General features: G+C 38.6%; 2 protein-coding genes and 1 long non-coding RNA gene across 3 annotated transcripts; 2 read left to right on the forward strand and 1 right to left on the reverse strand.

Moving 5' to 3' along the window:
• The first annotated feature begins 23898 nt into the window (after positions 1–23898).
• Positions 23899–30746, forward strand: FST (follistatin). The gene is made up of 6 exons (XM_051643399.1): positions 23899–24144; positions 26245–26436; positions 26845–27063; positions 27415–27639; positions 28671–28901; positions 29637–30746. The coding sequence occupies exons 1-6, from the start codon at positions 24063–24065 to the stop codon at positions 29717–29719; spliced, it is 1032 nt and encodes a 343-aa protein (XP_051499359.1). The 5' UTR covers positions 23899–24062; the 3' UTR covers positions 29720–30746.
• Positions 30747–51025: 20279 nt separating this feature from the next.
• LOC127395531 (uncharacterized) lies at positions 51026–56797 on the reverse strand. Its single transcript, XR_007891820.1, has 3 exons — positions 56710–56797; positions 56366–56473; positions 51026–51557 (listed from the first exon to the last, which is right to left on the reverse strand). It is a non-coding gene; the product is annotated as an uncharacterized LOC127395531 (long non-coding RNA).
• Positions 56798–56902: 105 nt separating this feature from the next.
• NDUFS4 (NADH:ubiquinone oxidoreductase subunit S4) lies at positions 56903–102163 on the forward strand. Its single transcript, XM_051641886.1, has 5 exons — positions 56903–57068; positions 73535–73613; positions 94234–94406; positions 99452–99525; positions 101955–102163. The coding sequence occupies exons 1-5, from the start codon at positions 56983–56985 to the stop codon at positions 102056–102058; spliced, it is 516 nt and encodes a 171-aa protein (XP_051497846.1). The 5' UTR covers positions 56903–56982; the 3' UTR covers positions 102059–102163.
• The last annotated feature ends 42016 nt before the right edge of the window (positions 102164–144179 follow it).

Consider the following 144179-nt stretch of genomic DNA (forward strand, 5'->3'; position numbering starts at 1 on the left):
TCTAAACTGATGCACCTAAACAAATGGGATATTTCAAATGTAGTAATAATTGAGTATCATTATTTACACTTTAAATTATTTGTATCAGGGATTTTTTGCTGAAGATTTCAAAAGATGTTGCAAATACAAGTTAAGCAGTAGAAAATTCTTTCCTGTAGAGGAATCTTTTGCCTCCAAACTAATTTTAACATTGTTGAGACGAACATAAACTATGTTCTTCCAGCTTGCCTGTTTGTCCTACCCATGCTGTCCTAATCAGATTAAGCTTATAAATGAGGAAGATACCATTTCTCCACCTTTAACTCCACAGAAGGTTGTTTAACCTTTGTCTTTAGATAGATTTCTGTTTGGGGGAAAGAAATGTGTGAAGGAGGAAGACGAAAGATGGAAGACAGAACTAACTAGATGTAGCAACATCTAAGATCTCTTTATCATCACTAAGAAGCTTTTCTCACAGTCCTTGACCTGGTTTAGATGGCCGTCCCACTCCTGGTGTGCACAGCTTGCATGGACTACCATGGTCCTCCTAGGTTGAGGCACCTTTGGTGGAGAGCCTTCCTGCAGAAGTTTTTAAAGCATATTTTCTTCCTCATGTACCAAAACACTTCCTTTGGCTTATCCTATGTGCTGCTTTTTTCTTCTGGAGTTCTTTATATGCTGTGGTATTCTGCTGTATGGAGCATGATTGACTCCTACAATCTCAGAACTCAAATTTCTATTATTAACTTTTTGTGAAGTTGGTCTTAGTATCCAATGTAAGGATAAGGGTAATTGAGACAACCTGAACTGACAAGAAAACAGTATTTTGGTTCAGGACCTGTTAGGCCTTGCATGTGCCCAGGGAATGGATGACAAGTGGACAGTAGCTGTACTTCAAAATAAAAAATGCCTGGTTTAGCCATTTGTTTGGTACATTGACTAAGTCTGACCTCTGCCAGTAAGTCAGATATGTAACTTAAAATTCAAAAATATTGTTTGCACTCAGAACAGTAAGTCTCTTTCTGAAACATTACTCAGGACTCCAAGCACGCATTTTGACATGAATCCACATGTATGCTGCAGATTTGTATATAACTGTGTCACCCACAAGATCTGTAAGAGCCAATTAAAAGTCTATATAAAATGCTGTATGGGTGATTGCACAGTTCCCACCAATAAGCTCTATAGCACGTGCTTTTGGCCCTGTAACTTGTTTCCATGGAACTACTTTCAGTGCAAGATAATGTTCAATGTGGAGTTAATTAATTAATATTTTTTTAGTTGCCCAGTGATTTGCAAGATTCCAAAACAAGATATTTCAAAGTTTTGCAAAATTATGCCTAGTACGTCCTTAACTTGTGATGTTCCCCTCAACATGAATCTCTTATTTGCTTAGCAGTTCAGTTCAGCTCTCTTGCAGTCCTTCACTGGATTAAGGAGAGAATGCTACACAATCAGAGAAAGGCCAGACCTCAGAAAAGGTTGCCTGTGCTTGTGACAACACAATAAACGATTGCAGCAAGCTGATGACAAGCAACCCAGATGAGATCCAACTGGTCTCATGGCAAAGTAATCCTCGATGGCTTTCAAAAATGGCTTTGTGTAACTCTCTGACGATGCTACAAAGAAATCAACACCACGGTCAGTCAGAGTGAGGTATAATGTGCCTAACATACTGCTGGCATACAACCATTCAGTAATGTAAAAAGTGGCCATATATCTTTATGTTACAAACATTTCCTACCTACATTTATACAGATATAAAACTGTTAGTAAAATGGAAGCTATTTGAGGCTTGTAAAAGAAAGCAGAGCATATTATCTGGATTATTTCCATTTTGGACATATTTTTTTACTTAGTCCAGTATGAATGGTTTATATTAAAACATTTAAATATTGAAGGAGGTTTTGGGTTACAGACTGATAGTAGTTCCATAAAAACAAATTATTTTTCCATTTCTACAAAATCTAATTAAACAGATGAAAAAAAATATGTTGTGTAATATTGGAATTATTCTTCCCTGCCTCCAACAATAATGCAGGACCTTGGTAATTCACTATGGACAGTTTTTTTGTCATAACTATGTGGCTGGTAGTTGATTTCTTTCCCCTTAGTGAAATATTTCTCCATATTTTTTCCCTGCTCCCCCTAAACTTGCCCCCTCGGCCCCCCATGTTCCTTTCTGCTGATTTTGCTGTGAGATATTTTCCAACCTTTAGGAACCTGGGAAGCCACATATTGCCTTTTGGTCATCTCTAATTAATTATAGATTCAAAATTTGTGACAGTAAAACATACAAATAACTGAATATTATAGTGAAACTACACTGCAAGACACATTTCAACATCCAGATGTCCCCTAAATAAGCTATGGCAGGCAGGTGCATGTTCTCAAGTCTTGTCCATAAATTAACTGGCAGACATGCAATCTCAAGTTTTGTCCATGCCCCCTCCATGCAGAACTGAGACCTTGGCCCTAATATATTGCCATTGCCATTAACTGCAATGTCTCCTTTAGTCTGGCCAAAAAGAAAATGCAAGGTGATGGGATCCCTAACTTGACCCCAGCTTGGTATTTTCATTCTTCCTCAAACATCAATTCACACCATAAAACTTAACTTCAGTATGTTCTGTTATAAAGGCAAATTATAATAGCCATCTAGAAACACTGTCTTCAGCCATGCCTTGTCCTTCTGGAATTCTCTATATCTTTGCTCTTTGCTGACTTAGTAAGACATTCATAGCATATGTCACTTGCCCTCCTACCACCCAGCTGTTTGAACTTTGACATCTTCACCTTCACTTTCTCCAAGCCGTCTCCAAACAGTAATTGTTGTTTGAATGTCTTGTTGTTTTGTCAATGGCACACCTGAAGAAAAAAAAATAAATAAATCATTCTTTCCTCAATCTAAAATCCTGTTGATAGCAGAATCACCTTGTTCCTGTCTTCCTCCATTTCATCCTGCTTGCTCACACAGCATTGGCAAAACACCTGCTAACATCTCCTGCCACTGCTGTAATTGCTAGAACTCTAGATAAACCAAGCTCTACCTTACACTTGACTCACCATTCACAGACTAATTTGAACACCTTACATGCTTCATCAGGCTTTCGTATCCCTTCCACTCCCCATAGCTATAGCACCTCTCCTTCTCTTTTCTCTACCACTTCCATGTCAATGCTGACAGCATTTCTTCCTAATTGTCTTCTCTGGATTCTCTTTTCAGTTTTGCCTGCAGCCTTCCTTCCATGAAATGCTTTATATCTGAACTCTGTCTGCCTTCCTGCCTTTCTACCAAAGCATTCATAGCATGCTTATCATCTCTAAGGTCAGGTTTCTGTTCTCTGGCTTTACTACTGTTTACTTCATTGATTCTGCCAGAATATTCCTTGCATGTCAGGTCACTCAAGAGAAGTCAGGAAGGTCAGCCACACTTGCCTCTCTTTTAAAGACCTATGGGCAAATATCTTAGTATTATTGTAACTGTTTGCTAGATTGGGATCTTACCACATAGATCTCTGAATCGTCACGAACCCACTTACAGAGCAGTTAGCTTTGATTTTTGGGGGGATTTTTTTGTAAGAATAGTTATAGGCAAAGTGATACACAATTTTACTGGACTAAATAAAATGCTAATTCAGCATATTCATCTAGATGTAAAATACACCAGGATACTTTTACTGTAGGGTGCCCAAAAATATTTGACAATTAAGTTCAACTTTGAATGAACTTAAACAATCTAATAAGTTTAGAAGACAGATATGGAACATGAAGAAAACTCAGAAGAAAGAAGCAAATGGAGTAAGCTGGTTTTGCAGGACTGATTTTGCTTTAACATAATGCCCCAAAGACAGCTGTAGGATAACAGTGCAGTACAGTTAAATGAACAGATGTATGGACCAACCATACGTTCATAAAATAAGAGGTAACCTTTTTATATGTATGTCTGCTAAATAAATAAGAATAGAAAATAACATATTTCCAGTCCAGGAAAGGGTAAAGTATTCAAACCATACAAAGTGGCTGGTCTTTAACTCTTCTTCTTTATTAGTGTACTAGTAGAAATGGAAAAGTTCAATTTATCATCAGCAGTAAGATTACCAGTCTGCTGTGTTTTTTACAGGCTTAATAAGTGACATAGCATTATTTTTAACTTTTGTTACATTATTTTAAGTTGTGTGTAAGTTGTCTTACAGTTTTACCTCGTTATCCATATGATGCTTTAAGAAAAAATACAGGAGATTTAATATAAGGAACTCCTATTAAATAAATGCATAAAAACAATATCATTCTGTCCTATTTAAATAAATAATAAAACTCACTACCTATTTAGAACAAGTCCAATTGTGTATCTGTCAAACTCTAACCACACTGCAACTGCAAATACAAATGGAATGACTCATGAGACAGAAATGGAAGATGGATGTTACTTCTGTGTGTTGTGATAAGATAGTATCACCCTTCTATAAGATTAATGGACCCACCTAATGAGAAACATTGTTTAAAGGAGAGAAAATACTCTGACAAAAAACAGTTTCTCAAATTTTCCCCACTTCAGAACTGTTCTTTGGGAAAAGTGATACACAATCATTCATACCCATAATGTGATAGAAGTCTAGGAATATTTGAGTATCATGAATATCTTGTGAAGGGTGATCACTCAATTTACTGTCTAGATACATGAGAAGTGAAACATGTTATTGCCATGAACCTTTTCCTGGTGAAGCCAGCACTAACAACAGGAGTTATTCCATCATTGATCTTTGATGATCTTTGCAAATCTTTGAGAAGGCATACAATTTCCAAGGACATGACAACAGGTATATATTTTGTAAGTTGCAAGAAGTTTCAAGTCATATCAAGCATGGCAATCCCTGGGTAAGGCCTCTTGAACATAGTCCATGTGTGTCAGCAGTGGCTCTAGGTAGTGTTAATCTTACCGCATATTAGCAATTCAAATGCAGTGTAACTAATTTGAGTTACTAGGGTAGGCTGTCTACAAAGGTACTTCGAAAGAGCAGTTTCTTTCACCTCAGTATCACCAGTAAAATGACCACCCCCTTCCTCTCTTTCTCCATCAGGAGGCTAGCCAACCAGTATATACTAAACTCCCACTTCTTAAAATAAAACTCAAGTGCACTACTAATCCCAGCTATTGTATGAAGTCCATCATCTAGGTATTATGAAAATCATAAACAAGTAGAGTTGATGTTACAAATAGTAAGCTAAAGCTCTTGGTTTAGCTGGCATAAATTGGCATCACTCCACTGAAATCCCTGCAAATGGCTTGACATCCAAAATGATAGTGGATTTGATGTTAAACTGTCCACAAATTTACCCTTACTGTATGTCTCACCTCTGATGGTTACAGCAGAATGCCTTACCAACAGACTTTTTGTTCATCATGCTAAGTCTGATTCACTGTTCACTTACTCCACTGTGAAAAAGACAATGAATGACACTGAAATTATTACAGACACATGAAGGTTAATGAAAAAGATAATCAGAATCATCAGGAAAATAAAATCTAAGCTAAGTTTTTTGTTTTGTTACAGAATTTCCCTGGTGAGTTTAACTAATTTTGTCCCTCTTTTTAAAAAAAAAAAAAAATAAAAAAATTGAGCCTCATTTTCCATAAGAATTAAGCTTATTAGCCCAATTATAGTGAGCATTCTCTGTATGTTTTTGCCCATGCTTATAGATTTGTTTATTTCTCTCTCACTGGTTCTGAACAGCTTTTGAAGCTGTTACCCAGTTTAATTAACCAACATGAAAAAGAGGTTTTCTCTCAGAGACATTAAGTTTCAATAAGTTTAATGAAAACACTCACAGTGAGAAAACAGCTCCTACCAGTGTCCTTGGAAAAGCTGTGGCATGAATCCGTATCTTACTAAACACTTGGGGATCTAACCACAAAATCTACCACTCGCTGCTAATTTTTTCTCAAACTGCTGTGGAAATGCTCAAATGGCTACAGATGCACAATACCATTTTAGGATTATTACACTGCAGAATAGCTTCACTCTCACACAGAGAGCCCAGCTAGTTAGAAGATCAGGCTGTCCACTCAGACAGGTCTTCCTAAGCCAACACATATCCCAGCAGCAGCAGACTGCAAGCTCAGAGCACAGACTGCATAAATGCATTTTCCAGCACAGACTGGACTCTCCTGTAAGCAAGGACCAATCCTCAGTCTCTGTGTGAAACAAACATGCTGCCCTATACAGAAAGGTTAGATAGCAGCAGCAATGATAAAGCTGCTGCCTGTTTTGAAATGAATTCAGATCACCCGATACACACAGTAAAACCCTGATAGATGTGAAAGTGTCCTGTACAATCCAATTGCCTTGGCATTTGAGACATGTTTTCTTTTAAATGCACAGAAATACACTGCAAGCCAGAGTGAAAAAGAATAACCTATATTGCCATACTTCAGTGCTGCAGGAGAGATTCAAAACATCCTCACCTTGGTCTAACCCTCTGTATTTTTGCTTCCTGGCTTGGAGAAACCAAGTGGCACATGAAGATGATCAGCAGGGAGAAGCATATCTAGCCATTCTCCACTCCAGTTACTTTGTCAGCACACAGTTTTTGCTAGTGGCATTTCTATGAAAAGGGATAAAAACTCATAAAACAACAAAAAAAGAAAGAGCACCACCTTGGTTTAACTAATGTTCTCTTTTCCACTTGTTTTATATTACACAGCCAAGTGTGCTAACACTAAAACACCACATCATCCATGCAGAAGTATGAGTTAGAACAGCTGTAGCCACAGCATAAGTGCCCTTGAACATGCTGAATTTTTCCAGAGTATCACAATTACAGAAACACCTGTGCCAAACAGCTTTCTTCTGATCCTCTATAAATTTCATAAAGCCCTCAAACTTTCTCATTTCATACAGGTCTGTGTTGCCTCGAAGCCAGCTCCATACATCCCAATATGGGATAATACAGAATTGTTCCTTTTAATGCCTCAAAACATAAAATAAAGGGTATGTGCAGGTGCAGTAGTCAACACATGATTCTGTTACTTGACAGTAAGGCATATGAGACAACACAACAATATTGACTTTCTTGATTAATCCTTTCCACACACAAAATCACTCCCCAAAAAAAATAAAAATAAAAGCACAAATATTGTGACAACAAATGTCATCTGTGCTATATTAATTGGAAAACTCTGTATTCTTGATTTCTACAGATACAACTATCCCACAAGGACATGTCAGCTATTGTTTGGGGGGAGACTGTTAATGTTGTTAAATAATAACTGTACGTCATGGCAAACGCCTCAGGACTGAATGCATTTGTCTTGGTTGTTATTTTGCAAACAAGATGCTATGGTTGCATTAGCCTTAGGAATTGATGGCTAGAGTCTGTTACATTATTTACATTTAAAACTACCCAAAATGTCTGTTTAAAAAGCGTCTGAACAAAGTCACCCTTAGCAGTCATCACAGAAAGTGTGGCTGACTATCCTTCAGGCAGAACTCCAGAAAAGGGAAAGGAAAGCGGTAGAAGTCAGCTACCAAGCCTAAGTGTTCAGATCATGCCGAATTGCAGCCTGTAGATAAGCCTGTCTTAGGAAAGATGTGTAGTACATAGTAGTTACACAACCTCCCACGCCTTTGCTCTCTGCAGCCATACCCAGATACTGGAAAATTCATGTCCAGAAGTTCAGCAAATAAAAGTTTTAATAAAATATTGATCAAAAAAGCATGATTTTTGCAGTTTTGCAGAGAGGAAGCCTTCTACCTCCCCTGTTTACACAGCCCATTGTGAAAAACTTTTTTCGGGGGTTCTTTTTTTCAGTGCATGAACAGATAATAAATAATATTACTAGATTAATTCAGGAAGCAATGTGCAATGGCAAGCATAATTTGAACCACTTCTGCACTGCTTATACACTCAAGAAAAACAGCTAGATGTCATTGTGTACAGCTCAGGGGAAACATCTGCTCCAACTGCCTTGGTCAGCAAGTAATAAGAAATAATACCGAAAATATCTGAATGTTGTTATGCAAATCAGTGGTATGCCCTCAAGTTGAATACTATGTTCTGTTCTGATTACTCCACCTAAGCAAGGATTTAACCGAAATAGAAAGTGACTGGAGACAGCTGATAAGCATGTTACAACCATGAGAAGGATTCCATAGTCTTAAAATGTTATGACTATTTAGCTTGGAAATAAATAAAACCAACAGCCACAGTGCAAGCATACACCATAAAATAAATTGGTATGAAGGATGTAAATTGAATATTCCTATTTTGCTTGCACTTTCTGCCACTCTTCTTACCCTTCATCTGTCTGGTCTATTTAGATGTTGAGATATGAGAATTATGAACTGTCTATTACTCTAAATGTGAACTATGGCTACCATAATGAGGCCCACAGATGGTCACTAGGCGATCCCATAACAAACAAAAATAATCTTATTTAACACTTGTCCTCAAAAAACAACAAGGAGACAACAAAATTTAAAATTTTTAAATATTAAAAAGGAAACTCTCCTATAACGAAGCCCCAGGTGTGGCTGATGTACCTCTGGGAAGCATCCTCTCCTTACCCAGGAGGGCAACAGATCCAGAGCAAGCTGCCCTCCCACAGGTATGTCACTCAACCCCACTGCAGCCTAGCCACCTTCAGACACCATCCTGACACAAACACAGGCTGGCAAGGAGGACAGCACGCTTGTCTTTAAAAGGACCTTTTTTACTCACCATTGGAGTGCTTGGGACACTGCAAGGGACTGCTGGTGCAGAAAGTGGCACTGAAGTTCCCCCACTCCCTCCCACGATGCTGCCATCCTCCCTTGGCACACAGCCACACTGGGCAGCTCGCAGGGACAAAAAAAAAGAAGTACCAAAGCACGGAGCTCCAAGTGTTTCCAAATAATACTCCAAACGTTTTGTGCGGTACATCATACCTTTCTCCACAGTCCTCTCTGAAGAATTCAATGCTGGAAATTATCAGAGATAAGGACCTAAATGGGTTTGGTCCTGAATTATACATTCACATTTCCACAAAAATAGGAGTTATTTTTAGGAATGGTGAGAAGACCTGCTTATTTTAGTGTTAAACTCATTGCTACAAGATAAAAACCTAGGCAAATAATTTTGGGGCATTCAAAAGTCTTGGACTGTGTGACAGGTCTAAACCACTGCAGTTAGACAGAGCAGAGAGACCCCTTCTGTGTAAAAGCAAGAGCATCGAGGCACATTTCAGACACAGAGCTGACCACTAACTGATTACCACAATGAAGAATCTTCGCTGTGGACACGTTATTACATCTTTGTCTGCCCTGGGGCTTCTCAGTCTTTTTCAGAGGCTTCTGGCAGAGGTGATCTCTGTCAGAGATAGTTGACTGCCCATTCAGCATTGTCATTTCTGTGTCTCAGATAAAGAACTGAAACTTCTTTCTTTTTTTTCTAACCTTTATCTTTGTGTGTGTGTAAGAGGGAGAGGAACAAGTAAGAGAGAGGGGGAAATCGCTATCTTTCGAGTTTTTATGTATCGAAACAGAACTATTACAAGCAAAATATCTGAGATGGGAATCTTAACACTGGCAGAGATCAAAAATAATCTTCCAGCTGTAGGATTTATGGTTCTAGTTTCAGTTTCAGTAGATAGGAAATGCGTTCCAGCACCATAAGCCTACTTTCATTTGTTGTCTATTGCAAGCACTGACACAAACTTTTAATGTGGATATTGTGGATACAGTCTGTGAATACATGTTGGCACTAGCTCTCCTGCAGCCATGGAAACACCTGCCTCCAAGCTAATTTATAATCTGCACCTATGGCCATGGGCCACTTAAAAGTTTGTTGAAAAAGGTCTTGACAAACCATATAGGAAACTCTGTTCTTTCTCTTCCTGTTCTACATGACATAAGTTTGGCATTAACAAGTCACATTTTTATGTCCAGCTTTATAGATTGTTAATATTATGTAAAGATATTTGATATGTAAGATCATGGGTCAAATATTTCTCACTCTACTCATGTGAGTAGTCCCACAAACTTTATTTATACAACTAGTCTAAAGAAGACAGTCATACTTTAACTTCTCTGTAAAACTATTCTGCAACATTATGAGGCAGCTCTCCCCATTACTTACAGTGTTTTCATTAATTCTGAAGCTCAACGTATGTCCTGCTTTTGAGCTGTTCAGACTAAATCCTGGAAGATGAAGGAGAGTTGTCCACACATGCAAAGAAATCTGATAATGCAATGGGATGCCCTTGTTTTTCCCACATATGATTCAGTATAGTAAAATACAACATCCTCTTCACAATTTCCAGGTTTAATATATTCTGTATCATTTTACCTAGAAAGGATTATGAAAATACATTCAACCACTATTTCCTTGACAATGTTTTTTCCTTTTGTTTAGAAATGACTGTGAAGAACAGGTCTGTAAATGAGTCATTGTTTTTTTTACTTTAGTGTATTCAGCTGGCACACTGTATCTTGGCCCTGTACTAGACCTAGGTGATTTGTTTTTATCTAATTAGCAGATAAGTAATCAGGAAGTTGAATCTCTTACGATGTTTATAAATATAATGAAAAATCATTATTAGAAGTACCAGGAATGATCCTGTAGCTGATACGTCACATAGTCTGAAAAGCACATAGGAGAAGTTCAGGTTGTAGTAGTTTTTCCTCACTAACTTGCATAGGAAAGAAAAAAACTGTAAACGCCAGAGCAAGATAAACAACTCATTCTGATTCAAATCTGGATACAAACTGGAAGCTCCTTGGGTTTAGCATTTAGAACAGAGCCCATTTCAACTTAGAAGAAACAGCAAAAAGTTTCCACGGTATTTGCAGTTTTATTGGAAATCAGCAGATGGTGCTTCCACAAGGCCCTTTACAAGTTCTGCTTAATGAAATATGTAGGTGGCTAGGTTGTGCTGAAATGTTAATTTTAGCTGTCATGCCTGGCTGTTTATTGCACCTGTAAAGTCTGTTCACTGACCAGGTTCCTTGCACTTTTTTTATAACTGTAGACCTACCTGTAAAATGGGTGAATTATGTCAGAAGCTTCACTGTCAGGCCTCTGGATGACAGTGTAGGTGCTCAGAGTCTGCCAGTCTACAACCCCCAAATGGTAAGAAGAAATTGCATAGCTACTATGTAAGGTTTCCTTGAAATCAAAAGTACTGACCTCAGTTAGAGTGAGAGGCAAAGCACTACACAATCCTGGAATAAATATCCCACCTGAAGAGGAAAAATTGCTGTGGGCATCAAAGGCGTGGAACAGATAACACATTAGCACTGATCTGTTTAGAAGTGAAAGTACCAATAGCAGAGGTGCAGGCTGCTCAGACAGCCATGGTCTATCTTGATGTAAGGGACATTACTCCATAAGGGAAATTATGGCCACCAGCAGAGATGTCATGCTATCCAGGGACAGCGTGTTCCTCCCCTCACGGCAGCAGGCTCCTTTTCCACCACCAGTGTCAGAGCACTCCCTCCTCTGGGTTATCAGACAGGTAGTCCCAGTGTTGGTGACTGCATTTTCCCCGAAGCTACCTGGTACACACTCTGTACTTGACAGCAGAGCTTCAAAATAGCCCTGGACAAAATATTTCATTCATAATTGCACTCTGATTACAACATGCAGATATATTATGGTTACTGTAAATTTACAGTGACCTAGAAAAAATCCAAATTAAATTAGCTTCTCAGAATGACACAAGAAAATTCAGTAGGGATTTTTCAACTGGTATGTTCAATTTTAACCCCAAATCCGTCTTTCTCCTTTGCAAATTAACCTTATGCGTACAATGTCAGTCCATTTATATCCAACAGCTTGGCAGTGGATTCCTGAAGGTGTTCTCGCAAAATGCTTAACTGGCTGGGAGTAATAAAACCTACTTATTTGGTTCCCAGCTATTTCTAATGGGATGAATAATCACTTTAAATCTGGCAGCAGCTAATATACCCAGTCAGTGGTAACAATTATTTCCTGAAAGCAACTTATCTGTGTACATCAAGTTCTGTCTTCCCTTACAGCAGATACCTGGGCAAAGGAAGCCACTCCAGCAAAAAAAAATAAGGTATCATCATAGTGTGAAAAGGTCACCTGGTTAAATTCATGGACAAAGGAGTCAAAAGAAATAGCTACTATTATCCTGAAGATGTCCCACCACCCAGCTCGCTAAAAAATACCCTAGAGTTTCCATCTTTCTTTCGTATTTGGGTCTCTGCAGCTGATTTTCATTTACATATTTTACAAGGAATTCAGATTAATAAAAGGTTGCTATTTTCTGTTCTCTGCACAAAAGAATGTCCACTAAAGCTCGCAAACCAACAGCAAACCAGGTGAAGCTGCATGAGGGAATCTAGAGCAACCACGTGTAATTCTCGGTGTGATATAAGCTAACCAGGCAGGAGGGCAGGCTACCTTGTAGACCTCACACTGTGAGGTTCCCATGGACTTGATGGAAACCCTTCTCAAGGAACACATCAAAAATGGCACTTTGGAGAGTTGATGGCTGAACATCTATCTTTCTACACAGCCTTCCAGGGCATCAGTACTCGGGTGTGACCCGAGTGGTCTCAGAGCGTTCCTCGTGGCACGCCGCCTGAAAGACATTGGAGAAATTTCCCACATAGGACTGAAATCCCATCCTGTTCCACTAGAGGGTAATACCTAAAGGACAGCGGCATAACAGGCAGGCTGGTGCACTCTGCCTCAATGTAGTGCCCGTATTCATTGTACAAATCCAAAGGTACACCCTGTACTTTACACCTCTTGTTTTTCTTGCAGGAGCAACTTAGGAAGCATAAAACACCATAAGGTTGTCTGTCCTTTTTCGCCTGCCTGTGTTTCTTGGCCTTTAAAGCTTCCCCCACAAATCCTTCTCAGTCTGAGATTGCTGCCTATGGAACAGCATTGTAAGATATTTAAGTCAAAATAAAGTGCTAAATGCTATCTCCTCACCCCTGACATACAAAAGAACTACTTTTTTTAAAGATAAAGCATGTTTACAGCATAGAAAAGGAATCCCTGGAGAAGAGTTTGTCTGAAATAACAGGCCACACAAAATAACCCTCTAACCGAGAAAGGGATCTTTCCTGGTCTAGTAACAGACATCACCTATACACGTGTACCTTGTCTGCATGGGAATGCTCAAAAAGATCAGATTTGAGGATGATCTGGATTCTGCATGTAAAAGGACATTGCCTGTAATTGAATCACAAACATCCTATCACTTCAAGCAAAATATTAAAATACATTTTTTAAAAGTCAATTGCAAATAAGCCCTATTATCTACCTCCTCTCCCCAAGTCCAAACATACTTTTACCTGTGATCATTCATTTTGGTGTCAGGTCATAACTTTTTTTTTCTTTTTTCTTTTTTTTTTTTTTTTTACTTGAAGTTGGAACCTTTCCAGGATTTAGCCTCCCTTTTCTGTGAAAAGTATGTGATTTTATTTCTGAGAAGCTTTAAGTACATTTGGGAGGTTTTATCTTTTCTTTTCTTTTTTTTTCTTTTTTATTTTTTTAACTAGGATGAATACAATCAACATCCTCATACTGAAGTCTTATTAGAATATCCTAGAAAATTACAAAAATTACCTGCATCTGTCCTGCTGCAGGGTAACAATAACAAGCATGTGTTAAGAAAGCTTTTTTGAGGTTTAAAGAAGATCTTAAAAATTGTGTGTGTCTTCAGAAAAGGCAGGGTAAAAATAGTACTTTTATTTCATTTGTAAGTGGTTCCAGGCAAGTTACATTGTTGGTATGCTGTTATTTTCCTCAAAAGAGTCAGTTACTTCACTTGCAGTATTGAATTTTGGGATATTGTGGTTTGAGCCAAATAGCACACAGAGTCTGATGGTTAAATGTTTCTCTTACTGTCTAGATTTGTTATGTCTTCATCTTTGAGATACTTCAGAATGAATTCTTTTAAGGATTCATGTTTTACTAGTAGCAAGTTATGAAAGCTTGCTTCAGACTTTGTGGATAAAACATTTGCTTGTCTGTAGATCTACTTTCTTTCCACCTAATGGATGTCAAATCATTTTTTACTTATGTCTTCTCAGGAATGCTTTCCTTTATTTTGTTTCCCTTTGTTTTACCAATAGGTGAGCAAGTTACACATATATTAAAGTCATCTAAGAAGAATGGACCTACTGGAATTCATCCTTAGTCCTCAAGAGGTCTCTCTTATTTTATTAGTTCTTTGTAGATGTGTCAGTTTGGAGTAGTAAACAATGTTTTAAAGGAATGCATTTTCAGATTTTTCAAGTTGTTCCTCAAAAGCCCTTTTCAATCTGTTTACAGCTAAGATCCCTTTTAACTTTTTTTTTTTTTTAATCTGCCAAAATACTATAAACACTGATGGACATCTAATAGCACAAGTTTGTTTTGATTCCCTACTTTACAGTCCTCTCTGGAGGTTCTAATTATTCCATTGTTTACCCCTACAGTTTACTTTCCCTTCCCTCTTCTATGCCCCTCCATCAAAGCTCCTGGGCTTCTGTAAATTAATATAAAGAAAAGTGTCTTTCTCTGACAATCACATTTCCATAAAGTAGACCACTTTTGCTACTCTGCTTTCACAACCTCCAAGGCGAGCATGGCTCCATACCTTGCAGGCCTAAATTTCCTAGTTAAAAATTCTAGTGTTTCTATCAATAATATATGTGATATTCTTAAAACACTTGCTATTGGAATCCAGATATCATATCAAAATGTTAGCTTTCATTCTTTAAAAAATTGTTTGTCAAATGTCATTGTTCTGCAGAAAGACTTGAAGAAGTGATTGCCATTTCAGAAGCCAGAAAGTACAAAAGAGAGAGAACTCAATTAAAATCTATTTATTTAAGATCACTTTTTTGAGTCAAGCCTTGTGATACGCTTACATTCGGAATACTTGACCTTGGCAGCCGCTCACTGAGGCGAGCAGCTGTTAAAAGCAAAGGCTCATGAGAATCTCTGGTGAGAGGAGGGAGACCTAAGGCACTCCCTAGTTAACCATTACTGCCATCACTACAGAGAAGCAGGGGCCCACCAAGACTTTCTCAGATTTGCAGGTTTAGCTCCTACATACTGGATAGCACTATTAAGCACTCAGGTCAGAAGGAATTCAGATGCTTCATGGGACCAGTTTTGGACTATACTTGACTTCCTTCATTTGCAGAGATGCCCTCCTCTGAAAAAGCTGAAAAGGAGACTATACCGCCTTCACATCATCACCACCACAGAATTTTATTTTCTTCTTGAATCCTATGAAGAATGCTCAAAAAGTTCAATTGGCTCAGCAGGATACAACCAATGAATGTGATGAGGGACTAGAAACAGACCAACTTTAGACTTGGAAAAAGGGACTTTCACGTTCGTGCAATTAAGGTGGAACTACTGAGGTTAGAAATAAGGAATACATAGATCCTGGACCAAACCACTGACACCTTCTACTGGCTGTAATGAAAGAAAGTAGAACAAACTTCACAAACAAACCTCAGATAATTATTTTGTTTTAAAAAAAAAGTGATTCAACAATAAATGTAATAGATATAAAAACAGCCACCTAATACAGACTGAATCCTGAACATCAGAGTTTTATTATGTATTCATGAAATATTTTTTATTTTAATAACAGATTTTATTTATAATTTCACAGTTTAAAGCATGTAGTTCATCTATGGATTTTTGCATGCATAAAAGAGATAGAGTAATACAGCAGCAAGAAAGGATGGCCAGTGCAGACAGATTTAGTTGACATTTGGAGATGCTTCCTTGTTGTTCCATAGGCTACCCATTAGTCTTCAGGCATGCCATTTTGTGTTTGACTCAGCTGCCTAAAAAAAGACATTTAATGTAATTTATAAAGTCCAAGTGTACTCAGGTTGTTCAGTCTGGAGCAGCAGCTCGGTCACATGGGATAGGCACATTGTGAGGTCAAATGGCTAAAGTCCTTTTCCTGCCTGTATTGATCTCAACTCCTCTCATCTGAGATGCAGATGATCTCTAAGCTTACTCTTCCTGCTCTCACAGGAGTCTTGTACAATGCAATTGTTCAGGATTAGTAAGTTCTCAAAGTTGGAGGCCCCACAGATAACAGCCCCACTCTGGTGACCACAAGAAACCAAGGTCTTGGTTGATCATTAAAGGAGGTAAGGGCCAGGGCAGAGACAAGAAAACAGAAGTTCAGACCCATGCATTCTTGACTGTCCTGCAAACCCATGAATGAACTTGCTACCCTGTGCACAGAAGATGCATTATCTCCTCTTTTCTCAGGCATCCAGGGAGGAAGGGAACTTACCATACCCTATGGACTGTCTCCTGAAGTCACTTCTCGTTCAAATATAGAAGAAAACATGTGTGAACTAATCAAGTTAGTGAACAGAACAGGAGCCACAAGGCTCCTTCTAGACTCCCCTCTAGAGGGATTATGAGGAGGACATAAGCCAAGATTTGTCCTGCTGGAGGGAGAGGATTCCCACAATATACTGTAGAGTGAACAAACTCCAAGCAGTCCATGCAGGACTTCCACTTAAAAAAAAGTATGTCTCAAAAGAAAGCATAAAAGATCCTGGGCTATTCTTCTTTCCCATACTACTAGCTAATAGTTATAGTCATATTTATTCCATAGAAGCCTGGCTGCAAAATAAGACTTTAGAAGATCTAGAAACACCACTATTTTGCATTGCAGTAAAACAAATTTACAGAGACATTTGCAGTACCATTTACTTAATATAATATCTTCAATTTGTACTAAAAATTATTTTGGAAATTCACTGTTGTTTATGTGATAGCAGAAATGTGTTTTTTAATGGACTAGAAATTGTGATGATCTATGAAGTGTTTTCACACATGAGTAATGCTGTAACAGATCTTGAAACAAAAATGTTTAAGCACTAAGTATGGTAATTGAAATAAATAAATAAATAAATACAAATGAAAGAATTGAAACAATCATGAGACACTCCATTTCTGCTCATAAAAATTAAGCAGCTCATCACAACTGAGGGAAAAAAAAACAACACAAACAAACAAACAAAAAAACCCAAACACAATAAAAAACACTTTTATTTGCTTCTGTCATAGCCATGACCTCAAATTCTCTACAATTCTTTTTCACAATTAATCTTATTAAGATCATTATTTTTGCTGGGGGCTCCGTTTCATTCATTTCCTTCCTCACAGGCTATACATTCACCAACATGTGCAATACAGTACTATATGGTGACTTTTGGAGTTTATCGACATGTACTGTGTAGGACAATTTTGATAATGTCCCAATAAGCTGCCACTGACTAAACAGCAGTCTAAAATCCATTTGGTTCTATTAATCTCAGAAAGTAAACCAATAAAACTGATCCTCTTCCTTGATGGGCAATAAAGTAACTACAAACCTCACAATAAGAAGTTAATGATCTGTCCCTAACAAGGCTGTAACTTTGACATACTCAAGCACCTACTCTCTCAGTCTAGAAACAAGATACAGTACATCACCAAATACACACACTGAGCTGGAAACTGTCCATTTGTTACCCTTTTTGCCATGCTATATTCAGCTTGTCACAGTTGGCTATGGGTATCACTCTTAAGAGTGATTTTTATTCCATTGAAGCTCCAAGCCAGGATCTACAGTCAAACAAAGCCTTTTTTGGATTAGAAAAAGTGACTCCAAGCATCCAATGAATCAGATACACCCTCCACATTAACTTTAATAGAAGCAAACTAACAAGAAGAAAAATAAAGTAATGGTAAAAATTAATTGCATTTTCACAGTACTTATTTACAAAATACATCTATCCTTACTTTAATCTTGGGTTTAGTCCCCAATCCTATTCCAGTTGCAAGCGATTGTGTACTGATACATCTTTTGAAGTCTGCCACACAAAATGTTCCAGGTGTTAGAAGTCCAATAACCACACATAACTGCTCCATTCCTAAAGCACCAAGCTCCTTGTCTATAATTTTAACTTTAAAATTTGAAGTTTTATCACCAAATATGACACAGCTCCAGTTGGCAGAGTTGTGGAAGTAGAAAAAGCAATTTGCCAGACAGGAAGCTGGGCAAGAGCCACATTACACTTAGCACATTAAATAAGACAGCCAAAGGTTAGCTTAATGCTGCCCTAGCTGAAATGGGCTTCATGTGCTGTTCTAGCTGATAGCTCTGCTCTTCCCATGTGCCCTCCCACTCCTTAAGCCTTAACATGGAAATTGGTTGTCAAAGAGTTGGTGGTGCTACCTATCTGGCATTTAGGCACTCCTTTAAAACAGCAGCATCCTAACAGTCTGTTTGGAGAAGGTTTTCATCAATAGCTACATTTTCTGGTTTGTTTGTTTGTTTGTTTGTTTTTCAAATTTTCAAACTGTCACTTGGAGGTAATGTCAGAAGTTCTGCTGCTATTGACAACACTGCAGTCCCAACAAGCCCAGAGTCTTTTTTTGCCCTAGAAATTCCTGTGAGTGTTTCTAGTTGTTTACTGTTCTCTGAAACTATACAGAAAACTATCTGATCAATAGACCAGATCAGTGAAGTGGCAGTTCCTGATACTCCTTTATCATTTTTCATTTAGCTTCCTCAGATAGTTAATTATTTTAATGCTTTCCTTGCAATTTTTTCCACTCCTATTTTCTACTGCAGTGTTGTACTTTCACCCAAGTTTTCAATAACCTGGAAAGATTTTGTAACTTGTTTAGCAACCTGTTTTCATTCCACTCACACATTAGACCTCGTCTTACCACATCACATCCTGTTTGCAACAGGTACTGAGTAATAAAGCTTGCTGCCCTTCCTCAGTGCTCATTTGTGGTACTGTCACTGCAGGCACAAAAATGTCTTAGAAGTGGCTAAGACAGCTTGCTGTGTTCTGGCCTACAACAAGGGACAAGTGAAAAAGTGGTGTTTCCCTCTGCAAACTGTAGACAGATACACAATTCTGTTACTACCCCCTAAGTCACTAATAAAAGGAAGGAAAGGAGTCAGTTTGGCTCATATTGCGCATATGTCACAGAATCACAGAATGCTAAGAGTTGGAAGGGGCCTCGAAAGATCATCTAGTCCAACTCCCCTGCCAGAGCAGGGTCACCTAGAACACATCACACAGGGCCGTGTCCAGGCGGGTTTTGAATGTCTCCAGAGGAAACTCCACAACCTCTCTGGGCAGCCTGTTCCAGTGCTCTGTCACTCTCACAGGAAAGAAGTTTTTCTGATGTTTACGTGGAACCTCCTATGCTCCAGTTTGCATCTATTGCCCCTTGTCCTATCACTAGACATCACTGAAAAAAGCCTGGCTCTGTACTCCAGACACTCACCCTTTACGTATTTGTAAACATTGATGAGGTCACCCCTCAGACTCCTCTTCTCCAAGCTAAAGAGACTGGCTCCCTCAGCCTTTCCTCATAAGGGAGATGTTCCGCTCCCTTCATCATCTTTGTGGCTCTAATGTCAATTTTATCTGACCTTAAATGTGCATGTCACGTGTCTACACACCTTTTCTACGGCATGAAAAGAGCCACAAACACACAGAGTTGCTAGACCTCCATAAGCTACCCGAAACTCTCCATGTTTAAGATCAGAGTACTGACAGTCATACTGTCCTTCTATCCTTCCCATGAACCACAATGAATAGGTCTATACCTCTAAGGTGCCCTGCAGTCTGACCATCATAATAAAGCTGCAGATTGCTCACCTGCAAGAAGACTTATTGATGATGCTCAATTTCTTCCTCCTACTGAACCACAGGGAGGGGTTTCAGATGGCATCCCTGTTTTCAGATGTCTCGTCAAAAGGGATGACAGTTTTTCAGATGTGACTTGCCAAATACTTACTGATTGTTAAGCTTACATTCCCTTTGCAGATTTTTACCCGCAAAATTTATTAGGTAAGATCCCTGGTACCTCTTAATTCAATCTGTTGCCCGCTACCTGAAAATAGACATCAACTTTTAGGTCAACTAAAAGAAAAAATAACTGTACAATGTACCTTTATTTACCTAATAAGCACAACACTCAGCAACAGCACAAACATTCAGTGTTTAACAGTCTCACTCATGCATAGGAAAAATTTCAGTGCAACAGCACACATGCCCACTACCGAATATTAGAATTCAGTCATTGTATTTTGGAGCTTAGTTTTAACAGGAACTGGTTTGCTTGTTTTTTACAGAAAATTCTTGGCCAAATCAAGGAACGAACCTTTGTAATTCAAATTTTTATGCTGAGAAACAGCACATGAAATTTGTACAGAAAAAGCTGTCAAAAGCCTGTATTGCCCTATACTGAAAAGAAGTAAGAAGGGGGGGGCAGAGAAAAAGGAAAGCTTATAGTATGGAACAATGCAGTGCTGCTCACAAAAGTCCTTAAATAATATATGAGATGCAGGAGAGGAGAACCTTTGTAAAAGTGAAGTTTTCCAGAAACAGGCCCTTATTTTTACCATAATAAGGACAATTAGATAGGAATAAAGGAGGTTAACAAGTCTTCTTTCCTACCAGAAGAGGACGTTGTGCCTTTATTTGATTACTTGCTCTGTGGGAAAAGCCAGTTGTGTGAGAAACCATATTGGATGATGCATACCATCCAGGACCACAGGAAGGTGGTTCAAGTCTTTTTCGTCTCTCTTGAATGTTAAATTGGGAAATGCCAGCATAGGCCTTGACACTTTCTCTTGCCCAAGACCCAGATTTCTTCCAAATATTCAGCTTTTGCTTGGAGTCCTATTCATATCCTCAAAAAACATTATGCAAAGATGCTTCTTATCAAAAAGAGCATCTTGAGCTAGTCCTTTCTTGATACAAGCAACAGCTGGTCTGTTGAGAGGCAACAAGTCAAGAGGAAAAGAGAAAAAGGAAATACATTATATCAATTCAATGAATACTGACTTATCACAAAACACTTTCCCATATGTATATGTGTATATGTATGGATGGATAAATGTTAATAGCACATGTCACACAAGGTTACACTTGAGGATTATTTTTCCTCCTACTTGGTATTTTGCTGCAATTTTCCTCAGAGATCAGCCACTTCATATTTTGGATTATGGAGGCTGCCGTAGCTACAGCTATATCACAAATAGGACAAAGACATGTATTTTATGTAAATTGAGAGCTAAATCTGAACTTTCTAAAAGTTTCAGATGTTAGTATGTATGGGTTTCTTAAAAGGCTTGATTATTCCAAGATCAGGGCCAGCTGCAAAGATTGGATTCATATCCAAAAACATATATTAAAATGTATACACTGCTTGGTAGAAAGAAGTTCTAAAACCTGTCAGGCTGAGAACAACACTCTTCTTGTGTGCTGCCTGACAATTCAGATGGACCCTATTTTATTTTATTTTTTGGTCATTTAAATGTGATTGTTGGCAAAGCAGAAAGGGGTGGGGGAGTCATACAGGGAGGCACACAGTGAGAAAGAAGAAAGCATTTCTGATTATACAATATATCCCTGACATGTTGTTACACACAAACCCAATATTGAGCATTTTAAAAAGAAGAGGGGTGGGGGGCTAGGGGGGTGCCGGGGAGAAAAAAAAAAAGAAAAAAAAAGAAAAACAATAAAAGAAACAGCAGCTGTTTCTATATGATGTCAGAGAACAGGTGTGATACAGATCTCCATACCAGCGCAATCATATTGATCTCCTGATGATGCACGCATGAAGCACATGTGCAAACGTTATCGACCCATCCGGCATCTCATTTCCAGGAATACGGCCTGAAAATGCCTCTCTATAATTGAAAGTACTATCAGGATAAACAGCGTGTTGGCCAATTATTAAAAACCACAGACGAGCCGACGGAGGGAAGGTGCGCCTGCCCCCGCAGCACGCTCCGCTCCCGCCCGGCCTCCCCGCCAGGAACCCGCCGGGCCCCCCGCGCCGGCCCGAGGGGCGGCTGGGCCCCAGCGCTGCCCCGGGGGTGCCCTGCTGCTGCCCCGGCCGGCAGTCCCGCGGGCGAGTGGGAGGGGAAAGCGGGAGGAGAGCGCCGGGACGGGCGGCCAAGACAGCCCGGCCTGCGAGCCCACCTTCCGGGCGGCCCCGCGACCCTTCCCCCGCTCCCGCATCGCTGCTCCCCGCGCCTGCCCGCTCAGCCGTGCCAGGGGGGTTGGGGGCCGCGGGGTCATGAGGCAAGGAGGGCGGCCCCACGGGGCACCTTGCTCCCAGGATCCGTCCCCTCCGAGAGGAAAGGAAGGTTTTGTAAACCGGCCCTTCATTTGCGGCGCGGCGGTGCGGGGTGTTTTGCTGCTCATTGTGAATGTCGTCTGCCATTAGAGGGCACTAAGCAACCCTGCTTTAACGCTGCTCCGGCGAGCGAGGGCTGAGAGGAGAGCGGGGGGGCGTGGGGAGGGGGGGAAAGGCGGCGGGGAGAGAGAGAGTGGCACCAATTTGGGAAAAGATTTAAAAGGATGTGGAGTCTCGGAGCTTCTGAAGTGCTCAAAATGCCCGGACGCCGTTCAGGACGATGATCATAATAATAATAACAAAACAAAACAAAACAAAAAAAAAGGAAAAAAAAATAAAAATGCAGCGAGGTCAATCATTTACCAGTCTGCTTCTTAATGCGTGTGACCGCAGGTGGTACCGAGGGACATTGTGATTCATGCCCACTTTCAAAGCAGGACCAGGGCCCGGTCTGAGGCACCCAAACAACTGTCTTCTAATATTAGCACGGCTGTATTTCTGGATCTATTATAGTCTGTCCAGACAGATCCCATTGTAATGGGATCTTTTATTAAAAGATTAGCACTATCTCCTGCAGTTGGTGGAAAAAAATCTGTTATCACTGAGTTATTTGCAGTTGTGGGGAGGGGGCGGTCGGTGGGGGGAGCCGTAGGGCGGGAGCAGGGAGGAGGGGTGCGGGGAGGGCCGGGCGGAGGGCGCGGGCGGCCGCGGCGCACCGGCCCCTGACCCGGCACTGTCCGGGCATTCCTGTCTGCATACTTCGCAGTCTGTTGTGCTTTGGTGGCTCAGAAAAGCGAAAGAATCGAAATTAAAAAGGCAGCTTTTGAATAAACAATACCATTTTCCGTTAAGTAATCGTTTTGTATAAAAGGAAATATCGCCTACTCAGTTTCATTCAGCGGTGCCAAAAAATGTTATAAATGAGAGACCGCCAACTTTTCTAAGGGAAGAATAATGCCAGACTGTGCTTAATAAACTAGTGCCCTAGAAGTTCATTATCGATGTTGCAATCTTTTCTGATTCTGAAAGGAGACCGCCTACGTCGCCCCCATTCCCGTCTCGTCCTCCTGGGCTTCCAGTGAAAAGGCTGTCACTTGGGCACAGCCCTAGGTATTAAACTTTTATTCGGCTATTTTTTTTTTTTAATTATTATTTTTTTAAGGTTTAGGGTTGGCCGGTCGGTTGGTGGTTTGAGTTTTGGGCCGATTCCCACGAAGCAAGCTGCGACCCCGACAGCCGCCGCCCGCCCGTCGAAGGTGCAGAGAGTGGGATTCATTATGCGCAGCCGCTTCGCGCGGGGACGCCAATGTCCCGCGGCTGCGGAGCCCACCCTGGCCGGGCGCTCGGGGGTGCGGAGACTGCCGGAGTGCGGAGCGCCTCGCCAATCTCCGCACTTCCGCGCACCCGCCCGCGTCGTCCTGGGGGACACACAAGGGGCGCCCCCCGGACGGCCGCGACCCCCGCGGGTCTCCGTCCCCCGGGGCGCGGAGGCAGCCGGCTCCGCGGTGGCGGAGGCCGGGGCTTGCGCTGCCTCCCGGCTGCTGTGCCAAAGGCTCTCGGCGTCTCCGCCGCGCAGGGGCTGGCGTGGGGCTGCGCGGGTGCGCGCCCGGGGGGTGCGCGCCGGTGCGCGCCTGTGTGTGTGCGTGCACCTAGAGCAGATCATTGGAGAGGGTTTCCAGAAGGTGGAAAATGTCACCTGATTCACACTGAACTTTTTAAATCTCCCCACCCCCGAGCAGACACACACACACATTAGGAGACCGCCCACCGCAGACAGCTAAGACCCCCGTATAGATTTAAAGAGAGACTGCGTTCAGAGCCTGACGTTCATTCAATAGAGCGATCATAAGCAGGCTGGCTAGTGCTCGCTCCCTCTCTCTACTCCCCCTCACGCTGTTTCTGTGTCTCTCGCACTCCCTGCTACACTGAGGATGTTAAATCAGAGAATCCACGCGGGCATGCTCTTACTCCTGATGTTTCTGTGCCACTTCATGGAAGATCACACAGTGCAGGGTAAGACCAGATTGCTTGTTTGCAGATATGTTTCTTTATTATTACTACTGTTTTCTGTCTTTCGGGAACGGTTTAGTTTGCTTGCTGTGTTAAGCGCCTCTCTCCAAGGTCCAACAGGAGATAAGTTAACTGTGGACACGGATTGCTTTGGACCGAGGTGCAGAAGTGTAATTCAGAGTTCTTTTTCATCGGATCTTCGCACTGCTCTGCATAGGCACAGAGGGCAGATAGAATGTTTCTTGGTATTTATTGTTATTATGCAGCATAAATGAAGAACAGCATCGCGAGGGAACTTTCCCAGTCTCGGCTCCCCTATGAGTACTCAAAGTTTGTTGGTAATTTAGCTTAGATTTTTATCTCGACTGCCTGGCGGAAGGAGAGGTGGTGATGGGGAGCCCCACAATTACAGCTGATATTTTTAGAAACCAGTAACTGGTGATTTTTCGGGCATTATTTTAATATTGGAATTTCACACACACACACTCCCCCCGCTTTTTTTTTTTTTTTTCTTTTTTTTTCTATGAATCTATATTGGTGGTGTACATTCTCCTGGACTGAAAAGTATATTTAAATAACTCAGGCTGGGTTTTTTGTTGGGTTGGGTTTTTTTGGGTTGGGTTGGGTTGGGTTTTTTCCCCATGCGAACAAAACAAACCCGAACCTGATATTGACAACTCTTAAGAGCCCTCTTTCGACACAAGGGAATATTGATTTTTAGTTTTGGGGCTTTTTTTCCTTGGCTGTATTCCAGCCAGAACCTGAGTATCTTACCATTGCTTCTTTTACACATTTTTTTCCTTTTCTTTTCTCCATCACTACTGAGTTAGAGCATAAGTTAATCTTATGTAGACAACTGTAAAACGCAAAAAAAAAAAAAAAAAATTAGGGCGTTGTTTGTTCAATGTTTTTTAGCGGGGACGGGGGGGGGGAAGTCTTCCCCTGCGTCCAGCGACAAATCGACTAGCCGGTCCTAACCCCTCGCTGCGACACATTTCCTTCGGAGTAAGCAGGCAGGATCGAGCCCTTGGCTGGATTAGCACCGGAATGAATTGGTACTGAGTTACTGGAGAAGTCACATTGGTTATTCACGAGAGACTCATCCCAACCAGAACTCTCCACCTAAAAAAGGGGGAGTTGCTTGGACTAATGTTCTTGGCTTGACTCCACAAATAACAGGGATACTACTAAAAAAAAAAAAAAAAAAAAAAAAAAAAAAGAAGTTGGGGGGGAAACAACAACAGCAACAAAACAAAAAAAACAACCCCAAACCACAACAAAACCACAAAACCACTCTATCCGGTTTAAGGCCAGTGCACTTTCCTCTGAAATGCTTGCGGGAGAGACGGTGTCTATAGCTTTTCCAGCTTGATCGATTTTTAAAACGCTGTAGGGACCTCCTACTCTACGTGCCCTGGTATTTTATGTACTTTGGTTACTTTTTTGGAGCTCTGCTGACTTATTTTAGTGAAGTAAAGACACTTGATAATAGAAGCAGCAAAATGTGGAGATTTCGAAAGACTTCGCTAACAGCAAATGTTCCTAATTCATGCAGATTGCAAAATGGGCTGGGACTGAAACTCTGTGCGGCACTAAAACAATGCTGCTGTGCAGCCACGGTGAGGAGAAGAGGGCAGGGGGAGGAGGAAGGAATTTGCAAGCGCGATTTTCTTTTTATTCCCTTTTAAATGCACATCCTTTTCAAGCCTCTGTCACGTGCCGGCAGTACTCCTTCTGCTCTACATATGGAATAAATACCTCCGAAAATTCTTGTCCTGATTTGATAGGGTTTTTTCTTTCTTCCTGAATTTTTCGATTTGTGCTTTTGTGGGGTTTGGGGGGTTATTTTTATTTGGGTTTTGTTTGTAGTGGTGTTTTGTTTGGGGTTTTTTGTTGTTCTGTTGTTGTTGGTTTTGGTCTTTAAACGGCGCTCCCAATTGGGCCGGCGTAGCTGCGCGTTATGAAATGGGACAAATAAAAGTAAACAGTCTAGTAAAAGTCATTGCAAGGCGCACGTGTTGTGTCTGGGTCACTGGTGACTGCCACTGATCCGGCTGTCTCCCCCCGCCCCTGTCCCCCCCCGTCCCCTCCCCCCCCCCGCAGCTGGGAACTGCTGGCTCCGGCAGGCGAGGAACGGCCGCTGCCAGGTCCTCTACAAAACCGACCTCAGCAAGGAGGAGTGCTGCAAGACCGGCCGCCTGACAACTTCGTGGACGGAAGAGGACGTCAATGACAACACGCTTTTTAAGTGGATGATTTTTAATGGGGGAGCCCCGAACTGCATCCCGTGCAAAGGTGAGGGAGGTGCTGGCGAGACGCTCTTGGCTGCGGAGCGGTGCAGGCAGGGACTGGGCTGGGGGAGGAGGCGCGGGGAAGGAGCTGCAGCGGGGCGGGGGCGGGCAGCGCGGTCCTCTCTCTTGCTTCCACCGTGGGACTTTGAGAGGATCGTACCAGCCCCGGGATCGGTGAGGGAACCCCCATTTCTCCTCCGTGCACGTCGCCGAGAAGAGGAGAGCGACCTCCTCTCCCCCCTGCCCTCACCGGCGGGGCAAGTTTACCTCCAGTGATGTTTCTCGGAGACGGAGAAAGGTGTTTTCTCTCTGTGCTCTGGGGTCACGGTGTGTTTTTTTTCTTTAACCAGTTTTGACACCAGGTCTGTTCTGCACGCTTCGTACTAAAGTGGTGCCTCTTTCCTTTCATCAGAAACATGCGAGAATGTGGACTGTGGACCCGGGAAGAAATGTAAAATGAACAAGAAGAACAAACCTCGGTGTGTTTGTGCTCCGGATTGCTCTAATATCACTTGGAAGGGCCCCGTGTGTGGCTTAGATGGGAAAACCTACAGGAACGAGTGTGCCCTTCTCAAAGCCAGATGTAAAGAACAGCCCGAACTCGAAGTCCAGTATCAGGGCAAATGCAAAAGTAGGTTTGCAAATCTAATCCCATCTCCCTCAAATGCCCAAAGGTGTGTGTCTGAGTGTTGGGAGGAGGAGCTCCCCACAGGAACCACAGTGATGCTCCAAATGCTTGGGAGATAGTAACTAAACTACACTCAGTAGAAAAGGATGTAGCTGGATTGAGAGTTCCCCACAGCCTAGTAGCACTTGTGTTCCACCAGCTACCCTGAAATGGGAAGGTTTCTTTCAGTGGCCCTTTAATGGGATAGCTGCTGAAGGCTTTTATCTGATCATTTGTGTCATTGTGTCACCCATTCACTCCTTGCTGTGGCTCAGCAATCTCCTGTTAATCATCGTGTGTTTGTCTTTATTTCAGAGACCTGTAGGGATGTTTTATGCCCAGGCAGCTACACATGTGTGGTTGACCAAACTAACAACGCCTACTGCGTGACATGTAATCGAATTTGCCCAGAGCCTACCTCCCCTGAACAGTATCTCTGTGGGAATGACGGGATAACTTATGCCAGTGCCTGCCACCTGAGGAAAGCTACTTGCCTACTGGGAAGATCCATTGGATTAGCCTACGAAGGAAAATGCATCAGTAGGTATCTCTGTTGGAGAGTAAGGGTGGGGGAGCTTCCTTGATCAGCTGTTTTAGAGTATGGTGTGTGCAACTGGATGGATGTACTGAAGAATGGGGAGGAGGAGAGACTTCCAGCAGCCTGGGTTAGTGATCCCCTCCAGGAAAAGGAGAGCCAGGGTGTGCTTTGCCCCAGAAAATATTGCAAAAGGGATGAGGAAGTAGAGGGCCTGATCCTGCTTCTCTTGCTGTCAGTGCTGGTGCTGACATTAGTATCCAAGGGAGAAGTACCCACCATTAAATAGATGATGACATGGTTACAGTGTAACAAGGTTTCCATATTCAGTGGATCTGAATTCCTGGAAACAATTGTCTTCAAGTGGTCTTGGCAAAGCTTGCCTTAACTTAATTGGAAACATCTGATCACTTTTTTGTCTTTAGAAATATTGCAGAATTTGAACACGGTGGGTAAAGATAGGAAAATAATATCCATGCATCCTGACATTTTGAATTGTGTTTTCCAGAAAGGACTGATAGTGAATCCTGTTATAAGGAAGCACTTTCAGGGCAGCTTCTGCCCCCCAGAACTGCTGGGGAAATGGTGGGGGAGTCCTAGGCTGCTTTTAGTTGGCATAGGTTGAGGTGAATTCCCATTCCAATCTTGTAGACAACTACCCTGTGTGGGTTAGTTTAAAAATAATTGATTTAGAAAGGCTGAATGTGTTGGCAAATTCCGCACTTACCGCTAATTTGAGGAGCTTTATTTCCACTGACATTAAATGGAGCAGGAAGGTCATATACAACAGGCAAATGTAATTCTGTATTCCCAGGGCCAAGCTCTGCTGGCATAGATGTCTTTCCTCCCCCACATATAGACAGTCAATGGTGTCCAAGGGACTACTTGCTTGAGCAAAATCAGCACGTATCATCACATCTACTGAATCTGAGCTTTGTCTATTCACAGTTCACTGGGGAAAGGGACTTTGGGGTTGGTTGTTGTTGCTTTTGCTTTGTCTTTTCACTTACCTCTAGTATCCTGTGTATATTTTTAGAAGCCAAATCCTGTGAAGACATTCAGTGCAGTGCTGGGAAGAAATGCTTGTGGGATTTTAAGGTTGGCAGAGGTCGGTGTGCTCTCTGCGATGAGCTGTGCCCTGAAAGCAAGTCAGAAGAGGCAGTCTGTGCCAGCGATAACACAACTTACCCAAGCGAGTGTGCCATGAAAGAGGCAGCTTGTTCCATGGGTGTGCTTTTAGAAGTAAAGCACTCTGGATCTTGCAACTGTAAGTGAGTTTTTTAACTCTGCAGACACTTAAAGCTTCTGAAGGCAATCAGTAGGTAATGAAGACTTACACCTTTAAACATAAAGAAAGCTTGATTTAGAGATTCGAGATACTGTACATGTGCCATATAAGTATGCCTCTTGTCACGCACACACTTTGGTCACGGATAAAATGCAATAGATCTCCAACAGCCAGTCGGCCTTCAAGTTGGAGTTTTTTTGGGGATATTTTGAGGACAATTCATTTTGTCAGAATGATGTTGTCCTAGGACTGTAATTCTAGTGATTTTTTTTTTTCCTACTTTGTCTGCTCTCGTGTGCTTCGCTGATTGCTTTATTAACAGCTGGATAAACTCATAACTCCGTCCAAAAGAACAAGCTTAATGGTAGCCCGTTGGCACCTGGTTTAGCACAGTTGCCTCCACTAATGCTGAATGAAGGACACAAAGCAGTTAAACCTAGAACACAGGAGCGATTTTTATTTGATTTCAGGAATCTGCCAATAAAACCTGAGCCATTGATTCTTCTGAACTTTCTGCAGTTATGACTTCATAATTATCTATAAAAAAAACCTTATTGCATAACAGCAGATGCCAAAGAGCATCTCACTACAAGTCGCATAAAATGCAACGCTGTATTATGGCTGTTCAGAGGGCTTTGAAAACATGCACTGAGCTGCTTCTGCGCTGTTGTTGTCCTTATTTAAACAACAGCTCCCCTGTATTCCCCCATCTAGCCATTAATGAAGATCCAGAGGATGAAGAGGAAGATGAAGACCAGGACTACAGCTTTCCTATATCTTCCATTATAGAGTGGTAAAACCTCCATCACTATTGGAACAGCCATTGGGCACAAAATCAATGTCCATACTGTAAATAAGTGTATGCTTATTTATTTTGGGGAGAAAAAAAAAAAAGTATACATATAGTTGAGTCTCGTAGACATTTATTTATACTGTGTCATGTTTTATAATTTATACATAAAATGTCTGGTTGACTGTACACCTTGTTTTGTTTTTTGAAGAAATTTATTCCTTACGGGAAGAGCAGTGTTATTTATTGTGAGGTCTCTTGCTTGTAAAGTTTTTCTTTTTTTCTTGTGAACTATACAAGTCCATTCCTTAGAGCTTACCTACATGATCTCATCTCTTTATTTCACTGATGTTAACTCTTTTCCACTTTAACAAACTTGCATGTCAGTTTCTAGTATGTTTATTTATTGGATTTTCATTCTTGCCAGTTCTGTACATAAAAGATCCCTCTGGTTTTTGTTTACAAGGAATCTTGACTGACCAAAAGGTGTTGTAACTGACAAGTGTATTTCCAGGGTGCAGTGAGGCGATCTTTAAGGAAACTTCTTCCACTTTTCTCTGCTTCTGATCACATCATGTACTGAAGTGATCTCCATGTGCTAAGCATATATAGTGTACTTTACAAATTACACACCCAAAGAAATCGGATTATGAAGGTTGTTAATAGCTACAAGGCTACCTGTAATAAGAATAAAGGTTTTATTTTATTTTTATTGTTTTATTATTTTGTAACATGCGTGTTTTATCAGGTGTTTCCTTTAAGATGGTCTTACAGTACCACTTTCAAAGTTTTCCCAAGCAGTGTGTCACTAAAAGTTATATCAAAGCTTTATTAGTTCAAGTTTCTTGCTTTTCACAGTACTTTTTTTCTGATGCAATTTTATATTTTCAAACATGGCGAGTTAAATATAAATTCATTTAAATATATAGTTTTGTACTTTTCTACCATGTAAATGTGCAATGTATATAAAAGTTATAATGTGTATTTGTAAATAAATGATGAGTGAAAAAAATAAAAAAATGGAATTTTCCCTAGAGGCAGTCCTCATATTTTGGTTCTAAAAGGTTCTGGTCCTCTGATGAAGAGAAAACCTACTGGGGTAAAGGAGGCTTGTGCATGGCATGGAAGCAAAACATGCTGGTTAAGGCCAAAGCTTTCAGCTGATATTAATTTAAGAAAGTCTTTTTTTCAGACAGGAGCAATGTCTCCCGTTCATTGGTATTAATTAATTTTAAATTGAAGTACAGTCATGGAGAAAAAGAGATCCAGCATTTTTGTTTCCGTATCCATTCTCTAAATACAAGTCTGACATTTCTTGGACATCTTTAACTGCCATATTTCTAAGAAGCTTTGAATATGCATTGGAATGTTTTTTATGCTTCAGATCCATGTTACTAGGGGCTGCAGTTGTATCACCAAGAGAAAAAGCAAATCATGGCCTACTGTCCCTTATTCAAAATGTATTAAGAATAGCACAAAACCCAATAAAAAAATCCACCTCCAACAAACCATCAAAGAACACATTATCACTTGGAAATTATTTTCTCCCGAAAAGAAGGTTAATTCAGAAGTTATCTTGGTGAGCCAATATTCAGACTGGAGACACTTAAGAGTGGATACCAAATGCAGTGAACAGAAGAAAAGTAACAGCTGCAAGCACAGAGGGACCGAAATCCTGTTTTGTGCTACCTGGGTTATGCTGGTCTCCCAAATAAGGAAGGTTCCACTTACCCAATTTTCTCCATCATACTGCATATAACTGAAAAAGCATATTTAAGCACCATATTCAATAGTGGTTTAAGTACATCGTTGAAATGAGGTCTGGGAACAGAAGTTGATTTACCTACCCCCTATGTTTAAATACAAGTCACATTTGAATGGTTTTCCTGCTATAGTCTTCTGTATATTTTTTAATATTAGGTGAACTCTAATTTGTTATGGATTGTTTGTCATTATCAAAAGCAAATAGAATTTATTAATCTGTGAATACCTAAAATCTACAGTCGTGCATTTATAATATTGTATTCAAAATAACAGCAAAAAAATTCTGTCCTTAATCCTCTTGTTGCTTTATACAAGTAGTCTCTTTGGAAGGACTTGCCTCATCAGAGGCACTAGGGGAGCAGGATTTTGGTCTCCTGAAAGAACAGAACCCCCAGAATAAAAGAGAACAGAGGGATGGAAAAAGAACCTCATTGGAAAATCTCTCAAGAAAATAATAAACACACGATAATGACGTAGAGATAAAATGTTGAATAAATATGGAGAGTATCAGAGAAGATTTTTCTCAAATTCAGACAGGTGCCAGCTACTTAATTTCCAACAAAACGACGACATTAAAAGACCGATTTTAATTGTAAATATATTTACATGTCTTACAGGGAGACTGTAGCAGAGCAGGGTTTCTGGGTTCTAGTTTTATATTCTGCTGCTGGTCACAAAATAACTTGGAGAAAGTCACTGACAACCAGATTCAAATAGCAACAAAAATGCTAGGAAGCTTATATTTATACATGTACATGTACAGGAAACAGCCACAAAAACTCTACATCAGGTTTTTGCTGATAAAATGATCTAAAAGTTCTGCCACTGCATTTTCCATTGTTAATATTTCTATACAGCTTAAAATTTTGAAACCTACCTTGCATCAATATGTGCCTGTGATGTACCCGTGATGCATCTCCTGAGAGGCTTCATAAGGTAGGCATCTTCTGAGCATGCCTAACATAGACCAAACTCATAATGAAGCACAGCAGCTCCAGAAACTTTCTCACACAGACATGTCCAGAGGTTGCAGCAGGATGACTGCCAAAATTTACATATCATATTTGTAGATAAGACACTTGTTTGTGAAGTGAGAGATGCAGGTACACTGCCAGTCTCTTCCAGAGAAGATCTTTCCCATATCTCCCACGAGTGCATGCACCAGAAACTCAAGGTGAAGCTCTGGCTGGAGAACTGTCATGTCTGCTGAAGCCATACTTCTCTATTGGAGAGGAAGCAAGATTCATTGAGAAAGGATAATTTGCAACCCTAATAGGTGCTCCTTTTAAAGAGGAAGTCCTGGGTTCTAGCCCCAGGGGCTGCCTACACATTTTGCATTTGTAATTGAGTAACATACATAAATAGTGCTTGAAGAAAGGGCCAGAATCCAGGTTGCCTCTCCTCCTTCTTCTCCTAGTAGGTAAGTTCCTCCATCCTTGAGCTATGAAATCATGTTTAACTCTCTATTTAAACAAAGCTTACAAATCTCACATCTCTTTTTATATGGAGTCATAGTAACAACAGGAGAGGCTTTACTTTTTTCATCCTCTCTTCTAGACTTGTACACAGGGAAATTCCTGGAAAATGCAAACTTAATTTCCTCAGCCTTAGGAATCAATTTTTTCTACCTTTTGTCCATTTTTTTGGGTGTAATTTTGGTTTGGTTTGGTTTTGCTTCCTCTCTTAACCCACAGGCTATCCTGGATGTTCTTTAAAGGAAGAAACAATTTTGTCTAGCCTCAATGTCTAAGTAAAAAAATGTGGTTTCCAGCTCTGAAACCATCTTGCACAAGCTCCTAAAACCAGAAGAGAAATAAATTTTCAGAAATATCTTTCTCTTCAGTGTTTTCTATTGTCTGGCATACATATTCCTCTTGCTATAAATCACATTCCTGAAGCTCCTAGTTTTCTATGGAGTATTCTTTGGTACTGAATCCCAGGCCTGCAAACTCTGTTCACAAATGCAGGCACAGTAACACAGAGTGGAGTGCATATATTTGAAAACAGAAACCCCTATTCCGGCACTTAATAAAATCAGCTTAATTTCAAGAAACCTAGCTTGAGGCAGTTGAACAAAAAGAATATTGCTTCTAAAGATCTGGTTCCAAAAATATAGTCATCGGTGCAATACATGCAAGTGAGTGTACACAGTTTTGGTCACACTGAAATGCATTCCTCATAGCCATGTTCATAAGACAGACTTATGAACAGTATCATGGACTCCTTTTGCACCTTTTACCTCTTTGCCTGCTTTCTGCCTGCTAATACACCTCAACAAAAACTACATTCAAAGTCTCCCAGAAAACTTCAAACAGCTGCCTTTTCTTTCTTTTATGACATAGAAATGTTGCCTTCTTTCCCTCCAAATGGGAATCAGGTGAAATTAAATATCAGTGTGCAGTGCTGTTCTCTAGGCCGTGACATTTTACTAGACAATGAATCACCAGCAAAGAAACATCTGTATCTTATCCCTTTGAAGAACCAGGATTCCAAGCTTTCTGGTGAAGCATAACATTAGTACATAGACCAAAAGGTTCACAAGTTATCAGATTTTAAATTCATAACTCCCTGAAGACATGGTAATTACACTTTTTACTCAATATTTTTTTTGTAATTCCAAGGCCTGACTGACCCATTATGAATTTTCCAGGTAGTATATGAAAAAGAGTACTGAAAACCAGTAGACACAAGATAGCACCCTAGTTTTTAATTATTTTTTTTTTTTTCTGGTAAACTTAAATAAATAATGGACCTTAGTGGTTGGATTTTGCTGATGCTTATTTGGGGTCATCATGATAACTCACACTCCATCACTAGTCCTAAACAATGTGGACAATGAAATTATCACACAGGGGAAAAATACGACAAGCAAACTTGGTGCAAACCATAATGTTCAGCTCAGAGACTGATTTGGAGTTAAAACCATATGTACAGCTCATGTTCCTGTAATGTACAGGTACATTATTTTGATCTCTTAATCTTAAAATGGATTTGTCAAAGTCTGTCAAAAAACTGAGAAGGAACTCTGGAATTTAATAACAGCTGATCAGACCTACCAGATGCTGCAGGCTAATGAGTTCACCAAGGTGGTCCAGTGTAGATCTGAATGTGTAAAGGCCCCTGAATTTCCACCTGTGCCACTCAGTCATAGAATTTGAACCGCTCAGTGCTTTATTGAGTTCTGCAGATAATCAGAACTCCTCAAAATTAAACCACAACACTCACATTCAATAAGTAAATTTTAGTCACCTGGTGTTAAAGATTTTTTAAATATTCAAAAGTGAATGTTGGAAATATTTTCATAGCATGCTAGAGGTCCACAGGAAAAGTAGCATTAAAACAAAACAAACCCAAAAAAACACCAAAAAAAACCCACAAAAACCCCACAAAAATATTTTTATGCTGTACAGCATGGTTGTAAGCAAAAATATCATTTTACAGTTTTAATATATTTCCCAGGATCCCTTAGAAATTTGGAATACTCTTAGGCAGATAATAGTGTTCCTATTAATCTGCTGCTGAGATTTGTGTTATGTACTCTTCACTATAAGCTTCAATCACTTCGTATTTTAAGAGGCACTTGGAACTGCAAGGATGATATTGGTGGGTGGCCATTGTTAGCAACACTTACAAGATAATAAAACATTGGATTTGTGAATTAGAAGCCTTGCTAAAAGTGGTCACAGTGCAAGATGTAGATATGCCAGATAGGTAGTTATGCAAGTTCTTGGACAATGTAGACAAAGGTGGCACTGATGACAAGTGAGCCCAGTGGAGGCCCACCAGGCTCAGGGACTGCAGGACTCACCCTGCATGAGGAGAGTGGGAGATAGAGCTGCTTCTGCCTGTAGAAGGGAGTGCTTTGGAGGCACATCAGAGCATCCTTTTCTTCCTACAAGCAGGTCATTGTGCAGACAGAGCCAGGCTCTTTGTAGCAGTGCATCATAGTAGGACAAGAGATGCATAAGTTGAAATAAGAGAAGTTCACATTGGTATAAGGGAAACCTTTTTTCCCATGTGGGCAATCCAGCAGATGATCTTCTGACATCCCTTCCAAGCTGCCTTATCCTATGAAGAGGTAATGTCCACCCACTCCAAAATCAGAGAGGAATGTCCAATTAAAAAGAAACTATTTCCTCAGAAATATTAAAGGAACAACCATAACACCACAGCTGTTGGATGCAATTGTCAGCAAGAATAGAGAATATTAATATGTCTATCCCTTACATGATCCTTAAGTGATCCTAAAATTTTCCATAAATGCTATTTTCCCATTGATTTTAGTAAAACTTTTTGCTGTTCAAGGAATGCAGTACCTATTCACTACAATATTTATTCTGTGCCAGGTAGAATGTGTAATGGAAAGAATGCAAGCAAATGCACAAATGCTTCTGCTGGTATTTTTAAATGAAAATAAGTAAATAGATGAAAGACTGAAGCAGTTAAAATTAAGTTTAAAATTATTGTATTGTTCAGATTTGTGATTTTTTTTCTAGGACTGACAATAATTCTCAAAGAGACAATAACTAGTACCAGCTAGATCAGTCAAGACAGCAAGAAAAAGAAAAAAAAAACAAAAACAAACAACAAACCCAAGGCAAGACACTTGGAAAAATAATGGATAATGCCCACTGGAGCAACTAAAAAGAGCCCTGCAGGGATGTTTCCCATAATCTTTTCCCACATACAAATCGTTTAGTCAGAGCAGTTCAAATCCTTGTTTCAAATGGTGACTCCACCAAAACTGCAAAAGGCCTTAAATACTTGGCATAAAAAATATACAAATACTGAGTATTTCCACATTTGTACTTCAACTTTAGAGAAATTAATTTTAATTCATTTTATGAGAAAGAAAAAAGGGACTGAATCTATCTCTATAAAGATACAAACCCAGAGCTCCAAATTTACACAGCCCGCAAACTAGAGAGTTGCACTTCCCAACTCAGCATGCCTGGAAGCTGTGACAATTCGTTTATTAATCTCCCTGGCATTCTCCACTTACGGACTCTGATGGAACTTCAGCCTTAATTGAAAGGCACTTGCCACTGTCAGCAACCTAGCAAGCAGCACCACATGCGCTGACAAGGCAAAATTCAGCCAGGGCTCACAGCAGAAGCCCGCTCAAAACCCTCATTTCCTATCTGAAAGAAAGGCCAGAACCTGAAGTACTTAGCTGCAGCCTGGGTACAGCAAAGGTAGGGTAACATACAGACTTCAGGACACCAAGTGTCTTTTTTCAGAAATGTTTCACAGATATACTACAAGTTAGCTGACAGCTTTTTACCTCTAATTGCAAAAAAAACCCCATAATGTGGCTCAGTGTGGTCTGCTCATGGTACTAATACCATTTCATCTGTACATGCAGGTGGGTTATGCAGTGCACTTTTGGAGTCACATATTCAGATACGCACTTAGGACCTAAAGAACATTTGGGAGTAAATCTTACTGCTCCTGCACGCCACCCCCCAGTTCTCCTCATTATTGAATCAGTCAGGATCTAGATAACTCTTTTCAGAAAAAAAATCAGTGACAGATTTCCACTCTATAAGATTCCTTTTTTTAATATTTTTTTTCCCTTTAAAAATTTATTTTCAAAATGAAGAGATAGCATACACAAAACTGGGGGAAAAGGAGAAGCAACAGAAAAGTGTCACAGCAAGGAAAATGAAAAAAAGAGAACAGCAGAGTGAAGATCCCAGGAAGAGAGTACAAGACCAAAGACAAATACAATTATGATAAAAGTTGTATATGAACTACAAAAAAGGGAGCCTGTTTTTATTAGCCCCTCAGATGTATGAGCAATGCTGTGAACGCTGAAGTGCCATCTACTGGTACATCTTGTGCTAAATAACCAGGTTGCTTGGAGTCCGCCATGGGACACATGAAACAGAAGAGTCATCTTTTTCTCTGCCACTAACTTTTTTGTGACTGTAGTAGACCTTGCTACAAAACTGTTATAATCTCCCCATTATAAAATGAAGAGATAACGACTTTTAATTTGTGTGCTTCCACAACCTGTGCAAAGTTCTTTGACATTTAGCAGAAGAATGTTCAGCAACAGAAGTAGGAAATTTTGCAGCAGCACCTCCATGTCCAAACTCAGGACTTCTGAAGAAGATGCTAACAAGTAAAGCGGGAAACACAGAAGAAAAGGAGAACAGAAAACAGTGGAGGAAGCAAAAGGGAGAAGATGGTAAAAACCAGTAGGAGTTAAGGAGGAGAAGAGTTGATAGAACACAGTGTAAATGATTAATTGCTAAGGACAATACAATTTACACTACAGTTTTAGCAGATGTGTATGTGTTGCTCCAGCTGCGGGAATAGCAGACTCTCCGGATCTTGTTTCTGACACACAATAACTGTGAACTCTATTACGTGCAAATAATAAATCTAAGCAGCACCTCCAACATATGAATGAGCAAGAAAAAGAGGGTCATATTTTCAGAAGTGTTAGCACATATTTGTCAACACCAAACTTAGCTAAATAGCACAAAGGAAGACTACAAGACAATGGCAAGACATAACCCCAAGCAGTATGTGAGCTTGTAAGTAGATACATAGTTTTGAAAATCTGACCCATGTTTAATAGGTAAGGCCTCCAGGGATGGCAGACCGTGCAGGGTCTTGGGTAGACTGGATGGGTTTGTTTTGCTGATATATTTGCTGGCTGGTATGTTAATTTTTTCAATGTGTTATAGAGCAGATCCCAAGTTAGGGTCATGACCCCACTTGGGGCCCGCAAGCCTGGAAGTGAAAATGAAAGTGGGGTTGTGACCCTGGAAGTAGGGTTGCTGAGGGAAAACTTTGGGAGGCACTGATGTTGTGCTACTAGGTGAGACCCCTGCGTGGATGGTGAGTTTAATCACTGCTGAGGGATAAAGTTTTTAACAGTGCCAATATTTCTCTGAGACTTAAGTCTTATTTCTGACTGATTTACGGCCGGACTCAAGGAAAGGTCTCAGGTACATAAAGAGAGATTTGAGAATTAAATTCAGAATTGTGCATACTACATCTTGAAAAGATCAGACCCATCATGTAGCGAAGACACAGCTACCATTTCCTTCAAAATATCCGTTGGTAGCTGCAGTCTACTGACTGGAGCACTTCCCTGACAATTTTTGGCTTGAAGAAAACATACCCACCTCTGCCATTTTTCAGGAGGGTGATCTTAGCACCAGGGCATCATCATGGGATGGACCCAAGTTTATGGGTTTTGCACAGCTCCACAGGGGAAGCTGGGGTTGTTCCTAACCACTTGCATGATCTTTGGGCAAGGAACAAGTATGTTTGGCTAAGGAAAGAGTCATTATGTTACGTAAGCATATTGAAGAGTAAGTGATAGCCACTCTGAAGAAAAAAATAAGTCTTACTACATTCTTTAGAAGTGGCACAGATACCTTTTTCAAGAACAGATCCTCAGTTTTAATTCAGCCTGGACTTCAAAAGTTTAAGATTCAGTTCCCAGTACACACTCATCTAGTGCCACTTCAGGCACCCTAGCATATCCTCACAGGGTTTCCAGCTGCTGTTCCCAAAGGAGACAGCCCTTTCATAGCTCCTGTGTCATATCTGACAGCCTCATGAGGAAGCTTGTGATACCCGTACGAGTCTTAAATGGCTCAAGATACTAATATGTGGACAAGTGAATTGAGCCCTTAGGCTCCTAAATCATGTAAGTGCTTCTGAATAATCATGAAAAGCAGACATAAAGACATCTTTATTTCTCATGCTCTATGCATATTTATTCCATTCTCAAATTATACTGTGCTTTGACTGCAGCTTTCACGATGAAGTTGGAGAATATTCCTGATTTTCACTTAGAGAAACATTTTATAGTTAGTAACAGAACATTTGTGATATGCAGCATGCCATTTCAGTAAGTGAAGAGGCATTAGCAGCTAATTTTTGGCAGTGACGTGTGTGTTTCTCATTTATTAGTAACTTGTATTGATTTATACAAGGATTAATTATTGATGCAAATATTTCACCCATATTTTTTCTGTCACAAGCAGCAAAAAAAATGCATGGCTGTGAATAATCCATACAATGGTTTATGAAGCCCTAGGTCCTCAGAGAGTATCAGATATCCACCTGGTGTCCCTGAGTGCTGGATTTCACATTTAGATCTCTGAATTAACAGATGTGTACAGTCATATACAGGCAGAAAGCTCCTTCTTGATACTACATCTGAGAAGGCTCATGAGCACTGTTTATTTTAACAAAATCATAGGATATCTTGTACTTGTGAAATTTGTTCCAAATCTACTCATTTTGGAATGTTAATAATGGGTACTTTGCACAGAGCTTAACTTCTAAGTTTTAGCTTATAGTTTTAGCTTATGCACATCTAAAAAAGTGTACCCACTGTAATATGTTGTTAAACTACACCAAGAATTATTTTGGGCAGAAGCCCCTGAATCTCAAAACCATACTTCTCTAATGTACGCAATCCTACCAGAAGCAGATCTTACACATTTTTGCCTGAACATTTTGGTACATGAAATTCAACACACTTCAAATCAATTCAGGCAAATAAAACTTCTAGAAATCATTATTATCAAAACTATAAAAAGGAGAGGTCTCAGAAAAAAAAGGAACTTTATTTAAAGTTTACAATACATTTAAATACTACACATTTCATATCCTTCTTTTTGCTGTGTTGAAAGTGGGCATTTTAAGACCATTTTCAAGCTTTTTTCTCCAAAATGATGAAAAGAAATATAATTTAGTATAATATAGATAGAAATACAGTTTAAAATGAAGCATAGAATTCAATGGATTCACATTATGCAAGAACTTGAGGATTTCAAGAAACAAAACAAAAACAAATATTGAAAAACATTATAAAATCGTAAGAGTCAGCAGGGCTGACTGCCAGGCAGATGACTTTATTTATTCAGAACCGTTCCATGTCTATGAAGCCTTGTCTGCACTTAAGAACATCTCTTTTTATTAGAACAGCATAGGACAGTCATTCCCCTCATCTAGAAATGGTAATTTTAGTTTAAACATGTTATAAAGGTATATCATCATTCTGGTCAGTGAAGCAAGAGTTAGATCTTCAGCAAGACTGTCAGTAAACCTACGTCTGTGGTAGGGCACTGTGAAGCACAGCTATGATAATGAAAAAAATTGCACTGCTAGCAAACATAATCATGTCAGTAAAACTTATTAAGTATAGACAAGACTTGAATACACTACTTTCTGAAGAACCACTGAAACCAAACTGACATTTGGGATTTGCTTTTTGACAGGAGCAAGTAGCCACAGCTGCTTATAAAGTTTTAATAGCTACGCTTTTCACTACAGTAGCAAATCATATAAGAATGTATCAAATATTTTTTTTATTATAATCTTGTAAGGCATTCAACAGCATGTACTGAGCCCAAACCCTATGTTCTCACTCTTTGTTCTGGTGATGCTAATAAAGAGGAAAAAAAAGCCAACAACATAGTATTTTGACACATCCGATCCAGAGAAGAGGAAGAGTTGAATGTATCTGTCATTGTGAAAGCCTCATCTTTTCTAATGAAAATAAAAATATTTAAGATAAATTTTTTGACCCCTGGAAAAATGCTCACACCCACTATTGTATATTCAGAGCAAATAACTGTCATTACTTGCACACAAAATCATTTGATGTGCTGTCGCAGGCAAATTGGGTGACAGGGACAGAATCCTCAAAGCTTCTTTGGGTTTCACAGACTCTGCAGATTGTAGATTATATCTTTGTTTATAGCCTCCATGGGGGAAATAGTGGCTGAATAGAGTAGAGAGAGAGTGTAACGACAGCTGCTTATTTTCATAAGGGTAGATAGACAGTCCCACTGTTACGTACGTTCTTCCCCCTCTTATCTCCCCAGATTACAGAGCAGCACTGCTGCCAGTAAATATACCTAGGCTGAGGAAGAAGGTGGAGTTTTCTGCCCTTGCACCCCATCCACAAAGGTACGTAGCCCTAAGCCATTTGGTTCAGTACAGAGAGCTGTGCTGGGGCTTAAGTTACAGAGCTAGAAAGTTACCTGAACAGTATCCTGAGACAGGCAGGGATACAGCAAAATCTTTTGATAACAAATCACTGATAAGGTCAGCAGGACCACAGCATGGGTGTGCGAGTGTTGTGTGAAATTGTTATCAAGGTTCCTGGCATAGTTTTGGCTCAGGCCAACTACCTCCCTCCCACAATTCAAAGTTGTATTTCAGGGATACTCACAGGCCAAGGATCCTCCCCAACAAGAAAACAGTTAGTTATAGTCAGCAGGGCAACAGAGCTAGCCATATGGACACTGGGCTTCCCATCCCAGTTGGCTTCAGGACCAAAGAACACTGCTTAGTTCATTTTATTCACTAATACAGACATAGCCTTCAAGTCAGATTTACATGCTGTATGTGTGAAACTCCTTATTCATATAATCTAGGAATTGCTTGTATAACTTGCAAGTGATGGAATAACATAAGACAAAGCCATGAATAAGCTGTGCATGATACTTACCTTAATTCTCTAGCAAAGTCACACATGTATCAACCTGTCTATGTTCCTTATTTTTCACATGTACTACAGAGATTTTTCTTGGATAATCACGAAAGAGACAGCAGGTAAGTGAATATACTCCATTAAGATCTTAATATGCAAATAGTGTACACGTAAGACACTAATAACAGAAAAAAGTGCTCGTTATTAAAATACTTGGGAAAAAAAATTGATTCATTTGAATAACTTGAGTGAACTTCACAATCTGTGTTTCTGAATAGGAGAAATGCCAGATTTGGAATAAGTAGTTGCCTTATGGAAACTTGGCATTTTTTCCTGCTCAGAAATGCAAACTGTGAAGTTCAACTGAGCTATGTAAATTGTCTTGTCTTATGCTTCTCTTATTAGGGAATTCTGCCTTGATATTCTGAGTAAAGAACTACATAATACTGCCTCAATACTACACAGAATCAACATGTTACTTCATGAGTGGAGACACTCTCAGTAAATAATTGCTTAGAATAATTTATTTCATGCTTAAAGAGCTGCTGTCTACATAAATACAGCTAGGCAGACCAAAGCAAGAGAGGTAAGGAATGACCTGCTATTGGATACAACTCATGGGTTCTTGATATCCCTAGGAATAACCCAGCTGCACAGCTCAGTCTGAGATGCTACATAAACTATGGGATGTGTGCAGATATTTCACATTTCCTTTCTTGTATGTAGCTGATTTGTCTGCATGAGAACAAGGCACCTGACCTACTAAACATAAACAAATCATGAAGTTGTTTTAGAAAGGATCACAGGAATTGTGACAAGGTAAAAGGAAACACTGAAATACATCAGTGAAAGACAGAATAAAAGGAAGAATGCATGACAATAAATCATATTAAAATAGCCACATGGACGACCAGTCCTAGCAAGTGAGTAAGAGGAGTCAAATCACAGATGCTTAGATGCTCTAGTTTTTATTCCAGAAAGTGGATTTTACAGCAGGTAATTAAAAGCTACCTGATTGTAGCTTCGTAGTGGAGAGAAAGCACTCTAGTTTTCCAGAGGTAACTAAGCAGAATCACTGCTATTGCCTTCATACTTGAGAGCAGTAGATAATTGCCTTGTCTCCATTAGGATTTTGCAGACTTATCAGGTACTGGTTGATCCACGGGAGGGGTGGGAGGAGACAAGCGAAAAAATAAAAGCAATGAAACCATGGCTTCCAAGCCCTCACTGAAATGTCAGCTAGAGAAATCTGCACCCAGGTTAGCCCAGGATCCCAGTGCAGTATTCCAACTCCATTCCTGAGAGCTGTACTCCCATTGTGTGTGCAAAGTTTGGCAGCTTTCAAAAGATCCACCTTTTCCTCCCTCGCAATAAGATGAACAGTTCTCAGTTTTTTTCATTGAAAGAAATTTGCGCCCTGGGTTGAACTGTTTGAGGGTCTCAGATAGACATCAGAACCTTCATGATTTTTAGCTTAGATTTTCACTGCAAAGGAAACAGGCCATCAGCCTTGGTAAAAATGAAATTCAGGTTCTAGCAACAAAAAGGTAAACAGAGAAAAAGGCACAAGAAAGCTACAAAATAGTGGCTGTTGCACTTCTGAGGCTAATTTTAGCAGTGTGATTCACTAAGATTCATTAATCAACCCAGCACCTAACTGCAAATGAAGACACCTGTTGTAAGATTATCTTGTTATAATTTGAAAATAAAGTCTTGACTTAACTTACTTGGTCCATGCATGGAGGAAGACAGCATTTTTCTCTCAACATGAATTTGTGGGGCAGTTGCCTTTTTTGACATCATCTCTACTTCCATCAAGGTATCCTGACTGCTTGCACACTCTTAAAAGACACATTCAGTAAGTCCTTTAGCAGGGAAGTCACATCCATTCCTAGAAAATATGTTCTTTAAACAAAATAAAATGTCACCCATATTTTAAAAACCTGATAATTTATTTTCTGCATATGAAAAATAAGATGAAAAAGATGAATTCTGAAAGATTACTGCAACCATCTGCAAATTAACAGGGATTTTTGTAGTTGTAATAGTAGTAGTAGTAGTAGTCTGCAATCAAAATTCATAACGCTATGGGGATTTAGCTACTGGAAAACAAAAGTCATTAGGTCTTCAAGAGGTTTTCAAGTAATCTTTCAGCAGGCTACATAGTAATCACATTCTTATTCTGTAAACCTAGAGTCAGGATCTGGTGATAGGGACATCAGGTACCTAGGATATTACAAAGTACAACCTTCCTCCAAATACTTGCATAGAATTACATAGAAAGGTAAAGGACCTTTTATGATTTCTTTCTGCTAACTCCTCTTCACCACTTTTGCTATAAAAAGGAGGATGACCTATGCCAGGAAAAAGCATGACTTGGTGAGTTGTTAAAAAGGGAATGAATAATACAAAAAGAAGGATAAAATTGGACTAGGCAATAATCAACTTCCAATAAAACATTCTGTAGGAAGTCTTAGTTTGGAACTTATTTTTGCATGAAAGTATTTAAACCTTCACTGATATTTACAGTTGCAGGCATCCAATGCTGTCTTTTTCCATTAGTAAGCAAAGTGTAGCTTCTGTCTTACATATTTCAGCTGACTGACATAGCAAACAGTAGAAGTGAATAAAATACTGGGAAATCTCTAGTTTGTAATTTTTGCTTCTTAAGGATCTGTCAGAAAAAGCTTTAGGTTCCATGAGGCTGCATTACAGATAAGATTATTATCTAAAATGACACCCTCTGACCAGAGAATGCATAGCATTGCACCTATTTTTGAGAAGGGCTAGCAAAGTGATACAAGCAGCTATGGGCTTGCTCGAATCATCCTAATGTGCAAAAGTCCTTAGCAGAATGCAAAAATAAATGGAAAAAGAGAAATGGAGAATAAGAAGAGATGAGTAAAATGGTATACATACATTTTTTCACTGACCTTGTACAGTCAGATGCTGATATTTTTTGATCAGTTAACATATTACATATTTTCAGAAAAGGGAAATGCAAAAGAAATAAACCACTTGGGCATTAGAAAAAAATGTGTTAAGACACCACAAAGGTAATTTTTATTTATGTTACAATAAGGAGAGGATTACTAGAGGAATGCTAACACAGGTTAAAAAAAGGGCCAAACAGGAGATGATCACAAGTAGTACTGAGAAGTGAAGCTTCAGACCAGAGTGCTCCTTAAATATTGTTTCACGTATTTGTTAACTTGAACTTGAAACAAAATCCAAGTACACACATGTTGACAAGAAATGTTAGCATATGTGGTCAATACAGATGAAGACACAGATTTCACCCAGAAAGAACTGGATTACACTGATAATTGGTTATTTAAAACTGAAAAAAAGAATGAGACTCTAGACTGAGGGACTACTAATAATGATACAGGACAATTATGTGATATGGACATTCTGCAAGTCAGGGACAATCCAAACTTCTTTGGTAAAAAGACTAAAACACTTTGCCACTATTTTTAGAAATGTGATTTAGAAGCACAGTAACCTGCATCCAAGAATTTTCTATTAACATTTATTTTTGTGTTCCAGTTCCTCATATTGAGAAACTATTATTGCAAAACTCTGTAAGAATTCAAGAAAATAATCTGAATACAGATACCCAAGTTGTATTGGAGAACTTCTAACCTGATGAGACAACACTCAAACTACAATCAATATAGGAAAGAAACTATGGGCTTTGCCTTTGTCAGGAGATTTAAAACTGAAGGCTGTGGTGATAGAGAAGGTCATAAAGATATTTATAAGAAGCAAAGTTCAAAATAATTTACATAAGCAGCCCTGAAATTCCTCTTTATTTTGTAGACAATCAGTAGCAATTCAAACGTTTAAGATCAATATTAAAAATTCTAGGGTTTTGCTGGATACATAATTTCCTACTGGCAAATCAGACATTGCTCATTACTTAACTACGAAAATGATGAATATTGTGTATGGATTTCATAACTTCGACATTTTTCAAGAAATATCCCCAGTAACTGAGTTCAGAAACATGTAAAAACAAGTTTCAACACTGTTGTCTGTGTTCTTGAAGACAGAAAACTAAGAAAAGGGAAAATTCCTTCCCTCTATTTACAGTATTTCATTATCCTAGTTGTCCTCCTCAAGTGCTAATTCCAAGCTTGTGAATAAAGAGGGTACTTCAAGTCACTGAAAAATCTGGCTTTTTTTTTTATCCAAGAAGAAAAATGTTACAAGCTTTTTTAAAAGCTTATGTGAGAGTTGTACATTTTTTTCTTCTTCTTTTTTTTTCCCCCAGTCATTTCCAAATTGTTTGAGGTTTTTTTCCAGTTCATTGGAATTGTCACCCTCAATTCAGCAATGTATACTAGCATGTTCCAAATTTCTTTCATTAATATCTCCACTGAATGCCTGAAGGACTCTACATTACAGGAATGTGAGAAAAAGTGCTGGGTTTTAAACACATTTGAGAAGACCTTATAAAGTATTTGAGGTTAAAATGTGCTCAAAATGCATTTTTTTTTAAATATGCATTTCTAATCAGGTAATACAAATTAGCAACACACTAAACATCTAAACATGAGGCTAAAGAATTCCCTTTAAATTGTCTGAACCTGTTAGATGCTACTTATATAGTTATTGCATACCTTAAAAAATCTTTGTGAATAGGTAATTATTTTTTCCATTTCTGACATTCATTAGAATTAGAAAAACACAGAAGGCATAAGATTAAATTTAAGCTTCCATAGAAATGTTGCTAATTTATTTTTTTTTTCTGACAGCCATTGTTCCCATTCAGAATGCCAATGATCCTCTCTAGACCACAAAGATTCAATAGAAAACCTTGATCACTATATCCTGTTTGTTCATAAATGTACCCTTTTATTTCATCTTGTGCTCTCTTTTCAGAACAACTACCCTGTTCTGCAAAAAGGAAAACCCTAAGAGCACTTCACTCCAGCGAATTCCAGTAAAAGAGGGCAAGCAATAATAGGAGTATGGATTCACAGGCATTAAAATGAAACCATATGGAAATACGGGCAAAGGATTTGAGCAGGAAAAGTACTGTTTAAAAATTAATCTTTATGGCTTAATGTGGATTGTTATGAGCACTGCAGAAGTTCTGAAAACCCATAATTCAATGCTGCTACAAAGCCAATGTTCCGAAAAAGCTAAAACATTTGTGTTGTCAGACTGACTCATCTTAGAATGACAGCCTGGGAAATACACTTTGTGACCTAAATCTAAACCAAGAAAAGACCCTGAAGAATACTTATTGTATCTGTCATTTTAGTCACAATTTCTGTGATCACTGACATGTACACGCATACAGGGAATTTATTACCCTCTTGTAGTAATACTACCCTTCACCTTCTTAAGAGCAAAATAGAAAATGAGAGGAAAAGTCTATGAAGTCTCACATGGCAAATAAAGTACAAAGAAAGAAATACGAGAGCTATAGTAGTATTTATCCTATTTATGAAAAGGGGCGGGGGGAATATAGCTTAAATTACAGTGTTAGTTTTCTGTTTTTCCACTGCACTTCAAGGGTATAAAATGAAGAATACACAGACATAACTGGGATTACAAGTGTCTTTGCTGAAGTCTCTCTCATTTAAACTTGTTTCTGCTTTCTTCATGGAATGAGGTACTCTCTCCAAAATGATTTTTTTTTTTTTTAATGACTCAAAGAAAGGTAATTGTTAATGTTGGGCTTACAGGTCAGAACAAATGTGGGAAGAAAGGTAAGGAGAGTAATAATAAATATATAGATAAAATTAGAAAACAACCAAGATGATGTAATTTCACAAGCCAATTAATCTAGCAAATGCTTAATAGTTACACTGCAGAGCAGAAAAAGTAATGATCATACAGCATTTGTATGAAAGAGCCTTGCTTGCACAACACAGAGACAAATTAGATCCTCCTTGACTGACTCTTGACATGTTAATATACTGTTCAAAAGACACAAGTATTAACAACTTTACTATTTTTTACCTAAAATTAAACTCACCAGGAATACTGAACTGGGTGGAAACCATCTATTTGTGCCTAACAGTTTCTGTTTCAGAAGAAACATAAATCTATTTCTGTGGTTTTTTGTTTTGTTGCAATACAACTGCCTTTGGTGAAAACTAAATCTGATACAAAACCAAAACAACAACAATTTAATCAAGAAGATGTCATAGAAAATGAAATTAAAAGTTACTTCAAATTAAAACAGGATTGCACAAACTATTTTCTATTATAATTCTATTTTAATTATATGTTGAGGAAATTGGTTTTATTTAAATGATTTATTGAAGAATAATAGGTCATTCTCATTTGACACGGAACTAATGTCACTTTTGCTTTGTCACTTCCCTGTTGGATGTACGTCATCTGCTCCTTGGTATGATACTGTCCTGCAGATGAATGGCTGATAGGGGCAAGCATACTAATATGCTAAGCCTTTAAGTTGCATAGGACAGAACCATTTCTTTCTCCCCAGATGTTGAAAGAGGCTTACAACTTACAATTTTATTTTAAACCCTGATGTTTGACTTGATAATACATCAAGCTATACTCCCAAAAGTTAGGAATGTAACTATTTCTTTATAGTAGAAAACTTGTGCCATTTGTATTTCTATGCTTATTGAATTAGATTATGCAAATGAAGTAAAATTACTATAAACTGCTTGACTACCAGAATGATAACCTCGTAATTAACTGTGTACACTACCTATAACAAAGCAGAGGTCAGGCCTTTAGAAAAAAACAATACTGAGAAACACAGTGAAGTAAAAAACCTTTTTCAGAATCTACGTTTTTGTGACTAGTTTTATACAGGCTGCAGTGTCTTCACAAGCAGAAAAATAATATGCATACCTGGTGTCACTGTGGTTTAACTAGGAAAAAGAAAAAGTTTATAGATAAGTCATTTAGAGAAGAAAACAGAGAATTATTGTGAAAAAGCAATGCAGTCCTTAATTCATAAAAATAACCCTGCATTTCGAGAAAGGTGTCTTTGTCAAGCTAAAGCTGCCATTGCCAAACATCTGATATAAAAAATATATATTCCTACAGCATGTAACTTGGTCAGGGGTTATTCTGAGGAGAGCATAGTGTTCCTTCACAAGTGTACTTCACTCTTTAACATCGTATCTTTAAACTACTCCCATTTTTTTTTTCCTGGACATTTTCTGTATTTTGTAGTTAGAATGTATTTGTCATTAAAATGACAATATGTATTTCAGTAATTTACTTCCATGGAAACAGAGTAATTAATCCTTAAGAATTCCAACAGCTCTTTTACAGAAATCATCTTATTTTCCTGACAGCAGAATCCTTTTTGCAGAAACTAATTGTGTCACCAAAACCAGCATTCCTGATGTAGTTAATACAGTGATGGTTACAAGCAAAATTTTAAGTACTATATAGCATGCTGCATTTTAGTAGAAGACTTTGATGTCTTCCATCCAAATACAGAAGGTGCAGAAATACACGGGTAGTTTCTTTCAAATACAGCATGCCAGTGCATAAGGCAGACAGATACAGAACTTGTAATTCCTTTTCCAAAACACTCAGAGCCAAAGCAAGCACAGCCCAACTGGGTTGTTGCCTTCCTTTTTGCAATCTCTTGATTTCAGTTTCCAGTTGCTATAGGGACATCAGTCTTTCATTTCTGTATGGACACTCAGAGATACTGTAGACTTTTTGGCAGCTCTTGTGAATCTTAGACTCTCAAGCTGTGCACTTAAAAGAAAATTTAATTTTCAATTTACAACAAAGATCCAAAATAATGCCCATGGTTCTGCAGGATAATTTGAATATGCAAACTGAGTAAACCAAAAAGGCCCAAATGTCTGGAGGCAACCTGCATATTTTGTTTAATTTTAACTCATGACATTTGGGGCCAAGTTCTCATTGCTGAACAGACAGGTTTTGCAATGCTACGTCTGTGACAAATTAATAAATCCTCACAAAAGGTATACTATGGTCAGCCTTTTAAACAGATGAAGGCCTGAGGATTTCCATGGTAGGGGAATCCCAAAAGAAGCACTGCACTGAACACAGGTTGCCCTTTCGCAGATCACACTAGACAGGGGAGCTGGCTGGCCTGTGCTATTAGTGTGAGAGCCCACACACCAGTGTGCTCAGAGCAACCCATGAACTCCTGTGAACATCACAGAGACAGCTAGAACTAGCACTTTCTTCATTCTGGTCAAGAAACCAGGACCACAATGGCAAATTGCATACAGATTGCTGCAGCAAAGAGAAAAAGCAAAAACACTCCGTAAAGCCTCTTGCAAATTTTATAGCACAGCAGTTATATTTCCAGCATTGTCTGTGGTTCTGAAGTGCAGAAGTCTGGGGTCCAGTTCTGTCTTCAGTTTGTATGGGGAGGAAACCAGCAGTTGGTCTTGAAAGTCTCATTTATATAAAAGTGAGGCAGGGCTTATTCAAAGATGCATCTTTAAAAGAACTTTTAGGAGTAGCAAAAACCTTAGTGTTTAAGGAGATTACTCAGGGTGAGAACCTCAGAGTGGAAGTCTCAGTGTCATCCTTGCCTACCATCTCCTCAGAAGCACCTCATAGTGGCTACTTTCATGCTAACATGAAAGCACCTTGGTCTGATCTAGTATTGCACTGTTAATGTATTTCTGTTCCACACTTCAGTTCTCAAAAAGCTAAAGCAAATTATTTTTTAATGTATTCTACTGGACAGCTTCATCATAATATAATTTTATTACATTTTTGCAATAATTTCCTGCTAATCTCTCAAATACATTAAAAAGCTTCTTCTTTCAATGAAACTGGTGCCATTCAGTATCTATCTGAAGTTGATGCCATTCAAAAAATAGGCAAGCTGAAGAAGCAAGAGACTATTTTAAGAAATAAAATTTATCTTAAAGAGCAATGGTACTCTGCACAGTACCTCTTGTGAAATCTGACTCCAAAATGAGTTTATGCATCCAAATGAAGATGAGATCAGTGACAGAAAAGCTTCAGATTGCACAGAGTAAAGAAAAAGAAAATAAAGTTGCCAATCAGATTTTTTAAAAGTTAGTTTAAATACTACATACCTTTAAATAAATTAACAATTACGAAGTAATCTTTTGCAGCGTTTATTTTCCTAAATTCTCAAATGCAGATTTTTATTTCATGATACTTATATTTGCTGTTTTAACAATGAAACAGAACCTTTTAGATAATAATATTTGAAAAAAATACCACTACTTTTCACTAATATATCTAGAAACATTTCCTAATTCTGAATAAAAGGGAAACAGAGTTCAGAAAAATGGTACTTCTACTGCACTACGTATTATTTTACGATACAGTGTTTCCAGCATTGTAATAGAATGACAATTTTAAATATTTTTACTCCCTATTAACCAGTTTAGGGTTTTTTACCCTAAATTCCATGTATAATTTCACAAAGCTCCTAAAATTTAATAATCTGACTTTAGGGTTAAAAAACTATGCAAAATTTCAGGTATATATTTCTGTATTGGTTGGCTGGAGAGGAGCCTTTCAGTATTTGCAGCATGAATTGGAAGACCAAGCATCAGCCAGAGTCATACTCTGTCACGACTGAAGAGAAACTTTTCTTGAAGTCTTAATTTCCCAGGAACCTCAGGAAAAGCTAAGAAGAAAGGATGACTATCATTAGTATTATCAATCAAGGAGTGTCTGATCTGGACAGCTATGGGTAGCTAAAAGGACCAGAAGTTCTAAGAATTGCTTTCTTTTTATTATCCTAAGACTCTCCCACTAACAAATACTCAGGCACACTCAGAATCTTTCAAAAATCATATGATAAAGCAGATGGCTATAAAAATTCAAAGAATAAAATCTGCTTTACCTCCAGTTAAAAATTAAAATAAAATAAAATAAAAATAAAATAAAAAAGTAGAAATTACCCTACAGATGTTAATAATTGTCTGTGGTGGGAGTCAGGGAAGGGGGAGGCTGGCTTCTAAGTAAACAATGCAAAAAAAGACAAAGAGGTCCCTGCTGATGTAAAACAATAAAAGCAGTTTTCTCAGCAGTGTCAGCTTAGCAAGCCTGAGGGTCTGTATTTTAAACCCCAGTGGCCTGACGTCACTCACCCTGATGGTGTGTGTGAAGGAAGCTATCTCTCCACGATGACCGACCTGAAAAGTGTTTTCAAAGCCCAGTGGGCTAATGTCACTCACACCGACGGTGGATGGTGGGATCTCTCAGGGTGGCAGCCTGGGGGAAGTGAGCTGCAACACCAGCAGCCGACCATCACTCACTCTGATGGCAGGGGGTCAGCTGGGATTCTTTGGTGGCCTCCCGGGCAATAGTTAAAAAGAAGATTTTGGTTCACATGTCAATGTCTAGCTTGAAAGCAGGGAGCATAAAAAGTGATTTTTTTTATTATTTTTTTTTTTAAATTGTGGTTCACCAGTGGCAGCAGTGCAGCCAGGAAGGGGAGTTTCCCTGCGAGGCTGTTTGATTGCATGTGAAGCTTACAATGGGGCTGGCTCTGCCTGGTTTTAATTTTTTTCTCCCATATGAGCTGAGATGTTTTATTCCCCCATACCAAAGGGCGGAGGGGGGAGGTGGGGGGTGGGAAATGAAATCCAGACAGCTCCAACTGCACTTTAAATTTCATATACAATCAAACAGACTTTGAGAATATTGTCAGCTTTCAAACCAACCTGGCTGCCATATAGAGAATGTAAATACATACTAAAATCCCAAAACATCATGTTCTCATGCTAACTCTTCTTTTAATGCAGAAATTGACATTTGGGACAAATTCTCCCATGAAATTTATCCTGACACCTAAAGCATGGTAAGGTTTGCATAGGATTATATTAGAGGAGCTGTCTTTGTCCCACTCCAAATACTCAAAAACCTGATGCACCCATAACTGCAGCTGATATTTCATTAGCAAAAGAAGTTCTTTTGGACATAATTAAGCCAAAAGAGTCACTACTTACAGAGCAAGCTCTTACAAAGATAAACTTAAAAAAAAATAGAGAAAATTAAATTAAATTAAAAAACTAAGTTCTAGTCCTAGAGAAGTTAATGAAAGTGAATTACTTGGTTTATGTCAAGCTGTCATGCTTACATGTCTGAAGGGTAAGAATCTGAGAGTTACTGGACACTGAAATCATAGCTTCCGTATGTAAAAGCAGAACAACCAACAAATGGAACTGTGAATACATCGGCAACTATAGCCAGTATAATGGTTGCTTATATGTTGTAACCCTTTTCTACCAGTTCTTTGCTGCATTAGGCTGTTGAGATCTTTGAGACTGATGCTATTGTTTCCTACACAGTTCCTCTGTGCCACCCAGGAAACAAACCAATTCAAAGCAAGAACACATCAAGGAATAGCTCTAGAATTCTACTTACCACTGTTAACTGTGGTTTATTCAAGACTATGGAATTATTTGTACCAGAATTGATTTGCTTGGGAATGGAGTAAAGCTGTGCAACCTCAGCCTTGCAGGAAAGAAGTAAAAGATTAAATTTTCCTCTCCAATTCTCACAATGTGCACAGCTCACATATGTGAAGAGAAAATATGACTCTAATTCTGCATAGTTAAGCTAATAAGCTTTCTCATAGAGTGAGACAATAGGAACTGTGAGCATACTGTACAGCACAATAAGTGCTGGCACATGAACTGTTTCAGTCTTGAGGGACAGTGTTTCACAGTATATCAGTGACAGAAGACGAGCTTGCAGCCAGAATTATGAATGAAAAGTTTAAGCCTTCATGAAAGTATGGACTAAGAATGATTATTGTGCAGCCACCTCAAAAACTGATGCATTGAATTATTTTGGGGATTATAGTGTTTAACACTTTGTTTTCTAAGACTGTTATGCACATATATTCATTAGTATGCCCTAAGACATGATGTTTTATAAAAGGTGTTGCACTGCTTGTGTGAATACATTTACACAAATTTAAGCCAATCAAATAAAACAGTATGTGTTCAACTTAAACCTCCGCAGGAGTATTTTACAAGGTCTACTTCTAAACCTGGGGCAATAGCAGGAGACAGAAAAATTCATCTCTCTCCCTTTCTCAGGCACCAGACTGCAAGGGACTCTTGGTGCATATTAATTTCACGGTAAACTGTGTACTTGGAATTGCCACACATGCTGTCTCTGGAGAGCTATCATTATTTGTCTTGAATTAGTCTCTCATGTGTTTGTGACTACTACACAGCAATACTTCAGCAACAAATGCTATGGTTACATTTATATTAGTAAATAAACAGTCCAAGGACCCTTCTGAACCCCTGATGTAGCTCAGTTTACGTGGCACAGCTCACATCCATGGAGCTAAGCTTTTTCCTCTCTTCTCTCCTGCTCCAAAAAAATAATCCAAAACCCAGAATGGCCTCATCCACACAGCTTATTAGGAACAGTCCCAGTCCCACGCTGGTTCCCAGACTGTGCTCAGACATTGTTTGGGATGGTGCTAATTGGTGAGGGCCAAAACGATTTCAGGGACTGTGCTAGCAATTAGCAGCATGTTCACTTGCGTTCATGTGCGCACATGCTCAAGCCCATCAGTTGCTGTGATCTAGTACAAGACAGTCCTGTTTCTACAGCTGACAAAAGCAGCTCCTGAATTTGGCACCCTCCTTTGACAGATTCAGTTAATAAGGTGGCAGCTCTAAATTCCAGCTGCTGTGTGCTACCTCTGTCCTTCCGTCACCCAAAGTACTGGTAGCAGGGAGAGCAGAAGTTCAAAGAACTGAGCCATGTGAAGCACAGGAGCCTTCACGTGCTGCTCAAACTGATGGCTCCATCTCCAACAGTGAAAGAAGATACCAGACATCAAGATTCTGAAAGCTGGGTCTACCTAAAAGGTCTTTGGCTGAGCTATGATGAACTGCCAGCTGATACAAAGCAGACAGATGCAAACAACGTGCCTCAGTTTACAGTGGAGCCTTCAAGGGTAACTGGCCTTACCAAACCATTGGTGAGCCTCTGAAGAGCCATAAAATCTTCCTCTACTTCCAAAAATGACAGTACATTTTTCCTAGCTGGAGCACCACAAAAGGGTTGAGTTTAGATCAGCTGAAGCAAAAGTGAGTTGGCATGAATGCCTCCTCTATGATCACTCATGCACTGGAAAAAGATTTTGGAAAAGAGTGAGAAAAACTGGTGAATTTCCTGAGATGCAGATATTTAAACTAGATCTATCTGCATGTGACTGAAGCGCTGGTATGAGAGACTGCATGCATTCTTAGGCCAATAGCTGATACAATTGGGCAAAAATCACAAAAAAACCTTTTGTGAACAGTTTTACAAGTCTTTCTCTCAAAACCCCTGAAGAAAAACTGTTACATTAAAAAGCATAGGGTATTTTCCCATCTGCATTTAACACAGGATATCACCTTCTCATATAAGTCACTTCAATTCATCACTATTCCTGCTGTCTGTTTTACTACTTTTGACCTTGAACATATCCAATGATTGAAAAATTTGTTTTAAATACTTCTATCTGTGAACCTATCCAATTTGTAAATCACTGTTCTTACAGTGTCTCTGTATTATGCAGCTCAGAAAGATTTTTTACCTTTTTTTTCTGCAATGTCACTGCTGTTTTGAAAGGTAAAAACAGTATACATTCTAATTTTTCCACAACTTAGAAATACCTGACCAGAAGAAAACATAGAAACGTACATATTTGAGAGTGTGAAGTTCTAATAAGATGATTCACAATAGAGTATGTAGCAAACTTTCCCTAATACATTATGACTATTCTTCTTCTGTCTTCCTATATTTGGGCCAGGAAAGTGCTGAATTTACTTGCTTGTGCAGCATTTTTTTATCTGACCCTGTCAAACTGTGCTGTCAAAATTGAGAACAAGGTTGGCTTCTTCTGGAGCCACACAGAGTTAGTCAAAACTAACATCTTCTCCTGTAGGAATTCCATCCCTTTTTGTTTAAGAAACTTCTAAACTTTTTTTCGTGCCTTTTTTTTTTCCTGTTAAACTGAAAACTTTAGCTAACTTTTTTTTTTTTTTCAAAATCTTAACAGATTGTTGATACAAAAAAATCAGAATAATGTTAAGAATTCCACCCTCACCACCTTCCTCCCATCCCAGCCAAAAACTTTTCAGCCCTTCACAGTATTACAGATCCTAGTACAACACTGCTTTTGCACCACACATTTCTGGAAATTTTATCTGAGGTTTTCGCAATGAACACCATTGTATTTGACTCGATTTACAGCAACCTGTCTTCTTTAACCATGAACACAGGACCATAGCGCTTCCAGGGCCTAAGTACCATTATTCCCTTCTACAGTTAATGCATTAAAATTATGACTCCACCTTATGAGAACAGGGGTCTTGCCATTCTTGCTTACTTGAGTAAGGCTGCGATTACCTAAAAAGCAAGTAAGAGTGCCTAAACGTAACACAGGATGTTAGAGACTTGCTTATCGTAGCGCACCAAGAATACGGATCCATTTCAGGCAGTGACGTAAGAAAACCTTAAAGAACAGGTGCAAGACGATCGACCAGAGCTTTTGGTGCCTTGGTACGGCGTGCACCCATTTCCCTGTGAAACACAATGGGAAAGAACGGGGTGAACAACCCCCCGCCCCACAGCTTGCGTGCCCGGGCGGGAGGGGCGCCAGGCGCGGGGGCAGCCCCGCACCCCGGGCACCGCGGCCGGCCCGGCCAGCCCGCCCGCCCGCCGGCGAGGCCCGCCCTGGCGGGAGGCTCGTCCCGGCCACCGAGAAGATGGCGTCAGGGCCCAGGCCGCTGCGAAACGCTGCTGGGACCAACACGTACCTCACGGGAAAGGGCCGCCTGCGCCCACAGACGCGGGCACGGTCCTTCCACCCTTCCCCGGGCAACGGGCCTGGCGCAACCCCCGTGCCAGACCCGCACCCCCCCCCCCCCCCGCCAGACCCGCACCCCCCCCCCCGCCTGCATCGCGGTCCCTCCCCGTCCCTGCCCGCCCCTCCCGCTCCCTCTTTCCGCCCTCGCCTTCGCGTTTCCTGTCTGAGCGGCGGAGGTTTGGCCCTGCGACGCCGCCGTCTCCGAGCGGCTGCGGCGAGTGTCATGGCGGCGGCTCTCTCAATGTCAGCGGCTCTGAGGCACCTTGTGGCGAGGAGCGGGGCCGCCCAGCCCCGCCTGCCGCCGGCCAGGTAACGGGCACCGCGGCCGCTCCGCCGGGCGGACGGCCGGCCTGCACCGCCGCGCTCGGAGGCCCGCCGGCGGCGGCCCGCGGGGGCGGCCGCGCTCCCGAGGAGATTGGCCCGGGCCTAGGGCTTCGCCGCGGTCGCCTCGGGCGCTGGGCCGGGGTGGCCGCGCAGGGCCCCGCCACGGGTGGCGAGCGGCCGGGCTGCTAACGAGCGCCTGCCCGACGCCTTCCTCCGGGGCCTGTGCGTGTCTGTCCGTGTTTGTCCTTGCGGTCTTCCTCGCCGTGTCGGCCTGCCCGGTGTCCTTGCGGCGCCCGGAGGCCGGGAGCTGATCGAAACGGCAGAGGAGTCCGGAGAGGACGATGGCTCCTGCCACCGTCAGCACGGTCTTCCCTTTACCTTATTCTCTGCCTTGTAGCTTTTCCTCCGTCCCCGCCCCAAGATCTGTCACTTTTTTTCATGGGGTACGTAGCTTCTTTTTCACTTACTCATCGAAATATAAAGCTGGAAATCCCTTTATAATTTTTACTGGCACTTCTTTTTTTCTTTAACGCCGAGACCTGTATTGATAGTCCAGTACGTGACCCAGCCTCTAGTTGAAGATGTGTGCATTTACTTCTGTGCATGTCATAGGACTTTGTGTTTTTTATAAGACTCTCTTCTAGCCAGAATAAAGAAAGATACATCAATGCCATTAGCTAATTTGGAAGGTTTACTTTTCCATCATACTTAAAACTTTATATAAGCATACAGGGTAGTTTTGGTAATTTAAAAAATTTGTGGTTTCCTGATGTGTTTATATGTGTGTATACATATATATAAATTCAGAAAGTTAAGTTTACAGACATATATAGAGAAAGAAAGACTTTATTTTTCACACTTTTTCTACTCTGACTTTTGGATTTGTTATTACTGCTTCTTAACCTCTTAAAATGGCACCTGCTATAGAGTGCTCTAGGTTAGTCCTCAGTTTCATAAAAATACTTCAGAATCTGTGAATATTATTTGAGAAATTCTTCTTGCTAATGCAGAAACTTACTGTTCATTTTTGACTGCTTGTTTCTGCCCTTCTTTTAGTTCTCTGTGGCATTGACACAACTGTTGCCTGTGCCATATGGTGAATTGGACCAGTTAGTTGACTCAGGTTCAAAATTGTTTTGTTCATTTGCTTTGAAGTTATACCTCTCTACCTTTTAAGCAGTTATTCCAAAACACCTGGTAAGATGTAGCAGGGTTGGGAATGAACAGCATGGAAATGTGTGGCAAGGTCTCTTAAGTTGACATTTCTTCTGTGAAATTTCTTCTTTTAGAGAGTGTTGTAGATTTTCCCTGCCAAAGAGGGAGACTGATGAATTAGTGTGTCCCTTAGTTTTTTAAGCATGAGGGAGGTTTAAGATATTTGCCTGAGGGGGACTGGAACTTAGGCTTCACATTCAGTAGGGAACTGGCCTGATCATAAATCTTCAGGTTTCTTGGAGAAGGGGCAGGGAAGAGCCCTATGGATCTCTCTTAAAGTTTTACACATCTTTGTAATCACTGCATGTTTGAAGAGTGAGAATACATTTTTCCTCGGAATGAGGAAAAATTGTTTCAGAATAAGATCGTAGTTTTGGCAGTATAAGAAACAGTTAAGGCTGTCATTCATTGCATGATTTTGGTAAAGTAATTATTTTTTTGTTGAATTAGGCATTGAAACATAGATCTTTCTTATTCTCGGTTACTGCTTTATATAAAAAATACTGTTAAGCAGCCTCTGCAGTCTCCCTGCATGGAAGGTGGAAATAGGGTACATAATTTTGGAAAAGAATTTAGGGCTCTGAATTTTAAATTCAAGGTGTCTTCCTGCAGCTCATAGTGAGTGGATACCTTTCTTATATACCATATAATCCTTTGTGTTTTACCAGAAATCTAGATTATTCAATATCATAAATTTCGGTAGACAGGTAGATGCCTCAAAGCTTGACAGTATACAAGTCCCATGTCTAGCTTTAGAATGTCTCATCTCATTTTGTAAAAAGGGGATAAAGGAACCTTCCTACCTCACAGAGTTGTGAATGGTCTTATAATAAAAAAAACATGAAAGCTGATTTTCCAGTTAAAATTATCAGCAACTGTCCAAAAGCCTACTTCTTTGAGAAGTCAATGGTTTGCTGCCTGTCTCATCCCGCAATACTGTTTTCCTTTCAGGAGACCATTTTGACAGGTGTGGTTTGCTGCAAGTAGCTTCTTAGTTACACTAGATTCAGAGTATATTTATAGTCTTTGTCTATTTTATAATTGGCATAGACAGGGTATTTGTCAAGACGTATGAAGAATGTGCTACAGCAGTATGCTAGACGTGAAAGTCAATGTAGATGTTATAACCACTAACAATAAAAGATAACACTGTTCTTAGGACATGACTGAAGAAGGTGATGGAGTTGTCAACTGTGAGGGTGTTTGAATAATTCTTCCATCACTGCAGCACCATGCTTTTGTTTACTCAGATTCAGAGCAGGGCTTGATGAAGTTTGATTCAATTTGTTTACATAACAATTTCATGTTATATGCCTAAATGTGAAATAGAGCTTTGGGGAGTTTTTAGGTCATAAGATTGTGGCGATACGGAGGTTTGGAGCAGACTCAAGGTGAAAGATGGGGAGAGACAAATGGACATAGTGAGGGAGGAAAAAAGATGAAAAACACTGCAGTATATTTAATGAGTGTAAGTTTGAAAGGGGACTCCAGGCAGCTGTGAGTTTTTGTCTGATCTTGCAGATGGCCTGAAGCAGCAATTTGGTAGAAGTAGAGGTTCCACATGTTGTTTATAATTAATTAAAAAACATTCTCTGACTCTCTTCACACTGTTCAAATAGTGATCGTGTGGTTAAGAGAGGGTCTACCAGCCAAATCTTGCATATGCACTGTGACTGAAAGCATTATTGGTGGTTATTTTTTATTGTCACATATCCTTTGACAATGATCTGGTGTCTAGCTCTTTCCTCATCAGTTTTGCATGCCTGAGGCAGACAGGAGAAGATTTCTGACACTTAGGATGACTTGAGTCCTTTTGCGGTACTTCAGGTAGGATCTCAGGGCTGCTAATCTATCACTACTTGCTTCTGTTCTGTAAGATTGGAGAGGACAACATACTATCTTATTTATGACTGGAGTATTTTTTCATGGATATGCACCTTTAGTACAAGGTCAGAGTGGAGCTCATGAACCAGGGTGGTATTTTCAGTTTTCTGCTTTTGGCTTCTCTGTGTGATGTTATGGGAAGTAGGGTGTAAGAGTGCTCCCTGTTTCCTTTAAAATGGAGAGATGAAGTTTTGGAAGCCTCCATGGAGGAAAGGACATATTGGATGTAATGAAACATCAGAGTAGTAGGTTGTAAGTTGCTGTCAAATTGATGAATTCTGACACAGATTAGAGTAATGAAAAAGTGAAAAGTACCATGGATCATGTAGTTTGGCTTCCTTCTAATCCACAATTTATCTCCTAATGAGCTAAGTTCAAGATAGTTTGTGTTCTTAAGGTAGTACAGGATCCTCATAATGTTCATAAAAGATCAAGTACTTTCAGTGCTGGTCTAGGTGAGGAAGGGGATGGGTACAAAGATGTGACAGTAAGAGGGGCAGTTGGGGAAAAGAGGTTGGAAGAGCCAGAGTTTGAGAATGGGGGCAATGGAGAGATGTGTTGTTCTGGAAATTGATGTTTTTCTAATGTAGTTATGGACAAGTAAGTAGAGCAGGAGTTATGGCAACAAAATATTCTTGGTGAGGCCTCTTAAAGTGTTGTTCATTATTGGGCATGTAATTTGGAGCGACTTAATTACATTTGGGTCCTTCACTTTTGAAATTAAAACCTAAAGGGATAGGGAGGAAAGCCTTTTCAGCAAGAGAAGGTTTAGTATAGATGAGCAGACGGGATTTTAAGGTATGTTTGTGTTGAAAGATAACTAGTAAATAAGCAGTGTACTTGCTTCTACAGTAGAGCAGCTGAAAGCTTTTCTTGCCAGCTCTGTGGCAACTAGTCATTGTGGCCTCTGAAGTGCAGGTCTCCAGTTTGGCATATCATTAAAAAAAAAATAAAAAAAATGTACATGCTAGAATAACTTTTTTCCCCAAATTTACGGATCTAAGAACCTAATAATCCTCTTAATACTGTGAAGATTTGAAGAGTAGTGGAGACATGAATAAAAACCCAAAACCTCATTGAAATAAAACAAAGAAACAACAAAACAAACAAAAAAGCCTCAGAGGGTAGAGGTGAAGTTTGTTGGCACTAGTTTCCTAAAGTAAAAGGACAATACATTCCTACAGGGACTAAACAATTTAAGAAATAGGTTCCGATACTGCATTTGAGGTTTACAATTACTTTGTTCTCAAAGCAAAGCTCCATACTTCTTATGGAAAAGGCTTTCATGTTGGTGTTTCCCAATACCAAATACTTGGTATCGCAAAGTTTGAGAGAAATATATTTGTAGAACTTGTTACAATGACTTCAAGTAGTTATTTTATCAAATAAATGAAGAAACTGATAAAGAAATTAAGATTATGAAATTCCATATGAGCACATAGAGAACCAGAATGTGAATGCTAGCTTTCAATAGAGAAAATTTCAAACCTATGTTAACAAAATAATAACATTTGCTTTAATTGTGTGGGTTTAATATCTAGTAGCCAGCATGTTTAATTCATACTGGAAACATAGACATTTTGGGGTTGCAAAAATGACATTGGTGTTGCATTAACATAGGTTTGAGCATTATGATTCGATTAACCTTATTATTCCATTACACATCTCAACTTGATGCAATATTTATATGTGATTGAAAAAGCCCAGAAGACAGTTGGGTTGTATTTCTGACTGATGGGAGTTGTCACTTCCAAACCTGTTCTTCAGAGAAACAGCCACTATCAAAATGCGCAAGTGAGATTCAGAAGTTACCCAAAGTAACTTGAGAATTTTATGGATACCTCAGTAACATGCAGCTTTGACCTTTCACTCACAACTATACACAAGCAAAATTAGTATCTTATTTTTTTTTGGGCAGGAAATAAATGCGAATCAAGTCAGCTGCACGAATTACTAGAGCAATGTATCACACTCTCGGTGTATTAGACAAATGTAATATGTCTTCCCTGTGGTGCTATGGGAAATCTCACCTGTTGTTAAGTACATGTTAATGAATAGTGAAGCTGGAGACAATAGTTACACTTAATCTGGTTGATATTTTAACCTTGATCTGCATTCTTGGTTTTGAATGTTGCTTTTGATGACATATTTGATGTTCTATGGACAAATGATCCACTTCGTACAGTAATAGTGTCTTATGATCCCCAACCTTGTGACTGTTTCTGTCAGTTTTTAATATATTTTTTAGAGAAAATTGTGAACTTTAAGCGTCCTTGAAAACAGTGTTAGGCATAATGTATATTTCTGGGCATACAAAGGCAGTGACACTTAAATTCTGTCTGGGGCAAACACTCAGTCTTGATCATAGTATGCGATTGTGATGCAGGAAAATATCTGTTCTTAAACTTCTGCATTTTTGGCTCTCTTAGAGTAAACTATGGCTGCTAGCAGTTTTCTTGGTGGTTTTTTATTGTGGTTTTTTTTGTTGTTGTTACCATAGGTACTGAAATTAAATTTTGTTTGTATTTTGAGAAGAACTAGAAATTAAGGATAGCGCACCTGCCAGACAGCTATTAATTTTTCTGCTGTTGATCAAATTGTCTGTTGTAGGCTAAATTGCCTGTTGTAAGAGGCTGAAATCCTGAGAGGCTTTTATAGTTAATGGGGAAGCTTGAACCTGCTCACAAATAGTTTAAAAAACCCAAGTTAAAAAAAAATCTTCTTTTATATTAATAGTTTCAGTAGTTTGCTATAAACTGTTAAGAGCTTATTTTTTTGTATGTTTTATCCATGTACAAGTTTTTATTCTCATGACAGTACAATGGGTTTCAATAAGCTTTTAAAATTATTTTGTAAGGATTTTATTCTGAGTGTGTTACAAAATATACCTCCAAACTGTCTTGCATTCCATCCTTTATTATTTCTTATAAAATATATTGTTAAACTACCAGGAGGAAAGTTGAACATGTAACATTACCTTTTTTATAATGCATATTTCTGTATTTCCTAAGTGAACTGCATATTTCTGAGTTTCACAGTGCAGTTGTTCCCTCCCTGCAGTATAGCAGTATGTTTAGGTGCCATTTTGTTAACGAGCCACTTTCTAGCTGCAGTAATTTCTGTCTGTTTTAATCTTCCCTTGGCCTGTGACTGATGTTAAGGAAATAAATCAACTTTTTACTCTACTAGAGAGACTGTAGGCTGCTCTGGAATGTGTGTGGGCAAACAATTCTTGCAGTTGCTTTTTCTTGGCATGTTAACATGGAAGAATTAATAAACAGCTTCTATTTATTTATTAAAAATAAAATTTGATGGTTTTTGTATAAAATGTTTGAACCTGTTTTTTAGGAGTGTATACTCTATATGTAAATAATTCTGATGTTGTTATTTGCTGTGATTCTAATGCAGCAATATTCTACTAAATGTTAGTGTTGATATCTGTATTAACGTTCAAAACAAAATTTTGTTGCAGGGGATAACTGCTTAATTTTTTATCTTTTTTATATATTTCAGTAGCTTGAACTAGAGATTTTTATGGATGTTGCATCTCATGTCAATAATGTTCAGAAGTGGTATCTTTCATTGCAAAACCAGAGATGTATTTTGTGGTTATTTAAAGACCCAAGGATAAACAAGTGGTTTACTACTTGTTTAGGGAAAAAATTTAGAGTTCTTCATGCAGTAGCTTTTCTGTCATGTATTCATGGAGTATTTGTATGTGTTGTGTAAGTTACCTGATGGGAAATTCTGCTGCAGTGATGTTTTGTCATATGTTAGTGTTGATTGTGCCTGCTAGAGAAAGAGACAAATAATCTGAATGTTGTTGTCTGAACTGGAATTGAAGAATAAGGTTTGCACTTGAAACACCCGTTTTGCCTTAAGGGCTTATTCCACTTTAGAAAAGAATGAGCAATAGCAAGGCTAGCAGTTTCCTTTCAGAAAGCTAATAGCTGCTCAGACAGTAAGAATATGAAAAGAGACTAGCAAAAGAAAAGAATAGTGGAGAAGGAGAGAGTTAGTGTCTAAGTAAGAGTACAAGAGAATATGCAAGTAGGGTAGCTAATGAGGTTATTTTTATTCTCAAAGGTTTATTCTCCAAAAACATTTGTAAGGCTTGTTTACATGAATAAATAGCAGTAAATGAAAAAAAAAATTATTATTAGAGAATAACAGGGCATTCAAGCTTTCTTTTAAAGTAGACTCCATTTAAGAAGCTCAGCTGTTCATTGTATTACTATTGTAACAGACAGTAATTTCTCTTTAATCACTTTAAAGACCTGTTGTTCCAAGGCTGGAGGTGCTGTGATACAGTGCTGTCTAGAAGAAAGGATTTTTTTTTTCCTGAACTGGTACCAAATAATTGTTACTTGCACTTGCATGTAGAATATCAGTTAAAGCTTTGATGTGATAAGTTTTTAAAAACTTGTGTTGGAGACACTTGGATAGGTTGCTTACATTGCAGTCAGCCTTTTATTGTAAGCTGAAGACAGATGTGTATTGTAGAAGGTAATTAATCAAACTGGTATCCACAACAAAATCCTTGTGTGGTTAGTATCTTTTTAAAAAGAGATAAGATTTAAAGTCGGTCATTATAGAGAGACTAAAAATTAAGCCCAGTGTTTTGGTTCAAAGTACTGAGGCTGAAAAACAAGTGCAAATACATTTCATATGCTGGAAAAAAAACTGAATTGGATAGGAATTAATCACTAGCAAAGTGTCAGCAGCAAAGGCTGGCTGCTCCTGAAAGTAAGGCAAGCTGGAAACTGAAGGTGATCACAGCGGGGACAAGTGCCCTCCCTGACTGGGACGTGGTCACACAGCATCTGTACATGAGGAGAGCTGGGTGCTGGTAGTAGGATCCATCGACAGTCTTGGGCACTGTGAAGTCATGAGTCAGGTCCAGGGTCCATCCAGGTAGTCCAGTCAGGAGTAAAGGAACCAGAGGCAGGTTTGTAGACAACCTGCAACATGTCTGAAGTCCACCCAGGCAACAGGGTCTGAACAGGAGTTGAATCATACTGGAAGTTGGGTGAAGGGTCTAGCCAGGCTCAGAGACAGAAGGAAGAGCAAGGTCTGGAGGTGGGCACACTTAATGATGTCACCCTGGCAAAGACTGAAGACTGAGAGTTGAGCTTAAGTGGAACTTCAGGACCACAGGCAGGGAGTGTTTATGGAAATCCTGGGTGAGGCTGGTCATGGCCATTAAGACCTTTTAGTGCCCTTAGGGTTCTCATGCACAATCTGGCAGAGTTTGTTTTTAGACTGTGAATATTAAGAGCATAAACTGACTTGAAAACTCAAATTATAATCTTGCTTGTAAAATTGCACCATTGGTGTATCTTCTCTGCATGTAACTTGGTAGGCTGAAATTCCGTGGGAGTTGTTCCACTCAAAGGTGTGTGGTAAAGCAAGTTCAAGTATGTCAACAAAAGAATGATGGGGACAGGCAGAAGAAGATTAAAATTGTCAGGGGTATGTTTAACGTAAGGTACCTGGTAACTGTAGAATGTCAACAATTCTAAGAGGAGTTGAGGACAAAAGTTTGATATCAGGAGGGAAACTGAAGAGTAAGGTTGCTGAGACAAAGCAAAGTTGGCAAAGCAAGTAAGAAATAAAATAATACCCAGTAATATTAGCTAGATTATGGCATTCTCATCTAAAATGACTGCTCAAATGACTTCTGTATGTCACATTCCATTTGTGAGGCATTTGTCTGTCTCTAAGTGGCTTTTACGAACTCCTACAAACATAAATGGATAACTCTAAAATAAATTTTTTCATAGCTGCCCAACAACTGAGGCTTCCTAGCCAAATCATTTACTTCTGTGAACCATTATAAACCAAAATGTAGTTTTCCAGTAGCACTTTAAGGGATTCTTTTTTATACTGTAGCTTAGTGTAATAGTTTATAGTGCAAATGTTTGAGGACATTAAATGAGGAAGACATTGCCTTTATTTATATGCCATGTTTTACAGACCTTGCTATTACCTTAGCTTTTTAGAATAAGTGTTACTTAAGCCTGTATGTGCAGTCAAATAGAAAGGCTAAATCAAGAGGGAAGGATAGGAATGAAATACAGGACTGTCCTGTGCCATAAACCAGTTTGCAAACACAGAGGAATCTTTACTCATTTTTTTGTTTAATTTTACATGATTGAAAGGCTCTTTTTCAAAACGCATGAACTTTCCTAAGACAGAGGTGGGTTGTAGAACATTAGTTTCATTCCTCACAGTTTTCGAATTAAACTCTTTGTCTTTTGTTGCTCTTGCTATAAAGAGAGCACAGTTTTTAGTTACTGTCTAGTTGCATGAATGCCTCAATGTCTATGTGTGGGGAGAAGTTTGACATTTAGAAAGCACAGAGCAAATATGTCACCTGTATATTTTGTCTTTTCTCCCTCCATAACTTTTCCCACTTCTTTTTTTACCTTATTAAGCTTTCTGACTAGATAATTTAACATTCAGTTGATAGTTGATATGGGCTGTGCACCATTTCTAGTATTTTGGCTGACTTGTCTACAAGAGATTTCTACTGGTCTATTGGGAACCTACTGTTCTCAGATTGTGATCTGTGGTTAATTTCTAAGATTACGTCTTCTGATTTGGAGAGTAGCATGTAATTAAATTGCTGATCAGCAGCTGTACAGGTGGCAGGAGTTCAGAGTTCCTGTCACCTGACAGCAGTTGGATGTCTTACAAATTATGTATTCTATTGCTGTAAAAGTAGTGTAGCAGATCTCCTTTCATAGTGAGTTTTATGATTTCTACTATAAAATATTTAAATAATTTTGAGTAGTTTTGTTCTTAACATGTCAATCCCTCTCTCAAAAGTGTTTCTAGTCTGTTTTCTACAATCTAGGAAAGACCACTGGCATATTTTGAGTTACATGCATATGGAGGTGTAGAAGTACTGGCATTAACTTTCTTCAGAAGTTTAGTTGCAAATAATGACTGATTTAATTATGATCAAGTAGTTTAAGAAACAGTCTAGTATCAGGGTGGGACTTGTATAGAACTGTTTCAGAATGTGTATCCGTCACATGCTGGAGTGCTGACTTAAACTTCAGACAGGTTTTGGATTTTTGCCTGGACTGTTCCTCAGCTCAAGCTGTTTTCATTGTATGTATGCTTGTGCCATGCATCTACCCACCTAACTAAGGCTCTTATAAGGCATAGCACTGAAAAGCATGGTGGAGACACCTGTGTAGCTCTGCAGGCATAGATTGAGTCTGCCTGTGCTTTCTCTCTGGCCATTGTGGAGGCTTCTTAAGGGCAGTGCTGGTCTACATTCTGTCCCTGGTGGTGTCAGCTCGATTAGCTGGCTAGACAGCAGCTCAAATGGGCCCTTTCTGAGTTAGTGCAGGCTTGGCACTAAGTCAGAGCTAACTTTCCTCATCCCTTGAGAGAAACTGATTCTGGGCAACTCAGACCATGTGTTAACAGAGCTGACTGTCCCAGGGACTTGCCCTTGGTGTGCCAAGGGCAGATACAGTGCTGTAGTCCTGCATTAGTTCTGGCAGAACTACAGCTGTGTTTTACATAGTGCTTTTGTTCAGCTGATACCTTGGTTGTCTGTAGGTAGATCACAGCATTTTCCTATCTTGAGATAATAATGTAGAACCTAAAATAACTAAAATTTCATTGTTTTCTACTTAATAAAGTATTTGCTACTTGAAAATGTAATATTTCTAAAGGTGGGTGAACTTAGCATGTGTCTTAAAAGCTAACTGTTAAGTTACAAGTCACAAGTCAAATGCCTAAAGTTGTTTCCATGTGTATTAAGTACATTGATACGATCATTGCTTCTTTTCATAATGCAGATTTGCCTAACAGAAAATCACAAGCTCCGGCCCTGTCTTCTGAACACAAACCTGAGAAAAAAATAGTTTGTATATCAACTTTTTTAGCAAGTACAAGCAGTGTTGATGTATTTCTATTTACATTTTGATCTTATTTTGCTACATAATACAAACATTTCAGTAGTTCAGATTAAATAAATGGGTATTACTTTTACCCATTCAGAAACATGATTTACTGTGTTTATAATTCCACATCAGTTTGTAGGCAAAGGAAAAATTGTAATGTGCCAGTGTTGTTTGAGAATTTATCTGTAAATGGAGAACTTGGTTTTCCTTCAAACTCAAAATTTACTCATGCATTTCATACTACAGAATAGAACTAAATGGTCTCCATAGGCAGTGTTTGGCATTATAGTCCATATTTTATGTTGGAATATTATAAGAATATTGAGTGTATCCTGGTACAAATAAAATACCATTGACTCTTTTTAGTCATTGTCACTTCTAATTACAATACTGGATCAAATAGCAAGGAAGTATTATCCCACTCCATTTCAGTTTAATCTGTAACAAGTTCAGCTTTACAAAAATGAACTATATTGGGGCTGAATGCTGAGATCTGTACTGTATTTGCCATCATATAACAGGCAGTTATTAACATCTGTATTTTGTATGGGGGAACATTACAGTAATTTGGTTTTGGTCTGCTTAATTGCATTGTGTGACTAGGTTGGATTCTGTGGAAGGTCTAAGCTGGCAATGTTTCCATGTTCTTTTTCTTAAGAATTTAGTGTCTTTGTGGTGGCTGTACACTGTGAAGCTTATGTTATTCCTCATAAATGCCATAATACTAAAAGAGGTTGGTTATCTAAGATTATTTGTTCAATGTATTGAATGGTTCATCACAGCTTCTCCATATATGTATAGGCACACCTACTGATGCTCTGGTCTTTCAGTATTAGAACACTTAAGATACCATTTAAATGCTTCTTAATTAGTGTCTTCATTTTTCTTGAGGCACACAAGATTTTCTTCAAGACATTATTTCATCTCTAAGTTGTGATCTCATTACCTGTGCTGGCATACCTGGTTTTCTTTAATATATCTGAAACAGTTGACCAAAAGGGGGTGCTAATAGATCAAACAGTCAGATGTTTTGCATGAAGAGGTTAAGGAGCCTTTTTCTGTGCAATGAATTAAATCTCAGCTACTGAATTAGTTCAGGTAAATACAAGTATTTGCATCTGTGTGTTGTGTAATATGCCAGTGAGAGCAAGGTAAGTTAATGTCTTGTAAATATGACTACTTCTCACCTTCCACTAGGCTTGAGGGGATTCTTTGTGACATTTCCAAAGGCTTTGTGGCAGGAATTCTCTTTTGTAAGACTTCCATTTATTTTTCCCTTTATGCAGTTAAAAACGAAAAGCATATAGGGGTTAAGCATAGGTCACTTAGTAGATACTTAAGAAGTTCAAATTTGTAGAATTTTAGAGATCGAATATAGATATCCACAGTGTTCAAGTCAGATGCCTTAGAATTCTTCATCCTGTCACAAGACTTTCACTGTCCATTTTCTTACTGTTTGGTTTTGGTTTCTCCAGTTTAACAGAACTGGTTAATCGCATCAACACAACTAGTATTAGAGGGGAAGAGCAGAAATAAGTATATCCCCAGAAACAAGGAGCTCTGCTACATCTTTATCCCACAGTGGGATAGGTTGTTGAGAGACCTGATACTGTTGTGAATATTGTAGTGAAGTCTGGAGAACTTCCAATGGCTTCTCAATGGACCCCTCCACTTGTGTAGTAGAGATGAGGAACGCATTTGTGACTTTGCTGGAACAGCAGATGACAGTGGGAGTGCACATTTCTTATGCAAGACACATGGTTAGATAATCGCAGCATTTGTTTTTCCAAGATATGTGATACCCATAGAAATTTTTGAACTCTACAAATTCACATTTTCACTAGTAATCATCATTAATTCATTCCATTTTACTGAGCTAATGCAAGAGTCCACAATGGAGCTGTGGTGAGCTTGGAGGCTCATCACATTTTGTTACTGGATAGTAATTGTGGAAGAAGTCTGTCTGATCTGTTTAGTGGGACTTTAATGAGCCTAGAAGACAGCAGGGTTTATTGCTGCTAGCTATTACATGTAGAACTTTTTATATAGTTCCTGAACTTCAGAATTATGTTACTTTAAAGTACTCTGTGTACTGTAATTTTAAATCAGAGTTTGATTAGTCTTGGAACAGAGTAAGAAACTGAACTTCGTGCTCTTAAGGCCTCATCCCAAGATGTTTCAACAGGAAAAAAATGCATAAAGAGTCAAAAAAAGACAAAGGAAAAGAACAGATTACCTTTCAGAGGTCAGTAGTAAAAGAAAGTAAAAACTGTACTGTAAAAAGCAGGTTTTCTACTTTGGCAAGTTTGTCCGGAGGCAGCTGTAACTGTTGAGGACAGAATGAAAGGTTTAAATTGTGTGGTCACTTAAAAAAAAAATTATTACATACTCATTTAATTTGAAGGTAGAATAAGTTCTGTGAAGTTTATACAATTTCTGAGGGGAAACTGAGTGATGAAATTGTATGTGTTGTTATGGACTTTTGAACAAAAGAGAGGATTGTGTGAAAGGGGTCTGTTTCCCGGTTTATCTGTTCAAGTAAGTTCCTGACATCAGTGACAAACTTGCAGTGAAGCCTGTTGAAAATTAAGCACTCTGGGAGTCAATTAACACTTTCTATCGACTTTAAAATAGTGGTATTCCATACCACATGGTATTTCAGAGTTGCTGGTATTTCTAAGCTCCAGTTTACTTTCCTATGAGAGATGCAACAAATGGAAATAATCAACAGCCTGTCATCTTTAAAGTAAAACTGGTGTTTTATGTATTTTTACACAGAGAGACCTCCATGAACTTATGGTTCATATTTCTAGTCTAGTCCAAATGCCGATTTTAAACCACTTTTCAAATACGAAGTTATTAAGAAAAATATATTCTTTCCTACTCCCTGCAATCCAGGACTGGACAGAAGGCTGAGCTTTTAAGAAATTCAAAAGGTTGCAAAACCCAGTAACAATTGAGCTTTTTTCTGCAATGCTGTAGTTTAGAAAAACGGCTTTGAAAAATGATGAAGTGGAACAGAAGTTGACTTAGGTTAGTAAACCGTCCGTCTGCTCTTGTAGAATAGCTAAAACCTCATGGAGGTTTTTAAGATGAGATGCCTTGCAATTTATCCCAATTAATAGAGGCATCTTGTACAGAAATATTGGCTCCCTCTGTATTCAGTGTAGAGGCATCTCAGAGCAAATGTCTGTCCACCTTTAATCTGGTCGGGTTTTTACCCTGTGCTTCCTAACAGTATGAAATGTCTTTAAGATTGGATTTTTTTCTGAAATCACAGAAATTTCCAAAATAAGCAATAATCAGAGTAAAAATTATGCCAAATGACATAATGGTGGGTGCAAATCACTTGGGAAAGGCATTGCAGTTAAACTTTTCAAAGCTGATTAATACTTTTCCAAATTAAAAACAAACAACCTTAAGCTGGATTGTGCTAAATTTGTCCCAAATCACATTTATTACCAAAAAAAGTGTGATTCTGGTCAACCTTATCACTTAAATTCTGGCATACTGAAATATTTACATATACGTCAGACCTCTCCACTTCTTGATTCATAGTTTGTATTATTTTCTATTCAGAAAGGACTAATTTAATTAGAAAGTTCCCTTGCAGACAGATTTTGTAATTTTACAAATAAATAGATGTATCTGTCCAAGTCACAATGTTGGGTGACTGTAAACTTTGTGCTTTAAGTTTGTTTGGAATGATGTGGAGATTTTTTGCAGTTACTACTGTAAATTGAAGGTAATTTAGTAGAGTGTAGTCTGTGTTACAAGTATAGGTTTGTGGAAGTCTGCACTTGAAATATTAACTAAGTTTGTTTCAGTTGCTTAGTTTCGTAAGGTTCTTACGGCTTACTTTATAATAGTCGCTAATTTCAAATTCCTTTCTAGTGCAGGTTTTACCTTGTAAGCTACCATGCTAATATTGTTTGAAAACTGAGTGCTTATTTAGTGTGTTAAATCCAGTGCAGCTGAATATATTATCTAGTTCATTTTTTCAATTGCTTTCTCAACAGACACAACAAAAATTGGGGAGGGATTTAGGATTAGAAGACATGGTAGATGCATGCGTTGTGGGGACTGTTCCCTCAGTTAGGTCTTCCGTGTTTCCATGGCTTAGAACGTGGTAGAAGATAAACTTTTTTAATTCTACAGGTTTTGAATGGTTGTGTGCAAGCTATCTAGTCCTGAGACACCTTTCATGACACTGACTATTTAACAGCTATAGTTTATATGGGAGGGTATTACTTTGGATAGTATTGCAAATTTTTCTGAAAGTCTCGGAATTTAGCTTTAAAAGTTTTGGTGTTTTTAAAGGCACTTAGGGATGGCTTCCTCAAAAATGAGGTAGACATTATCAATAGCATTAAATTACTAGAATTATGGTTATTAAGTATCTCATAGCCAGTATCTCAAAGTTCATTTGCATCTGCAAGCATGTCTGGCTTCCTAAATTAGGTAATTTTCTGAAGAACAGTTGAAATTAAAGTGGTTTAGTCCTTCTTACTATTCAGTTGTCTATATTCTTTCATTTTTGTGCCTCATTTGTTTAAAATGACCTTAATTAACTGTGAAGCACACTATTAGCTCAGAGAATTGGGCTTTTTGGCTTGTTTCACTTGGTGTTGCATTATTTTGCCAAAAGATGATTGGTACTCCAAGGGCCCAGTCCTGACATGAGTGACATAATGCAAATTAAGGGCAAATTTTACTACTTAAGTCAGTGATGCCGAATTGGATTCTATATTTAAAGCTATGCCTTACAGGTTTAGTAATTATGCAAGAAGATAAATCATATTTCTTGGAAACTGTTAAGCTGACCCTTACTAAATTAGAAATGAAGCAAAATAGTTGTGAGCTTTGCCCACTCAAACCCAGAAAATTTTCTTTGAAATTTCAGCTTAGAGTTTCTTGTGGTGGTCTATTTTTTTGTCTTTTTTTTTTTTTTTTGGTGGGTTGTTTGGTTTTTTAAAAATTTGTTAATACACTGTTGTTGAAATGTAGAACCAGAGCTTTACCATTACAAATAGAGTTAGGATTTTTTTCATCTGATGCCATCGTTTTAAGGATCAGAGTTCTAAAATGTTTGCAGCAGCCATGTATTTTTTTGTCTGTTCGTGACAAACCAGCTACTGTACATTCATATAGAGCAGTACAGTCCTTGCCACGGGCAGTCTCTCTGTGACAGAGAGCCTGTAGGCTGACATAAAGTGCAGCCTGTTGTGAACTGCTAAGTGGGAGTCTGCCAAAAACTCAGCAGACAGAACTAATTGGGGAGAAAAAGGATTTTTGTGCCCTCATCTCTCCCTCTTCAATTTTTTTTACAAGACGGATATTGTTAAAGTAACTTGTTTATGTAAGATTTGTCTGCCTCTATTTTCTCATTGCATGAATCATTTTTTAACTTCAAGTCTTGCACCGCAGGTCACTGAGCACTTCCACATGGCGGCTGGCACAGAACCAAACTCGAGACACGCAACTCATCACAGTTGATGAAAAATTGGTAAGGGTTTTCTACTGCTTACTGCTATGATACAGCCTTCAGGGTTATTTCTGCACAATAGGCATTCAGTATGGTATTCTGTGTTCTTCTAGGAAAGCCATATAAATGTGAACTACAAAGCAACAATCCTTCATACGTTTTTAAAAGGGGAACATTAGTAAAACATAAGTATATGAAGGAAATAAGGCATTTAAAGTGTTAAGCAGTATAAAGTGATGAGTACCTTGTTTATTATTATTATTCTGTTGTTGCCAAGTACCGGTATGGAGTTTGTTCTTATTGAAATCTGGGTGTATGTAATGAAATTATACACAATTCGCCAGCTTCCTGAAATTATCTTCATGAGGACGTATCTCGCTAAAGAAACTGCATAAAAAAGCATCATGCGAGGTTATTGTTCCTATGCACATATACTGTAGCTTTTGAATATGCATGAAGGTTAGATTACAACTAGGAACAAATGCATAACATTCTTCTGCTAATCAGCAGCAGATCAGAAATTTGGCAATCTTTTCTTGCAAGTTCTCCCATAATGTGTGGTCTGTTACACTAGATGCAACCTGACACTTATGTTTACACTATTCAGTAGTATAATTTTTCTAAGACTTCTGTGGGGAATATGTCACAGCAGAAGCATACTTTTCATTGGTTTTCATATCACTTTTGAATCTTCAGGGAAAAAAAATTTCCGTCATACATACCAGACAGTTCCTATTGTAGGTACTTTGTTGTATCCCTGAAGCTATATTACTACTTAAGAAGTATTTTTCATTGGTGTTTATAAGCTGAACATTTGTAATGATAACTACAAGTTGAGACAGCTGATGTTTAATAGTCTATTGGAAAAAAAATGCACCTACTTTGACAACTTTTTAGGGTTTTTTTCCTTATGCACTGTGATGCAGATGTAACAATAATAATTACAGGTAAAAAAAATCAGTTATTTTGTAAACCTTCTTTTAATTTGAAAACTAAAAGTATAATTTTAGGTTAAAAAATTAGGGAAAAATTAATACTCTGTTCTAGCAAACATGAATTGCAACTCTAATTACATAACTTGGGATTCAGGAAACTTCATTCCCTGTGTGTATGAGTTCATGGGTCACTATATGAATAAGATTCACCAAGTCAATAGACCTTAATTTACCCAAACATATTACAGGTTGCATTTGATTATTGTAGAATCATGCTTTAACATTAAAGAAAAAAAAAAGTAGAGTTTTTATAAAGCCTTAATTTACAGTATAGTATTTCTCTATTGTGAACTCAGGTGTTAGATACATAGATTTGCAAGAGACTACTGTGTGAAGACAGACCCACAAAATAAATACTTTTCTGTCTTTCCATTTTGTATTTAAATATACATTATCCTAAGTTAGGGTTGTACATTACTCTCTCTAGCTATCAGAGCTTATACTTCAAGTTGAGTTAAAATTATTCTAATTTGAAATTGTAAATTTCTTGTAAGTGAAGTGGTTATTTCTAATGTCATCCTGTGTTCTGATCAGCTTGAAGATGTTCATATTGTAGTTGGGTTTTTTTTGAGATCTGATAGTGGCAGCCATTGAATATTTTTTTTTTTAATATTGAAACATATAATAATTTAGATACATTTTTTTATGCTCAGTCCTTTCATGTATTAGATTAGTAGCAGACTGAATAGCATTTTCCTACAATATCGTGCATGTAGGAGCACATTGTAGATGCACAAATCTCTTCCAGATTATTGTAGGGCCTAAAGCAAAATTATATAAAAGTAAGGGTTATTTTAAAATTTTTGCATGTAGATCTACTGAAGTTTTTGACGTTTTCATAGTGCCATAAAATATCCAATAATTGTTGTTTAATTAATGGGCAAAAATTTGTATCTCATTTGCAAGTGAAGGCACCACAAAGAGGTTTGATGTGGCTTTTAAGCCTTTCAACCTAATGAAAAAACAGAGTACTGTATTAATTTATTTTAGGTTGTTGCAATGTATTTCCTAATTTTAAGCAAGATTAATTACAAACCATTAACACTCATTTAACACATTATGTTAATTTTCTGGTCTTTAAATAATGTTGCTAAGCATAATAAAACTATTATTTCCATGCAAGTTGTAATTAAACTGTATTCCAGAAGTCAATGTTTAACTTATAATTAAAAAAGACACCTCCCCTTGTGTAACCAAGATATATGGTGCCAGATATATGCATCTTACTGTTAGAAATCGTTAAATCTTTTTTTTTGATGGATTTATTGGCTTAGACTACCTTTTTCTTTATTAAATCCTGACATCACCTTGTGGGTAGTTTTTACATGCATATCAAAATGAATAAGTAAAAGGAAATGGAAAATGCAATATGATTATCCTTGTTTGCCCTATTTCTCCTGTGACTTATTTTGAAACTGAGCTCTTCTGTGAGTTGATGTTTACAAGGCTAGTAGAGCAACACTGTGGTTATTGAAAAATTTTAACTACATATTGGTGTTGAATTTATCTATTTCCAGTGCTTTTGTAGACCTTGTATTTGTATGCATACACGCATACAAATGCATGTTCTAGTGTATGCTAGAACTTGATCAAAAAGGATTATTTTGAAGTATCTAGAAGTCCCATTTGGTTCTGTAAGTACTAAAATTCCTTGTCTTGGCAAGCACAAATGAGATAGAACAGGAATAGCATCCTGACATTGAACTGTTAAGCAGTCAGTCACCTTCTTACTGCTGCCCAGTATGTGTTGAATACAATAGAAATATGAATTCTAATCCAGTATTAGGAAATACTGTAGTTTAGAACATACTCATTTTTCATACCAGAAAAAGTGAGACTCTTAAATGTAAAATGTGTTAAATGCTCAGCTTATACAGAACACATCCAAGAAATCATATCCTTGTCTCCATTATGAGCTGTTTTCAGTTACTATTGAATAAAATAATTTAACAAACAGTTAAACCCAAAGAAAATAACGTACAAAACAAACAAAGCTAAACAGCAGTGTACTTCTTGCATCACATTTTGAATCTCTGGCCACCAATTAGGTCATATTCCAAGAGTCTGGACAAATAGCTGGGTGAAAAGTAGACTCTCAAGACCCTGCTTGCATTAGGAAATTTGGGCTATAGAGGACAAAGGCTGTAGGCAGCAGTTCTCCCTCAGGTGATGTTCCAAATGATTTAACTGTTTGTGTGTATGGAATAACCTAGGTTCGATCGTCATTATAAAAAGATTAGATGGTTTTGCCGAAAATGGGGGTTTAAACTGTTTTAAATTACTGTGATTTATTTCAGTCATTGTAAGTGGGGTGTATCAGTACTCTTGGTTGTAGGTAAAAGCCCTTTAGTTCAGCAGGTGTGCTTTAAGCAGACTTTCCAGTCAGTGCTGGTAATGCTGAATTGCTAGATGTCTAGCCTGGTGTTCCTCAGGCCAAGAACTTTTGTGAAAGTTGGTGTTTGTGATTGCAGTGTACCTACTACATTACCCCCAAGTACTTGCCAATAAAAGGACTTTTGTAGTGGTTAAATCATAATACCATTGCGAGAGCATTTCAGAATTATAACTGCCATAAAATACCTATTGCCTCTCTAAAGCAGAATATTCTGCTGATAATCTGTGTGCTATAGCTCAGAGCAAAAACTTGCAAGAGCAATTGTAGAGTTTGGTCACTGGGGACTAGAATGTGCTAGAAACATTGCGGAACTGTGGTTAAGATCAGCTGTTAGTTGCAGCCATCTCACAGATGGTTTTTTTCTGTATCAGGCCAAGATGAAATAGGATGAGTTGCTACACAGAGTAAAGCATTTGAGAGCAGTGCTATCAAGTGCAGTTGAAATGGTACTAAAGGAGTTTTTGCAATGTTGTGAAAACATGTAGGAATGGACTCTATTACAAGCATGACAGGATAACTACAACAGTGCTATTGACATTTCAGCTTCTCTGCTTATTTTTTTTTTATCAATACTCTTAACCTTTTTATTTTTTCAGTAATAATTCAGAAGTCTCAGTATTGAACCTCAGCAGAGGGCCAGTTTCACTCAGATTCTAGACAAACTCTACAAAACTCACCACAGATAATTTGCATAAACCAAACAGGGCACAGAAAATATGAACCTGTTTTTGAGGATGAGCAGTTTGTACTTTTCAGATTATGCACAAGAGGAGTAGTAAATGCTGTATACTGCAGCAGCCTAGACCAAAGTCGATTAATAAGTGGTCTTAGTGAATGAGGGAAAGGCTGTGGGTGTTGTTTACATCTGGACTTCAGTAAATCCTTTGACAGCGTTTCTCACAGCATTCTCCTGAAGAAGCTGGCTGCTCATATCATGGATGGGTGTACTTTTCAGTGGATAAAAAACTGTCTGGGTGGCCAGGCCCTAATAGATGTTGTGAATGGAGTTAAATCTGGTTGGTGGCTGGTCACAGGTGATGTAGCCCCAGGGCTCTGTATTTGGGCCAGTTCTTTGTAGTATCTTCATCAATGATCTGGATGAGGGAATCAGGTTCACCCTCAGGAAGTTTGCAGATGACAGTAAGTTAGGTGGGAGTGTTGATCTGCCTGAGGGTAGTGAAGTTCTACAGAACTGGGGTAGTTTAGTCTGGAGAAAAGGAGGCTGAGAGGAGTCCTCATTGGTACAAGTACCTGAAAGGACGTTATAACCAGGTGGGTGGCAGTCTCTTCTACCAAGTAAGAAGTGATAGGATCAGAGGAAGTGGCCTTAAGTCACACCAGGGAAAGTTTAGATCAGATATTAGGAAAAAATTCTTCAGTGAAAGGGTTGTCAAGTACTGGAACGGGCTGCCCAGGGAAGTGGTTGAGTCACGCTTAGTTACATGGTTTAATGGTGGACTTGGTGCTTTTAGGTTAGCAGTTGGACTTGATGATCATAAGGGTCTTTTCTAACCTAAATTTTTATCTAATGCTATTAACCATTGTGAAAACTATATCAGGAATCTTAGCAGCTTTCCCTTGCCTGTCCAGAGATGGTAATTGGTGTCTGTCCTAAGCTTTTATAACTGGATAATCAAGGAGTAGCAATGTATTAAAAGGATTCTCAGAGCATAAGCCTGTTCAGCAAAAAAGTTGTGGCAATGATCCAGTCCATTTTTTCTAAAAGACTGCATTGTTAGTGAACATCCCTCAGCATTTTCAGGGTTGAGTCAATATGTTCACCTTGATCCAGATCCCAGTTTTGGCTAGGCTTAGAAATGAGTGAGATTGTATAATCTTTTTTTTATGAGAGAAGCATAGACTTTATTATGATAGACAGAGGTAATACTGCAGCTCAAAATAAAATATACAAACAAGTGAAAAATAGCCTGGAATCATGAAACATCTACAAATCTCAAATCTGATAGTCTACAGTGCTGTGAAACAAAGTACAGCAAATGCAGCTTTAATTTGTATTTCAAAGTGTGATCATGGCTAGCAGCCTTTCCCAGTAACGGAGAGTATATAATAATACACTTTGCTGAAAAACAAAGCAGTAATGTGTAATAAAATTTTGTGTGAGACAGTGTGACATTGCATTTGAAGACTGTGTAGAGGAGCTGTTTTTGCAATATAGTGAAGAAAAAGTATGCAAATGAAAATATGCATTTATTTAAGACAGGCTTACTAGATTTCCTTTTCTTGAAACTACTATTCAGCCAAGAATTCTCCAAGCATTACCACTGTGTTAAATAATAAGGATATAGTGGATGTCCTCTGTTTTAGTTTTTAAAAATGCTGTTAACTCTTTTTGGGTTATTCCTTGAGGGTGAGTTCAAGCAGTTCTTAAGGTAATGTAGTGGGATTTAATCCACTCTAGCTGCAGTATTTACTCAACTGGTTACCATAAAGGATTCAGTTCAGCACAGATTTCCTCTTTAGATGAGGAATGCAACTTAAAAATTTCCGTGTGCCTTATTATGTATGGCTCTGTGAGAGGATGTTGTTATACTGAAAAGGGTACAAGGTGTAAGGATGGAAATCTGTGGGGCGATCAGACAGAGTTAGCCTGCCACCTGTTCCCTTCCCTTAGCACCAAATTTCGCTCTTGTATGTTGTATTCCTTCCATTTATTTTTTTCTCTCAGTTAAATCATAAGGTTGCATTTTTGCTTTGGGGAAAAATGAATGAAAATGTACATTCGAGCCTATTAGGTAAAAAGTGTTTAATGAAAGTGGTTTTGCCATCCCTTACTTTGCAGATATGTTTTGAGAAACAGTTTCTAGCTTTGGCCTAAATGCCCTTGTGTATGAATCATAGAATCATAGAATCTTGGGGGTTGGAAGGGACCTCGAAAGATCATCTAGTCCAACCCCCCCTGCTAGAGCAGGGTCACCTAGAGCACATCACACAAGAACGCATCCAGGTGGGTTTTGAATGTCTCCAGTGAAGGAGACTCCACAACCTCCCTGGGCAGCCTGTTCCAGTGCTCTGTCACTCTCACAGTAAAAAAATTTTTTCGTATATTCACCTTGAACCTCCTATGCTCCAATTTCCACGCATTACCCCTTGTCCTATCACTGGTCATCACTGAGAAAAGCCTAACTCCGTCTCCCTGACGCTCACCCCTTACGTATTTGTAAACATTAATGAGGTCACCCCTCAGTCTCCTTTCCTCCAAGCTAAAGAGACCCAGCTCCCTCAGCCTTTCCTCATAAGGGAGATGTTCCACTCCCTTAATCATCTTTGTAGCTCTGCGCTGGACTCTCTCAAGCAGTTCCCTGTCCTTCTTGAACTGAGGGGCACAGAACTGGACACAATACTCCAGATGCGGCCTCACCAATGCAGAATAAAGAGGTAGGAGAACCTCTCTTGACCTACTAACCACACCCTTTCTAATGCACCCCAGGATGCCGTTGGCCTTCTTGGCCACAAGGGCACATTGCTGGCTCATGGTCATCCTCCTGTCTACCAGGACCCCCAGGTCCCTTTCACCTACACTGCTCTCCAGCAGGTCAGCCCCCAACCTGTACTGGTGCATGGTGTTTTTCTTCCCCAAATGCAGAACTATACACTTGCCCTTGTTGAACTTCATCATGTTTCTCCTCGCCCAACTCTCCAGCCTGTCTAAGTCCCTCTGAATGGCAGCACAGCCTTCTGGTGTGTCAGCCACTCCTCCCAGCTTAGTGTCATCAGCAAACTTGCTGAGGGTACATTCTGTGCCCTCATCCAGGTCGTTGATGAAGATGTTGAACAACACCGGTCCCAGTACCGACCCCTGAGGGACTCCACTGGTCACACACCTCCAACCAGATTCTGCCCCATTGACTACAACTCTCTGACTCCTTCCTTTCAACCAGTTCTTGATCCATCTCGCTACCTGATCACCAAACCCATACCTGATCAACTTATCTACAAGGATACTGTGGGAGACGTTGTCAAGTGCTTTACTGAAATCAAGGCATACCACATCTACCGCTCTACCATCATCTATCCACCTAGTAATTTCCTCATAGAAGGCTATGAGGTTAGTCAAACATGATTTACCCTTGATAAAACCATTCTGACTGCTCCTGATGACCCCCATATCCTTGATATGCCTGGAGATAGTGACAAGAACAAGTTGTTCCATCACCTTTCCAGGGATGGAGGTGAGGCTGACCGGACTATAGTTACCCGGGTCCTCCTTCTTGCCCTTCTTGTAGACTGGTGTGACATTTGCTATCGTCCAGTCCTCAGGCACCTCTCCTGTTACCCAGGACTTACCAAAGATGATGGAGAGTGGCCTAGCAGTGACCTCCGCCAGCTATGAAGCCTGTGATTTGAAGAAATAATTCTTCCATCACAGTTGTGTCAACTAAGGAAGTGACCAGCTTGTTTGAGCTGTGTTGTACTTGGGATTCAAGATAAAAGAATAGCTGTTTGCTGTTTTTTTATAAAATACTTAATACAGTGTGTCTTGTCCTTTTATTTCTCTTCATGTGCAATACTTAGTGTTTAGTTTGCATTTGATCATAATGCAGTTGTGATGTTTGTCACTTAGTACTAGTTTCTAGTCCAGGAGCTGTTTAAAGTATAAAACCACATTCTAAAGTTATTTCAAAATTAAATGTATTCTTTCAATAGAAATGGAATAAATATTCAAGAAAAGACTGTTGGCCAGTATACATACATACATACATATCTACTTTTATAAAAGTGTCTAATAGTGGACTTGCATACAGTTAAATACTTTCTTCTTTTTTTCCTGTTTCCTTTTATTTTTCTTTTATTCTCTACCCTGCCGCCTACCCCCACACACATTAAAGACTAGGAAGTACTTCTCTGGTGAAGAAAAAAATATCTTGGAAAACTTTTCTGAAGTTTTTGGGGGTGGTGATAATGTTTCTTGCTTCATATACACCACACTACTCTGCCAGAGCCTGTATTTATTTCTAAACAGTGTGGGGGTTTTTAATGTTGTTTTAAATTTTAATTATTTGACAGTTCCTTCTTTATAGTTTTGGCTGGTAGTTGCTTTTGTTCATAAATACTGTACAAGTCCAAGTGTAGGTGTGTGTGAAGGGTCTGGAGAGCAAGACTTACGAAGAGCATCAAAGGGGCCTGGGGTTGTTCAATATGAAGAAGAAGAGTCTGAGAGAGGAGACCTTATTGCTCTCTAAAACTACCTGGAAGGAGGCTGTAGCAAGGTGGGGGATGGTCTCTCTACAAACAAGCAACAGGACAAGAGGAAGTGGGCTCAAGTTGCCCCAGGGGAGGCCTACATTAGATATTAGGAAAAACTTACTGGAAGGTTTGTTAGACACGGGAACAGGCTGCCCAGAGTGGTGGTTGAATCACCATCCCTGGAGGTGTTTAAAAGATGTGTAGTTGTAGTGCTTAGGAATTTGGTTTAGTACTGAATTCAGTAGAGTCAGGTTCATTGTTGGTAGAAAGGAACCAGAAAAATTCTGTGATTCTCTGTGTAGTTATCCAATTATCTAGCTATGTACACATTTTCATTACTGTAAATTCACTACATTCTGCTGTTTGCCAGTTTAATCTCTCTTCACTTGGAATATTCTACCTCCTTTCAGCCTCTGCTGCTTGCTACAACTTGTTTTTTTAAGCAGTTGTAGTTTGATGAAGCTTGCAGTGGTTTAGAAAACCCAGTTGGCTGAGTACTGATAAAGAGCTTCTGTAAGAAAGTCTGTGGGCAAGAAGTTATTTGCCATGATAAAGAACCTTATTGTAACTCTTGACAGTCCAAGTAAGGAAGTTGCCATTACCTTTATCTGTCCTTCAATAGCAATAAATATTGCTATAGTATTGAATTTCAGCTTGAGATAGATGATTTTTTCCTTTTAGAAAACTACATATTTTGCAAGTAGTCCAGAACCTAAAACAAAGTGATACATAGTTGTATCAATGAGAGCAGTTGCACTCTCATCAGTATGTAGGTTTGTTTTTAGGGTAGGGTAAAGGGTTTGGATTTCTTCCTCCACAAGCCTTTTCTTTTGGTGCTTGGTAGTGCTATCTCTGCTGGGTATTGGAAGGAGGAGTGTCTGAGATGGAGGTTACACAACCTTCTAATATCTCGAGTGTCTGTTTTGTCTGGGCATCCTTCGTGCAGCATTCTTGTGCAGAAATTTCAAGGCTTTAGTCTGGAGCACTGGGTCAAAGAATATGTCTCTTTGAAGAGTATGCAGGCAATTTTTTTTGTTATATTACATATTATATACTATATAATTTTCTATCAAAGAATACTGGTTTTGAAGAGCTTGTTATGAAGCTGCTTAGAAAAAAAAGATAAAGTAGTATCATTGTGCCATGTTTGGTTTGTCTGGCTTCCAAAGGGTTATTCAACATGCAAATACTTGTTTGGTTTTGTAAGTCTAAATATGCAAGCAGTGTTTCTAAACTGCTAGAATGAATAAAAGTAAGGCATTTATATAGTCTAGCAATCAACAGGAGTAAGAAGCAACTTCAGTTTTGGAGCTGTTTTGTAGTAGTTTTGCTTTTTTAAAACTAAATAGTATTTTCATGTTTTCAGTAAAACATACCATTATCTGCAAAAAAAAAAATACCACTATCTGAACCTTTTCTTCTGAACACTTAAGTTAGTATCCTCTATTATGAAATATTTTGGTAGAAGATGTGAATCCTTCATGTCCTGTCAGGTATAGAGAATAAGCAACTCCTTGTGGAGTGCTTGCTTTTCTCTTCAATCAGATGTGCCTTTCTGTATTTTTACAGTATGTCTAAGTTGTAGATTTAAGCTACAAAGCCTAATTTAAAAAGTTCTATGTACAGACTTGAAAGCTTTTTCTATTAATGAGGTTCTAGCTGAATCATTTTATCAAGTCAGAATCCTTTAACATCTTGGTGATGCTGCAAGAGGGCTTGATGCTTCTTCATTGCTACCTCTTTCTACTCAGAAGATCAATCACGAATGGAACCAAGTACTATTCCAGTTCTTGGTGTCTTGTCTGTGAAGTACCTTTGAACTGCTTTCATGGCTACTCTGTTAAATAAAGAATGTTATCCTGTGTTAAGTGGGGATATAGGTCGTGGAGAGAGCATCTGATATTCAGATCCAGAGTTTGAATATACAGTTTGATTCTTGCGTTGTGAATCAGGCGCTGTAGGGAAATTGCTAATTTCTTATGTATCTTTTTTGGCATACTCGGTTCTATTCACTCCCTAAAGCACATTGGCGTATGTTTAGTGCAAAAGAAGTCTTTGCTTGATGGAGAAATAACTTATATCCTGTTATTTGGTAGTCTGAAAACTCCATTAGCAAGTGAGGAAGAAGCTGAGCTATAAGGAAATTCTGCAAAATGCTGAAAATATGTACCAAATACAGATGTTATCGTAGAAAATGTTATAATAGTCTTGCAAATGCTTTTTTTAAAAAATTGTGAGTAATTCTGATTACAAACATCAGAAGTGGATAGTTTTCCCCTACAGATTCATTTTATGAATGTGCACATATATTCATGTATAAAAATAAGTTAGTGTTTTTCTAGAAGGCCAAGATCATAATCATAAGTAATACACTTTAAGTTTTTCACTGAGTAGCATGTTAATTAGGCAGAAGCTTTTTTAAGGTTCAAGTTGTTATCTGCACTAATATTTTATTGTGTAGTCTTCTGGTTTTTGTTATTTCTTAAGTGCTTTTTCTTACAACCATGTTTTTGTTGCCATGCCCACTTTATTTGAAAGCATTGTTGGGTCACCTAATTCTGACTCTCTGATAAGTCAGAAGTCAAATATCTTCTGTAATGTCTGTTTCCAACACAAATTCTTAGTATTTTATCACTTCTTAGTATTTTATCACTTCTTAGTAAATGCAATTGTATGTTGTACTCTCCTTTGATTATTTTTTTCCCCACAGTAATAGAAAACTAAAGAAAAGATGTGGTGTATCAAGTTGAATTGCTGAACTTAATTGGTGACAGACTTCTCTTTGTTGTATCTTCTTGTAGAAGACCATGATTTCTGTCCTATGACTAACCTAAAAGGCTAAGCATGTGAAGGCCAAAGCATAAATTACAGGGACAGACTTTTTGTTAGAACAAGCTAAAAACAGTTTGTGAAATAACACTAACACATTCTAGTTATGATTCAGTGATTTAAAGAGCAATTGTAGAAAGCTTCCATTTTAACTAATATAGATAAATTTAAAGAAACAGTTTTTGTCCGATGGTATTAAGCTGTGTGTTTTATTGATGATGATGAAACAGTTGAAGCCTCATCAACCTCTCGCATCTCCACTAGGGAATGACTGTGTTTTAGAAAAAAAAACCTTCTAAGACACCGCAAAGGCTTAAAAGCTGTATGCACTAATTAACAAAATGCAGTGAACATTTAAGCTGTTAATAGCCGCAACATCCCTGTTGCATAGATCTTCACTATGCTAACACTGCATAACAGTTCTCTATTGTGCATCTCTTTAATGAGGGTAACTGTGTCAGTTCTTTTCTTGCTTCGCTACCTGCTGTGTATGGAAATTATGTACACTATTTAGCACTTGCTTTCAACTTTTGAAGTCCATGCATATTACACGGAAGCATTACGTCTTTCATTAGGGTAAGGAACAGCTTTTAACAGGTCTAGCTTCCTTGTAATTTCTTAAATGCAACTTTTTTTCTGAAAAGGATGCACCAACAGGGATTTTGTTCTAAATTTGCATTTCTTGATTGGGGATTTGCTTCTGTTTTTCTCCTTATGTCTCACACCACTTGTTACTATGTGGCAGAGATCTGTTACAGAAAACGTTTTCTTTATAAGGGAAATGAAAAGAATAGAGAACATGCATCACAATTAAGGTAAGCATTGGTTTACATAAACTCAGGATTTCTCAATATTGTTCTTAGTAGCAGACCATGCAGTAGTGTGACAAATTGTTAAGTTAAACTTTTAATACACTACTTCTTGCTTTTTTCACCTCCATCTTTGCTTAATGTCTTTTTTAATAAACAAAAACCTAAACAGTTTGTTAATTTTTAACCCTTAAAGTTAGGTGATGTTCCACAGATCCCATTAAATAGGGAATTACTAGGTAGTTGGGAGGTGGCAGGAAAAGAGCACCAGAATGCACAATAAGAAATTAAAAAAATAATAATTTAGTATTCTTTGCTCTAGCTGCCAGCCCAGGGCGATTGCTAGCTAGTTAAAACTGAATCCACAATGGATGTTTCATAGACTGTAGGGGTAATCTTTATTACAACTTCATCATAGGAAGTCTTACTAGAGTTCTCAACTCCGAAGACTGCCATACATCCAAATTTGAACGCAGCAGCTCATACCTTAGAATATTTGCTTTCTAGGTTAGAGTATTAATTGGCCCAGGTGCTTCTGAATCACAGCAGCAATTGCAGAGCTCCTGTGAGTAGTGTCCCAGTTCAGTGCCAGGCTTTGAATGTCACGCTCACTTAGATCTTTTGCAGCTTGAGCTGGTAAGGGAGCTTTCCACAAAACAGAAAAGGCACCCCAGCCACACGTTCAAAACAGATTAGACTCCTTCTCCTCCAAAGGCTGAGGACTATGAAACAAGTGTTGCCTGTATTTGGAAACTCTACCTGGGCCTTATTTGGAAAACTTTTTAATGGCTACTTTAAAGGAAGCTTTGTTATGTTTTCAAATGGGCATAAAGCAGATCATAACGATTAATTTTCTTGTTCCTGACAGAATTCCTGGAAAACAGTAACTTTATAAAATTCGCTTAAGTCATGTGCTTCTGATTTATTTTGTAAACACAGGTAGCGTTCAATTAATGTTAAACTTTACTAAAATGACATTAGAAACACACAAAAAATACAGAAATTAATCCCAGTATTCCCAAGTAATGTGAAATTTGGTTGAAACTTTGAGTGTCCATGATCAAAACTAAATTCTATAGACTGTAAACTCAAGAGTAATCTTTAATGTATAATTCGCCAGTATTGAAGTATTCTGTGTAGCTTTACAAGCCAGTCTGCTTATTGTGACTTATGCTAGTACCATAGATAATCAGAACTGCAAACAGAATAAATTTTGTCTGAAAAAATATGCTGCCGCTGAACTTGAACTACAATATACTATATATTTAATAATATATACAGAATTTAACTGATATGGGGAACAAATACAAAACTCTGTATTCTAGATGAGCTCTAGCTCCTAATACTTCCATCTACTGTCCCTTAAAGCTCCTTCCTACCTGAGTTTTTGTTTTCCAAGTGAGAAACAGTATCCGTAAGAACAGTTGCATTTACAGAGTGTTGCCGTAACTGTAAATCATTCTAAGAGGAATCAGATTATTTCAATTGTCCAGTTACCTTCTTTTCTAAATGCAGGTAAGCAAGAACTGGCTCTCCTTTTATTTGAAAGATTACATTCTAAAAACTTACTGGCTTACTGCTATTGTCTTATTCTTAACTAATTGATTTTTTGCACATTTTTTAATCTGAGGATTGTGAAGTTCTTGTACAATGCTTCAAAGCTGTGCACTGTAGAAAACTGTTTTTTAAAATACCTTGCAGATAATAAAAAAGCCAGCCAGTTCTGTGTGTGTAAGCAAAAGATTTGCTTACATTTACTTCGAGTGTGTTTTAGAAAGTGTGTTCTTTCTAGGTCTTGCTGTTTTACATGAAAAAGTACTTTACAAGATCTGCTGCAAGTAATTCAGATCTTTTTCCACATTGTTCAAGACGAGCACGCTGTTTATGATTTTCTCAATTTAAGAATGTCATGACCACGCTGAAATCTCTGATGACTACTATATCTGATTCTTCTTCACTTTAATGGTATTTACCCAGACAGCATTTACAAAACTAAAACATACTGTTACAGTAAAAAATATATTATGAATAGTTAAATAATAGTTTTGTCTGCTCTTTGATTCTTTCTTGGCAGAAAAACTATACTGAGCATGAAATACCCGTCTGTGCTGAAATTGGGGCTTACATGTTTCAAATGCTTAAGTTTTAAATTTCTAAAATGTTTACCTGTCCTTCAAGAATGCCGGCTGAAGGATAGGTATTTTTTGTATGCTTGTCAAGAAAAGTCTCTCTGTTTGTCAGGGCACTGAGAGGTGAAAAGCTGGAATTTTTTTGTTATATTTTTAGTATTATGGGTTAAACTAACAAAAGCCCAACTCAGCAACTTTTGCCATAACTTTACCATTAATAATGAAAACTATCTTTTACAACTTTTATGGGAGACAAATCTGACTACAAAATTTGGGAATGTAATGCAGACTATATAAGTAAAATTTTTTAAGATGTGAAAGAAGGGTTGATGAGCAGGAAGTTTTCTACTTCCTAGTGTGAAGTCGTGTACCAATATGTAGAGACCACTTGTCATTTTTAGTAGTCCAGTCAATTATTTCTGTTGTCTCTTTTGGTGTGTTCTCTCTGAACAAATGCAAGTGACACTGCTTTAATGCAGAGTGTGATATGTAATGCCATCATGTGTGTAGCATGTCATGCAAGCAGCATGGAATAATACTGAGCCTGAAAAGGGAAGGTGGAGTGCCTTGTGCAGTAGGACAACAGGGAAGTTCCCAAGGAGGTTTTGCAACAACAGCGAATGCATAGCCTTTGTTGCTATTAGAGTAGCATCTCCTCAGCTGAGAAATACAAAATGATGAGCAGAGTCTGCTGACATGAATAGCACTTGAAAATATTGGATTGGTTTGGATGCTGACATCTCCTCTGCATCATGGCAGTCAGTTGACTAATAAGTATTACAGTGGACTTAAGTTGATACCAGTGATGACACTTTCCACCTCTGTAAGACCCATTTCTCAGCATATTCTTTTCTCCATATCCAGTTTCATATTTTCTGCAAAACTGCCTATGGAAGGAGTTTTTCTTTAAAAAGAAGCTTTTGTGCAGTCATTATTATTTTTGAATCCTGTTTCCTGTTTATAGTGTTAAGTTTTCTTTTTAAAAATATGATTCTTACACTGCTTTTCCCAACTTACCTATTAACCATTCTGCAGGGTGGGAGAGCACGTTATGGGTAATTCTGTGTTCACAGATCACTGTGATAATGCAAAATGGTTCTAAGGCCTGAAAGAAAACTGTTCTGCGTGATACAGAGTTTCTCAAGGGCAGATGTTTTTTTTTTCCCCCTTGCTATGTCTGTAGCTGTTAGATAAATGTTGTCTGACCACATTTGGTTCATTTTGCTCCATTTTTCCACTTAAAATTTGCATAGTAGATTCTGTTCTCTCACATTTGTTTCAAAAATACTGTATTGAAGTGTAGAAACATAAATGTTCTCATCCTGACTTACAGCCTATGCAGCTGAGCACACTAAATAAAAAGCTTCTTCCACGTCAGCTATTTTATATTATGCAATATGTTCTGTGCTTTGATGTAACAGCTCCTAAAGGAAGTGTATCTCAACAAGAATTTATAGCAAAACTTTATGCACTTACTCTCGTTAAACATGTTGGGGGTGGGGAAGAGAGGAACTTGTTGTAAACTCCTATAAAGTACAGAAAAATTCTACTTTCCCTCCTTTCTAACAAGTGTAAACTATTGAGGTTAAGTAGGTGGGGCAACCGGAAGTAATTACTAAGGCCAGTGGCATTTTTTGTGGTTTAATAAAGGCAGAAGCTAATTATTCAGTTTTTATTTAAGTGAAATGATGCCAAAAAGGAGGTTCCTGCAGAGCAGCTGCACTCCTTCAGTGTTACCCTAATTTACCACAGACACAACTGTCACAAACAGAACTTTTAAACTTGATATATAGCCACGAAAGTAAGGAGGCCTTTGTCTGGAGTGCATGCAGAAGAACTCCTTTATACAAATCAGCCGGCAGATGATGGACAATGATGAAAATTTGATTCTTTGAAGTCATAATGGTCATTGAAATGTGTGAAATTCTGGTATTGAAAAGAGAGCGGCTAGCAAGACTCTAAATCCTGGGTGGTTGCTGGAAGCTTGCTGGGAGGTTTTTCTGTGTTTTGACATCAACTTCCCATTGCTTGTTCCCCGTTTCCTTTATTAAAAAAAAAAAAAAAAAAAAAAAACAAAAGAGGGGGGGGCGGTGCTGAACAGTAGATAGTTGTAGTGGTTATGTACAGTTTTTGCCTATCTGTGGAAATAAATGTCATAGGAGAGACACGACACCTTTATGCACACCTGACCCATCTATTCAAAGTCTCTTGTTTTCAGAGATACTTTCAATCATTTTGTCTCTTTCCCTTGAATTCCTGAGTTCCATTTCTTGTCCCCTTTGGAATATGTGCTATTAGTGAGGTACTTAAAACTTCTCATTTCCTTTAAAAGTCATCTTCATGCTAAATACTTTCATTGACACTGCCTCTGTGATCCAGTTTTTATCGCTGCTGTATAGCACATGTATCAGTTCTTGTTGCTCTTTCAAGAAGCTTTACCAGGCTTTCCACCATGACAATTGTTCTTAAATAGTGTTATAATAAAGACAAAATGTCCTCTTCATTTGTAAGCAATTGGATGTGATTTCTGCTGTTTAAAAGTAGTAAGTCCCTCTCAGCTTATTCCAAGAGGCAAAATGCCTCAAAGTTAGTATTTTAAATTTGAAAACGTTTCAGAGGTTTCTATCAAATCCCCCATGTATATTAAGAAAAAGTGTGTCAGAATGCACCTTTTAGTTGATAGCTTGTGTTAAAAATGTGAAGCATTGTTAATTTTTAATAAAACCACCTCACTAACATTTTACTGTGCTAATATAGCGAAAGAAAGAAAAGAAAGAAAGAAAGAAAGAAAGAAAGAAAGAAAGAAAGAAAGAAAGAAAGAAAGAAAGAAAGAAAGAAAGAAAGAAAGAAAGAAAGAAAGAAAGAAAGAAAGAAAGAAAGAAAGAAAGAAAGAAAGAAAGAAAGAAAAAGAAAGAAAGAAAGAAAGAGATAGTAATGTGAAACCAGCTGTCAAAAACATCTTTGTTTTGGAAAGTTGGTTCACAGGTAGTTTCAATGAGAACTTGAACTCAGAACAAAGCACTGAAGACACAGTAAAGAGTTCAATCCAGTGCAGCATAGTTCTTTTCAAGTATTATATTGTTTTAATGGCATCTTGGAGCGGGAGCTTTAGCCCATTGAAATGTCGCTTAAAGGACAGGTTCTTCTGTCACTAGCTGGAGCTGTGTGGATGAAATGATCACAATAGAGTGTTGTAATGCATTTTAAAAGTGTGAGAAATCAGTTTGTCTAGACTAAGAGTGCGCCTACAGGGAATAGGAATTTTAGAGCTTCTGTGCTCTTTAGGTGTCAAGTATGTGATAGATGCCAAGCCTTTTTATTCCATATCTTTGGCAACAGCTCAGCTATGCTACAGTACCTTACATGTCTACAGCAAGCAAAAACAGTGATTTTATGTCAGGACAACTTGGGCTTCAGAAACCAGAAACTCATTGTCCTAACAACTGTCTGTTCAATTGCCAGCTTTAAAATGGGGAAGATATCAATAAACAATTGCTAGATTCCCAGAAGGCATGGAAAATTTAGATATAGTGAACCAACGTGTGAAGAGCTAGCAACACCATGTAGATATTTTAGTTTCTGAAAGTAGGCAGGTTTTATTTTTCACCTTGAAAGGATTTTTATGGGAAGAATCCTATAGCATTAGTGAAAGAACTTCAGTTTGGAGTCAGCTGAATGCCCATAAGAACATGGCTTGAGGGGACTTACTGTTTTTCTGGGGTTTTGGTTTTATTTTCATCTAGATTAACAAGTCTAGGCATATATTTTTTACTGTAGTTACCTCATAAATATAACATTTGCTGGTTTTTAATGTTCTTTTTAGACTGTATTCTATATGCACTTATGTGCTTGACAAGAGAAATTGTCTATGTCCATAATGTTGTTTAGCATCATCTCTAACTACACAGAATTCTGTAACAATTTAAAAACCTCTAACTCTGAAGTATCAAATTAATAACAGATGAACTGTTGAAAATAATAATAGTAAAAATAAATTTTAAAATAATAATTTTGAGCTTTTTTAAGCTTATATATTTGGAGGTATTAAGTGGCAACAAACCTGGAATTTCTGCATGTAGTAGACTATTTAAGAGAGGAAAAGGAAATTTTCTGTGAATATTCTCACATTTTCTCAATAGTCATGTTTGTTAAATACAGAAATAAAGGCTGATATAGTAGCCTTTTCCTGTAAACAGGCAAGCTGAAACACTGAAGCCCCACCAAACTTTACTGCAGGTAAAAACCACTTTTTTTTTAACAAAGCACTTGGCCAATTCAAGTAAGAAACTTCAAGCGATTTCCTCCTGAAACTGTGGTTTAAGCTACAGCAGTCAGAAATGCCAGTCTGTCAGGAGGTGTCTTACATACAGGTTGCAACATTCCAGTGACTTGTAGTGTTTCTTTTTCCTATCACTGCTAGATTCATATTAAAAATAAATATTACTTGGTCCTAATAAAAGCATTTATAATAGAATTTTTAAGATATTTTGACAGTTGCTTTTAGGAGTCTGGATAGAAATGGCAGAAGTTGGAAAATTAGTGTGTATGCCTGTTTGTTTCCCCTGGTGTTCTAATTAATTACAAGTAAAATACTTTAAACTTGTTTCCTTGTGTAGTTTTTAGGGACTGATCTCCTAAAAATTGTTTTCTGAAGTAAAATAAAAATGAGACTTGTATAATTTCAAAGGATGATCTGTTGACAGCATCAAGAGCCTTAAGTTTGCCACAAAACAAATCCCATAAAGTTGATAGCTACAGACATGTAAAGCCACAGTGTTTTATTTAAACTTGTCTTTTAATTCAAGTCATGGCAGTACTTGTGAGATGAGTTCGATATGCCCAGAGTTTTGCTGCACTTTTTTGGACTTCTACTGGTTTACTCTTTGTTCCTGAAGAGAGGAGGGAAGGGGAGGGCAGGGAGGGGAGACCAAGGAGCTCCCACTGGCCTTTTAAGTGTGTAAGGAACAGGAGTAGTTTAGCATCCTTAGAGATGGATTTGATGTTTGATTTCACTCTTTACTAGGGTGAACTGACAGGTTAATTTTATGTAATTGCTGTTTAGTTTTTAGCAAGAAGTTCAGTTCGATTGTATCAGATGCTGCCGAGGGTAATTTTTCGTAGTAGATCTTGTGAGGTTTTTCCCTATCTTATTCTTTGCTAAAGCCAGTTAATGTTTTTTGGCTGGTTTTGTGATCATTTAGTTTTTATCTCTGTTATGTTTATTTGTTGAGGGATTACAAGTGCCAGGCCTTAGTAAAGAAAGGGCATCCTACTACTGACTATATAAAATGTTACAAGCATGGGGGTTTTTTTGTGTTGTGTTTTTTTTTTAACATTTGGAATCTCCTACATCCTTTTGTCTTTCACAAAAATACTGAAGTATGTTACCAGAATCAAATATTCTGCCTTGGTGGTGTTGGTCATAGGCTGGACTTGATGTTAAAGGCCTTTTCCAGCCTTGGTGATTCTGTGTGACTTTGAATATCAACAGAAGAATTGACTATCAAAAGCTGATATTCATAGTTTGAAAAACAATTAGGGAGTTGGTTTTGTGTAATACCTAACGGTTTGAGAAATAAGAGAGTTGAATTCTAGTACCTGCTCTGCAGTGTCAAACAATCAATAGATTATTGTGGGAAGGTAACCTCCTGCCTCTTTCTTCATGCTAAGCATAGCTTCTTAAGTCAGCATGGATGTTGGTGCCTCTTAATTATTTATATACAGACTTAAGCCCCAGTAAAAGCACTTACACTGCAGTGTGTAGTTGACTGGCTAGGATTTTGGTGAATAATCCTGTTGATACGAAGTTCAGGCTTCTAATAGTAATGTAAAATTTGGGGATTTGTTGATAATTCAGTCTCTGCTCTTAATATTTTCTTTAAAGGAGAAATAAGAGTTTATGTATTTCCACATTTTTGATACCTGGTGGAAGTTGGACAAGTCCTGATTTTGAAGCTGTGGTCAGAGGATGGGAGGCATTGTCATGTCCCTCTTTTGGAACCAGCTGTTGTGTAGCTGGGAGGTGAGCTGCTTCATGTAACTGATCCGTGCAGCAGCTAATTCAGCTGGTAGAGACAGGGAGATAGCATCCCCAACATACATCAGCTTTACTTTTATACAGCTGGACTCATAACAGTTTTCTGCATCTTTTTTTTTTCTTTTTTTGTAACTTTAAAAATAAAAATAAAGCATGAATTTTTGTAAATAGCATAAGCACTATTATTTTACAAGCCTTTTAACTGAACTCTTTTTTAACAAGTTCCATTGTGTTTTTCATAGGATATTGCTGCTTTAACTGGTGTTCCAGATGAGCACATCAAAACCAGAAAAGTTCACATTTTTGTTCCCACACGTAATGCAATGCAAGCAGGAGTTAACAACACAAAGAAATGGAAGATGGAATTTGATAACAGGGAGCGCTGGGAGAACCCTTTAATGGGCTGGGCTTCTACGTGAGTAGTTAATGAATTTGGAAATACTTTACTTCTATATTTGGCTCTTACTGGTCATTTAAATTTGAAGTTTGAAGTGTCCTTTCTATTTGTTAATCTACTTGTATTTTAACAGTACTTACAGTAAGTGGTTGGGTTTGTTAGTCATATGAGTAATGATGTTTCAAAGCAGATTTTAGCTCACAACACCATGTCATAGAGTTTGAAAAAAGTGTTAATAGCCAGAAATTTCAGCAATTACATTTGCAATGATTTTAGTGTATGGCAGCATCAGAGAAAGAGGTTTATATTAGTTACTGGAAGTTGTAAATCCTTCTCAGCTCTCAGTTGCATCTTTTAAATTTAGCTAGACATAAAATAGCAATACTCACCTCTCCTCTACTTGCTCCTGCACCTCAATATCTCTCTCTTGAATTGAGGTGCCCAAAACTGGACACAATACTCCAGGTGTGGCCTCACCAATGCTGAGTACAGGGGTACAATGACCTCTCTGCTTCTGCTGGTCACACTATTTCTAATACAAGCCAGGATGCCATTGGCTTTCTTGGCCACCTGGGCACACTGCTGGCTCACATTCAGCCGCTTGTCAATGAGAACCCCCAGGTCCTTTCTGCCAGACAGCTTTCCAGCCACGCTTCCCCAAGCCTGTAGCATTGCATGGGGTGGTTGTGCAGGACCTGGCACTTGGCCTTGTTGAAGCTCATAACATTAACATTAGCCCAACCATCTAATCTATCCAAGTCTCTCTCTGTAGGGCTTCCCTATCCTCATGCAGATCAACACTCCCATCTAGCTTGGTGTCATCTGTAAACTTACTGATAATACACTCTTATGTCCTTATCAAGATTATCAATAAAGATGTTAAACAGAAATGGTTCCAGCATTGAGCCCTGAGGAACACCACTTGTGAGTGGCCACCAGCTGGACTTGACTCCACTGACCACCACTCTTTGGGCCCGAGTGTCCAGCCAGTGCTTGACCCAACAGATTGTGTGCTCATCCAGGCCATGAGCAGCCAGGTTTTTCATGAGAGTTCCAAGGGGAACCATGTCAAATGCTTTTTGGAGGTCCAGATAGACAATATCCACAGCCTTTCCCTCATCCAATAGCTAGGTCATCAGGTTATAAAAGGAGATCAGGTTTGTCAGGCAGGGCCTGCCTTTCATAAACCCATGCTGACTGGGCCTAATTCCTTGGTTATCCTCTATATGTCTTCCAATGACATTCAAGATGATCTGCTCCATGACCTTCCCTGGTACCAAGGTCAGACTGACAAGTCTGTAGTTTCCTGGATCCTCCTTTCTGCCTCTCTTACAGCTGGGTGTTACATTTGCTACCATTCAGTCCATTGGGACCTCCCCGGTTAGCCAAGACTTCAGGTAAATAATGGAAAGTGGCCTGGCAATCACATCTGCCAACTCTTTCAGCACCCTTGGATGTAGCCCATCCTGTCCCATAGACTTGTGTGTGTCTGAGTGGTGTAGTAGGTCTCTGACCACTTCTTTAATTGTGATGACCTCATTCTGCACCCCCTCCCTGTCTCCCAGATCATGTGGCTTTATACCCATGGAACAGCTAGTTCCACTGCTAAAGACTGAAGCAAAGTAGGTGTTGAGCACCTCAGCCTTTTCCTCATCTGTTGTTACTGGGATTCCCTTTGCATCCAATAAAGGATGGAGATTTTCCCTAATCCTCCCTTTGCTGTTAATGAACTTACAGAAACATTTTTTATTATCTCTAACAGCTGTAGCTAGTTTGAGCTCTAGCTGTGCTTTGGCTCTCCTTGTTTTCACCCTGCATAGGTTCACTTCATCTTTATAGACTTCATGAGTGACCTGTCCCCTCTTCCAAAGGTCATAGACTCTCCTTTTGTTCCTGAGGTCCAGCCAAAGGTCCCTATTTAGCCAGGCTGGTCTCCTACCCCGCTTACTGGTTTTCTGGCACACAGGGACAGCAACTCCTGTGCCTTTGAAACTTCTTTCTTGAAGTATGTCCAGCCTTCCTGGACTCCTTTATCCTTCAAGGCAGCCTCCCAAGGGACTTAGTCTTCTGAGCAGGTCAAGGTTTGCCCTCCAGAGGTATAAAGTGGCAGTTTTACTAACCCCTCTACTAAAATTAGAAAAATATTCTGTAATTTGTAGTTGTGAGTATAACTTGGATACAACTAATTTTTCATTGTTTTTTCCTTATATAAATACGTTACCTAACTTTTACAATGTTAGAATTCCTGTAAACTGTGAGGACTGTGCCAGCAATTCACCTGACAGTTTTGTAATTTTCATTGGAAACTGTCTTGTTTGAGGCATATTTAGAAAAGTTAATTATTCTACATAAACAAAAATTAATCACTAGAGGTTAGTTTTCCAACTTCTGAAAGGATATGTGTATTGAAAATGTCTGGCTGCAATCTATAGTGGCACTTATGATCAAAACACAAAATTCTGTGGAAAAATAACTTAAAGCCTTAAATATGAAATAATTTCAGGATGCATTTTTTGAGATTATTAGCATTCTTAATTCAGTTACAGTTGTTGGTTGTTTTTTTTTATTTATTTATTTAGAAAATAAATGTATCCAGAAATACTAGTTCAAAATAACCCTGGAATCAAGTCTTCCTCTTATCTTGGTTTCCCATTAAAAATTGAGGCAGCTTCTAACCTGTAACATCTCAGTTGCATTGGTATTGCAAAGCATTAGAGAAGCCAAGCTCACCTATTGTTTGGGCAGAAAAAACACTAAACACGAATTAAAATAGTAATTGTATTAAAATATAATCTTAAAATACCTTTTTTACGACTTTGTGCATGTATGTAGCAATGACTGCATCTTAAGCACATCCTGGAGTTTTCACCATTTCATCTTAAACATTTAAACTGATGTTTCAGAGGATAAGATTTCAATTATTTAATACATGTATGGCTTGCATGACTCAACTACTACAGGTAGCTGCTACATTAAGCAAGTAATGAGCAGGCTGTTTCACAGGGCCTCAATTAATTGATAGACCACTGACCAGCAATACACCTTTCCCTGCTGTCTTGTGTGCCCCCAGGTGTCCAGCCACTAAAATATACCTACTTATACCACTGCACAAATCATAGTACTGTAGCAGGTGCCACTAACACCTGCCTCAGTTCAGGTTGGTTTTTTTGGTTGTGGGGTTTTTTTTAACCCTCCTTTGCTTTCCAGCGGACTTGAACTTCCCCAGACAAATTACCATTTTCTGGGTGGCATTTTGCATGGTCTCAGCCAAAATGAGGGCTTTTAACCTTTTTAACAGTCACAACCATTTGTGCTACATAAACCACCTAGAAAAATGAGCCATGGTATTAAGGACTTACCTGTATGTTAAATTGTCCTGGAGTGAGTTTATTGTGGGAATTTAAACTGGAATGGCTGTTTTGAATTAATCCATCTCTGCATGCATTTTAATTTTGTGTCAAGGAAAGGGCTATTTTGTGTGCAAGCAAGCTCCAGCTAGGCCAAAAGCAAGTGCTGTGTTGAGAATTAACATTGCTAGGTCAAGAGTTTTGTAAACCAGCTTTTCAATTTTTAGGGAATTCTCACAAAAACTGTTAGTGGACATTCTGGTAATTTCAAATTACCATTTAACACTCAAGAGTACCTAAGTAAGAAGAGTTTATTCTCTTCAGATTTTATTTCTCCAAATAAAAGTTCTTAGAAGTTTTCCCATTTACTTTTCAGTAATGTAGTGGGATTAGTGGATTAGAGCCCTTTAGGGTCTAGGGATTAAAGTCTTTTTCCACTCAACTCAGTATATTTATTTACGTGCACATCTCTGCTATATTTCTATCACTTGATAGTCTTGTTTGCTTTTTATGCTGCATTTGTTGTTTCTTTGATACAATTATTTTCAGTGAAACTGAAACAACAACTGCTGTTGTTGACACTCAGGACATCATCCTGACCGTTCTGAACTCCAGTTAGCTCACAGATTATCACAAATTTAAACACATGGATAGCTCATTTACAAAAAGAAATTTTAAAACCTACATTTATATTGGATGAAAGATGATCCCACATGAGAATATTTCTGCATAGTCCTCCTATCCCGTCTGGCTGTCCTGAAACACCAGACTTGCAGTACTGAGTAGGCACTAGTCCCTCACTACATTTTAGTGTAAAACTTCTTTTTTCCCAGCTAAGTAGTCTTGAGGAGATTTTTCCAACCCTAGTTGTGGAAGAGAAGAATAATGTGCAAAAGTTCTCAAAATATTGCAGTATAGTTGGGTCACCTGATTCTCCACTGATCACACCATGGACTGACTCTTAGTTCATAATTCTCCTTACTGCCTTTGCAAAAGAAATCTTTAAATGTCTTTGTGAGAGCCCATCTAAGCGGCTTGTGAAAGTGTAATTTCTTCCTTTATCCTCTTGTTGTGTTTCTTTTTTTAATTGAGGAATATATTGGATGTATGTTTTTGATATATTGATTTTCCATGTGTACATCATGTAAAATTGCATTGTTTCCTTTGCTAGAAGCTATTTTTCCCCCTCTTCCCCTCCCCTCTGACAGTCCTAGGATATGTCCCTTACTGTAGAGAGTTCAATTTATCTTTGGTTGTGTTTTTGTTTACCCTTCTAACTTCAAAGAGAGAACAGTTGAGAGGCAGCTCTTTCAGTAGTTTCTTGCAATTTGGTCTTCCTGCATTGTCTCCCAGGCTCATGGGCACCTTTAGCTTCCTGATCTTCCAAAATGAGAGGGACTACACAGCTTTAAAAATTGAAAAGAACACTACTTATAACCTCAGCAGGTGGTTAGACATGTTTGTCTAATAAAAAATCTAAATAATAATTTCTGCAAGACGTTAGGAGGAAGGTTTAAGAGACTGTAAGAGTGAAACAATAGCCTGCAGAAAGTCAGTGTTCATCCAGGAAATAATTAAAAATAAAGGAATTTTGAATGGCACCTGAGGTGTACTTCAAAAAGTTGCATAATACAGCCTTTGACTAGCATTTTAAATACAAATATAATTATTTTATATTTCAAATGTGCTTAAAATTTGTCATCTGATTTCTTACAGAGCTGATCCACTATCCAACATGGTTCTTACTTTCGCCACTAAAGAAGATGCCATTGCCTTTGCTGAAAAAAATGGTACGTATTCTGTGTCAGGGATACAGCTTTCTATAGGCAATCTTCATCTCAAAGTATTAACAACAGAAAAATTAGAGGATAAAGTACCTTCCCTCTATTCAACAAAACTCGTGAACTGTTAGTGCTTTATTTGAGGAGGAGGAAAATGGGGGAATATTGCTGAGGGTGCCAAATGCAGTGAATCTAGGCCTTTCATTTTCTGGGAAAGTGTTCCAGCCTCTTAGCATTAGTTTTGTAATGGTTTTGCAAGAATCTTTGTTTTGAATGAGAACCAAGCCTTACTCAGGTAGGTTCTGGAAGAAAATTAATAGTTTATAGTTTCTCAACAAAGAACTTCAGAAACCTGTGACAAGCTGTTTCTGCCTGCCCTATCCAATGTATTTTCTAATGTAGAAATAACATCATTGACTACAAAAATGGGAACGTTTTCTCTCCAAAATATGACAGCTGAGGATGGTCTGAAGTCTAGGCAAGGAGAAAACACAGCAACTGGATGGAATTATAGCCTGTCAACCTACATTCTTTTTTGTCCTGCCCACATGGCTGATGCAGTTGTTTAAAAACATACAGCTTTAGTAACAACGATGGAGAGTTTTTCTACTCCCCAGTAATGATTAGTCAGGTGATTAAGATGTTCTTCCAGAGGCAATGAAATCTGCTTTCTATCCACTTAGCTTGTATGGCAGGGTTCTGGGCAGGAATAACCTCCCCCACCATTATGATCCATTATAAAATTGACCTCTGCTCTCTGTCATGATCAGCTGAAGGTTCCTAACTCAAGGAGACTGTTCCAGAATGTGAAAGTATCACATATGGTGGCCTCTTCCAATCCAAAGTTAGATGTAACTAACTTTGTGAATTTTGCGTAGCTTCAGCAGCCCAAGTCACTGTGCTGGCAAATGCAAACCTCATTTGGAGGCACCCAGCTTCTCTCTGTCTAGTGTGTAAAAAGACGAAGCAATAACTCAGGGCTGTAGATTTCGCTTCCAGCATCCAAGTGCCTCAGAGTTAGGTGTTACAATGCTGGATGTTGAAATACCTAAGTCTGTGTCTGGATCTAGTTTTGTCTGTTTACTTAAGCTTATATTTTTAATCAGAACAGTAGGCAAAAGCCAGTATTTGCACAGATGGAAATAATATGTTTTTAAAACTTGTATTACAGTATTTTCTACAGAGAATAGTTAAGTTGGAAAATAACATTGCTTCAGCCTAATAAACATGAAGAAACTGTTTGTGTGACTTTGTGAATACCCAAAATTGAGGCACAATGATACGATACTTTGTGTATCTTAGAAAACATGTTTTGATGCGTAGATGTATCTTGAGTGTTTTCTGTTACTATCTTAAATGTAAAAATTCAGATATATGTTAAGCCTTTTAGGATTTATCAAGTTTTTGTTTTAAAACTAGGGAAGAAAAGTATCATCTTATTAGTGTCAGTTAAAACTGCATACTTGACACCTTCTAGCTTCAACTCAGGTATCTCAACTTTGAGTGAAATGTTGCAGCTAAAGAGACCAAACTTTGGAATATTGAGTGCTGCCCTGGCAACTTTCCAGGCACCTGGAGGCTGCAACCAATTTGCATTTTGATTTACATAAACACTTATGTCTCCACCTCCTCTTTTCTGACATTTTTTACCATTTTTCTTGCTTAACTATCACATAATTTACTTGTCTTCTATAACTTCATTCTCTTTTCTTTTATTCCTCATTTTTTAGGTTCTTAAAAAAATGTTAAATATTAATCTCCTTTCTGATTCTGAAGTTTTTTTCAAAGAATCTCAGAATTAACTTAATGGTTTGAGTTGAAAGGGACCTTAAACATCATCTAGTTCAAACCCCTCTGCCATCAGCAGGGACACCTCCCACTAGACCAGATTGCCTCAAGCCCCATCCAACCTGACCTTGCTCTTTCTTTGCTCTTCCTTTGGTCCTCTCAGCCTTCTTTTTTTTTCTAGATTTCCAAGGTCTCCATTCTCTCCTGACCTTTGGGAGTGATTTTCTGTATGCTATTTTTTCCCACATTTCCTTTTCTTTATTTTATCTGTTTTTTTTGCCCAGCATACACACAGTCTTAGTACATCTCTAATGCCATGAAGTTGTGGAGCCATAAACTTGCAGGACACTCAGTGTTCCCGGTTGAGCTTTTCACTGATGACTGTGAAGTTTTTGCAGGAGTAAAGAAAATTGAGATAGGTAGTATGGTGAAGTCTTACAAGCTGAGACAATGGGTGTATGTCACATGTATGGCATTTCAGTTTTCTCTGCTGCCAGCTACAAAGGAAGAAAATCTAGTGGATTCCTATGTGGAGAAAAAGATACTAAAGCTGGAAGGTTTAGGTTGCATTTGCTCTATATTGTATGCTGAGAATGTTTTAAATTCTCTTCTTTTCTTGTCTCCCCCACTATTACCCCTGTAACCTCCAGGCTGGAGCTATGATGTTGAAGAGAAGAAGATTCCAAAACCTAAATCCAAGTCTTACGGTGCAAACTTTTCTTGGAACAAAAGAACAAGGGTGTCTACAAAATAGGTTGGCATTGGCTGTCTGACTGTGAATAAAGTCAGCTGTGCTGTATTTATAGTCCACGTATAATACATCTCTTAATCTCCTAATAAATTTGACCTTTAAACTACAGATGCATCTTGTGATGTCTATTTAAAATGTTTTTGATGTCTCCAGTTGAACCTGTTACAAACTTCCCTATAAATAGAGGAGATTTGGAGTGTTCATACTTCTAAAAAATTGCTGTACTAGGAATCTATCAAAAGGAATGTTTGAAATCAGCTGCAACTTTAAAGATTATGGGTTCTCTTTGATGATAATTTTATATTCACTATCTTGTTTAAACTTACCAGCCTTGCATATACAAATTCTCTCAGTAGAAGCTGGGGTTTTTTCTTTCTGTTTCTATACAAGAGAAGTTTGTTAACTAAGGAGGAAAGCATGATATATTCAACTTAACATTTTAATAACATAGACTGTTCTGTACAAATATATAACCTCCTTTCTGCCCAAGTTAATACTATGATTATTCCAGAAGCATTCACTACTGAAATAGAAAGCACTGTTTTTTGTGTTAGATACGGGCAAAGTTTAGTCCAAAAGATTGAGATGGCAATAATTTCTCTGTGATCTTCTTCAGAAGTGAAACCTAAGTTAGCTAAATCTTCACAAAGTAAGTCAGAGTAGTCTCAGGTGCCTCACACAGGATCTGCGTATACTAATTATATAATTATAGTTCTTTGTTCTTTTTTGCTAGTTACATGTTTATCTTCATTGAAGTTTCCTCTTGCCTAACAAGAAGGTGATAACATCTCAGCCTTAACATCGAATATATAGCCTAAACTCCATTTGTCTTACATGACATTAAATAATTAATTTTAATAATATACAATATTATGTTTGAAATCCTGGGTTACATATCTATGACTTTTGATTTATAGACTTTAATTTTTACTTACCAACTTGATTCATCAATACATTATCAGTGCAATCTATTACAAATTGTGGGAGGGTAACCTTTTTCGTATGCAGCTGAGAGTTCTCTCCCAGCTGTCATGAAAGAAACAGTTGAGACAGATTTCTCCATGTAGGTCTAAAGAATGGTGTAAGTGCTATGTACTCAATTGTAGCTAAAAAGTCATAAAACTACCTTGGGTTGTCCAGATTTGATTATATTCTTGTTTTGGTTTTGACCAGCTGCCCTATATGCTAGCTAACATTTGTTTAAAGCAGTTTTTTTGACCCAATTCCAGTGTAATCAACCAGTTGGCTAATGTCACTATTTTCCAGTCACAGACAAGAACTGTTTCTCCATTTCAGCTTCCTATTGAATTTTGAATGCTGCTTTGTGCAGTGGAGCTTGAAGTCCTCCAGAAACACCAAAGTGCACCAAACTGGAATCTTAACAGTCCAGAATCTACTGCGTCTTTGTATTCCAGCCAAGCTTAATATGCAGATCTTATGAAGGAGACTAATTTAAAAAGCAGTTTGGTTTTTTTGGGCTTTTTTTCTGTTGTTTGGTTTTTTTTTTACAAGAGCAGCAAGATCTTAATTTAATGGTCATCAAGTTTTAGAAGATAGCTGTCAATATTAAAATTGAAAAGTGCCTGGGTATCTAATACAGCAGATGCACAGCTTGATTTTTGAAATTATGTAGTAAAGGGAAATCACTGATTAATATTAGATACCTATCATTATCTTTGGACACATATGAAATTTCTAAGTTTGTTTATATTTAGTATAACAAATCAGTTTCACTTGGAGCACAATATTATTTTATTGTTTCTCTTGCTAAGATAATGGAAATATTCAAAGGAGAGTTCATCAAGTCCCTTCCTGAGGAAGAAAACTTTTTCCTTTTTTTTGTAAAATGTGTATGTTCATTATATTTCTCTAGAGTGCACCCCACCTTGAAGGTTTTAACTTCATGTTTGAGCCCAGCCCTTCTTTTCCTCTGATCACTTTTCTAGGACTTGGATTTTTTTCTCCTGTTGGATGGCTTCTTAGGAATGAGTGTGCTGACAGTGGAGGGGAGGGTTGGTTATCATCACTGTAGTCTTCAACCCTAGAAGTGAAACTGAGTGCAAGAGCTTGCAGAAAATGCCAACAGGAATATATTCTAGAGATCAAAAAATCTAGATGATAAATTTCACTCCCCTTTCATTAGCTTACTAGAATACTGCAGCACTACACTTCAGCTGTAATTGTTCAGAGTGATCTGGCTGTCTTCAGTTGAGTACCTTCAGAAGTCAGTATTTCGTTGGTGAACTCCAGCTTCTGTCTACTCTGCAATGTGTTGTGACAGGTAGAATTGCTCCCAAACCTAGAATATGTCAAGAGACACAACAGGTAAATTACATTATTAGGTTTTTTAGTATCCTTAACCACTGATCTGCAAATGGAAATCTAAAGAGATTCTGAGGACTCATGGCTAATGCAAATGCTGAATGAGATAAGAGATCCATCTTGTTGGTAGATGTAGCTGTACTGCATTCTACCAATCAAAAATCCCCTCGCCAGCTTTCCTGTAGGCGCTCTGCAAGTACTGGAAGGCTGCACTAAGGTCTCCCCAGAGCCTTCTTTTCAGCAGGCTGGGCAGCCCCAAATCTCTCAGCATTCGTAGGCTGGGCAGCCCCAACTCTCTCAGCCTTCGTAGGAGAGTTGCTGCAGCCCTCTGGACTCGTTTCAGCAGGTCCATGAGCCCCAGGAAAACAGATCTCAAACCAACCCTGTTCAGCTCTCTTCCAAACACTCAGAATTGTCATAATCTCTATATTTTACGGCATTTCTCTTACCTAAACCAAACTGAAATGCTGGAAGTAAATACTTCTTGTTCTATTTCTGATTATGGATAACAGTATCTACTTTGCAGAATAGGATTTCCTACAAAACGTGGATACTTACCTGCAAATACTTTGATGTATTTTGCATGGTTATGTTGCAGGATACCAAGTTATTTTGAAGATTGGCAACATTCATAATTCAAATGAACATTTTTTTTTTATTAACAAAGGCCCTGCAACTTTCAAAATCTCAAAATCATGATGTGGTAATGGTACCTAAAGACTGTCAGGAAACTGAAAGCACAGTTTCAGATTTATAGCAGTGTATTCCTTAGCTGTGCAGTTTGAAGGATAATTTAAATCAGAATATTAAGTGATACTATGAAATGGAACATTTAATTACCCTTATCTGCAAAGTTTTTTCATGTTGTAGAAAAGGAAAAGCTAATTTGGACTAATTTTAGGTTTTGCCTGTAATTTCACTTGGGGAACTTAGCTCTGTTTTGCCAGAGATACAGTTACCTAGCCTTATATTTAATTATTGGGCATGCCAACATATTTTGTTACTCAAAAAAAAAAAAAAAAAAAAAAAAGTGCAAATAAACCTGAAATAAGCTAAAAAATTATTTTAGACAGTTGTATGTTAAGTCATGGTTTGTCTGAAAAGGCAGCTTGCTTTGGTAAGTCCCCATTCTTATTCCTATGTTCTGAGAGGGATTAATTTTTAACTGGTACTACATTAATGCTGGTATTTATTACTATTGTTGCAAGATTTTTGAAATAAATGTGCCTACATCAACTCAATAGAACAACAACAACAAAGACAAATTATTTTGAAATTTTATTGAAATGTGGATTTCAACTGGAATTAAAATATCAATTATTCACATCCATGTTCACTGTGAGGGAAGGTAGAAAGGTCCCTGTTTTGGACCTTCGCTGCACAGAAAATGTGAGTGGAAATCTTTTTGTAGAAGTTGATTAGAATAAAGGCAAAGATGAGACGGTAGTCTCATGTGAGTCTTGAAGGAATTAAAGTTTGAAAATTTGTAAGCATTACCTGTGGCTTGAACCTTGCACTTAAAACTCTCTCTACCTGAATAACACGTGACAGGTTTGGGTTTTTTTGTCTAAAAAAAGTCTGTAGAAGTAGTGCTTTCAACAGAGGTGTTACAAAAAGTTGGGTCAATATGGCTATTTTAGGCATAATTCAATTTTATGTTCTTCCAAGGACTTGGTGAATATAGGGACAAGGTGATTGAAGTAGTCCATTTGGATTTAGATGGGGCTTTCAGAGGTCCCTTAGCAAGTTACAGCAAGAGGCAGCAGTGTACTTAACTATCTTTTCTTTGAGGAATGAATCTGCAGGGTGGAATTAGCTCTTCAGTCTACAAGAGAGAGAACTGAGGATGAGGAGGGAAGTGTCCACAAGTGGTGCGAAGAACCACCAGTCAATAATTATTCACTGTTTTTTCATACAGAGGCAGATCAACAGACTCGTGGAGAGTATAGCCTAAAAATAGTCGATTTTCACATAGCAGATTTTTTCATTCATTGGCACCATTTTTAAACTATGAAAACTAGCTTTAGCTCAAAATCCTAGAATCAGAGCATGCTTTGGGTTGGAAGGGACCTTAAAGATTGTCAAGTTCCAAGTCCCTTGCGTGAGCCGAGGCACCTCCCACTAAACCAGGTTGCTCAAAGCCCCATCCAACCTTGAACACTTCCAGGGAAGGGTCACCCAGAACTACTCTGTTTAACCTGCACCAGTGTCTCAACACCTTCAAAGGAAAGAACTTAAACCTCCCCTCTTCCATTTTAGAATTGTGAACCCTCATACTGTCACTTTGTGCCCTTGTAAAAAGTCCCTTTTCAGCTTTCGTGTAGACAATCAACACAAGAAATGGGTGCAATAAAGGTTTGCATTAAACATAAAACAGTATCCTGTTCAGAAAAATGCCTGAGCTAAAAGCTGCCGACAGCTGGGTAAAGGTATCCTTGGAGTAGACCTATTCCTATTTTTTTTGTTCTTTTTTTGGCAGTCACTACTGCCCACTGCCAAAGCTGGGTTTGCGCAGATGGATATCCTGATCTGGCACAGAATGGCTGTTCTTAGTACTATTTGCCAGTACAGCATTCAAACATTTCATGCTATTTTGTTTGCCAGTGTTTTGTGATTATTTAAATACATTATTTGGAATAAAGAAACTACCACAAACAATTTCTACTCTGAAGCTCATGGATATTTACTGCTGATCATCATGATCTTCAGTGATCATCAGATTTTTTAGAACAGGTTATCGTGCCCTGGTACCTACATGTGGCTGAATTCCACAGGTTGAAAACTATTTTCTAAGATTGACTTTGACATAGGCCCCCACAACCTCTTCCTCTCTAAATTGGAAATACAGATTTGATGGGTGGACTGCTCAGTGGATAAGGAATTGGCTGGATGGTTGCATCCAGATGGTAGTGGTCAGTGGCATGATGTCCAGATGGAGACGGATGACAAGTGGTGTCCCACAGGGATCCATACTGGGACCAGTGCTGTTTAATATCTACATCAGTGATATAGACAGTGGGATTGAGGGCATCCTCAGCAACGTTGCAGATGACACAAAGCTGACCGGTGCAGTTGACACTCCAGAGGGACAGGATGTTATCCAGAGGGACCTGGACAAACTAGAGAAGTGGGCCCATACAAACCTCATGAGATTCAACAGTGCCAAGTGCAGGGTCCTTCACCTGAGAAGATGCAATCCTTGTTATCAATGCAGGCTGGGAGATGAAGGGATTGAGAGCAGCCCTGCAGAAAGGGACTGGTGTACCAGTGGACAAAAAGTTGGACACGAGCAAACAATATGTACTTGCAGCCCAGAGGGCCAATTACATCCTCAGCTGCATCAAAAGCATGGCCAGCTGCTCAAGAAAGGTGATTCTTCCTCTCTGTTCCACTCTTGTAAGACCCCACCTGGAGTACTGTGTCCAGCTCTGGAGCCTTCAACACAAGAGGTTCATGGATCTGTTGGAACGAGTCCAGAAAAGGGCCACAAAAATTATCAGAGGGCTAGAGCACGTCTCCTACAAAGACAGGCTGAGAGAGTTGCAGCTGTTCAGCCTGGAGAAGAGAAGGCTCCAAGGAGACCTTATAGTGGCCTTCCAGTGCCTGAAGGGGGCCTACAGGAAAGCTGGGGAGGGACAGTTTACAAGAGCAGGTAGTGATAGGATGAGGGGCAACAGCCTTAAACTAGAGCAGGGTTGATTTAGATTAGACATTAGGAAGAAGTTCTTTACTATGAGGGTGGTGAAGCACTGGAGCAGCTTGCTCAAAGAAGTGGTGGAAGCTCCATCCCTGGAGACAAGAAAAGTCAGGCTTGATGAGGCTCTGAGCAACATGATCTAGTCAAAAATGTCCCTACGCATTGCAGGCAGGGGGACTAGGTGACCTTTAAAGGTCCTTTCTAACTCCACACACTCTATGATCCTGATTGCCAAAATATTTAAATTAGGGTTAAATATTTTCATATTTGTTCAGTTTACCTTCCTAAATCATTCCAATAAAACAATGGCTTAACATGATTCTTAAAAAGTTACCACTAAGTCAGAAGAAGTGAATAAAACTGCTTATTCTGGTATTGTGCCTGTAAGTACTGGAAAATATTTTGATCTCTCTGTATTAGGTAGAGAATATGAGAAAGTTCTTGGCATATCTGCCAAATAAAGCATTTGTCTTCAGCATGCCTTGGTTATCTGTTACAGATATATGTATGCAAAGTTGTAGTCAGTCTACTGAAATGATTTTTCTAATTGAATGCAAGCTTGTCATTGCTGTCTTCTGCCTTAACCAGTAAGGGAAGCTGACCATCAAACAGAGAAATTCTGTAAAACTAAGCCAGAACATGCTGCTTACTACAAGTAGTGCTTAATAAATTCTCTGCTTATTACAGTACCTTTTCTGATCAGTTCTTGGATGTTTCATTATTTTGATTACATATGATCTGATGTTGTTGCCAAATAGTTGTTTTGTCAAAGTTACAAAACTGCTCAGAAATGAAGTTTGTTTTCCCTTTCTTCCCTTTTCCCCCACCTGACCACTTTTATTGCTTCATTTGGGATGTCTGCACAGCACTTGAGAAAGTATTTTTGAGGGATACACATGAATGGGGAAATGCTGCAGTTACCTTGCCCGTTATGTTGCTGACTCTCTTACTCATTAATCTATTGCATGGGAAATTCAAGTGTCAGCTTTCTGATGGTCCATTTTTTCTCTCTCGCAAGACAGATCTCAAGTTTATTATTGGGGTACTGATAGCAAAATTCCTTTACCAGTCAAAATCATAAAACGTAGCCTTCAAATATATAAAATATGCAATAACTAGAACAGTTGTGAAATCGCATTTATAGCAAATGAAGAAGCTTCACTGAGACACTGTAAAAGAAATTACCACTTCAATTAAATGAGTTTTCTTTCATTTCCACTTTCACGATCCTTAGTTTACAACTGCTCATTGCAGCTATACATAAGCCAGAACTTGGGAGTAAGGTACATTTACCTCAAAAGGCAATACAGAACCACAGCAGTGAGAGTGTGCACTAATTAAAGCCCATGAGCTGCACTTGCACAAGTGTAGTAACTATGTGAGTAAAACAATTGAAACAAAACTATTTTAAGTAACTTAGGCTATAAAAAGAAATCCAAACCTGTCACTGTAAATATAGTACAAATTTTTAAAATAACAGTAAACTTTGCTGCAGCCCATCACTGTTATTTGGTGTAAAGCTGCCAATGCCAGCTTCTTGTAGTATCTTCTTTAAAATGAGGTTATGTGAGAGCTACCCACCTATCCACAAAGTGGATATCCACATTTATGCTGAATTCCTTTAATAGCTGTTGGATTATGCTTCATTTAGCTGGTTCATTTATCTGGGCTAGAGAGCCACTAGAACCACGTTTGGGTTCCTACAGCCACTTAAATTACTATAAACAGAGATAAATTAAGCTACTGCCACCTCCACTGTAAACAACCAAAGCTCAACCATCAATACCACTCTTCTTGTCTGAGACATCTTTAACTTCTGATCAGTAGAATATCATCTGAGAGATGCTGAGGCTGTTACAATTATGTCTCTATGTCTGAATCTCCTTCCTTTGCACAGCTTAAGATTGAGTTACATACATATTTTTGTTTTGTCATGTTACCTCAAGTTCCTTCAGGGCTTTTTTCTGCCTTTAAAAATGATGGCTGAAGCACCCACCTCAGTTGCTAAGAATGGCTAAGAAATGCCTTTTTTTTTTTTTTCCCCTCCAGGTTAGTAGTTGTGTTTAGTGCCTATGTCTCAAGATTCCACATGCTTTCTGAAGGAGGCATAGATGCTGCCAGAGTGCAATAGAGGAGTGGAAAGAGTTAGGTATACTCAGTTCTCTTGATGTGACCTCAAAAATAGCATCATCACTTCCCATCAGTGCCTACCTTTGGATTTCAGACTGATTAAGAAGCACAGGTGAGAGAAACTGCAGAGCCCATGTTTGGACTTAAGCCTTTACGTTCCTGAAGAGAGCCATGAGAAGAACATGGAAGACAATATAGGAATCCCAATTCAGTAAGAGGATGTGGGAGATGACTGACTGCTGGAAATATTTTGAAAGAAAGAGCTAAGAAAATTTCCAGTTCCTCCCTTGCCTGCTTTCTATTCACTGGAAGGCAAGTTATGAGGAAAAGCAAGTAACAAATACAATTAGCACTTCTGCTGAATTTTACATGTTAGAACAGGGTAGAAAATAATCAGCACCTGGCTCCCCCACTCGCCAATCACAGAGTGCACGTTAGGAAATTGTCTCAATACCAGGTTTCACTTCTTGCCTCCTTTTCCCACACTACATTATGGCTTATCTTCAAAGCATTCCCATTTCACTATCTTCAGACGATTCTGTTTTGCAGGTGGAAGACAGCTTTTTGTTTTTCCTCAACTTTGATCATTACCATATGGTTGTTCATATGTGCTCAGTGTCTCTTTCCAGGATCACGATTCTTTTTTTGCTGCTCCGGACCATTTTTCTGACCAGGTCTCTATGCAAAAAAAAACCAGCTTATACACAAAGTGATGCGTTTCATGAGAGTCTTTTCCATTCCAGACAGAAATAGTTGTATGTTGCCAAGGACATAGATCTGTGGCCTGGCCTGGGGATGTATGTTATCAGGTATAAGGTCTTATCTCAGAGGAATGTTAACCTAAGACGCAAATATCCATAATAGAAAACAAATGGTGTCACAGAAACAAAAATCCAGTTCTTACTGGCTTCTGTTGGGTCTTTTATTCTTTTCCATAGGCATTGCCTTAAAGACTCAGTCAGTCTTTGAGTGATGTGGTTATGTGTTCTTCATCCTGGTGCTACATTTTATGGAGTTCGGAATTTCTTTTTTGGCCAGTAGACTCAGCATCCCACATCTGTGCACTTAAATGACCTTCACCATCTCCTACGGGCATAAAATGGCAGAGTGTAGCCAACTGTCTCATCTGTGATTAGAATTGCTAGTCATGTCTAGGAACTTAACTCTTTATCTGTGGCATGTAATTAATCATGTACTAGGCTAGCTTAAAAAGGTTTTACTTTTAGGCTTCATTTTGCATTTCTTAATCTATTAGACCCCTGCCATTTGACTTGTCAGCAATATACAAAGTTCTCTGAATACTGAAAGCTTAGAAATATTCTGTAAAAAATCAAGTAATAATGTGAATGTTGAGTTGTTGAAATAATTGTGATTTGTGGGACAGTTCTGGCTTAAGTAAACATTAGTTTTGAAGTATTTTGCAGCTAGGCATAACTTCAGATCAAACCCACTGAATTTGCATGAGAGTAGCCAAAACAGGAAAGTACAGTGTCTGGGAAGGCATGATCAAGGGACTGGCACCTGCTGCTACTACATCCCAGGTGAATTCCCTAACTGTTAGGCTAAGGAATTTCTCTCCTTTTCGCTGACTCAACTAATAGCCAATTATCTGCATGAAACAGGACTGCTTCAAAGAAATTACTGAAACAAGGAGTCTGGTTGTGGTTAGGGTACTCTTCTCATATGTGAATGACCCGGGTCGAGGTCTGATTTGGAGCCAGATCTTCAATCTGTGTCTTAGGTCTCCTAGGTAGCTGCTGTTACTATTATTTGCTCTAGTTTACTTCTCTGTTGCTTCCTTCTATTTTTCCTTGCAAGGCACTTCAAAAGCTCCAGGTTTTATTTCCAGGCAAGATCCTCAGGGATAATATTTCCCCACCCACTTCTAGTTAATTTAGAGTATCTTCTTTGCCAAATCACAGACAGAATATGCTGCCTCTTTGGCTTAGAATGAAAAAGAAATACAATTTCTAATGCCATCTTGCAGAATAGAATTTACAAACTTTGTGTTTCAGAGCATCAACAGGAATCAGTAAAACTTAAATTTTAGAGAAACCCCTGGGTTATAATAAGCCTGACTCTGAGGGAATACTTGGTCATGTGCTATTGGGCATGTCCATTTCTCTTGAAGCCAAATTTTGCCTTTGTTATATGCAAGAATTTCTGGCCTGGCATCCTGGTTCAGAGACTAAAACATTCTAGCATGTCTGGTGAAAGGATCCTGTTACAGTAAATAAAAGGCTGTTCTCACAGCCTTCACCTGCAGTGATGCTGATGAAAAAATTTGCAATCTTATGTTCATCCAAATAAGCTTTCCTACTGTTTCCCTGAGACCTGAGGAGTCTGATCAAGTATAAGGGTTTCTTTGTACTTAGCAGCAATCCACCCAGATGGTTACAACAAGAATTGCTGTGTGTGTATTCCACAGTTACTGAACACTTCCTTTCTAGCATCATAGGTGAAATGAATGGGGACTGTTTTTTGACTCATTAATTTGCTTTCTTAAATTATCTTTGTGTGAATATAGGGCCTTTTGTGAGCATTTTAATTCTGCTTCTTGAGAACAAATAGAATTTCACCTAGCTTTAAATCCCAAGAAAAAATTAGCCTAATAGTTGCAGCTTTCCGTGCCAATCACTCAATTACTATAAAAGAAGTCTTCATATACTATATATGTTAGAACACTTTGATGAACTGCATCTTACTGAAACATTCACAACCTGATTGAGGTGACTAGTGGTGTTGAAAGAGTGGAAGAGCAAACCATTTTGCAAGCAGTGCTGCAGATTTTCTCCCAAAACAAATCCATATGGATAGCTAACTCAAATATCTATGTTAACAGATAGCTAAATGAGAACCTTACTCCCAATCAGATAAAGATTTACTCCATCAAAACTTTTGCAACTTCTTTTGGAACTATTCCCATCTTTGGAGTATACACTATGCCACCTGTTTATGCATTTATGAAACACTACTCCCTGCGGGACAAGTCTGGGTTGTATGCTTATTTTGATAAAGTGGTACTTTAATCTTCAGTCAGACACTAAGCAATTACCTCCTGCCACTGAAGTAATTTCCAAGACTAAGATACAATATGCCTTTTCTCTCCTTTGAATTATTTCCACAAATTAACTGTGCATTGTATTGTATACATGTCTTCAGTACTCTACTATTACAAAAGTTTTAGGAGATTTATAGGTGAACAAAATATCTGGGTATCCACTGAAGACCATCTTAACAGCTCAGGATTAAATATTCTGACTGTGCTTGTATGGCATATGTACAATAGATGAAGATTTATTGCACAAATACATTTCATAAGCCAGCAACCTTAGGAGAACCAACAGTTAGGTCTCCTTCAAGTAAGTGTTTATATATTTCATTGTTGTTACCTTGCAAATGCTAATCCAATGATAGGAAGAGATGCTTACCATCTAGCTAAATAAAGATTGAAATGCTGCTTAATCAAATAAGTATATGTTCAAATGTTTCCCTAAGGGCATCCAGCTGGTCCAGTGCCTTCATACTGTTAACCAGTAATGGGTCTTCTCTCTACATCCCATCCGATTTTATCCACAGCTGAGCTGTAGTTCCAAACAGATGCTACTCACTCAATAACAAATAAGGATACATAGATGCTTTTTTTCTTTTAACTGATCTTTACAACTCTGCTCAATTAATGGATATCATATTAGCTCCAGCAGGGTGATTCCTGGTGGTTTTCCAAGGCTCACCCTTGCTTCTGCTCAGGCAGTATGTTTAACAGAGAATTTGCAACACAGTAGAAAATCACTTTTAGCCTATGGAATTTCTTATGTTCTAGAAAGAACTGAGTTTCCTGTTGCTGTGTGTATGGCAGAATCATATAGGTGCAGATGAACATGTAAACTGAGAAGGGTTAGTAGAAGTTACAGTTCTTCCTCAAAAAAAATAGCTCACTCATCATAAATTTACTTGTAGAACTAGAGTTTGGCTTTATAAATCTGAAAGCAATAAACAAAGTGATCTATAGTCTCCAAGTGTCAAGACTGAGGATAGGTTGTAGTGAGTGATATCTTACAAAACTGAGCAAGGTCCCTACTGTTGGCTGTCCAATCTTTTACACTGCTTTCAGAGTGGTAACAAAAATTAATTATGAGCAAATCGCAGAGGTATTTTTTTCTGCCACTTGGCAGAGAAGGCTGATTCTAACATCACATCTTCAACATCACTGTTGGAAAACCAAATCCTGCTGTATTGCCAGTCTCCCTACATGATGAAGTTAGAATGGAAATGTAGATTAAATTACTATTATATTCCTGCATCCTCAGAAGCTAGACCTTACTCTTCTAGCTGACAAAATGATGAAACAGACCCTAGCAGGTTTTACCATAGAAATGCTCACATTTTTTAAAAAAATAAATTAGTCACCATTGTAAAACCTGTTCTTGGTATGTTCAGTTAAAGGACATATGGAGTAGTTCCCTATATTTGATGATCTTTAAGGAATCAAACATACTTCAACTATTCACAGTCACATAGATTCAACAACTGTTTGGTGAATTTAAATACTAAGAAACATAGGTCTTTGGAGTGACCTAGAATCAACCACAGTCAACTGTAATGGATATTCCACAGCTGTCTGCAAAAATACCTGCTCTGACTGCCCTAAGTGTGCAACCTTGCACTTAACCTATCTATGAAACCTCAAAACCTTGTATACAAGTTTCTGTCACTCTATAACTAACCCAAAACATTCGGTATAAAGGCAAAAACTCATCACATAGGATAATATAGAAGAGGAAAAGAGGAAAAATTAAACATGTCATCAATGTCCCAACCATGGTCTTAGCAATAGCAGGACATTTATAAAGAGAAAATGCCTGAAGGATCCTAGAAAGTAAGCACTGCCTAATATCACTTAGAAAGGCAGAAAAGAGAAAAAAATGTTAACACACTCTGTCAAGATACTGAAATTTGGAGGGAGGAATACATGTGACTCCAAACCTGACAATCAGGGTCTTCCTAAACAATTGAGCACAGGCAGGAGAGGGTTTTTCAATGTCACGAAAATTCCCGTAAATTCTGCCCCCAAGTCCCATCACTTTCTGTGGCCATTGTCTGATGCTTCAAAAGAAAGTAACCCTGCCTACCTTCATTCCCTAAAAGCCAAATTATGCACCGAGGGCAAATGTAAATCTCTCTGGCCCCCGCAGGTAAACAGCTGGCAGGATTAAAGTATTTAAAATACCGTGCAAAAAAGATATATGGAAATGCAGTCTCCTTTCAAGCCTCTGCTACAGATACAAGAAATTAACCACCCAAAGATAAAAATCACAACTTTTAATTTTCAACAGCAGGATCACTTCTGTCATCAGATCCCACTTACACGCTTGCAAGTTGCATTCCTTGTCGCCCTTATTGCATTTCAAAGACCAGTCTCTGAAATACTGATTTTTCTATTCTTTTTTTCCAGACTAGTTTTATTTATAACCAGTTCATACACCTTTACACTGTTGTACCTAATATTCCCTCTCTGGTAACTACTTTCTGAATTAAAATACTTTATCAGGTTTCTTTTTAGCTGTTGATTACTACACTAAACTAAGCCCTTCAAACTCTTCCTTTAATCTACTCTCATGCTAATGGCTTGCCATTTCCCAAATCATGTTAGTAGCCATTGATGTGTTAAACTATTCTTCTTGTAAAATAAGTGCCAAAAGCTTTGGATGCCGTTCACTTTCAGAGTCCTAATAATCTCATAGCGGAGTACAGTTGTCTTCGATATCATTAAGACCAGCTAGGCTGCTAGACAGCGAGACAAGCACTACCAAGTTAAGCATGCACAATTTTAGCCACTGGCACTTTTTTCCCTTTACGAGTGTTTTCTCTATAGCTTTGTCTCCAGGCAATGGTAGAAGATAAATGTATCTATAAAACATTTTTTGTTTTGCAGGGCCATACATAAAGAATGAGCCTCTTCCTGTACTCGTATGTTTCAGTGTGAAGACAAAAGGGAAGGCTTACCTGAAGGTTTCTATTCAGCCAGTTTCCTTTCATCTGTAAATCATGCCCAATGCAAAGCCAAAACATTCAGAATGGGAACAGAAATGGTTTGTTGTCATTAGAACTGATGATGCTCTGGAAATGGAAGAAGCGTGTTTCTGACACAAAGTGCAGTCAACCAAACTAGCATTTGAAATAATGTGTAGGAAACACCACAGCCTAAGAATTTCCTCAGGAGTAGAAAATGTCTGAAAGTTGGCAGTGACTTACAAATCAGATTCTGAACTTGGCTTGTAAGGAGTCCAGAATACCAGTCTGGTAAACCTGTCGAGTTGAGACACTGCAAATTTTCCAATAAGCACTGGGAAAAAGAGATTTCTGCTCTGATTTTTGTTGTTGTTATCAAGAAAAGAACTTCTAAGTCATTAACAAGTTGCAATCAAACATGGCATTTATTAAGTCTGTAGTTTTTAACTGCCTTCTGATGGCTTTAGCAATTTTATTTCAATATGAGAGACATTTCCATAGACTTAGATTAGACTAAATACAAAACCAGGCAATTTATATTAAAATAGAAATTCAGAGCATTAAAAATACTGAGGAGAGACCTCAGGTTTCACTTTGCTTGTTAATTTTTGTAGGTTTTTTCAAAGAAAATTCTATCATCAGTTTGTGTAAACTTGTTTTCATCTCTCTCTACAAACTTTGTCTTATAAACTTCAAAACAACAAGAAAAAGGCCAGCTGAATATAGTCAACAAATAACAAATGGGAGTTGTTTTCTTACTAGAATAACAGCGCCCATGGTGGTGATTGGACTACTAGTATTTACCTTCCATTTGTGACACAGCTTGCTAATCAGATGATTATTTGTGTATAGTCACAAAAAAAGATAGATGAAGGAGAAAGGGAAGTTACTCATCAGGACTGCAGACTGCAATGTGACAGTGGTCAATGTGTATCAGGATTGCAACTGTTGAAACAAATGCTGATTTGCTAAGCCCAAATTGTTTAGGAAAGGTGATGTGTTAAGATATTCCTTTGATAGCTTAACTATTAAGTTCCTAAATAAGACTGAAGAAAGAAGTGTTTATTATAAAAACTATAAACTTTCATTGTAAGTATCTTCCCTTAATCATGCACTAAATGGAGTATATATTAACCTTAGAGCTAAGAAGAACACTATAATTAACTTTGTAGGTTTGGATTAAACTAATATTAAGAAATAAGTTAAATCATCAAACTGCCTGTTTTGAGCAGAACAAGACATTATCTCCTCCACAACAGTAACATCAACAGTTTTTTCTAAAAGAGGTGCAGAATGCAAGTAAAGTCAATTTTAATAAAATTTTCATCCAAATCCAAGCAAAATTCACTTTTGCCAGGCTGCCGAACAGAATATGAACTTTAAATTGAAACTCCAAAGGTTTGTGGCAGAATTTATTCTTCAAACTTGCTGTTTCTCAAAAAATTACAATAGTGACCATTGTGTAGTGACTGCTACTGAGTAAGTAACATTATGTAGAAAATGTAGCACATAGCTATTCTAATTCAACAGTTGCTTTACTAAAACAGCTTTCAGAAATATGTCCTTTAAATATATTGCAGTGCAATGACTAGAGGTACTTTTACAAAGGGACATGCCAGATGAGATATACATATATAGTCTAGCTTGGATAAGGGAAGGGGAGAGGGAGGTGTGTAAAGAGCTGAAACTTGGCTATGACCACAAGAATTTCCATTCTGTTTTGGCATTGAAGTGCTTTCAGAAACTACTTATCAATTAGATGGCATTAGCAACAGCTTTGTTTTGGGTATACAAGTTTTCAAAAAATTATGTGAAGAAATTAAGTGGTTGCTTATCACAAATGTAAGGTAGTAAACTCTCTTTGAAGATACGCTGAACACTTTGAAAAGTAACAAAAAAATAAATGCGTGACCAGGTATACATGAACACAAATCTGAACCTTTTTTTAAAATTGAAATGCAGAGTTTATTTTTTGCCATAATATGCTGTTTCTTAGGGTGTTCCAGTGAAGAGGAAACTACCATTACACAGGAAGAACTGTTGGAGGGAGATTAATATTTTGAGTTGTCAGAAGTAGCAACCCTAGGCTGTCATATAAAATCATAGTGCACAAACAATGGGAATAAAAGGATAAGGATAAAATATATTGTGTAAGCTAAACAATCCTCAAGGCTCTGCCAAAGTCACCATTGTCATTAACAGAAGGTGAAAGTTTCCAGACATAAGACAAAGTTTGTACAGATGAAATCACCAAAACGTGCTGTGACTGGTGGTTCATTGTTGAATGATGAAGTTGCTGCTGTGTTTTTGAACATGGTGTCTTGAAAAGCATCCAGAAATTATGGACTAGAAGAAGAAAGTGTATTAATCACAGTGTAGCCTGATACTCCTACATGCCAGAAAGCATCCAGCCTCAGCCACCAGGACAGCCTTACCTTTTAAACAGTGTACCAGCAAGAATTTTTTCTCTTTATGCTGCTCATGTGTGGTTGTTGGTATTTTGTGCCATGATAACTTCTTGGGAAGCCCCAGACCAGAAAAAATATATAAATGCTGTAATAGGAAACACACTCTGTTAGTGCCTTCTCCATGGCAGGGAGCAAGGCACATCCTTTCAATCCAGTGTGGTAAGCCAGTAAGGAACTTGCTCCATGCCTTTACTGCCTGAACTCTCTTATTGCAGTGGATGTTGTGTACCAGATAAGATTGGTTAATTTAGAAATCTAAACCCAATCCCAAAACAAAACCTTGTATTAAAAAAAGATATGTTAACACAGCTGAGCACTGTCTGTCACTTGTGTTCTTTTCCACTTGGTGTCCTTTATTGTGAGGAGTACCTGAGGTGTGGCAGAAGCTCATGATGGACAGTGATCTTAAACTAAACAGGCAAGGATCAATCTGAGTGTGTTTAGTTCTCAGTGTGGAAGAACCCAGATGCCAGTCAGCATTATTATTGCTAAGTACCTGACCAGTGCAAAAGACCAAAAAAAGGTCTATCCTAAAGATCATTTGCACCAAGAGGAAGGCTGTGGGCTCAGCAAATTTTCTGACATAACACAGAACTGAGTGTGCCTCTTACCCAAGGTGCAGGAAGGTCCATTACTACAGAGTTTTATAAACCTTGCTCAATCCTCTTGTGTCTTAAGAAGAAGGGTGTAACATGAGGGACCTGTGCAAGAAGTGAGGCAATGTGTAACAGATTTCCATAGACATGGTTATTTAAGGCTTAAATGATTTAGTTGGTTGTTGTGCATTGGTGTAACTGTGCAACAGCTCTCCAGAGAATTTCAGTGGGATTTCTGTCCGAGACCTTACAGAGAAGAATGTGCAGCAACATGCACTATACATAGGAAAGACTTACAAGGTAATGGACATTTTTCTTACATTCCAGTGTATAACAGCAAATTATTCTCACCCTGATAATATTATCTGTATAATGAATTATCTATACTGTTCTTGTTTTGTACAATATTGTTCTTAAAAATCACTGTTTTCTATATTAAAATCCACAGAAAAATAATTAACCTGCTGCACAAAAACTCTCCACGAACGTGCTGCTGCTTTGGCCTGACTATACGTCAGTAACAATTAAAGCAGACGTGTACTGATGAGGAACAAGGACAATGCCCAGAACACAAAATAACTTTTGGAGAGAAGAGGTGCAATTTTTTGTGATATTCTCGAAAGGAAAGTGACATAAAGTTAAAAGTCTGTCATTCTAGGTAATATACTATTGTGTTACAGCTCTACTGTAGATAACTTATGATTTCTATGCCAGTCATTGAAACTTCTGCTATGTGTGTAGAATATGAATCCTTTGTGGATCCTTGAATGCATCACATGTCCCAGGTACAGAGTAACATGGAGAATTCCACTTAACCAAGAGAGTAATGTCAATATACTCTTCTACTAGAAAATACATCCAACATGAAAACTGAGGGTTTTGTCATAGCTCCTGGTTCCCGTAATGCAATATATAGCAGTTGCTCTGAAGCCCCAGAGGCTGTAGCTTTGAGTTGTTTTTGGTTTTTTTTGTTACTTTTCACAAGCTCTTATTTAGAACTGGAAGGGGAGGAGGGTTTAAAAATGTAAACAGAAACCAAAGTTGTCAATGATACCTATATGGAAACATCAATTTTCAAACCCAGACTTGAGTTTTATCTTCCAGTGTTAGAAACCTGCCAGGCTATGTTGGTTCCTCTACATTCTGTGGTGCTCAGCTCCTGTTTGCATTACTGTTATACTGAAAAAACAGAAAATTGAAGCATTTTTGTTTTGGTTAAGAAAGATTATTTAAAATCTTCTAAAATATAATAAAAAAATAAAATTACCAGCAATAAGTCGACTGGAGCTGAGAACTCCAAACAGCCCACAGAATAAAACAGTTCATGAAAAATCACAACTCTTTTTAAAATATGATAATAAAATGATGTTAAAGTCCAGCTGAACATATGATTGGAGAGATTTAGAAGTCTATTAGACATTCTATTAATTACCTCTTCTGGCTGCTTGTCTTCCTAACCTTGAATCAATAGTCTTAATTGACTTTATAAGCATCACAGAAAGGCTATAAACTTCATAAAAATAAAATAAATCACCACAGCCTATTCTCCCCCCCAAAAAAAAACCCTCGTTGAAGATCAAAATACACCCATATCATTACTTGAAAATTCTGAATCTGTTTGTAAGTCAATCAAGACTTTTTCAGCAAAATTACATTCACTTTCCCAGGGTTCTTTTCTGACTTATTATCCAAGAAGAGGTAAAAGCTCCTCTAGAGTAGATGTTTAGTCTGTTACTTCATGCCACACTGATGAAAAAGGTATCTCAATTTTAAGTATTACAGGTGAGTCTTTCAGAGAAACACAAAGCACTTGAATAATTTTATTACTTGCTTAGGCAGGTTCATGACTTTCATTTTTATGTTTGACTTTGAAGTTGTAAAGTACATTTGCATTCCCTCTCTTTACATTGTATGTGTATGAAAGTCAAAATTCCTTTGAGCTTTTCCTCAAGAAATGAAATGTCCAGGGTACATGTTGTCCTGAGAATGATTATGAGAACATGATGATCCCCAATATAAATAAGTATTAATGGTGTCTCAGTGTTCCTAAATATTTTCTTCTGCCAAAAATTTACTTATGTTTTTGTGATAATGACAAGAGGAGAAACATTGTTGAATGTAATAAATAGCTTGATTAGATGTTAAACTTACCATAATTTCACTTATATTTATCTGTGAGTCAGCCTGGTCCAAGGACTGATTACTGGCAATTATTTTGAACACCAGTTATTCATTAGATAATAACTTCCCCTTATCAGAAAAACACATTTCTGAAACTGTTGATCCAGTGAAGGCTGATGATTGGAATTTCTTTTAGGAAACACTAGAAGTAGGACAATAAAGTAGTAATCTCATTCTTCCCAGGCCATTTTTGTGCTTCTGGAAAAAATACTGCAGGTTTCTAAAGATAATGTTGGTAAAATCAACATCTTTTTGTTCACAGGTTGTACCTTTAGATTAAATTTAACTATTTATTTGTTTGTTTGTTTATTTATTAACCTATATGTGTCTGAACTGTGTTGTAAATAGAAAGATTAAAGAAGAAGGAAGAGAAACAGGGAGGAAGAAAGTTAAACAGAGGCAGGAATGTAATTAACTTTTTCATGACCTCTGGAATTTCTTGTTGTTTTTCATTATGCAACACTGAGTCCTATCCAGGAAGATAAACTGGTGAAAATAGAACAAATTACACTAGAGGGAAAGGAGGTATTTGAAAGGCAGCAGCCGCATCTGAGCACTAACACCTAAGTGTAGATGATGCCAAAGGCTCCCCCACTGCCCTTTTATTTTTAAGGTGAGATTTTACCTGGAAATTTGAAGAGAAACTTGGTTCCAAAATTAGGTATGTACTACTATCACATAGGTTTACCCAGAAGTACCACTGAGGCTGTGAGTCAGCAAGGTCTTAAAGTAGCAGTGGCCTAGCAGGCACAAACAAAATGTCCCAGTCCCTGTGTTTAGCTTATGCCTATAAGAAAAAAACTATTAAGGTGTGGAGAAATACAACTTAAATGACTGAAAGAAAAGGTGCTGTAGCTTAAACCCCGTGCTATATGATGAAAGGTCTGAATGGAAATGAAAAGAGAGAAGACTATAGCAGTTAGAAGTCCAAAAGTAGTCAGGACTACAAAATGGTGTGGCATAATGTGAGTACAGATGCCATAAGGGCTACAGAACAGATCAGTTACCCTTAACTGGAAACCCAGAACCAGACAGGCAAAACAAAAAATAACTAAATGAAGCAACAGGAGGGAAAAAAGAATGACAAAAAGACATGGGCAACAGAGGTAGAAAATTGAGAAGAAGATGAGAGGACATTTTTTTTTTAGAAGAAGGAAACTGATACCAGTTTAATTTTCAGTCTGGGGTGGGAAGGAAATTTGAAAAGAGGGGTAGTATGGTGTTGACTGTGCATGGGAAAAGAAACTGCAGGGAGATATTTAGGGAGACATTTTAAGGTAATTCATTTCTGTGTATTGGCAGTAATCCATTGTGGAGAACAGACAGCTACTGTAATTGTTAGTAAAGATAAGTATCATTGAATTATAGATGAGCATAATGGAAAAACTTCATGTCTAGCCATTGTGTAAAATTAGGAGTGGGACATACTAGCTGTGTGGGTTTGGTGAATGCCAGGTGCATGGGTGAGTAGTGAGCACTGGGAAAGGGTGTCCTCTTCAAGTGGTCTATTCAGCTCTTACACCAGTGCTGCAATGTCATTATTTCTTCCTGCTCTGACTTCTGAATACAAACCAAAAAACAGTAAACACTAAGTACGTTGGTGACTATGTCAGCATGTCCATATGTTTCTGCTTGCCTGTTGCATGCAGTGGCAGAGGAGAAAGGACTCACCTGTAATGTGATGATCATTCATAAGGGCCTGTGTGATCACACTGGTTAAGGACACCACGCCTGTTCACAATGCACTACAGGCTATCCAGCCTCAACCAGTCAGAGACTGAAACTGGTTAGATATGAAAGCCTTTGTCCCTTCTGACATACCAAATTTTAATTACCCAAAAAATCATTATATTAATGGGTTAAAGTTTACTTGCCAAGTCACTATTATGGAAGACTTCAGCCTTCCAGTAAGAAGTCTTAAGTCTCTAAGCCTGTCAGTGCTCTTGGATGGACAGAGCTCTCTATGTCTGCTGCTTTCCCTAGAATGACAGGTTTCACTTTTGCTGTCACAAAAAATAAGGGCATTTGGCTCTCGCAGCCAGCACAAGGGTGTTCTACTGTTTTGTGAAGCATGTTTTTCCTTTACCCAGTGTAGTTGGAACTAAGCTGTAGTAATGGTGTTTCTCCCACTATTCCTGTGCTATACCCCAATTATTTCTCAAGTATCCATTTTCTGCCTTTTTTCACCTTTGGCTGTTCTTGGTGCACCCTCCCCCTGCCCCCCATTCTGTACATCACACACTGTTTATCCTTCTGCATGCACATTTTATAATGACCCAACTGTTTTTCAAATAACCTGCTTATTCTGTCACAACCATTAAATGTGTTAATAGCCCATTTGCTGGAGATTGCACCGTCTGAATACAAAATTGACTGAGTTTATGCAGACTACCATGAAGGCAGTGTTGTACTCTATTGGAAGAATGACCAATTACAACCACTAGCATACTCATCTAGGACACTGATAAAGAGCATGAGCAGAATGAACTACACACAGCTATCCATTAAAGGCAGCATCCTAGAGCAATTATGAAGGCCTGTTATCTACAAGTGTAGCCTAAGAAACCATATATATTGAAAGAGATTCACTAGTGACATATTTAAATATGGAGAATGTATTTTAAAATGCAGTTTCCACATGTTTAAATAAAATATATCTGGTATAATAATAGCTACTAGGGAGAAAATAGGAGTGACCTAGATTGCATTAGTAAAAAATTTGTTTCAAATTCCTTTACAATAAACAACTCTGCAAACTAAAGCATATCCCCTTCCCTTCCTTTTTTGCAGGAGCAGCACAGAAAAAATAACAAGTATTTGGAAGGTGAACAGCTTACTAATGAATCACTAAGAACAATGTCCCCTCTCTCACCTTCAAGAGAAACTTCAAGGTATTCAGTCATCCTGGGGCTCAAATAGTCACCTCAGATGTTGGAGACTGGAGATAATTTTACTTTGCAGCCTCTGACCATGTCTGCTTGACTGATTCTGCTAGAAAATGAGGAAGGGAATACTGGTATGTGAATTGTGTCAGTGCACACTTCCTTCATAATTCTCACTCTAGTTTATGGTGGAAACAAATCCACTGTCACTATATCTACAATCATCAGTAATCCAAGTATCACTTGTGGAAAGAGGAACAGAAGAGATTTCTTGAGTGAGAAGAATAGAGAAATGTCAATGCCACAACTGTATTATTGAAGAATAAAAAGGGGGGTAGAGAAAGAGAGATGCCACCTCAGTACAAGAAAATTCCTTCTTATCTACAAGCTACTGCAAACTAGAATACTATCCAAGGAGCTATCACTATATACTGCCTATATGTTTCATAAAACTGTCCCAAGGCATTTTCTGTAAGAGACAGTTTAGATGGTTCATTTGCTTTACTTGCTGTAGCCATTCTTAAGTTCCTAGATTTAGTTTCTCAGAGCTGGATTTTGCCTAGAACATAATTTCCTCCCTGTCACAACCACACCCTCTCCAATATCATCCTCAGGATGCAACCTCTAGTAACTGAAGGGCAGAGGCCTCTTTTCTTTCAGTCAGACCTATCCCCTCATATCAGAGCCACACAGTAACTTGGCTCCAGTTCCAACATGTATTATCACTTATCACTTACCATGTGCACTTTAAAATCTGTAGCACTTTCTGGCCACTCAGTCACCCTCTGCTTTTATGATTCAATTTCTGGAGGTTCCTGTCAGCCTGAATGCCTCCTCTGTGACAGCTACACAGTTTGTCCTACATGCTGTTGGAACTACCCAGGGCAAGAATGAGATATGTAACTGTGCCATGGTCAAATCTTGGGTCTTGCATGATGCAGTGAACACAACCATAACTGCCAAAAAATTACCCCAAAAAAGGCAAGGGTAGATTCCACACTCCACCCCCACCTCTTCTGATCTAGATTATGGACCATACAGCTCACCCCCAAACCAGAACAACCTAGGAGACAGTACCTCCTTACATAGTCAGTCTATGGAAGACAAATGTACCCGCTATTTCTTTCCTTCTTGCACAAGCATTCAAAACTGTTCCATCTTGGAAGAAATCCCTGCAAACACCTAAAAGTCAGCCTGCTGCTAAAACAAGGTCCACACTAGGCTCCATCCAGCCCTACATGCTGCCCCACCTACTGGGGATAACACAAAAACTGATCCCAAGCCATAACCTGGCATGGCAGGGGTTAATGGAGGGTGTCGGGGAGGGTGAGACGAAAGAAAATAGCCCTACACTCTTCCCAGCTTGTTTGATGGAGATGCGACCTGGCAGCATTGAAAAGCTTCAAGATTAATGGAGAAAAGGCGGAATCTGACAGCTTTTCCGCTGGTTTCACTCCTCCTGGGTGGGCTGATTGCTCTTGAATGTCACTTGCTACTTAATCTTGTGTATCTGAAACAGACTGATGTGTTTGGGGAGCCCCGCTTGCTCTGTATAGACATCAATTGGCAAGGTAGATAAAAGGAAACTGCATTGAATTACTCTCTTATGCCTTTCATAGAGCACTTTCTGACTACAAAATAATTAGTAGCCCCATCCAATGAAACCCGTCGTGGTTTGGGTACTGTTTAAAGACCAAAAGTAAGGAGGAACAAGTATCTCTTACTCTCTTCCAGCTGCTTCCCAGAGCTACCAGGAAACCAAGACATGTTTATACTCAAATGGAAACATCTCTAGATATTATTGTAATTTAATATCGCCTCACTGTCTGTGAGACATGGCATTGATTTTTTTTTCCTGAATGATGGATTTCTGTTTGCAAGTTGAAGATGTGCTGCAGAGTTAACAATTTATGTGCTATATACTTTCCCTGCAGAGTAGAAAAAAACTTATGTACTCTTTAAAAATTCAATAAGTCTCCCACTTAGTGAACATGATGCATTGTCCCTTGTAGTATATAAACGGGGACACGGAAGACTAAAACTTAAGGGTTTTTTCCTCTCTCTGCAGTGAAATAAGATGGTGACTGTCTTCCAAAAGACATCTCATTCTTTTTTTAATCCCAGAATTTCAAGTCAAATTCTTCCTTATGTTTCACCCATGTCATACCTTTTATGACAACTTAATAGCAGATAAAACTAGCAGTCCCCAGTAGTTCATAAAATTTGCTCCTTATAAAAAACTGATTCTAGCACTATAAATCTGAGTTTTCCCCTTTTTATTAATGAAAATCAATTTGAAGATATACTAGTGGAATAGCACAAAGATGACATAGCTGCTCAGTCTACAATCAGCAACACAGATACAACACTGATAGTGTGTGAACTGGAAGTTAACATTTCAGATTATGAAGCATGTGAAAATTTTGTTGCTGCCCATATTAGTTTCTGCCTCAATGTAGACAATTGTCTAAAGCAGATTGGACTAAGCCAAGTTGACACAGGATGTACCTATCGCAAAGTGGTTTATTCTTTTTCTTTTTCAAACAATGACAAAATCTCGGTTAAGTTCAAAAAGTTTTACCTGACTCACACCAGTTTCTAAGTAAGGAAAACTATCCCAGATTAAACACCAATGCCACTGTTGTATTTCAACCAGCACCTAAAAACCAGCTAGTAGATGACTGTGTCTTCACCAATTATATAGACCCATTCAGTAGGGGAAAAAAATTTGCTCTGTTCTGTGCAGTTTTTTACAGCATTTTACCTCAGATCTAAGTGGCACTTTATAGGAATAAAATGTGATTTTGCACAAAGACTTGTAACTAGTTAGGGGAATAGCAGCCACTTCAATGGGGTTTTTTCAGACAGCTAATTTCTATGCTCTTTGGAGTAAGACAGAAGATATAAACTGAATGATTAATCACTTTAGTGAAAGCATCACAAAGCTCTGCTATTTTATTTATCTATTATTTTTATTAAGGAAATGCTCAGGCACCCTACCATTTTAAAAAGATCAACTGCTATTTTCTGATTTTCTGATTCTGATTTCCTTCTTTTGTTTCAGCAAAGCTGCAGGGAAGTGCTAGCATCTGAGCCTCACTGTTAGTATACAACTTCTACAAAAGTTTTTAAAAATAACTATAAGAAATTTTAAAAAAATCAAAATGTTGTTTAAAAAAATGAAAGTAGTAAAAACTTCATAAAGTCCAACTCTAACTTTTTTTTAATGTGGGCTAATGACTGTGTTTAAATGAACAAAGCATAATTACACATACAGATATCAAAACCTACCAAAATGAGTTTTCTTAAAGTTCAGACTAATTCCCCTCTTCAAGACTTCTTTATATGTCTTTCAGCATTGATCTAAAAAACTGCAGAGAAAGGTAGAGCAACCAAGCCCACTGATGTTGATTCATAGGAAATGGATTCCTTTATCAAGTATATGCTCAGCTCTTTCAGGAATGAACAAAGACCTATTAATAAAAAAGAGGCTATTAGGACATTTTTGTAATATCATGCATTATGAAAAACAAACAGCATGACACCCTAGAAACTAATGGTTCTCAGATCATGTCCCTTCCCCCTTCTGCAGAAGGATGACATTTGCATTGTTAAAAAAAAATACATAGGGCTTTAAAGACATATACTAAATTTTGTTGAAGACTCTTAAACAAAACTCTTTCTGTTAATGCAATCAACCCAAATTTGTATTGTACATGTCAGAATAAATCTTAATCTTTCTATATTTGGCTTTGTTTGCTAAACTTGTTTGATGTTTTTAAGGGCAGTATTCATGTTCTACACACAATTTTAACTTCATGCATTAAGTTCTGAGACTTAGCAGAAATGAAGGTGAGCATGTGTACAAGTGCTTATAGGACTCAGGTCTTAAAAGTAAAACATCCTGAAATGTACTACGGCTTCTGTTATTTTTAAGGATTAGGACTAAGCAATCTCTGTTAATTAAGTGCATATCCTTTCTCTGGAAAATTATCATTTGTTAACATTGTACCAGCATTTTATCAAAGTAAGAGCAGAAGATGCAACCAAACCTTAAGTAATACAAAACAGCTCTACAGTTTGTTGTCACATTTGGCCACAAAAGGAAATTTCTCATGTGGGGATTCTTAGTGCAACCTATTGCAACAATCTTTGATTTACACTTTTGTTCAAAGTACTTGAAATCATGGGTCAGTAACATAATACTTCCTAGTATGATCCAGGCACAGGGTCTTGTAAAGGGTCAGTATTCTGCTAATAGTCATTGATGTGTACAAACGTACACAGAAACCCATCTGGATAAAACAAAACCCAAAGAGAATTTTGTTTTCCTTCTACAAGCAGGAAAGTTGCTATTCCATATGAAGATGTAATCACAAACCAAGAATGCTTAGATGAACAACACTGGTGGGAAGTTTTAGAGGCAGACAAAACAAAGTCTGATCTGTTTAGACATTTGTACTACTACAGAAAAACAAAAGACTTTCAAGGTTGAGTTGGACTTTACAGCTACACAGCAAAAGACAACAGAGTTGTTGGCTGGAATTGTATTGTGAAAAGGCAAGGAGCCTCTAAGTGCACCTCATGGCCCCTGTAACCATCCTGACAATAAGGGTTTTCTGACTTACTATAAGGAAAAAAAAAAATAAAAAAAAATTAAAAATAAAAATTCAACCCCACATATTTTGAAACCCATCCGTTAAAAGCTTATTTGAAACTCCTGAAGGTTGATAAATATAAAGGTAAAACTTGTACTATTGCAAACACCTTCTGCTATTATTCTGAGCCTGAAGCAGCAGAACTGAGATGACCCTCAAGATCCTGCCCTGTCGCTTCAATTCCAATTTCATTATGTCATAGTGAAATAATAAGGAGAGAAAGTGATTGTGGTGCAAGAACTATTTTTTTTTTTCTAATATGAATGTGCAGTTATGAGGATAAAGAGCCTATTCATAGCATAGTGCTTCACAAAGCTATGATAATGTAGTAGTCAATAATAATTTCTTTCTCATAATAGCCTCCTTGCAAGAATTCCATAAGAAAAAGCCTTCCCTTTTCAAAGTGGGACTAAATTCCATTTTACCAATCTCTAGACATTTTTAATGACCCCAGAGTATTTTTTTTTACTTGTGTTCCATCCTCACAAAAACTCACAAATATTGCTTTCACTAAATAGTTGTAAATGTGTTGGCACACATACAAATTTTTAGGATTTCCAAAGCAAAGTGCTATTCCCCAATACAAAAAAAAAAAAAAGCCAACATTGCAAGATTAGGAGAAATGATGAAGCCATGGCTGAGGATGAGTGTTGGGGCCACAACATGGTATCACACAGACCCAGGTGGGCAGCAGGATCTCAGACAGCTGAAGTTGAGGACACCCAAGCAGTGCACTCTAGGTCTCCTCATGTTACTTTTGTGAGACAAGGCAGCACATTGCAAATGCTGGAAGGGAACCAGTGGCTGTGGAAAAGCTTTTGGCACATTTATCCCCCATACAGCAGGAGATAAGGCAATAGTAATGAAGTATCTCATGTCTCCTGAGCAGGGCACTGACCGTCCTAACACAATATCCAGCTTGCAGGAGTGGCACAGTGACTCTGGAGGTGCTGGGATAGCGGAAAAAGCTGCTGTGGTCCATTTGTGTAACTGCTAAGATTGAGGATCGGTAAATGTGGGCCTGTTAGAGGAAAGAATAAAAATGTGGAGGCTCAGGCATAACTGTGCAATACCAGACAGCCCTTAAGTTTTTGCAACACAAGCCAAAATATCTCTTGACTCCGTACATGTGGGATTGCTCAGAGACAATTAACAGGTTGCCACATACACATATTTGTAGATATTAAAAAATAAATAAACTCAGTGCAAGTGTCTTAAAATACCATATTTTGTATCAGGATTTGGGGGAAGAAGGAAGATATTTGTTTTAGCACTTGGCAACACTTGATTTTTTAGAAAACAACCCTCCTGCCCTTTTTAATCCCAAAGGCAGGATTTCTCCTGTTGTGCTTTCAAAGGACCCTAGTCTACACCCAGGGTCTCAGCTCTCATGATCTTGTCTTGGAAACCTAACTTAAACTTCAGTTCTCATGTGTGCCAGGGAAGCAGGGCTCTTTCAGCCAGTTTCAGGAGCCTTTGCACAGCTCCCCACAACTGCTCTGCTCCCTGCAAGGCCCAGCATGTCATCCAATACGCTTGGCTCTCTTGCTCCCTGGCCGCAGGCTGGACTCGGATGGTTGCTTTCCAACCCCCTGCTGCCTGGCTCCATGGAGGAGCAGAGGCAGCATGCGTTGTAATCCAATTACCTCCTCCCCATGGGGAAAGGACAGGAGGCAAGAAGCAAGTCAGAAGATAGAAAACAAAAGGTTGAGCAACTGGCTGCAACAAAATAGGGAATTCCACGAGGGAATGCTGAATTTGGTGGCACTCTGATGAAATGCCAAATTACGTAGCTATTGTCTAGCTGAGCATAAGGGCCCTGATCCTGAGGGACCAGGATTAGGATTAATTGGATCAGTTCACACAATTTAGTGGCACTGTTTCAGATTCTCATTGGACTCAAGTGCATGACAGTGCAATAGATTACACCATGTATTTTAAAAAGTTATTCTTCAACACTAAAAGGGCTGTTTGTTTTCCCCTCTGAACAAAATTTTAAATTCCATTGCTATGAAATACACAGAGCTCTTTTAGTAAATTCTTGCTACATATAAACTATTGCTGCTCTTCTAATGGATCATTGATGATACAGTATAACACACTTAATTAGGCTGGTCACTTTACTGAGGCCATCTGTCAGTGAATCATATTTTGTCTAATTTTAAAATCCTTAACTCATTAACCTCTTTCTCCTTTCCTCTCTCTCTGCATATATATACACACGCATACATACAAACATATATATATATATATATACATATGCATGTATATGTATGCATGTATTTATGTATTTACTATGCCTGCGTATGTCTAGCATTAGATGAGCTTTACTGACAGATGAGACCACAGATCCAGCTGGAGCCAGCTGCCATGCTTCTCATACTGGACCAGAAATGCCACACACTGCAAAGCTGTGATGCAGTGGAAACTCACACTGCGGGATACAGTTCATTTAAAGAGTGCTACTGTGTTAATGCTGTAACCACAGGGCTTTGTGCCCCAAGAGAAATAGCCCCTTCTGCAGCCAGTGTGAAGCTAGCATGAATTCCACAATGTGTGGCATGACTAATATGACAGACATGTTCTGATCCACATTGAACCAGGTGGATGAGGCAGGGATGATCCTGTTCTTACTTTAACGGCTAATAAGAAAAACTGCTGCAACTGCTTCAGGTTCTCAGATGCTGTGCAAGAAGTCACTCGCTGGTCTTATCCAGCCAAAAAAGAGCTTCCCACTGCTCAAAAGTACCTTCCTAAAGAAGGACATGGTGTCATGTCAGAGGCTGGACTTTAGTGTCAGGTTGCAACTGTTTTATAATGAGGCTCTTTTCAGTAGCGTGAAAGTGTGTGAGCTGCAGACCTTCCTGAGCGAAGATACACAGCAGAATGAACTGAGTTTTATGCTTAATACCTGCTCATTGACATGTCTGGAAGGATCAGTTCCCTGGTGTTGCTTATAAACCTTGGTTGAAGAACCTGTAAGCTGAGTCAGGGAGAAGCCCATTTCTCAACCCTTCACTACGGTAGTTGTGCAGTATAATAAAATGTATTGATTATTCTTTGCTCAATCATTGAATAATCCTGGAGCTACCTACCTGATGGGGTGCCTCTTTCTCTTTAACTTGCTTCAGAATTTTCACAAGCTGAAGCATTAATTTTTCATCATGGTTCATGGTGGTTTTATTTTCCAGGAGCAGAAGCAAGGCTGTTTTGGGATCCCTACTGATTAGACTGGTTCTTCTGGTAATCTGCCAAAGTCTGTGGTTATCAGGTTTCAGGAGACAGTAAAATTCATGCTTGTTTATACCAGCCTTTAATTAAATCTTATAGCAACCTCTAGAGTTTATTAATTTAAGGTAGTTGGCTAAATTGTAGTCCTACTTTTATCTCTAATTCAATATCCTGAAGGTGTTGTGAGAAGATGTTATTTCTCCTCCCATACTTATCTATCTCTCGCCACTGATGTCCGTCCCAGCTGCCATTGTTTCAACAGCCCCACAATGACTTTTTTTGTTTATAACTACAGAAAATATGTTACTCCCAGAACTTATGATTACAGCCAGGTCCTAAGTGTGCAAAAAAGGTGTCTGTAATGGCTCTGCTGGCAAAAGCATTACTTAGAGCTGACAAGATATTAAACCTCTATTACATTTACCTGTTTTCTCGCTCAAGTATTTGGAACAACATCAGGTCTTGCATGAAGCACTTTCTTTTCTTTCCCCTTTCCCCAAGTTTCCAGCACAGGCTGGAAAGGCAGCTGCAACTGCCGTGGTGTATTACAAGTATCGTGGTACTCAGCTGGTGGTTCGGCAGTCACATAGGAGCAGCAGCATGGCACAGAAAGCATGGATGAACACAGTGATAAAATAAGACAAAGTATCTCATATGCCTGAAGTGTGTTCTTGGTATAAAGTATTCCTCCCTTTGTCCATTTATCTCCTGTTTCCTTGATGATATGCTTCCCTTGCTCTTACAGTCCTCCCACCTTTCCTCTGCTGTCTCTTTCCTTTTCTTCTCACCACTCCCTTTTCCTCTCTTTTCCAGACCCTATCTCCACACCTGCATCCTCAGAGGATGTCTCAGATCCTCTGTCCACTTTCCACATGGCCTAGAGTTACCATGTGTGGAGAGCAGCAAATACTTGATTTGATGTGCAGCCGCTCACCCCAAGAATCCTGTATCAAAGCAAATGTCTGGCTGAAGAGCCAGACTGGCTTTGGAGTTGTGAGTGTTAACAGACTACACTGCAGGTTAAATGCTGTTGGATGTTTTCTTGGGGTTTGTCAGAAGCACCTAGGACACCTCTGTCTGCCCCAGTCCACCATGCCCTCCTCCATTATTACTGATGGCACATGGAGAGGGCAGGTTCTTACCTTCCAGTCTGGGGACAGAGAGAGGTGCCAGCTTTGCTTCCTCCAGTGTGGGCTTTTACAGGGCACCTTTGATTAACAGCTTGATAAAATGCTATTTTGTCCAGATACTGTTGCCAATGTTATTCTGAGTTTGCTTTTCCCTGCCTAGTAGAAAAACTGGTCAGAAGAGAAAATAGTAGCATATTACATACATTATTCACGCCTTTTGTAAGACATACTCAGTTTTTCAGACCAATTCCATTTTTAAGATTATTACTGGAAATTATCTCGCAATCACAGCAGAGTTACTAGGATCTCTAACTATACAACACACCTCTCAATTTCCTCCTACAGGACAATTTCACAGGCTGGTCAGAAAGCAGGGTCTGCTTTTCAGACTGATTTTTCTTAATTAGCCTGAAATTCAGACAATAAAATCAATGAGCTGAAGTCTGACACACTGATTTATATTCAGGAGTAAGGTCTTACTTTGTAATATATTTTGAGGAGACTGTGTATTCCTCTTCAGTTGTTTGGTTTTTGGGTTTTTTTGCCAAGTTCTAGACAGAGGTTATACAAAAATAGTCACATACATTAAAAAATGTTTTTTCTTTAACCATTGTTCTTAATTGCACACATCCTGGAACCATCCTTTTCCTCCTTAATATTTACACCAGTCTAATATTTGTGCATTGTTACAATCTTCTTAACAGTCTTGCAGCCCAGCTCGACATGACTAACTGCCCTAATCTTTGTTGCAGGGAGGAGCTGTGGAGCTTGCAATTGTTGTGTATGCACTGGCAGCCTGACAGACGAAACAATCTCCACACAAGGCTCCGCTATCAGCCGGCTCCTTGCATTACCTGGCAGCAAACAGGCCGGCTCTGAAAGGTTGCTCAGCGTATGTGAAGCTCGGTTGTGGCAGCCCCAGATGGTCCCAGGCCAAGATTCCTCTGCCCCCACCTTCCTTCATGTTCCCAGTTCAGCAGTTTTACAGCTAACTAATTTTACAACTGTCTTGCCCCAGTTGCACACATGCAATTGCATACTGAAATAGGTCAGGGAACTCATCTGGCTGAAAACTAACGTGGAAAAAGGACACTGGTGCAAAGGTGGGGGATGAGGGCAAAATCTCCAGCAGTTTAAGCTGGGGAGGAACGTGTGCTGGGCAGTGGGGCTCAGCCTTTTTTTAAAACAGAGAATGGCACTTCCACAGTAGGATATGTAACTGCCCTTTCATTTAATGAGAAACATAGCTCAAGTAAACACTGACCAACTACAGGAACAGTTCTTTGAGATGAGGTGCACAGAGGCCAAATGTGCAAGATCTTAGCTGCAACCTTGGTCACAAATGTCTGGCAGGACTGAACTCCTTCCACAGATATGTTCTTGATACACACCCAAGTCCACTTGCATCGTGAGGAAAGAAAAGTCCAGCAGTCTTTAGGTAAGAAGCAGCTGTTTCTCCAAGGAGCAACTGTTGTGCTTGGATCTTGGCCTATAGAAAGCAGCAATCTACCTGTTTAGAGAGGGTTTATTTAGGAGTTTCTATGCCCGTGTAGCAGGATAGCCCTAACAATAAGGCATTTGACCTGGATCTTCTTATAAGAAAAAATTGTCTTGCACAAAACACTGCACCACTGTTTTCTACATCTCAACAGGAGGACAACTTTCTTCAAGCAGTGAATGAGTTCTGTCTCAGGTTTGCCAGAATGGGTCTGTTGTGGCTAAGAAAAGAGGTCCCCATTTCTACAGCTTATATAACAACTACTAAAAACACTAGTTTAATTTTTAATGGCTCAAATTGAGCACATATCGAGCCCATTAATAATACAACGATGTCCAAGAAAAACTGGGAGAAAAGCATTAGAAAAAAAACCCTTCAACCTCCCAAGGAATCTAATCATGATAGGGTGAGAAAAGAATGTGCCCGTGGATTGATGGATGATGTGCAGATATTTTTTGTTAAACTTATGAAACAAGTAGAAATTCCAGATGTTTCAGATACACTAAATAGTTCAATATTTCTGAAATGGGTGTTGTCAAGGGAGACAGTTAACACTGAGATACCCAAATAGGATGTGTCTTCTACTTGACTTTATTAGTCGATGTAGCTGAGGTTTCCTTCTATAAAGAAAAGCCTTCTGAGCTCCAGTGGAACAACTCTCTTCAGTTTATTTCAGCTAACCATATCAGGTTGTCTGTTGTAACAAAATTGAATCTGAGTTTTGAACCTGATTGCTGTCCCACATGACTGGGGCAGCAGTGTAAACAGGGTGATTGAGGGCTGGCATCATCTTCAGTCCAGTTCCATCCTTCCTGCAGAAAACTGGAGATGGGACATTTTGCTCAAACACATTGAAATTGCTCAGCTCTTTAGCTATTTGCACCCCGTCAATTCAGCTTGGAAACGACAGGTATCCTTCAATTTTACTGCCTCATCTTTTGTTTTCCATTATCAATGGTTTGTTGCTCTTCCTGTTGTTAAGCAACTTCAGCCTAAAAGAAGCTCTAGAAAACCTCACCCAGTGGCTACTTTAAGTACCTTATCTGGTTAAAAGACAAATTTGAAAAGAAAATAAATGTTTTTTACTCTGCTAATACTTAAATCAGCAACAGTTCTTTAACCCTGTTAAACCATGTAAGTCAGCCACAGCTTTGAAATAGATTTGCCTTGACATTTTATTTTGGTGAATTTTCAAAGGAAGATCAAGTCTTTCTTCCACAGTTTCCTCCAGTCAACCCAATGTCTTCCCTAGTACCAGCACACCTGGCAGAGCCTTCTGTAGTCTGCAGAAAGTTTTCTCCAACACCACAGGGCTTGGCTGCTGGTTTGCTGTTCTTCTCAGCAGGCTCTCCTTCAGGAACAGTCCTACAATTTGGTGTTGGGATTTTCATCTGCAGTCTCTGGGCTGTCCTTACACCAGCTCTGCAAGGATGAAGGAATAATTCTGCCTTCCAGAAAGTACTCTGTGTCCTTCAGAGATGGACAGGAAGGATTTTGTTAAAACTTTCTACCACTTAATCTTTGGCAATTTCTTTTATTCTTGACCTTCATTACTGTCTCAGTGAAAGCTCTCCCACTGGCTTGGAAGATGCACAGATACTCCTTCCCTTGAAAAAGTAAGTGAGGAATTCTTGTGTCTTCCTCCATCACTTTGCAGGCTTTGTGCTTTACCAGCACGTGCTCCCTTTATGTCTGGTACTTTAGCAGCACCCACATCTAGAGGCTGTTCCCCCATTTTACTGCAGCATTTTCCATACCCAGGTTCACATCCCAAGGAATCACAGTTGCTTAAGGTAAAGACATGGTATACTACAAGTCTGATGAGATAATAATTCCCCCACAGTAACTGCCTTTCTCCAAAGAATCTTAAGTCATTTATGAACAAAGAAATCCATTTTCACTCCAGCTGAGGAAGACTGGCGGGTTTTGTTGTTTCTTGTCCTCTCTACAGGGAAAATAGAACTTATTTTAAAGTTTAGGATTTCTACCTGTTTTACAAAATCTTATACTTGTCTCCTAATAGCAATTCTAAAAAGAAATAATAAAATAAATGAATAAATAAATAAGTAGATAGATAAATTGTGTGATATGTATTTTTTCCTTGGACTCAAGGGGTAGTGTATGCATAGGTGTGTGTGCATAAAGACAGACACATTCCTCTTTCTTGGCATACAGAAAATGTTTTTCCTCAGCACCTGAGAGCACCCAGAGCATTAGTAATATAGAGGGCAGAACAAAGAAATTTACATACTTTCTAAGTGTGACCAGTGTATGCAAGATGTAATCATTGTTGGGACCACTAAAATTGCATGACCAGCAATGATTTATTAGTAGTGCAGAATCCAGGGAAATACTCCCCTCTAAATTACTGTTTCTCTGGCACTAAGCATTCAATAAATTCCCAGCTTGAGCCAGGGAATTTATTTTCTCCTCTTCTCTATATTTGTTTGTGGTTTGCATTATCATTCATTGAATATATTTGGACATCCCACTACTTTTCTTGATCTGCAGATTTGAAAGCTTTTGTGGCTCCCCTTTGACTCCCCTCCCTCTTAGGAATTTCACAAATAAATTGGTAACTAGCATTCACATAATGAATTGCACTCTTTTTTGGTGTTAGATAATAGTTATATACTTTTTAAAATAAGAGGCAGAATAAAAAAGTGATCAAACAACTCACTAGGTTGAAAGGCTTGAAATGTGTGATTTTCATGTTTACACAGCACAATTTCTCCCTGTCTTTTAGAAAATATGTAAAAGTGTAATGAATCATTTGCCATTGTGGTAGCTTAATGGTAGACCAGAAACAAATAATAAAAAGTAAACCTCTATTGTTTTGTCTGAAAAACCACCACACTCCTGCCATAAATCATTTTTATTAACAACTTAAAGTGCTTTATGGAAGCCTCTTTTTGTACTAATTCATGAAATTTTCAGGAAAAGGAAGGAAGAAGTATTTGTCATCAAGTTCCAAAAAGAACAGGTAAAGTTACTTGGCTCTGAAATGAGCCGGACTACGAACTATCTCATGTTGCCTAAACAATAGCTACATGCTGAAATGCTAAGCCATTGGTGCCAGGGCTGCTCAAATTCAAGTTTGTCTTGGCTGTGAATTTGCTGAAGATTTTAACAAATACAGTGGGACCTGAGGAATCTACTGATTGCCACTTTGAGAAGAACAGGGAGTCAGATTCAGCTTTCAGGGCCTCAATCCATACAGTTAACCACTGTTGTTCCATGGTGACTTTTGTGGAATTCCAGCTAATAAAGAGAAAAAAGATGTACCCCACTATTTTTGTAAAACAAATTAAGGCAAAGAAAAAGTACACAAAGAGAAATTTCCAAAACTCAGTGAATTTTTGTTTAACTGCTAAAGAAAAAGAATAAAGAGATGTCGCTGTATGCTGGGTATAGATTTGGGTAGTTTTTGCTACCAAAGGAGGAAGAAGAAGCAGAATAGATCTGCCAGACCATGGATGTGATGACCCAGATAAAACAACAGACAAAAATATATCAGCAGAGCCAAGAAATCATTAGTTGGGCCTTCTGTTTTCCTTTTTAATTTTCAGCCATGCTGGCCTGGGCACTCTTGGCTTTGTAGCCATGACAAGGCTGATGCTTGACTCTTACTCATTTATTTAATTTTATTTTTCACCAAGATGTTAGACAAGTTCATCTTTTGAAAATTACCACAAGTCACTAAATAGACAATGATAAAAGCACTTATATTACTTCCATAAATTCCCCTGACAGCCATTTCAATGCAAATTTAGCAGAAAGAAACCCTGTTTAAATGTGAATTAACAAGGAAGGGTGGAAGGGGGATGCAGGGGGAGAAACAGGACTGAATACAGACAGACTACATACAACTTCTTAGAAATAGAGTTGGTTCATATTCAATATAATGGAAGAAGGCATTTTTAACACCATTATTTAGGGCCACAGGCCTCTCCAGTTTGTTTATCCAGCTTGAGTGTACTGATACAGTCGAGACAATGAAGCATGCTTTATCTGTTTCAGTACTGCAAACCAGGGACTGCTTGCTATGTGTTGGCTTTCTTTCCTTTTCTCTCCATGAACAAAAAACCCAGCTATCTCTTAACTGAAATTATAAGAAAATTTTAATGATAAAGCATAAAAATTGTGTCATATGTTTAGACTCTGTAGCAAACATATGTCTCTTCAGTGAGGCTCTGTCATTGTGCTTGCTGTCCTCTTGTATGCAGGCTGTAGAAGATAGATGACTGTTAGAAGATTTACAATAAAGCTTAATGCACTTAATCAGTCAACCAGTTTCACAGAATCACAGAACCTTAGGGGTTGGAAGGGACCTCAAAAGATCATCTAGTCTAACCCCCCTGCCAGAGCAGGGTCACCTAGAGCACATCACACAGGAACGTGTCCGGGTGGGTTTTGAATGTCTCCAGTGAAGGAGACTCCACAACCTCTGGGCAGCCTGTTCCAGTGCTCTGTCACTCTCACAGGAAAGACATTTTTTCTGATGTTTATGTGAAACCTCCTATGTTCCAGTTTGCACCCATTGCCCCTTGTCCTATCACTAGATATCACTGAAAAAAAGCCTGGCTCCATCCTCCTGACACTCTCCCTTAACATATTTTAAACACTGATGAGGTCGCCCCTCAGTCTCCTCTTCTCCAAGCTCAAGAGACCCAGCTCTCTCAGCCTTTCCTCATAAGGGAGATGTTCCACTCCCTTAATCATCTTTGTGGCTCTGTGCTGGACTCTTTCAAGCAGTTCCCTGTCCTTCTTGAACTGAGGGGCCTAGAACTGGACACAATATTTCAGATGTGGCCCCACCAATGCAGAATAGAGGGGGAGGAGAACCTCTCTTGACCCACTAACCACACCCTTTCTAATGCACCCCAGGATGCCATTGGCCTTCTTGGCCACAAGGGCACATTGCTGGCTCATGGTCATCCTCCTGTCCACCAGGACCCCCAGGTCCCTTTCTCCTACACTGCTCTCCAGCAGGTCAGCCCCAAGCCTGTACTGGTACATGGGGTTGTTCTTCCCCACATGCAAGACTCTACACTTGCCGTTGTTGAATTTCATCAAGTTTCTCCCCAGCCAACTCTCCAGCCTGTCCAGGTCTCACTGAATGGCAGCACAGCCTTCTGGTGTGTCAGCACTCCTCCCAGTTTAGTGTAATCAGCAAACTTGCTGAGGGCACACTCTGTTCCCTCATCCAGGTCGTTGATGAAAATATTGAACAGTACCGGTCCCAGTACTGACCCCTGAGGGACTCGACTAGTCACAGACCTCCAGCTAGATTCTGTCCCTTTGGCCACAACTCTCTGACTTCTTGCTTTCAACCAGTTCATGGTCCCCCTCACTACCTGACCATCAAGAGCACACTTCCTCAGTTTATCTATGAGGATGCTGTGGGAATCAGTGCCAAATGCTTTACTGAAATCAAGACAAACCACTTCTACCACCCTACCATCATCTATCCACCTAGTTACTTCCTCATAGAAGGAAGTAACTCATAAGGTTGATCAAACATGATTTTCCCTTGGTAAAGCTATGTTGATTGTTCTTAATGACCCCCTGATCCTGGATATGCCTAGAGATAGTGCCAAGAACAAGTTGTTCCATCACCTTTCCAGGGATGGAGGTGAAGCTGACCGGTCTATAGTTACTAGGGTATTCCTTCTTGCCCTTTTTGTAGACTGGTGTGACATTTTATTTATTTTAGCTTGAAAAACTGTGAAGTAAGATAAAAGTTTATAAAACTTCAGAGTTTGGTAGATTATTTAGATTGGGATTGTCTGAGAAAGGCTGCACTGCTCAGTGCAAACATTGCTTCCCAGTCATGTTCCTCTGCATTGCCATAGTGGAAAGTCAGACTGTGGTAGTGGTGTTAACTCCAGGGTCTAAAGATGGAGCACAAAGGAGAAGGGTAGGGCAGAAATACACTTCTTCCCATAAACCACTACTAAAGAAACCAGATGGAGCCTGCAGGTTCACCTGGATATTAGTCATTCCAAAGCATTGTATTGGAAAGGATTAGGACAGGGAAGAGAAGATGGATGAAAATTTATCTTGTATGAAGTAGCACAGAGAAAACAACTCCAGAAGAAAAACCAGAAAGAATCTAGGCATATAATCTCACCATGCTCTTAAATCAAGTTGTGCTGCAATGCAATACATGTGCATGCAGTCCTTTCAGATCATGAAGATCAGCAGGTAGAGACATACCTAATGAAAAATTGAGTTGCAAGAAGTGACACTGTGATTCACTGTGCGGTATTGTCACTGCTCAATTCCTATTCAGCTCTGGTGAGTCAGGCATAATTGTACAGATGGATATATCATGTACAGAAGAGATATAATATAATAGCACATATTATTTGCAAGTACATTTTCATGTAGAATAAGCTACCTAACCTTAAATAACTTGCTTTTAAAGAAAAATTTTATCCCTGACACTATTTTTCCACTAAAACTGTAAATAAATTTAACATAGTTCAAAATATTTAAGGCTGAAATAGCCACATGCAACCATTTGGTTTAGATAGAATCAGTTTGAACTTTGAGAAACACAGTACACATTTCCATAACTCATAACTTCATATTGCTTCAAAATTAGAAAGTAGTTGATTTACATTATAGTAAAGAAGTCAATACATTTAAATCACAACATGAATTGTCCATAAATCTAGCATAGACAGTAGCATAATTTAATCCAATGGCTAAGGTTTGAAATATGCAATACAACAGATTCTAAATTGTGAACAGAACTCATGTCCTTGTGCTTGACTGGGGGTGAGTTCACATTGTTCAAATGGGAGTATTTAGCTACAGCTGAAAGAAATGAAATATAACCAATAGATACTTTGTCGTACAGAACACATTAAAAAAAAGAAAAAAAAAAAAGAAAAACAAGAGCCAAAATCTATGAACTGCTTAAACAAAAGCCTCTTTAAAACTAGTCTTTCTTGAAAGCTATCATTCAATCACCTTCTTAATATGAGCCAAGATGTGAGTATACAATGTATCAGGTGAAATCACACCATTGTACAAACATTGCTTCCATAAAACCATAGTGATGCAATAAAAAACTTAGGTTCTATCCCAAAGGACTCTCTGACAAAACTAAAATCCAAGCCATGCTGAGACACCACCTTATCTCCTCTGAAGCAGCTGCAGAAGAGTCATATAACTGTTTGCAAGGTACAACAGAACCATATGCTAATTTTTATTAATGAAATCAAGCCCTTTGTTAACAGACAAATTTGATTTGGTTATCAAAGTGAAAGTGCATTGGGAAGCTTGACAAGGTAGGATTAAAACCTTGCTTTGCTCATGTCATCTTTGGAAGGCCTTGTTGCACAGGGAAAGCACTGCAGTGAGAGCCTATGGTCAAAAATCAGTTTTACTTCAGAGTCCAGATCTTGTTAAAATCCAAATAATTCTGCATTTGATATCCCTTTATGCAAAACACAAGGGAAAAACTCCTCACTTTTGAAGAGGATAATTGGAGGCTGAATTCTATGGGCTTGTAAAGCTATTTGGATAACAAAGGAGGAAGAGCCATAGGAGAATAACAATAAGTCGGGATATTGCTCATAGGAGAATAACAATAAGTCGGGATATTTCATCAATACAAAACTATGGCATTGACTAAATATTGATCTGAGAAGGAGAAGTGATAGAAATAGATTAACTACCAGTAAATCAGACGAAACATCCCCCACAGACAATGAACAACTAGTACTTCTCAGAAACACATTCCAGGGCATTCCACAAAACTTAGATAAAAATGGAAAAATATCGACACAGCTTCTTCTGTTTTAACTGTCGTTCTGTCTGAATGGCAAGACAGTTTAGCTACAGGTCATGTAGCAATCAGTGTCTAAAAACATGCATGCTTCAAACTGTTAAATCCACCTATGTTCATGTGATGATGGTCTGAATGTCAGCAGTTCCTGTGTGCGAGGCAGTGGAGGTTCTCTGGAAGGCTCCAGACATACCTGGCAGCCTTGAAAGACAAGACTACTTCCTTAATACTCCCAACACTAAGTTGCATGTCAGATTCTAAAAATTGCCCTTTTTCCCAGCAAGATGTCAATTGCTTGAAAGGGGGAGAGGGAATCAGAGATAAATAGCCAATTAAGAAAACATTTCTCAGAACAATTTTGGGATGTTGTCTGATAATGATCTAATCAGAGCTACAGGCATCGTGCCATGATGGTAAAGGATCTAAGCTGTGATGTTAGACAGTCTTTGTTCAGAAACTGTGTGTAGATGTCACCTTCCATTGAGAAGATGTTGCCGGCAGCCACCCAGAGGTCACTGCTCAAGGCATTCCCCAGCCTCATAGCTAGTAGGGCTGTACAAAAACGAGGTATGGCCTTTTGAACATTGAGGCCTTTTTTGGGGTCTTGGAGGTCAAGAAGCGAACCAGGAAATTAATGAAAGTTTATTTGGTTTCTGCCTTTAGCTGGATACCTAGGATGAGGATCAATGTTCTAAAGTAGACAAAGTTTCTGGGCAGGCACTAGACCTACCTTGCTCAGAGAACCGCATGGTGGCCTTGAGATGAAAAAAACCCAAAAACCTGCCTGCCCTGGGAAAAGGAGGCAAGCAGAGTAAACTGGTTGTCTGGAGAGAAGAAATTCACCCATTTTACTTCAATTCAAGACCTGAATTGCCAAATTCATCCTGCACTCAGCCGCTGCTGTGGAAATGCTCCCTTGCTCAAAATACTTCTGCTCTGTCTTTTCATCCAGTGGAGGTTTGTCATCCGCTGGAGATTCAGTCCATGTAGTGTAAATACCACAGACATGAAGATAACTCACAGATGGAGGAGGAAAGGTATAATCCCAATGAGCTATTAACTCTCCATAAGAGGGTTAATCAACTGCGTTACCATGAAATGTGGGCCAGTTATGCCCCAGTTTTGACACCGAGGATAACTTCAGGAAGACATGGAATTTTACTGAGAATGAAATCCAGACCACCTGTTCTTCAGAAAGATGTGTTAGAAGTGCAGAGAGAGGAATGAGGATAAATGACACTTTCAAAATAAAGTCAATCATAGGTAAGTATATCTGACACTTAAATAATGCCGATAAAAGAACGTCACATCTATATCCTCTCAAACATTGACATAATATTTTTTATTGTTTTTCAACACATTTTCTGCAATTGCCATTTTGAGCATGCATGTCGGTCTTCCCTGCAGCAGTCTTTAATCAAGTTGATTTAGTAATATTTTTCTCTCTGAATTTCCTACACTTCCTAGTTTAAGAAACTGAATCTGGTATACTGTAGTGTTAAAGTAATTGCAGAATAC

The sequence above is a fragment of the Apus apus genome, chromosome Z (assembly GCF_020740795.1).
Source record: "Apus apus isolate bApuApu2 chromosome Z, bApuApu2.pri.cur, whole genome shotgun sequence".
NCBI lineage: Eukaryota > Metazoa > Chordata > Aves > Apodiformes > Apodidae > Apus > Apus apus.

Excerpts from the sequence above, each read along its gene's own strand:
- FST (XM_051643399.1), top strand. The coding sequence starts at position 24,063 with ATGTTAAATCAGAGAATCCACGCGGGCATGCTCTTACTCCTGATGTTT. Across the intron at positions 24,145-26,244 it reads GGAAGATCACACAGTGCAGG|CTGGGAACTGCTGGCTCCGG; the intron begins GTAAGACCAGAT and ends CCCCCCCCGCAG. Across the intron at positions 28,902-29,636 it reads GCACTCTGGATCTTGCAACT|CCATTAATGAAGATCCAGAG; the intron begins GTAAGTGAGTTT and ends TCCCCCATCTAG.
- NDUFS4 (XM_051641886.1), top strand. The coding sequence starts at position 56,983 with ATGGCGGCGGCTCTCTCAATGTCAGCGGCTCTGAGGCACCTTGTGGCG. Across the intron at positions 73,614-94,233 it reads TCACAGTTGATGAAAAATTG|GATATTGCTGCTTTAACTGG; the intron begins GTAAGGGTTTTC and ends TGTTTTTCATAG. Across the intron at positions 94,407-99,451 it reads TTAATGGGCTGGGCTTCTAC|AGCTGATCCACTATCCAACA; the intron begins GTGAGTAGTTAA and ends GATTTCTTACAG.